The following is a 144,179-nucleotide window of genomic DNA, read 5'->3' on the forward strand; positions in this document are numbered from 1 at the left end:
GGGCTACTTGATGGATGCAGATACATTTTTGTTGTATCCTTCACAGTTGACCGAAATACACGATTATGACAAAACCCCATCAGAGTCTTCAGGGTGATCCAAAGGTTCTTCTATAAATACGAGTCGGTTGATTTACTCAGACTCAGAGACGTAAAGAATTTTGCTAAATATTCTACACTGATATCTAATTACAACTCATCTCTGTTCAGCGGCGGATCAAACGGTAGGCGGAGTAGGAGGAATTTTTGGAAATCTAGCAGCAGAGTTAATTTATTACTAAAAATCTAGTTAAAAAGGAAACAATTTGATCGAAAATATCCTTGGTATATCGGAAATTTCCTTGGATTTTATATATCCTTGGTTGTATAAAACATTTGTTTCTATTTGATTAGCTATATCGGCCTGGTTACACGGCTACGCAAGAGAAGTATGCAGTGTACTCAAACTCCTTCTTTATCGGCACGACATTCTCAGGATATTGAAGCCTACCATTTCCGGCCTTTTTTAAGACGATTAGATGAGATACCAAACGAGCCAAACAAAATCACGCTGAACATGTCAATATAGTCCCCAAAACCCCTGTAATAATAGCCAACGTCAGATCGTCAACCCTGTAATCTTCTATCACGGGCAATGTTAACATGCGTGAGCGGTTCAGCAATATGCACGCTGGAGGGGAATTGATGTCAGCTCCTGTTTTGGATGCTCTCTTGGTGTTGGAAATCTGAAAACAGCCCGTTTTGTATGGAATTTCGTATCAGCCGACGGTACACAGCTGATCATCTCAGTTGTGCATACACACGCAACACATAGCCACAGAAGGCGATCGTACCGAAGAGCAAACAGTTCCCCTCGCCTGAGTAAAATGTGGATACAGATCACACACGCTACACATAGCCACACACGGCGATCGTATCGCTCGAATGGTGAGAGCGAGATCGGCTGCCGATGCTAAATGCGAGCACCGTGTGATAAGCCTCCCGCATGATAAGCCAGGTATGCGAATGAGGGGAGGGGATTCTTCATCTCGAAGAGAGCGATGGTGTGCGTTGCAGGGTTGGCGTCGTATGTATTGACGAGTCCAGCTCGGTGTTGCTTTGATCGGGAAAAGCTATATGCGTTGACAAATTCGGTAGAGCTATCGAATGACCGTCAAGTGTTGTTGCTGGCAACGATAACTTGCCAATGATTATGTTATATTATATTATATGAGATATTTGAGATAATTATATGAGATACCAAAACGAGCCAAACAACATCACGCTGAACATGTCAATATAGTCCCCAAAAACCCTGTAATAATAGCCATCGTGTGAGAAACTCTTCTATCACGGGCAACGTTAACATGCGTGAGCGGTTCAGCTATATGCACGCTGCAGGGACATACATGTTACCTCCTGGTTTGGATGCTCTCTTGGTGTTGGAAATCTGAAAACAGCCCGTTTTGTATGGAATTTCGGATACGCATTTTTGTCATCGACTGGTGGAGATTGAAACGAATGGGCAAGACACGAAAATAATGTGTGTGGAACGATCGACATGATGCGGATAGAGTTCCTCGAAACAGAATGTTCAAAATTAACCACGTTTATCAAATAATACACACCCATTATACTTACGTATATTGTTTTATCAATAAAAATACTTTCGGATGGTACTTGTTGCGAAACGAAAATCGCGAATTTAAGAGTCGAAAGACAATAATTAATTTGCATTGCTGTTAGCATTTTCAGTTGTTTGTTTGTTCGTTTTTTTATTACACTCTTGCCTTTACAACAAAGTATGTATGGTTTGTATGGAATTTCGTATCAGCCGGCGGAAAGTTTGAGCGAGATGAAGGATCCGCCCGCAATGATGGTCCAAGGACAATCCGTACGAAAGATGTTTTGCGGATCGATCGATCGACGCGCGACAGGAACCGACTCTTGCACCGGGAATATCATAGGAAAATTGGACAAATGTGGTTTACAGATCATTTCAAGGGCCTCAAGGATTTGCTTCAAAAAGATCTGGTAACCCTTAGCGCTATTCCAAGTCATTGAAGAACCTGATATAATGAATGGACATAATACTCACTCTTTTATTGCAATGTAATCGATAACATGGTGCAGGGTATAACTGTACGACCTTGTGAAATCCTTCGAGAGCTCGTTACTGTCTTCAAGGATCTGCTTCAAAAAGATCTGGTAAATATCTCTTCACAGTTCAGATAAATAAACTTCAGGACTACCTTCATGTGACTTAAAAGATCTAAAGACTTAAGTTGAAGACCGAGACAAAATAGGGTCACTCTCCTCCTTAGCCTGACAATACGGACGTATGAAATTAGGGGCGTATGAACGCCTCACTTTTTTAAATTCGAAGTACATCTGATGTGTTTTGACATGCTCAGGAGTATTTTTGAACTTGGTCAGGACTGCGTATACATGTCTCTTTCGTGTAGCTAATAAACCTCCTCAGCTACCGGTGAGGTTTAGACACGTCGTCAGTAGAATAACACAAGATGGACCCCAACCACGCTTGATAGTTAAATAATCCTAATCAAGTTAATTAGAGAGGAGTAATGGTGGACTCCTCTCATCTCAACTCCAACTCTTAAAGGAACCAACCCTCTACTCTATGTGTGATATACTCAACAACGTAAAAACTAAAACAATTCTTTCAATACATTCCTATATTTCGTCGTATCCTTTAGTAAGTACATTTAAAAATTCTCTCAATCACTAACGTTCCGTCCGTCGAGAATCAGAGCGCAAGAAATCTTGGAACGATGGAGAAACCACTACTACTAAATTTTTCCATCATCACCTTTTTTACACTCACGCCAACTAAACAGTGCCCCTATTACTACGACTTACTTTACGCATCTCTCTCCTGCTTTCCGCTGCTGAATGAATTTCTAACATCGTGGTTATGAAAAGGATATTAAATTGCAAAACAAACAAAAAATCGCTACCTTTAGATGAAATGGGAACAGTTAAATGAAAGCTGACTGATGCGGTGTGTGCTTAATGGACGGAATGAATTTTCGCGAAAAAAAAAAATGCTTCCCGCATTCGCCTTGACGGACACCACACGGAGCGTCGTCAAACGGGATTTCTTCCTTACGCCTCAACGGCTTTTGAAGGTGCGTTCTTCTGGGGTGTGCGCACCCGGAGGGGAATTATTTGCCCCCGGTCGTCGTACCCTTGCTGCCACCGTCCCCGCTTTTGGCGCTCGGTTTCTGGATGCTCACGTCGATGACGGGCCGGTTATCTTCGCTCGAATGGTGACGTTGCTGCAGTGCCGGTTGCTGCTGTGCGGCGGTGGTGGTGGTGTTCATCGTGTCGCTTCCAGCTGTACCGGCCTGCTGCTGCACGTACAAGATTTCGGCATACTCCGTCGATTCGTTGTTGGCGGCCGGCTTGTTGACGAACGATATCTCACCGCCACCGGCCGGTTTTAGCTCCAGCTCAGCGTACACGAGCGTTTGATCGTCCTGAATCGAAAAGGGAACGCACAACGGGCATTAAGACAATTTTCAGCTTTCGAATGGAGCGCTGCAATAATGCAAACGTATAATACCTTAGCCGGTTTGGTAGCGCCATCCACCGGTTTTGCGTCCTGCTCGTCCACGGCCACCACCACATCCGGTGTGATGTTTTCCTCGGGCAGCTCACTGCTGGCCGCTCCGCGCTGCATGCGTTTGGCGAAAATGTTCTTCAGGCGCTGCGTCTTCGTCATCGGTTGCTTCACTTCGGCACTTTCCGTGTCGCTGCTGTTGTAGGGCAGGGGAAAAAAGGGAAGAACGGTGTGGCGTGAAACCGGAAATGGCGTGGTGTGGTGTGCAGTTGTTAAGCCTTAAACCAAATAAGTGTGCTCGAAATACCGAAACATCTGCTCAACGATAGACTCGGGGGTTGTGCAAAAAGGACAACATTTGTTCTGGTGTTGTACTCTTCAAACAAGTAGATTTATGTAGAAAACTTAATTAAACAACACTGATTTCGTCAAAGCAAAAGATCACACTGTGGGACGAGAATGTCCCACCCTTAGAGATGTTTATTAGAAGGAAAAGAGCTGGGCAAACACTGAAACACCTTACTATTGTTATCACCATAAATAATAAATAATTATTTAATAATTAATTTTAATATAATTAATTATTAATTAAAATAATAAATAATAATTTATAAAAAACAAAAGAGCGTACACAAAATATCATATAAAACAAGGTTTGAAAATCTGCAATCCAAATGTAACATATAAAAAAACAGGAAATTATACAACATTTTATACATTTACAAAATCAAAAATCTAAACATTTAAAGCATAATTAAACAACTCTTTTTTTTATTATAACTCTCGCAAAGTAATACAAAAACAACACACGTCCACAGTTTAAATAAATTAGCATCATATCTGTACAGTAATACATAACCGGTGGAGAATATTAGAGGGCATCTATACAGCAGTACGTATTAATTCTACACTTTATATTAGGCGTTTGTGTTTAATCTCCATCTAACCCCACGGCCAAAAAGGCTTGTTTATCAACCGCGTACAATTCCCCGAAGAAGTTACCACTACATTAGAACAAATTAACCATTAGCGAGGAGTGAGCGCTATCCATTTGCGATGTATGTCCATCTACGCGCTAGCTACACGTGAGTACTTCCAGCCTTCTTCCTTGCTTCTGCTTCCTCTGGCACCAACTTGGCAAGCTCCACCTCCAGAAAAAGGCCACCATCCCCGGGCCGCTTCAAGCGTTAGAATATTTCCGTTTCACGCTTGCGCTTAATGGCGGCACCGGACAGTAGCAGCTGGGCCTGCTTTTCCAGCAGTTCGCGCTGCTGATGCGGTATCCATCGTTTCTGCGCACCGGCAACGGGCAGTCCGACCTGGTTCGGGTCACCGTACCCGACGGTGGAACTGGAATCGGACGACAGGACACTCGCGTTGTCGAAGTTACCGCTGTTGATCGACAGCTGTGGTTCGCGCCGGATCGCACCCAACGGATACGGTCCGGGTGCGTCCAGCGGGTGCCGCATGTTGGTTGGCCGCAGAATCGAGCTGTTCGGGTCGGGCGTTGAGGGGACCGATTCTCCACCGTTCGGGGCGATAATCACCCCCGATGGCGGTACAACAACCGTGCCCGTCGCAACCGTTGCTGGTGGTGGTAGCATTGTCTCACCAACACCATTGTCTGTTGTGTCACTGTAGGTTAGTTTTGACCCAAGTATATAAAAAAAAACGGGGGAAAAAGGAATAGCGTTTAGAGAGAAAAGAGGGGAAAAGTTTGTTTTTTTTACAAAAAAAAAGGAATAAATATGAATGTTTTAAAAATAGGTCAATCCCTCCCTCATGCTGTACCGTAGAGCCCACAGTAACTAGCAAAGCTGTAAAGGCATTATTTAAATGAGGCCTCCAAAAGGAATGAAATGATAGACGATTGTGAAGCGTAAGATGAACAAAAGCAAGCAGAGCAGGCACTACTACACACACCGAAAGTTACGCACTACATTTCTAATCTTTACATTAATCACACACAAAACACACCTCCACTGCTATTGAGTACCCCCCATTAATGAGCGGGGGAAATACTTACGTTTCACCTATTTTTGCTGCACTGGTCGAAGTCGAACTGCTTTTGCCTGCGAATGAGAAAAGAAAGGGAAACAAATCAATCGCATAAGAAGAATTTTAATCATTTAAGTTTAAGGAAGAATTATTAATTAATTATTTGTTACAAATATTAGCACATCATGGTAGGATCATTATCTTCTCAACCCAATGGAATTAGAGCAGTAAAGGAGCAAAAAAGGAAATAAGTTTGATAGCATTTTATTCGTTTCAAGTATATACAATTTATATAAAAAAAATAATTACGGAATAAGTTTTAAAACGTTTCATTCTCTTGAGATTGTTCTTCCGGTGTGTGTGTTTTTTTTTCCGACCACTTGTTACTTGACGCACGCGCACGCGCGCCAGTGTTGGTAATGTGCTTCATAATATTATTTATATTACGGTGTGCTGCCATGATTGTGTGTATTATTCGAGTTCGAGGGTGACAGATTATTTGTATTGTGTTTGAATGAAATTTATGTATGGAAAAACCGAAAACAAAAATTGTTACTTCACATTCATTGTCGTTTCGCGTTAAAATTCTGCAAACAGGACAAACCCTGCGCTAAAGAGATTCTGCCGCGGCGCAAATGGCTGCCCAAAAGCTGCACGCGCACTGCAATAGTAGTAGTAAGTTATTGTTGTAAAAAAAGTAAAAGTAAACATTAAACGTATTTCCTAAATCGCTTGTCTTCCTGAATATGGACACTTTGTGCAAAAAACTATGCTTACCCTAGACAAAAAAAAAACAACATTTAGCCGCGCTTATGATAATAAGAAGTATCGCGTTTCCTAGTTTTTAAATAGCTTTGTGGTGGTGCCACGGTCCCAAAATGGCCGACCATAGCACCACCTCCACCACACACGGGTCTGCTTTTTCATGGGTTTAAATAAAACACACAAATGCGCCAAATGGTGCTTGCCATCTCATTAAACCCTAAAAACACACTCGCCTTCGTTTTGTAACGTGTATATGAGTTCGTTTTTGTCCAAATTTCTTCTTACATGTTGTTTTCTTAGCATAGTGTTCCACTAGAAGGAACTCGGTTCATGTATATGGAATTGGTTGATCTTTTGTTCTCGCTTTTATTTGATACTACGCGTCTTGGTGAACAAAATTTTAATTAAGTACAGTTAAGTGGAACGGAACGGACAAAAACTTTATGTAAAATGCCAATTGAATTGATTTTCACCGGAAGGTGTATATCTATACCCAGCAATGAAAACTGGAATTCCTTTACCCACGCATCGGGGGGTTCACTCTTTGAGGGGTCGTCACTCTTTTTTCCCCTTTTCTTTCGCGCGTATACGACGATTCATCATTCATGTTTTCTTCTATTCGATAAACTAAAGTATTCTCTACAATCTACACAGTTCACACAATGTTCATCTTTCGTTTTCGAGTCGGACTTATTTCTTAATCAAAACATTTTCACTTCCACGAAACACTTAATGTGCGCGCGCGGGTTGCCCTTCTGAGCCAACTTTAAATTTAAAACCTTTCTTTTACTTCTTTGAACTCCTTTTTTCATCTCGCGTGAAGCTCTTTTTCGTTGAAAATGGGTCTGTGTGTGAGGGATTTAATTGTTCCAGTTGGTTTTCTCGATGAGATTCGATTATTTCAATCATTATGCTTTGTTCGGCTATCGCTCAGCTATTAACTAAAGCAAGACTAAAGCAAACAGCAACACAAAATGAGAAACGATTCCTTTTCTTTGCGCGATGTATTAATCACCCATCCCGCGCGCGCTTGATAAGAGAGTGAGGGGGACGTCTACTACTGAACGGTTCTCTGTTAAGTGTGTTTTAGATTGGGGCAAGATTTTTCCCAAAAAGATGCAACACTAAATGAGGTTAAAAAAACAACAACTCCTGCGAGAGAAAAAGGACTACGCGCATCCTTTTAGAAAGGGCCAAATTTCCCTGCTCTTGCGTGTGTTTTTTGCGCTGATTTTGGAGGTTTTATGAAGTATTTCTATTTTCCATGGTAAGAGTGTGTCCCCTCTTCCGACTGCCTTTCTTTTGTTTTTTGCCCCACAAATAACAGATCTTCGGCCATGTTTTTACAAGGCATCCGTTAATTAGTTCCCTATTCTTCTCTTCCACTTTCACACTCTCGTCCCTCCGATGGGGCTTTGTTGTTTGTTACTACTACTACTGCTATTACTACTGCTACTACTTTCGGGGTTTTGTTGTCTACAACATCACACTCTCTCTCTCCATCTTCGGGGATGATTCCCACGTCCCCAATCACGAACGCTGCGAGAAATCTACACGGATGTGTTCGTTTTGCTGTCAGTTTTGCCATTTTCCTGCTTGGTTGGGACGACCGGCGGTGCGACGACAACGGTTGCTGCCGGTTGCTGTTGCGCCTTTGTTTGCTTCCCATTCTCGTGCTTCCCATTAGTGGCCGCATGCTTCTCGTCACCTTCGTGCACGTAGTGGGCGGCCGGGTCCTGCGTTTGCTGCCGCTCGTCAATCTCGTCATCGTGCGGGTGCGGCGTAATCTGTGCCTCCGAGTCCGGATTGATATCGGTATTGAGGGAAGCGCCTGCAAAAACAACCAAGAAACAGAATCAGGACATCGGGGTCTAAAACAGGAGGGAGTTTTGTTGCTGCTATTTGGGGGTTTGTTCATATTTTTTGTTTTTGGTGGGGAAGATTTGTTTGTTGCTTGTTCTTTTTGGGGGTTTTTCTGTTTTTTGGAAGCGTGCTTCACACATCTTCCTTTCCACGGCGCGTTAATTGGTTTTTGTTTTGTGGCAATTTCTATTTTCTATTTCCTATAGAAAATCTTGCATTCACTAAGCGCAGATTCCCACTGTGTCAAATGTGGGATGGAAAAGAGTTCCGATTCTTTGTGTTGCGAGTGAGGTCACGCCACTCGAACATAAAGCCACACGCAAGATCGTTACAACGTGCCGAAGCATATTACATTAACTTCCGTTTTTGCATGTTTTCATCTCGCTGCCGGACTTGAAATGTCCGATGACCCGAAAACAAAGGATGAAAAAAAAAGAACGTGAATGGGAGCACAGTGTAGAATGCTGTTCAGAATTAATTTTGGCATCCGATTAAATATTAAAATAGATAGCATTAGTAAAACGGTAGGCGACGGAAGTAAGTAAGTAAGGTGGCGCCATATTATAGACCATGTCTTGAAAGTATTAATAAAGCAAACAGTTAAAATTGTCAGTTGCAAAATTTAAGGATTGTTTCAATGTTCCAATTGAAAATAAAATCGAATAAGGATGGCAGGATGTCCAATCAACGCAAAGAGAGTTCTATGTACGCACACACATGAAAGAGACGAGAAAAAAAACAGCTCTAAAAGAGAGCATAATTTGCATTTGCATATGACGGGGCAGTCCCTACCTTCTGTTTCTTGATCGTAAGATGCAGGCCAACTTCACGCACAACAGCTTAAAGATAGTGTTCTTCTTTGATTTTTCCCTCCTTTGCAGCACATACACACACGCGCGCGCGCACACACATTCGCATTTCTTGCCGTTTCGGATTGGATTGGACGAGTTCGTATTGGATGTGGGGGGGAAAGCCCGGCTTTTAAGTGCCATTAGGGCGACGCATTTCCAATTCTGTCTATTTCCCTATGAGCTTGGCTAGCAGTAACTACCCGGAAAGAGTGATTAACTCACAGATCACATTTGAAAAATAGAAAAAAAAAACAACAAACTTGTTTGCGATGCTAAGTTTTGCTACAGATGAAAGCAAAGATCCTGAACGGAAGCTCGTCGCTCTGCTTAATGGCATATCCCATGGTGATGCACTTATACTGTTTTATCTCCGCACTATTAGCCGGTTTGAATTTGAACATCAACGCTACTGCTGCTGCTGCACACACACAGCTAAACACATTACGCAGGATAAACATGTTGGAGATATATAGAGAGCGAGCAAAACGATCCGTCCGTGTGCTGTTTTTGGTTAATGAAAGAGTATTCCTTGGAGAGTTGCGCGCAATTGCTTTTAAAACGATTCAATTCGCTTCCGCCCCAAGACGAAGCATTATGTGCGGCGCAATGTCATGAAGAACGGATCTAATTACCATACGAATGTATTCTAAAAGCAGAGCTTTGCTTCTCCATTACTTTGTTTCGTACTAAACTTTCCTTACACTATACTCTGTGCTACCACTACTGCCTACTGCCTCAACACTACTTGCTTCCATTTCCGCGCGCAGCAAGTAGGCGGTGAAAAAAAAGCTTACCCCGCCGAAATAGTCGGCATAAATTATGCTTAAGCTTAAAATAATGCTTTTCTTTTCATTGTTCCTTCATTAAAAAGCTAACACCGCTCGTCTTCCGTTCTTCTGCTGTGTGTTTTGTGTTTTTTTTCCTTGCGACCGGTAAAGCCCTTATAATTAATTACAGTATGTGTGTGTGTGTCTGTGTGAGTGTGGGTGTGACTTTTCCACTGGTGGCACACACACCCCCGCCGTTCCGGTCATGTTGTACTCTGCTCGCAAACAATTTGTCTTTCGCTTCATGTTAATGGTTAGGCAGTAGATTAGCATATTGTTTCCCCGCTTGTGTACACCCCCCGATTGAGGTTCGCTTGAAGTTCAAAACGATTTGTCTTCGCATTTTTATGTCCTTTGATCGGTAAAGATGGGTTTTTTTATTGTTGTTTTTCTTTAAATCTCAACTCTATACTTGCTCACACTAGAACACACACGCCCGCGGCCACATACGAACACACATGTATTACACCGTCCTGATAAACGCGCACACCATCGACAGACACACTTTTCTTTGATTGTTTTTTCCTTTTTTTGTATTGTTTGAAAGCTTATCTTTGTACATAAAATAATCATGACACTTATTAGGGTTGTTTTATAAGTAAAAAATACAATATTCGCTAGTGAAACGGATTGTGGTTGCGCAATTGGACGGATTGTTCTTGTTTGCTTTGTGCTTGACTTTTTGTAATGTAGCGCGCGCCCACACACAAATTCGGCACACGGTTGTCCGAAACCAAACACACAGACAGCCAAACAGAGTGTCTTGGCGGGAACATGTAACACACTGTTCGACTACTGATACAAGCTGACTGTAAGGAGAAAGAAGAACAAACGGATAGAGAAGAAAGAACAGAAAGGAAAAAGGGAGAAGGAGAAGAGAAAAGAATGGCGGTTAAAGGGCGGATCCGTTTCGTAAGGACAAGTAGAAAATCAATACAAAATTGGTACATGGAAAACAAACAAGCGAAAAAAAAAAACACATCAAAAACAGAAGGAATTTGTGTAAAAAACCCTGAACTGGGAAAACACACATGGAATGAATGAAAGAAAGAAAAAACGTACATTGATTGGGGTGAGAGCCAGCAGGTGTGAAGGGATGGAACGAATTTGCGTGTGTTTGTGTGTGTTTGTATCGCGGTGAATCATTTTTCCAGTAGAATGAAATAAAAAGGAACACTTTCCTCAACAACGTTTGCCAACGTTAATTGATGCACAATGAAGGTGAGCTTTCTCCAATCGGAATGCATTTGTATGGGGTGGGGGTGGGGCTGTGTGTGCAAGGGTGTGCGTATTTGAAAGCTTCTTTTATGCCTGGGGCTGTGCATCGCGGTTCTTTTTCATGTATTGCCTGTGCGAACATTATGAATGTGCCATTCTGTTTATGGAAACATAACTCGAGAGTTTGGTGAAAAATTACCAAAAAAAAAAAAATACCCTCCCTCAGCGGGATGTATTTTTGGGGTTCGTCGCTTAGTGCAGATTAAAGCTTTAGTGGCGTGCAACAACAGGAAGGCGCGAGGACGCACACACACACACGCACAAACACGTCTGTGTCAAGCGGACAATACTTGGCTAACCTTTTTGCGAGGCCGGTCTGTTGTGTGTACACTTCTCCTAAGGTTCTTGCGGTTCTTCTGCTGCCGTGGTGCGTGCTTGGGATATACATAATGTGGATATCGGAATGCAAACAATCGAAAAGGAATGATTTCGTTTAAATTGCGTGTTGGTTAGTTTTTTTGGAGGGCAACAAATAGATCATGGAGGGGATGTGAATGACTCAAACCCACTCCCACCGCCGGTAATTGTTTTTGGTTTGCTTGGCACACACTTCGCGTTAATGCAACGAGCGAACGCGAATTGGCTCTAAATCGTTCTAAACTTACCTCGGAAGCACCATCTACCGGTAGCACGAGCGATGAAGATGAGGGCGACGGCCAACAGGACGATCAGTACCGCCAGCACCAGACCAACGATTTCACCCGTACCGAAGCTGCTCGATTCGCTGAATACTTCGTCCTGCGAGCGCAGGCTTAGCCGGTAGTCCTCCACGCCGAAGTTGTTCGAGGCTCGCATCACGTACATTTTCGACAGATCTTCCAGCGTGAGACCGGCAATGGTCAGCGAGACGTTGTAGTGATTGTTACCCTAAAAAAACAAAAAAAGAAAATTATTAACCTTCTGGTGGCGAGAAGATAAAATTCCCGAGGAGAATAAATTGTCTTACCAATGCTTCCGGAATCGGTACGGCATATCGTCCCTGTTCGGTACCCTGGTGATAATCGATTCCATCAATGTTCCACAGTACTCGGGGCGAAGGGTTCGCTTTGATAACCATGCTGGCCGTTGCCGTACGTCCCAGCTGCAGTCCATAGACGACCTGGTCGGGCAATGCTTGCGGTTGGACTATAATCGAACGAATGAAACGAATAATAAACATTATTGTAATTCGTGATTGTAAATATTAGCTTCAAGGTTGGCACACTGAGGGCCGAACAAACTTACAGTTCACGTTCATGATAAGATCGGTACGGGAAAATCTTTCCTGGTACGCGATATGTTCGGCCTGGCAAGTTAAACGTTTACCATTGTCCTCGGCCCGAATCGAACGGGTCAGTGTGGATGAGGCAGTGAAGTAACGCTTGTTGGAACGCTCATCAAAGTACTCTTCCGGTTTGTCCAATTTCACACCTTCGTAAATTGGTTCCTGATCTGTTGGGATGAAATAACACCGAAACGTTAAATAAAGCACATAATCATTTAATGCTCTCCTTTGAGTGAAGGCTTACCCAAGTACCAAGACAACTTTGCCGCCGGATTGCCGCGTGCCGAGATGCACCGGAAGGTGAGCTCACTGTTTACCTCCAGATTGTTCAGATTACCCGAGACGACCTCAATGGCGGGCTGTTCCGGTGGGACTGTGTGATGAAAATGATGCAAACGATATTGGTGGTGAAGAAGAACAAGCGCTCTGTACCTTTTCCGTCACACAATGTACTTACATGCAACCACAATCTCGATCGCACCGGTCAAACCGCGTCCATCGACGAACAGCGTACAGTTCATGAAGCCGGCATTTTCAGCAGTGACACGGTCGATATGTACACCGCACGAACCTTTGTCCAAACCTTCGCCAGCGTAGGACAATCCAGGCACGGGTGACTTTATGTTGGGATCAAGCGTAAACTGATCATTTACGCCCGGGATTCGGATGCTGGAAAAGGGATGCGCAACGCGAAAATGTTAGCTGTTGGATGGAAAACACACGCGACACGCGCAATAAATACTTACACACAAAGCTGTGCCGGACGGCCTATCCGACAGTGGAGGTTTACATTTTCCTGATTCTCTACGACCGTTATTGAACGTGGTTCCGTGTCTACGACCTGTGCGGTAGCTGAAATTAGCACGAAAAATAATATAAATAATTAATAAATAATAATAATAATTAATTGATAATACGGCGAGAGCCGTCATCATGGAATAAATAAATAAATAATAAATAATAATAAATATAATAATTGTTGAAAAAAAACTTTAATTAATAACTTTCCTTAAAAGCTTATTTGAAAGGCAGCAGAAAACAATCATCTGAGGCGGCTATGATTCACAATCAACATTCATTTGAAGAACCGGAAAATAGACAAGATCAATGCCGCCGCTGCAACTTCTGCCGCTAATTAATCTAATCACAATATTTCGATCGGATTTTCCACGCTCATTGTACATAAAGAGAGGGGGTGGGGGTTTGGACACCAAAAAGAAAAAAAAACCCGAAAGTAAAATCCATACTAAATAATCCAATTTCACCGATCCTTGCTTTCCCGCGTGCTCTACACCCTCTCCCCCGTGTACTGGGGGGAGGGGATCATCTCTTTTAGCTCTAATCCTAATTAAAATTGCCTACGACTCACTGAAGTGATGATTCATTTGTAGATAATCGTAGGATGATGATAATGATGGCACAGCCCCAGCCTCTCCCTAAAATGAAGCACAGAGAGGCACAACCAAAAGCCCCCACACACCCAGCCTTCCATCACCCAGGACCCGGAAAAGCTGACGGGCTCATCCGCAAAAATTAAATCACGGTTTCCCGCGTAATGGGCAAAGCTTTTGTGTGCTCACCCCTCTATCACGCAGCAGGAAGTGCGTTGGGAGAGGGTGATGTTTTTGGCAGCAAGGATAACATCAACATAACACAGACACACCGAAACTCCTGGCCGTGTGATAGTGGTGTTGGTGAGATCCGATGGTGTGCATACTTTTATTCAAACGGATGGAAAATTGTTATCATTCCGAACCATCGTCGAGACTGATTAGCTAATTAAAGCTTTTGTTCTTGTGCTTTTCGGGAAGCTGGGGGGAGGGTTAAGGCGGGAGAAAACGGGACCACCACCAGTGGGGGGACTCACAAAACCCATCGTTACACATGAAATTGGCGATTCACGGGAAAACACAATTGCACAAAATGGTGGATGGTGCTGCTTCATGATCAGAGGGGTTTTTTTTGGTTTGTTTTTGTTTTTCACTGTAAGTGGTGATTATTGTGTGAATTGGAGTAAATCGATCAATTCAATGGGCTAATGAGCAAATCTACATCTACACAATTTTGTCCGCTTTCGTGCACGGTGCAACTATTGTGTGTTGAAATCGTTGCTGGGGAATTGTAATTAAATTTGTAAAATGAATTGTAAACCCGTAACGGGAAACAAAAGTTTGCAAAATACGCAGAATTCTTTTATTTCGAATCAGATTTACAGAAATAAACGATTCGTTTCGATTAATATTTATTTAATTTAGAAATAAAAGCAACATGTCGTAATTAGTTTTAGAAAATAATATAGTAGCTGAAAAATTCACAACCGGACTCCTGCAAAATCAAGTACTATGGGTCTTTGTGAGTTATGGGTTTAGTCTAGGGATTGGATATTCATGATCTGCATTTACAATTTACTTTACAAAAATCTGCCCAATAAAACGTTTTTAAATTTCACATATATACCCAAAAGAGGTCAAATGAGATGAGATTAAACCGAAAGAAAATCCAATTATAACAATTATAATTTTAATTGAATTTAGATTGATTTTGTGCACTTCATTGAGTTAATCGATTAAGAATTATCATACGAAACACGCCACAGTATAACGTTGGCACTAGTGTTGGGCGGATCGGATCGGATTCTGGGATTGGATCCTTCATTGGATCAATCCGGATTCGATCCTAAATCCAGGATCCTCTGGATTGGATTCCCAAACAATCCTTTTCGACGGGAAACCGGGATCGAAATCCAAAACAAGAGTCCAGATCCCGGGTCCGGATCTGTCATGTTTGGATTCCGGGATTGTGGTAGGGATTGTTTTCGGATGCGGATATTTTGTGATTTATTGCCTTTTTATTCTGTTCCATGTGAACGCACTTTCTCTAAGGCAGGGCAAATTTATACGGACAGAAGAAATAGGCTGCTCCCCAAAAAACTAAATAAAATATTATTTTGAAAGCATAATTTAAGCGAGGAAGACATAGAAATAAATGGATATTTTTTTTTTGGGATTTGGATTTTTATAGCTTTGGTTTGTAATTTTTAAAATTAATGCTTTTGGTTTAAAACATATTAACAAAAAAATCACATTATGTATTTGGTGATCTTGATCTTCTTGGTGGGTGTGATTCAGCTACGATGTAATATTGGTTGGGTTTAAAATTCATTTTTCCCATCACTAGTTGGCACTATAATGATTGATGGCGTTACAGAGTGTTCCGCGAGGCAAAGTGAGCTCCCAAATTTTTGCAAAAATTCCTCCAAATATATGTGAGGAAACAAGGTACAAAATTAGGTTTGATGGTAGTAAACAAAAACAGAGTGACGACCATACATAATATCTTGATCTTAGCTTTATTGAGTGAGAGGAATATAAGACGGGTGTTTATTAAGATTTTTAGATGTTTACAGCGATAGAAACTATAACCTTTCAAGACGGAGAAGTACACACATGTGTTATCGCAGAGTTGCAGATATTCCCTTACTTCACTTCATGCCCCAACACCTCTAACAATTACGTCTTAAAGTTTTTTGGTGTCCGGATTCAACTTTATTCTGCTGTAATTTAAATCTATTTCGAATGCCAAGCTTTTCTTTTTCGGCACTATCACCTATAGTACCTAACACGCATTGTTTTAGCTTTCATGGGCTTGAAACCTTGCGGAAGAAAAGCTTTCAGATGAATATCGAACGCGAGCCTCTCTTGGTGCGAAGTTATTCATGGACTGTACCACTTTGGTACCAAGTCACGGGTTATACACATCGTTTTCCTCTACTATTTTGCATTTTCTCGTCAGAAAAACGAGTTTTCCATAACCTTCTGAAGCGGCATCCGTTGCATTTACCTTTCTTTTTTTTGTTTTTGGTTCGTTCATTTCATCTATTCGTAGAATGATTGTTTGCTGCAAACAGGACTACATTTCCATCCGCTAGCGAGAACGATGCATTCACCACTAGATCCTGGGTGGAGGTCTTCCTATGCCTGTTATCTTCCGCATGTTGTTCTCTGGGGTGAACTAATTTTTTCTTCCATCAAACACACATTGATGGGGGTGGTTGTGTGTTACGAATGTCCGAATGACTGCAACGATGTACAGAGGGCAAGCTAACAGCTGTACCAAGAACGCTTCTTGCACTTTGTACCATTCAATGAGGAAGCATTCTCTTTGACGGCTTCCAACAGAACCATTCAGACTTTGCCGAATTGCCGGACCTCACCGGTTTCAATACTTGCCGTTGTTGTTTTTTTTTTTGTTTGGTGAGTAAAAGAATCATTTTCGTTCTCGTTTGTAACTTCACCAAAACAGCCACACCAACGCGAATGGTTCACAAACCTAAAACGATTTTTATCCCCCGGCATTCGAACAGCACACGCGAACCACAATGGGCGTGCAGAATGCAGACGTGCTGCCTAAGACCACACCACACCACACACACAATCGGTATGCTAGTCGCGTAAAGCTTTCGGTTGGTTTTTTGTTCCTCCAGCTCACACGGAAGAGAGCACACACCCAAGCACTTGATGTGTGTTTTTCTTCCTCGTTTTTTTTTGGGGGTGAGGGCTTCCAAAGCATGGAAAGCGTTTTTCTTTCCGTAAGTTCACTTCTGTTCAGAAGGGTTTTTCACGGGGAGGTTTTTTTGTTGTTGTCACTCCTGGACTTGGAGTCTTTTTTATCCGACCATTTTGTCGACCATCCGTGGGAAACAACACTCTGCAAGCAATGGGTTTTGTGTATTGGCGATCACAGGATATACACATTCGTGAAGTGTCCACGCACCCCATTTCCTCCATTTCCACCGAGCTGGTGTTTGATCAACCTGGATACACAGGAGGGACACCGAGAGACAACGTGGACCACACACCCACCTCGCTAGCCTTTTGATGAAATTGGAAAACGAGGCGCCTCCCTCCTCTCTGTGTAACGAATGGCATCTCCGAATGGAATGTCCGCACACAAGGAAGAGGAATGAAAAGATTGCAATGACTTTATTGTGTTCTGGGCGATGCACCATCTCGTTGCCTGAACTCCTGAGGGCGGGCGGGCGGCACCGGTTTGCGCGCACGTCAAGCTGTTTTTCGATGAAGTTCGTCCTATTTTTTTGTCCTCTTCCTTAACGGCCGGGAATACAGCGTGCTTTGTTGTTATCGGGGAAGACTATTAGGCCGCGAACTGGCCACACCACACCACCATCTCCGGGGAACGATTGCAATATCAATCGATTTCCGTGCGCAACCCCCGTCGCATTCGCGCGATCGTACCCTTTCTGCGCCTTTATATCTGCAATTCGCACACAGCTATTCGTTTCCGGTTGGGTAGGAGGTTCCCCGTTTTTCCTTGCCACAGGCACAAACACAGCAGGAAGCCTTATTGCTTCCGATGTGTTTCGGCTGCGTAGCAACTCTTCGTGCTTTTGCTGGGCCCACATCCAAATTTGCCCATACATTGTAGCAGGTTGAGTAGTGGAGGAACCAAACTAGCCGTATATAGCGCGTGTCATAAATGGGGAAAAAGCTGCATAAGATGAGAAGAAAAACATCAAACGAACCAACGAGCGGGTACGGGGAACATTGACTAGGGTGCTTTTATCGGCAGAACTCGTCACTGTCTGGACAACGCATGCAATTGCAATTGCGATGTAATTGGTAACCGGTGGTGGGGAAGGGAACCAACAGCAGCAGGAAGCATTTTATTAATATGTCGAAAAATAACCAGAAATCAACAGCGGATTGATATTTGGTTTGATGTTTTGCTGGTAGAAAATAATTAAACACTGCACGATGGCAGCAGCGATAGAAGTTGAACACAAAGAAAGCTTTTCCGCCAGGATAGAGGTTGCAGTGTGTTATATATCAATTTTGCTTGTAGTAATAAACAACATACTTCACCTGACATACTTTACTGAATAGCACTTGGATTGCTTTAGATTTTGAACATTAAAACTGATTACTTATTCAAATTACTATCAAAATTAACCCTCAACACTACACATTGTAGTGATGGGAAAACTAAATTTAATAAAGTAAATGAAATACAAAGTGAATGAATTAACGTAGTGAATGATCTCTTTATGTATTCATAATGACAGACATTTCACTTTATGTGCGGAGATGTATGTAGCTGTATATCTCCCTTATGTTGTTTTCATTCGAACATGAGATGATTTTATCAACTTAGTTGCAGACAATTACTCACTAACTATTTTTTAATTCACTCATGAGTGCCGTAACTCAGTAATGTTCTTTGAGCAGTTTGCTGATCATTCCTTGTGCTAGTACCCAGTTGTAAGTAATGATAATTTGCACTGATGCACGATTTGTTGTCCATGACAATTGATTCATGGTTTAGTGCCATTTTTCATAAATTCTCTCTACATAAAATATTGAATGAAAAATACAGAAAGTCAACCGAGTATGCCCGGGATAAGGCAAACTGCAAGAAGGAAATGCCTAGTAAAATTGTATACCATTCGACACTACGGTGTCGATAATACGGCGAAAGCCGTCATCATGGATTAAATAAATAAATAAATAAATAAATGAATAAATAAAAATATAAGTTCTAGTAGATCTAAAACTACAACAAGATACAGTAAATAAAAGTCTGGAATTTACATTAGAACAAAAATATATCAAGAATACTAACGAATGTTCCAACTCTTAACCGATCAATTTATAATAAGAACGATAACCAGGTTGTGCAGAAGGAAGATGCCAGCCTTCCATTGCCGGATTCTTCTTTAGCTAAGCTCAAAATAAATTAAATAGTTAGAAAAATATGAAATGATCTTTATTTTGTATATTAAACAACTGTTGATATAGTTAATGATTTGAAAAATAGCGACAACGATTAGAAACTTTCAATTCTTGAATTATGTATATTCTTTTGTAGTACAATGGACAAAGAGTGTTGGGTTTTTTCACGTTATTATATTTTTGAGCACTTTGGTTAATGTTGCCCTATGTTGTGTATTTTATTTTGCTTTGTCTCAAACATTAACTTCAAGCAATTCATATCCTTTCTCTAGGCCTCCTTGTACGCGACTGGCTTTCAACACTCGCGCTGTCACTGGCAGTGTTGCCAAAATGTAGTATTTTAAATTCTTAAAACAAAAAATTCAAACAGACCGTTGAAATCTCTTCAAAATCCAACAAAGAGTTTAAAAAAGGTAATAGTCAACACTAATAACACTAAAAGTATTAAAGTTCTAAGGGTTAAAAAGCTCCAGTTACAAATCAATCATGATTTGATCTAAAAAAAACTAACTAAAAACACCGCTCAAACAGTTACATAAAATCAAAACCATTACGGGTGTAATAGCATGTTGATGAACAAAAGGTTCCAAGAAGTAATTTAATTAATGCGCTACACAAATTGATATCAGAGTTCTGCTTTGTGTGTCACACACACCCTTAGTGGACGGCGTAAACAGTTTCAAAAATATCATTAGTAACAGTTGTTCCGCCGTCCAGCTAGTGTGCACGGCTTCCTCGGAGAGAAAGTTTGGCCGAACGACTGCTACTACTTCATCCAATTGTCAACTGGCCCCCGTGTGTGCAACAATGGAAGCATCAGTGCGCATCACACGGGCAGCAAAGCGAGTGCGACAAAAAACAAGAACACAATCCATATATAGCCCCCTACAGGCGTTAAGAATGGATCACACACAGTGAACGGGAACCTTAGAACTAAAAAAAGAACCATCCTCAAAACCCGCAGCTATAAATGGTGCGGAACTTCACTCGGACGGAGCCGAGTTTATCCCACTACACGACGCGGCACACAATGTAATATGTCCTGCATCCGGCCGGTCGGTCAGTGGAGGCTTTCACTCTGGGTAGTAACCGGAGATGTGATGCCGCGTGTCCGCGTGCACGCTCCGGTTCTGGAGTAACAGTTGAAACACACATACACACCCTGGCATTTGCTGGTCACTACCAGCAACAGGATGATACTCACACATACACACACGGGGAAAAACAAGGAAAATGAAATATCCTTTTCGAAATGCTGTAGGCGATGGGTATGTGGACGACTCTCCTGTATGGACGAGCAGGAAGATGAGATATATCTATACATTTCCTCCCTCGACCTCGGTGGTTATCGACCAGCAGGGCACCGAAAGTTTTTCCTCCCTCCCGGGCCACCCACCAGAAGGGCGCACATTTGGTGGACACCGAAAAATCTGTGGCGGACACACGGCTACTGCGCCCGTAAGTAGGGGCACAAAGAGAGTAACAACACACACACACATAGTAGTGCTAGTCAGCCCGAGTTCCAGAAGCTACGTATCATATTTTTGCCGCTGTCATTTGCTGTCAGTTAAATAAAATTTATTGTAGTTCGCGTCGTGTGCAAGCTTTTTCTGCTGGTGTAAGCCCCGGACGACCACCCCCGGGGGGACCAATGGGTGGGTGGGGTGGGAGAGAGTGAATAGTGTCAAAAAGGATTCACCGCTTTTTCGGGGTGGGTTCTCTCCTCTGTGGGCGCTTTAGCAAAACCGAAGAAGAAAAAAAAACGAGCATTATGGATATCGTTTGTCCCACGTGTCTTGCTGATATACCGACAGAGGAACACGACACGAATATCGGGGACACTCTTCCAGCCGGGGAGGGGGTTGTGAAGAAGAGGCTCCCGAAATCGCTGGTCAGTTCGGAGTATTTGGAGGCAGTAGTGGGGACATTCTGCCGGGAGCACCACCACACAATGGATAAAAATGTCAGCTTCTATATTCGGTTTAGGTTGGAAGTAGTAGTGATGTGCCACCCCAAAAAAAAAAAAGGGACAGATAGAAACCCTGAGAACACGCGTTGAATGCTGTGGACCATCTCGTTATTATTACTCCACCGAAGGGAAAAAGGACGATCTGGATGTGTCACTGTGTGTGAGCCCAACGATGGTTTTCCTCAGTGTGCAAGCAAAGTTGCAGCGCTTACTACTTTCGGGGGGACTAGATCCGAGATCCGGAGAGATCCTGGGGTAACGACGAGAGCACTATCAATGGGTAGAAATTGTCCCGAGGCGATACTGCTGCCCACTTCCGTATTGCGCTACCCGAAATTCTATCCGAAGCTGTGTTCTTCCTTCAGGGGGTTGTTTTTTTTCTCATCCCGGGATATTCCCGGTAACCATCAACTCTTGATCAGCGTCACCCGTTTCCTCGGCGAGTGGCCATATATCCGAGTTTTCTGCGTTACTTCAAGAGTAGCAAACACACGGGAACAGAAAAAAAAAATTAGCACCACTCCGCTTTTTGACTTCCGCTTCACGTCGCTTCTGGTGTGTCTCTGCCAAGAGACAAGGAAGGAAACGAGTCCTCTCACTCGTGTGCAGGGGACTTGGTGCATCCTTATAACCAACATCTCCTGAGCCATCATATGATGGGACCGTCCCAGCCACCGGCAATAAAAACCGATCTGCTTCGAATTTCCTTTCACTCCGTTTTCAAACGATGGAGCGCAGGTTAAGTCCCTTACAGAAAGTCCCTGTCGGTGTCCGGTCCGGGGGGACAAGGGATTCTTCTTTTGATGGTCGGGTAACTAGGTAACTAGAGTAGTGGAAATTGATGAGCAGCGGGCATTGTTGTGCTGTGTGTTTATGTATGTTGTGGCAAAAACAGGAACCTATCGCATGCTAAAACTCCATTCTGCTCTTTTTGTCTGCGTCCTGTTGGCGAGGAGGACCTGATAGCGATGTGCCTGGCATGAGCACTATAGACAAACAAAAAAAAAGGTGTACTCGATTTTCCATCGCATTGTCTACTCTTTCATCCTTGCTAGGGGTTGTTCCCGTAAAGGGGTAGTAGTTGTTCGGTTCCAGGAACATTATCTCTTCACCGGAGCGGTCACCCTTACACACCGGAGTTCGAGAGTTTTCTTCGATAACAGGAAGCAACAAAAGCACAAAGCACTAGAGCATGTTGTTTTTGTGTTTCTAAATTAATTATATTACACGCAATACGTAAAACAAAAACGAATGCATGAACAAACCACCTAACGGGGCTCGATCAGACAATCAGAACCCACCCCGCGTCCTATATATTTCCAATGTTTCGCATCACTGATAACATATCGCTGGCTCGGTATACTCAATCCATTTAATTTAATGTTTGTGGTTATGCGCATCCCGTGGATGCAGATTGCAGAATATGCCACGACATGTTTTAGGGGTAGTCGAGCAGCCAGTAGTCGAGTGTTCGCCCACTGTTGATTGACCTCAAACGTCAGCTCTGCCTCCCATTACCTTTCCGGTGCGCCCCCAATCGTACCACCGCACCACACCGGGATCACTGCATCACACAAATGGACCGATTAGCGATTACGGTGTATCCATGTACCCCTCCTCCACCCTTTTCTCCCATCCCTTCAACAGTCAAGATTTACGTACAGTTGGAAGCAATAAAAAAGCGAGTCCATCCTCCGGTAGTATTAATGGGCGGAACGGGGAAAATGGATGACAGCATCGGAAAACCACCGATGACTTTACGGTTGAATGAGTCACGCACCGGGTGAGACAAAGAACGGCATCCTCCCTCAAGCGTCCCGATGTTTTTAGGTCGTTCTTTGGCCACTTCGGCCACATCACCCGTGACATCTATGATCGCTCAAGTGAAACAGAGTCGTCCGGAACAGTGACAATCTCCTCCTTCCCCGCCCATAAAACGCAAGCAGTCGAATCCAAAAACCGAAGCCAAATCAATTTGCACCACCATTAACATACTAATGCACTGGACTATAATAATGTCAGTACTCATTTACTGTCGGACGGGTGCGGGGGAATCTCTGCGCGGCTCATCGAACTCCCGGCGAGGCGAACGAACCGATCGAACATTCTACCGTTGGAATCAAAACCCGTTCGATTCCCCCCCTCGCTTTGGGAGCAGCTGCTGCTGGGTTTTGTGTGCGCGATTAGGTCGATTTGTGGCTGCACCATCTGCAATTATCTTGCCACGGGTGCGATAAACCGTGAACCCCGATATTCGCGTGTGGCGTTTAAATTGTTTCTGGTTTAATTTAATAATTCATAAGTAGATCGTTGAAAGAACATAAAATATTATGGTTTTTCATTACTTTGTACTAAAGTCGTAGTACTAAAAACTCATAATGTTGTACTAAAATGACGATAGTATTTAGTATTATCCTTTCTATTTGCAATACCTTCAGTTTCAAATTCGCATAATGGAATAAATCGTGGAGAGTGTTTGAAGTACAGGTAGTCCCCGAGATACGCGGTTTCTTTTATACGCGGATTTTGGAAATTTGACAGATGAGCTAGTTTATAGCACAGCATCTAAACAAAAAGATATAAAATTGATCTAAAATTATTTTATTACTATATAAAAAATATCTCTCTAACTTATTTTAATGTATTCTTTCTAAAATATGCCTGATTCACTGAATAAATCAAACGCAAAGCAGTATGTCGACTCTGTGACGTTGAAGTATAAACGAAAATGCACCAGGATTCGGCTTACGCGGAGTTTTCCCGGGGTTATAGCGTTCCGCTATAATAGCGTATCTCGGGAATTGCCTGTATTGCAATGCAAATTAGCAGAATTTAATGCTATTTCTTTATAACAGGTGATAATACCAGGATACGTCTTATACGGCATACGTCTTATATCGACCGAAATTATCTGATGAAAATACTATTTCCTTATCCTTAAAAACAGAGGTTCAGATGAGATTTGATCTGCGGACTTACTGAACACTAGCCCGAGCTCCAAGGCACAAGACTATCTTGGCATTCTTGAGACAGTAGATAAGCAGCACAATTTAAAGCAAAGGGCGTGAGATCAACTAGTTGATCCTACATACAAGTGTTACTGCTTTCAAATAATAAAAGAAAATGAGGATATTCCATATCAGTGGAATAAAGAACTTCTCTCTCTTCTCTCTTCTCTTCTGAAAAGGATCTCATATCCCTGAAACTAATTTCTCCGTTGTAGTAAGTCAAATCAGTAGAGATGGAGCAAATCTAACTGGCCCGATTAACTATTCGGAACCAATGTTTCTGACAGTAAAATACATTACAAATAGATTTTTGCCACACACAATTAGAATCGTTTATAACATGAATAATGTTCAAGATGTTTTTTATTTTTGTTTAGTCTGTTCGATCTTCTCTAGTTAATCTACCGTAATCCTAAACAGCTTCTGCAGCATAACACAACAGCAACTAATCAATCTAATGAACATTCTGGTCAATTTGCACGTTTGCTAATCTTCTTGTTGCTGTCTCGATTCATTTGTCCTTCAGCTGCTATTTGCCGTCCGATGTGCCGACCAGCAATCGAGAAAATAGCCAGGAGTGAAGTGAAAAACAAAAATCCACAACTTCCTACCTTCGGATCGACTGTCATCCGGGGTGTCGGGGGAAGAGCGGGCCAGATGTGACGTTCTGACGGTTGACAATTCTTGACGCTTGATCGACCGACTCAATTGGTCGCAGATTGATGAAACACCGGTTAGCAGTACCGGGGACTCCTTTCTCCTTCTCTCTATCAGAATCTTGCCTGCTGCCCGGATGATGGCCATCAGTTACCACCGTCACCACACACAGACACACAGAGCAGCTAGGAAAATAACTTTGTCTAGCGAAATTGAACTGTCGGTCGGCAGGACGACGACAGTTGACGGGGCATGTTTGTCGTTGTCGTCGCTAAGAGCGCCCATCCACTTGGGTAAGGCCTGCGCCGGGCAAAAGAAACTCCAAAGTGAACGTGAAAAACGTGCGATAGGAAGTGTGTGATGGACAACGCGGAGGAATTTGTTTATAGTCCACACGGGTCCTGAAAAGTTGCCAGCGAATTCGGGCGCGCGCTATCATGTGTCCCGCGCCACCGGGGAGGGGGGAAGATTATGAACGGGAAGTCTTCCTTTCATCGGTGCTGTTTTATTTTTTTTTTGCCTCATCCGTCCATCAATATTCCACTTGTTTTGCGAGAAGGTAAATACACACACACAGTGAAGAAAGTAAACAGGAAAAAAACAACAATCAAGCTGGGCATTTTCGGTGGGTCAAATGAAGTGAAAGGAAAATCATTTTCACTTCATTCAACCGGGACCGACCGACGGAGCGGTTTTTCCGCGCGGCAAAAATGAAATGGAGATGAACGGAAAAGCCACACCGCCGCGCGCTCGGGTAAGTGTGGAAGATGATAGCGGTGGCGTTGTTTTTAGGGCTTGTTTTGCAGTTTTTTTTGTTTGTTTTGTTGTGCATTTTTTATTTATCGCCTCGTCTACAGTCAAGTAGCTGATCCACTTCGAGTCTTTAAGCATACCGGGGGCCCTTAACTGAAGCGATACTTTGCAAAAGCCGAGCGCCAGCCATCATTGACACATCGAGCGGTTTGTTTTCGTTTTATATCCTCTTCCGGTGTACCGGGGGGAGGGCAATGATGGAGTGTGAAATAAAATAACACAAACCACACCACCTTTTGCACTGTTCCGCCCCGTTTGAATTTCCCTCTCGCACCGAACAAGTCACCACCGATAGATTATGATTGAGTGATGATGCTGTGTATTCAGATGGGTGGAAGTGAACTGAGTGCAAAGGATGGATGGGGAGGAACTTTATCTTCGTTGTCCTCCAAATCTAGACCGTCCATCTGCAGAGATCTAGGGAAGAAGATCTGTGCTACTATCAACAAGCCACTTCACACGGGGAGAAGGCGTTGCTATTTGTCTCATGACCTGGACAACAACAGCAACTACCAATTGTGAAAGTGCTACAAATGATGTGCTGGTGGTTGTAGACATAATAGACAGCACACGCAGAACACTCATTACCAATAATCAAAAGATCTTTTTGCAATCTTTACTATCACAATCGCCGTGACGTGAATGCAGGTCATCATTTGCTTGATTGACAGAGTAAAAACAATGAGAAGCGGCGTGATTTAATGAGGTTTTGCGGTCTGTTTTAAGCTAATTCCAGGCGACGGGGTTGCCATAAAAAAGTAACTGTGGCATATAATGTTGTCCCACCCCCAATCTTTGTACAATGAAATTTTAATAGCCGTAAAAAAATATTGTCTAAACTTAATCTCCGCATTGGCATTGGTAATTGGTACTTCGGAATCCATTCTGTTATGCGTAGTTGTTTGTTACCTGGAAAAGAAAATAGAAGAAGAAAAAATCATCATTAATATTTTGTGATTAAAAATAGTATAATTATGCTAGAAAGGAATGTTTCTAATTATAATAATTCCCTTTCCCTTTCGGTGGGGATGCCTCATGTACACGTTTCAATTAAACTCGTCTAGTGACACCTTTCACTGTCCGTAACGGCATCCACCATCGCATCTCCCCTTTTAGCTTCCATCCACACAGCAAGCCGTGGGTTGTTATTATTTAAAATATTTATCTAATTTCTGCACACTCCTGCCGTTCGGATGATATGATCTTCGGTTCGCATGCCTCTTTACCCGGGCGACAAGTTCGACAACCTAAGACGGGTTTTGCGCAGTGCTTCTGCAGACCGGCGTAAGGTATTAGAAACCCGGTATCTTCAGGTTGCCGGCACTGCAATTAAACCTGTCATCCTATGGGGTATCACCAGCAAACATTCACTCTGCGATTGGAATTTAAACATCGCGAAACGAAACGATGGTATGGCTCGGCTATAGCACAAAACTAACAAACAGCAACACTCGCCGTTTTTGATGAAGATACCGGAAAATCAACACTTCAAGTTTCAACGAGAAGGTCAGCACATACACACCCGTTACTCGATCGAGACTTGTATGGAAAAAAAACACAGCACCGTCGGAAGTAAAATTACAGCCCAGTTATTTATTTACCAGCTGATAGCGTTATAGCCCGTAAGCTGCTGGCGAGTATTGCTTTTTTACCATTTGCTTTGTAACACTCAAACCCGGGTAAAGCTTTTCCATTCGCCTGTTTGTGTGCCCGTGTAGTGTGAAAAGTAAAAACACCCTTTAATTCAGTTTACACACGTTCGCACGTTCGCGGCGTCTGGCGCGTCTTTCATAACGATCGTGTCACGCCGTCTTTTGATATCTTTGATGGCCACCACACGATGACGTCGCGCGACAGTGCGCAGCCAAAGGGAGTGGTGTGATGCGTTTCAATTTGCTGCACGAGAGAGAGCAAAGGCAAAACGACACCGAGATGATGCCGCGGCGAGAAGTGTCGTAAGAAACCTGGGGAGAAAGTTTGACTTTTTAATGAGTTGAGGCTCACCGTTTTTGCTGCTGGCCAGAAAATTATCTGCGGGGTGAAAAATTTATGACCAGCAGCAGCATACCCCACGGTCTTTGCCAAAGCGGGGAAAGAAAACGCGAAAGTGTGACTAACATGTCCCATCCCCCCCCAACCAGCTTAATCGCGAAGAGCCCAGCGCGCGCTTGCAGTTTGCTGCTGCGCAGACAATTCACTCCATGGTGTGTATTAATTATTTTAACATCGTAGGAAGCTGTGCCCAACAACCAAACAGTATCCCGGGAGCGGAAGCAGTAACGAACCAAGGTTCAGATAAAAGACGCCCCGAGAGTCAGAGAGAGCCGGAAAGTTTGTATTAGGGGTGGCAGGGGGTTTCGGGTGATAAATTAACAAGGCAGTATTTTTCCGTACGGTAAATTTGCATACGAAGCAAGCAACAGAACAACAGGCAAATGGGAGTGTGTGTCTATCGTGCTGAGTTCGCAGCAAGATGATCAAAACGGAAGCGAGAAAATCAATAGCAATTGTTCGCTTTGTTAACAGAATTGATTTTGTTCCGCTGCCGAGGTGGTAATCGTGTTTCTTTAACGGGGCAACACCATAATTATAATCAGCTGTGCCGCAGCAGCTTTAAATCATCTGGTTTATTGATTTTTCATTTCATTTCAAACAAGGAAATGAATAGCACCACTGTTTCGAGCTATCTAGTATCCATTGGATTGGACAATAATATTACGCCTGGAGGTATGCAATCCGTAGTACATGGGCTTTTTAATGAACACAGTCAAATGTTTTGAATTTTTTTCGACTCAATTTTGTTTGCAGAGTTAAAAAAGTAATTCATTAATAGACAATTTAATAAACAATTATCTTGAAAGTAAAACAAAGAGTACCTCTTTGCCATATTGTAAATCCAGAACAATGCAACGTGATTACGCCTAGAGTTATGCAATCAGTAATACTTTTTTGGCATTTTAATTAATTTTTGTTATTTTTTCGAATGTTTTCGACTGTAAAGGACTGTATTAAAATAATCAATTATGCAATTGGTTGCACTGGAAAGCTATTAAAATGCAGAAATAAAACTCATTTTAAAATTTTTGTCACTGCGAAAGATACATTCAGCAGATGAAGCGTTACAGATATATAATCAACTTAATTAATTTGCAAATGGAGAAAGAGTCTGTCATGAAACAAATGAGCTTCATCTGGAAAGTTGATAAAATGTTACAGACCGCCATTTAAATTGTGAAGAAAAACAAAAAAAGCGGGTTTTCATTTGACAGAAATTAAACTTTTCGCGCTGTCATTTGCCAAAGATGCTTAACTAACAGAGAGAGATAGAGAGCAAGGGCGTGCAGAGGCTCACACACATTCACCAACAACAACAACATACATCCGAATTTGTTGCAAATTCGACTCACAAACAACCAAAAACCTGTCGCCCCCATAGTCCTTTTCCGGAGCCCTTTTCCAGACGGTTTGCGGTGAAGCTGTGGGGGAGGAAGGGAAGATAGCGGAGCGGAGGGGAACTGCCAAAACTTTGCCGGTGCCATAAATAACGATTTCTAGCATAAACAGCACCCCACCACGAACAAGCGATACAGTATAGCAGCAGCTGGGAAAACCAAAGTAGTAAAGCAACAAACACCAAGGACAGCAGCTTCGCCGGCTTTCGGAGCTATGATGATGTTACCGAAAGGCCTTCTTCTGTCGCTACTGCCGAAAAAGGAACTCCGTCGAAAGACAAACGCCCCACAAACAAAACAAAAAAGGATGCGCTGCTGCGGAATACTGCTAGAACACCGATCGACTACTTTTACTTTGGGGGGGTTGCGTTGTCTGGTTTTGTAGATTTTCCTGGACCCTCCTGGCCCGTGTGTGTGCTCCTCGATTGCTTCTTTTCCTCGATCGAGAACGTTACCCCAAAAAGATCACACACACTACAGGCCAGTGGAATTTAGGGAAAATTTTCTCATGAAGGACGCGGTGAGGGGGAGCAATAGTGCGGTGGTGGGGGTGGACTGTTTAGTATATTTTTCATTGAAAAGTTCGCTCGGAAAACGGTTTTGCCGAGTTTCCCGGGGACCTTTTGCTCTAATTTAGACTGTTTAGTTTCTTCCCTTTTTTTAATTCCTACCGTTCCCTGTTCCTCCGTCCCTTCCTGCTTGCTAACTGTGAATATGTTTCCGAACTAGTTTGCTTTCCCCGGACATATATCCCGTCCCCCAATTTCCTACCCCTTTTCCACCGAACCTCCTGTCATTTGCAAACGTCAGAGACTTTCCGGAGACACGTCGGGTGTGTTTTGGCGTGCCGGCGCTTGTGTCAAGGGTTGCCGCACAGCAAAAGGGGGACACCGAAGATGACTGTGGCGCTGTGTGCGTGAAAAGTTTATCGAGCACAATCCCGTACCACCACAAACGACCCCGTCGCATCCTTTTCTCACCAGAAACAAAAAAAAAAAACATAAGCCGCAGCCGAATGACAGAAATTAAAAACATAAACATTATCCCGGTGTTCTCCTTCCTTCCGCACTGTGAGTGTGCTTTTGCTGCCATCTTTCCCATGCGGGATCCCCTTTTGTTTGGGGGGGGATGGGGAGCTTTTAGACCTCCTCTTCCAAGGGTGGCGGCGCCACCTCACAACACATCGAACAGTCAAACACAGTCTCGCACACATGACACAGGCCACGAGGGAAAGTGGGAATGAAAATGAGTGCCCAGCGCAGTCCTGTGCCGTCCTGACTGTGTTTGTGGTGTTCCGGTGAGGTCTGCCGGATGTTCGATTGGTGAGGACGACGGGGGAGTAGTACACACTGCGCTGAAACCACTGCATTGGCAAAATGGGCATACCATTGCACACGAAACGTTGCCGGGATTTTGATTCGTGCGTGTGGCGTGTGTCGTGGGCGAATATTTGCGACAGAATAACATAACATCCCTTCGCTGGGATCTCTGGAACAATTTGCTTTGCAGTTACGTACCCGACCCTCTCCATCCAAAAATTCGTCACTACTGTAACACCCACAGTCGTAGTTTCACCATTCCAGTGATTCCAGTGAGCCGGGGTCTACAACACCAATGGAAAGAGTTGCTGCTGCGAGATGATTAAATCATGAGCCGAGTTTCCACGAGGTTTCCCTTACTGGAACGATTGCCGGTTGCGATATGACGCAATGCCATCTCCCCCTATCCATCTAACACAGCACAGAGCAAGCTTTCACTGGTGAAGCGAGGTTTTGCTTACTCTTACCCAGCAGTGCAAGCACGGTAAGCTTCCGTGACTTACTTGCTAACACCGAGGGGGGAGGGGCTTGATTCGACGACGTGGATGTGGGGGACAAAGCGGCAAAACGTCCAAAATGACACGTCAAAAAAAAGAATTAGGTGTCGACCCGTGGGAAATGTTGATTTTAGTTTGTCAGTTCCAGCTCACTCTCTAACCGCCGTTACGGTGTGCAGCAGTTTAATTCCACCCCGGTACAATACCCCCCGGTCCGGTCGTGTTTGCACACTAACGAGGTGCAAAAGCTTTAAAAACGTAACGAGACTACAAACAAAAAAAACAGACGTAGAGAAGGAGAGAGAACGAGACACTGTGTCCAAAAATGTTAGTCGCCATAGCAAAACTTTTCCACGGTACACATAGAGGACAGGCACATTAAAAGCGACGACAAACAGGTGGAATGGAAATGGACGTAGTTAACTGAACATTTGAAAAAAAAAAAAACACGCCCTAATCGAGTAGGTGCCGCGCGAATGTGCTCGGGGCGATCTCGTTATGTGCGGGATGGAATGCTAAAGTTTTCGAAACCCCTCTCGTCCGATGATGATGATGATATTTCGATAAGCCTAATAAAATAATGACGCACTTTGAACGTTTTAGACGACTGGAGTTACAGTTTGGACTACTTTTTGAGCATTTCATCGTTTGAATTAAACGCCGGTCTAATAATCGTGTGGCTCTGCGCTTGGTCCAATACACCAAAGGGAGCTGGTTCGAATCTGATTTGGATAAAAGATATCTCCAAGGTATCTCCAAGATATCTCCAAGGTATCTCCAAGGTATCTCCAAGGTATCTCCAAGGTATCTCCAAGGTATCTCCAAGGTATCTCCAAGGTATCTCCAAGGTATCTTCAAGGTATCTCTAAGGTATCTCTAAGGTATCTCTAAGGTATCTCTAAGGTATATCCAAGGTATCTCCAAGGTATCTCCAAGGTATCTCCAAGGTAATAGACATATAAATACAAATAAATTATAAATTAATCAACATGAATGATATCTTAGTAGGTCTTGAAATTCTATCTTTGGATATCTTGGTATCTTGGATGATCCCAAGACACGAAGATAAAGAAGTAAAAGGTATAAAAAAGAGGAAACATTTTGGAGACGGCTTTTTTAATTGAAAATAATGTGTGTATCTTCAAGTTGGAATGATATTTGGGGAATGAAATTCTATTTTCCCATCTCTTCGAACTCTCCTTCATCAATCTATAAAAGTCATTTTTCTCAACAATGCGCATCAACCATACCCGCCCCGCCAAAACGAACCCGAGAAGCGCGCAATGGGATGGAAAAGTCACGCTGAGACGTCCGTCCCGGGGTCCACTTTAGATTGATTTATGCTCATCATCAGCAAACACTTCAACCATAATTACGCATTTTTTAAGAATGAAGAATGCCAAGTGAAGTGAATAGGGAAAGATATCATGAATAATCGAGTCGTAGATGTTTATATATAGGTACACACAATCACTAACTAAGTACGCGGCGAAAGGAAATGGGCCGGTGGTAATGATGCCGGCACCCAGCATCATCTGTATCGGGGGTCCCGAAGAAGTTGTATTGGAAAACCGCCGCCTGCCTTGGAGTAATAAATATCTTTCCGTGTTCCACCATTTGCGGCCAAGATCTTATGGCCATTTTCCACTGTTTTTCGCACAACTTCTCCCAGGTCAGTGAAACTTCCCGTTTTCCGTTGGCGATTTTCCAAGTGTCTCTTCTGCTTCTTTAGAACTTTTGCACATAAAAGCACATCAACGTCTTTGACGAACTCGGCGTGGTGGGCGGATGGAAAAAATATTCGCAAGTGTTTTTCCACCTTTCCGAGCATTTTTTTTTTCTTTTTTATTATTGTCGCAAGTGAAAGCGACGGCCACGTGAAGAAGAGAGAGAGAGGGTGGTTTTGCTGGTGTTGTCCGTTTTCTATCACTCTCGATGCACGCAATTAAATTCACTTGGCTCGATGTCGCCTTCAATGTCAGCAACAGCCGCGAATCCTCGTTCCCTTTATTCACTTTATGAACTACTGCCCCTCGGACAACGCACACGGAGAGGAACACTTCACCACCACCACAAACACTCGCGCAAAGTAAGCCGCAGGGATGAAAATGAGCGGCAAACGACGGCGGTGAGTGTCTGTCTGTCCGGTTTGATGGTCCAATTCTGACCACCCGCAGTGCTCAGGGCAGAACACTCACACTGACACAAACATCACGTGAAAATTCCCACACAAAAGCTAAGCTTGAAAAGTTCCCCCAACTGGCGCGTAGTTGCTTTTTTTCTTTATTTAACAAAAAAAAGTATCATAAAATGCGCAATATGAAGGGCAAAACATCCCTCGGGGACGGAACGGGAGGGGGGGAAGAAACAGGGAAATTGCAAGCGTATGAAAACAAGTTTACTGTTCCCAAACTCCCATTATTCAAAATCACGCGACCACATCGTGAGCGCGCGGGGAGGAAAAATCGAGAAAGGGAAGGGGAAAAAAAAGAAGGGGGCACTTTGTAGGTGGGAGTGAAGAAAATGAAAACAAAAAAAAGCACAACCCAAAAAGCTTGTCCATACAACCCACCACGGGGGTGGGGTGGAACTGGAAAATTCTGGTCAGAAGTGTCAAAAAAGTGCTAACGGAGGTCCTTTTTTTCGATTTGGAAGGTATTTCTGAGGTGGGGGGGTTTGAGGAGGAAACATTTCGCGTAGGGCTTTGTCCGCAAGAGTGTGTTGCTCTTAACTTCGGGCACAATCGGGGCTAACGAAAACTAACTCTCTGCTAACATTGGCTCACAGCATGATGCACAACCCAAACCTCTTTGCTTGCTTGAAAAACAGGGTTCACTTTTGAAGGGGCTTATATTGTGAGAAGCTTTTCTTTGCATCCTTACATTTACAGAAAAAAAATCCCTCAAAACCTATTGAACAGGTTTCTGAGGTTTCCACTGGAAAAAGCGTGTAAGTTATGAGTTTTCCACCAGTGTACAAGGAGGAAAAATTGTGGGGGAATAATCTGGAAAATATTTCATCACGCTTCAGATAGTGAAGATACATCCCCTCTCCCCATCGAATCACTTGCAGTGGAAATGACCTGTACGGACAGCATGGAAAAGTCACACCGGGTTAGTGAAAAGCGCAGGAAAACAGAGCCTCATCGTTTTCTGGGTTTCAATTTTTCCCGATACGTTCACACTGCGCGACCTTCCCCCTCTCTCCTTTTGAACGCTTTGTCAGAACTTAAATAATGTTATTAATAAAGATTTTTCCTCGAGAAACAAGAACGAGACACACACACACACAACGACGACCGGTAAAGCGGTGTTCGTTGGACAGGGGGTTGTGTTACGCGCTTTTGTGTAGGAAAAATCGGTGTGCGGAAACGTGTTGAAAATGGGAAATGAATAAAAGTTTCCATACCTGGAAGTTGTGGGGGGTCGTATTCTTCCAGCCCTCAGGACACACGGCCACAAGGTCGGCCACAAAGTTGAAAAAAAAAATCGTGTATTAGGAGCGTTTTGGAGGTGACGGCCGGCCCACGTTCTTTGTGTGTGCCTGGTGTTCTCTGCTGTGGTAAATTGAAAATGGACAGGTACGCGATCAACTTTTACGTAATATAGGAGAGGGAGGCGAAATACAAAAAAAAATCCTTCTAACCTTCTAAATCCGAAAGAAAGAAAATCCATTTCCAAAATGTTGAAGAAAAATCATCAAATGGTATCAATCAGTGAAAAGTGGATACATATTTTTCTCCGCTTTCCAATTTAAGTAATGTTGAACGACGACTTTGAAGATTTTCCATTTCGATTCCGTATCGATAAGACACACACACACACACACACACACATAAATCAAATTATTAGCCCGAAAACGGACAATTAATTAGTCTCAGTGCGGGTGTTGCAGAAAGAAAAGCTTTCCCAAGGGCTGTTACGAAGTTGATTACATCCTTAGCTCCCCCCGCCGCAAGAACATTCCTGCCTGCTGCAAGAACTTCTTTCATTAGCTTATTGATGTTGTGTTTCTTTGCGCAGCCTGAATGATTTTTGGGCGTAATTTGACTACCGCCTATTGGTTTTAACTTTTCCCGCTGCTCGATGTTGATGAAATACACCCAGGAAAAAAAAAAGCTCGGCTATATCACAACAGACACAAGCCAATTACATACGCGATGTGTCTTTCTCGTTTGTATTGGGGGCCGCCAATTAAAATGTATTAATTAATTTCCATCTCCCGGAGGGCGATCTTACGATCGATTGAGCATCAAAAGCCCGCACTTTTGCACCCGTGTGTTTCTCGCGCAATATAGCGTTGTTAATTATCCTGCCAAGGCAAATAAATGATTTTCGGAATTGATTTTCCGCCCACCCCCAAACCCGATAGAAAAAAAAACAATGTTTTTCCATCTCAAGTGAGCCGGATAAAGTATTTCCATACACACACACAGATACAACGGGATAATGAATATCTGAATGTGCCACATGCATTGTTGAATGTGGTTCTCGCTCGAATGAAACACATATTATATACCGGGGTTTTTTTTTTTTCAATTAATCTACGGTCGTTGCACAGTAATAATCAATGTTTTAAATGAAACTTTTAATTACTATTTTTAAAAAGCACTTAAATTCTCATTTTACTATATTTCGAGAAAGGAAAAACTTCGCATTCAACCGCACCACACCACAGCAAGCAAGTTAGCCTTCTTTTGCAAACCTTGCCACCGCATATGCTGCTTGTGGCCAATTGTGGCTGTGCTTGTCGTCCAGTGTGTTTCGTGGAAAATTTTGCGTGTTCGTGTTACCAAGCTTTCCTTGACCGGCCACCACCCATTGTGAGGGGAGGGGGGAGGGAAAAAGGCGATAGAATTTGCCACAGAAGTTGCCCTGCTGTTGGCTACCATCCAAAACCGTATCTCTGTCGTCGCCGGACATCGGTAAGAGCGGCATTATTAGCGGGCAAAACTGATAGCTACCGAAGAGGAGTTGTTCCTCCGAGAGAGTTGCATTGCGTATAGGAAAAGCGTGGAAAACCCGGAAAACGTGAAAGAGGAGAGAGGAAAATTTGGCCACACGGGATGGGCTTAAAATGACCACCAAAAGCGGGCCAACAGTGAGAGAGAGAAAGACTGGTGGTTAACAATCGCGAACGGAAGGGAATTTCTCCCTCCAGCTGTTACACACAGAGTCGTTTTCATTATGTTCTGATTTATGGCACTTGAAGATTTGTTTCCTACCGAATAGCACCACAGCAGGGGGGAGTGGGTTACGAATATGCAAACGTGGGGGGAAATATACATCCCCACCGTCCCAGCACGCACGATGGGACTGAGGGTGGACACGTTATCAATGTCTGAAATTTGAAATTCCATTAATTACATCCAAGATTAATCTAAATTCAAAAGCGCAATAAATGAACTACTAAATTTAAAAAATGAACTAAACGAAGTTGCGTTTTGAAATTCATTCCTTTTATATAATTATAGTTACCATAAAACACTACAATACTGGCAACACGGCATAAGCCATAAACGGGGTTCGAGCCTTATCGAATGAACGAGCTCAACCTCTTCTCTGTTAGGCTCTCGTGCGAATCGGTTGAAAGCAATCTTAGCAAAGTTTGGGTTTTTTTTGGAGGTTAGGTTTAGTTTAGGTTAAATGTAGTGATTTAAGTTTAAATAAATTATAATTATATGAAGAGCAAATGTCGAACGAAATCGAAAGGATTCGAGGTTTTTATATGAATCCTTAGTAAAATCGTGTCCATTAACAAAGAAGGCATTGGCAGTGATGGTACAGTGGCGCCATCTATACATAAGTTTTAAAATTACTTTACATATTCTATCAAATTCAACAGGACTTGGAGGATGTTTCACAAAAAAATGAAATGTCCTTTTACTGGTTAAGTCTTGTCCCACCGTGCAACACCACAGGGTGTCTCTGTGGAGGAGCAGCAAGGACGTTCGGACCACCGAAATGATCAAATGTTGCGCACGGACGCTTTCGGACCTTGGTGCGTTTGGGGAGTCGAGTACACGCGGAAAACTCTCGATCTTTCACAGGTTTTATGCGGATTTTTTTTTCGGGGTCAAACTTTTCCCCCCCAACGAGCTGATGCTCTTCAAACGGCAGTAAATCTCTATGCTGTGGTGGGACCTTTTTTTTTTGGTATTCGTTTCATCCCAACTGGACCACCAGCTACTAGGGAAGGTTGGTTAATTTTATCGTTTCATGAGGCGGTCAAAGACCTTCTTTTTTGACCACAACATATTCGTATTTGAGTTGTAAATTTTTCTGCCAATTCCAGTGGAACCCTAATATGGTGCTCCTCACGAATGTCAACACACGCGTGTGTGTATGCCTTTTTGGGCCGGTCCGAATCCGGTGGTAAATTGTTACGAGACACCTCACACTTCGTGCAATCGATCGTGCGTTCTTTTTTTCACCAACTTTGGCAACAGCAATTCCTGCGTACTGTTTTGAAATATGATCTTGAAAATGAAGTGTTCTGGCATGTTGTACGCAAGAACGATAAAAAAAACAGCAACTCGACTGCTGCTGACAATGTGCTGGTGGCTGGTAAGTTTGTGAGAGTCTAGCATATTTTCCATCAGCTTGTATGATCGCGCGCTAGCAGCGGGAGGTACGCGAGCAGCAGACAAAACTTTGACGTTCCGTCATGTATACCTTGTGTATGAGAAACTCCTTTCCAACTCCTCCTCACTTCTTTAAAGAGTTCTGTCAACAGCAGAGAAAGTGACTGCTAATGATGGGGGTGAGCATAATTTTATAAAGTAATAGACAAAGAATACATCTAAACTAGAAGCGTATGATGCCACGAGCTTAATAATCGAGCTGATAGTCGAGTACGTCTGGTTAGTTCATTTTGTTTTAGCTATGTGGAACATTAACACACACGTACTCTCTACGAATAACCCCTTGCTAGAGAGAGTCCTTTAGCTTTCCTTTTTATTCCGACTGATGCTTTTATTACAGAAAGAAAAAATCCCTTTCACTACCACTCGTCTCTAACAAGCAGAACGAAGTGAATGCGCCAAGAATTTTAATATACTCCACCGGCTTCTTTTTTGGTTCTCTCTCATATGAACAGATTCCAAAATTAGCTGCTTTCGAGCACAACCAGAGCAACGATCGTCGTCGTGCTTGGAGAAATTGTACGCGATGCTGCTGCGTTGTGGGCGCCGCCCGGCGGTCGTCCTAAAAGACAAAGAGCGCGCCGCGCTCATTCATTTTCACATGAAAAGCCAACACAATTCACTCCTTCCTCCGATGGCAGCGCGGACAGGACAGGGAGACACATTGTGTAGTGGTGGCAAGAAATGAAAAATGTCACTCATTATGTCGCACCGTTGATTTATTCTCTGTAGCTTTTCATGTTTAATTTCATGCACACACGTCCCTTACATGCGCGCTGCTGTTGTTATGAAATGCTTTGTATGAACCTTTTGTATGAACGAGAAAGGGAAATAGTGAAGTTGGTTGCTAGATTGAAAATTTAATGAAGAAAAAAAAGGAAAACAAGGATGCGCGCATGATCAAATTTACATTTTGCTGTTTTAGACATTTAAAAAAAAGTTAGTTATTTAACGTTTTTGTTACAAATTTAAAATTTCAAACAAACAGTATTACTGATTTGAACGAAAGATTCAATGAGCGGACATTTATTGCGGCAAACAACTAATAAGCTTTTTTAATAGGAATGGGATAAGAACTTCAGATAAATAAGTTATTGCTTTAATAACAAATATGGATTACAAATTGTTAAAGTCCACTTTTGAAATAAAATCACGATTATATGATAAGGATTTCCCAAACTTGTCCGTTTTCCCCCCATTTCTACATACTAAACACATATTTGCAAACCATGCCCCAATGCTTATCATAATGTTCTTCAATAAAACAAGATTTATCCACACATCGTTACGTTTGTCATATGCTGTGGACACCGCCAAAGATACAATTAAATCTTTCATAAAACACCCTGAGCAGAATAATAAAATTCAACCCCCCTCCCACCGGTTACATCCTTTTTGACTTTAGGATTCGACTGCGGTTTTTCGGGGAGCAACGAACGAATTTATTTGCTTCATAAAACATCGCTACCGGAGGGATAAAGCTAAGCCACCTTCCTTCCCACATTCTTCCCAAAAAAAACACACACACAGTAATGGAGGAAATAAACGGTTTAGAGGGTTGAACAAAATGCCAGCACAGCAGACAAACATACGCACATAATTATTGCACCATTTTTCCCTCATTAATCCTCATTAGCTGTGGTCAGAGAAGGAAAAATGGATACACACAACACCGAAGGAAAGTTTATTGCTTTGCGAAAAATAACAGGGTCGTGATTTGTTTCAACGTGTTACATTTTATGTATTTTCTTTTCGGAAAGATCTAACTACAGCAGCTTTCCAACAGGCAGGGGATCTCCCCTTGCGGATATTGTCACTAACATGTGTAATTGGAGAGAGATTGTGTGTGTGTGTGGAGCGAGAGAGGGAGAAAGGAGTTTAATTATCTTGTCGTAAATTACAACCATCCAGCAAAGCGTGTGGTGGATCGAGATGAAAAATGCGAATAAAATGCATTACCCGATTGCACACCCCCGCCGAATGGAGAAAACAGCATCCACACAACAAGATCGAATGCGCTGTATAAAGTCAATGGGAAGCCGACCGTTCGTACAAAATTCCTAAACAATGCTCATTGCAAGAAGAAGGCAAAAAAAAACGGTAAAACACGCACGCCAACATATTACATCAGAAGTCGGCGAAAGAAGTGTGAGAGATCCCCTCCCCCTTGTCGGTAGGCAAAAGAAAAGCGAGAAAAACACTGTTCGCTTATTTACCGATACCGTAAATCTCGATCGTCTCCTTACTGCCACTCGGTTTCGCCGCCTCCTTCGATCTACTCGCGTGTGTGTTGATCTTTAACAAACCTGACTGGTGCACGATATTTGCACCGGCGAAAGCCCAACCACAAACGTAGCAACAATACGCGCGAGAGAGAAAGAGTAGCGAAGGAAAATCCGGCATCAGGGAGGAGGACAAAAATGCAGTGCAAAACAAAACGCCAGCCCAGACAAAGCAAGCCAAAACAAGGAAAAAAGCTTTCCTCGGTTAAATCAATCAATCAGTCTTCTCTTGCGGTGTTCTGGTGGAAAACGGGGTTTTTCCGAAGGGCGAAGAGGAAACGAAGGCTGGGAAAAGCAACCATGACGCATTTTCGGGTAGGGCAGTTTTTACCCCCCCCACCCGACGTGTGGTTGAGAGCGAAGTGGCTCAAAGTATACAAATTAAGCCGCTTACAGTGGGGGCTGGAGGATGGATTTTCGTCTATTTTTATTGTGTGCTCTGCACGGCTCTTCTCTTTCTTTCGCCTCGCTAATGCTCGCGCATCCATAAAACTCATGCTTTTGTGCCGTACAAAGAATGAGCCTCTTCTCCACCTCGTCCAAACGCTCCAAAGCAGAGGAAAGCCTAAGTCGACGCGAAACCGGCACACCACCATCGAGGGTTGAGGGGGGGAGCTCTCTAAGAGCATTGTTACGTTTTTACGTAAATCCGTGGTTGCTTTACTTTTAACTTCAATCCCTGCTTTTTTTGTACATCTTCGTCTACGTTGTTTAATATAAACGGATTTCACAATGTAGATAGATGGTAGAAGCGGATCATTTCAAGTGCGTTTAAGATGTTTTTGAATTCGTTACTGGAAGACGGTAAATAGGTCAAAAATAAGCCAAATTAAGTAGAACAACAAAAGCTTTTCTTTTTTTTTCTAAATTTGGCTAAAAGTTATAAAATAAAAAGTTTATTTTCTCCCACAATCAGGGATATTAATTACTTGTACTGACTAGTGAGAGACTAGAGTGAATCTAAACAAATCATTGAATTTGAATTTCAGTTCAATAAACTGATGCATCCTCAGAGATTCATTGATCCTCAGAGGCTCATGAATCCTTTGAGGCTTATGAATCCTCAGAGGCTCATGGATCCTTTGAGGCTTATGAATCCTCAGAGGCTCATGGATCTTTAGAGGCTTATGAATCCTCAGGGGTTGATGAATCCTCAGAGGCTCATTAACCCTCAGAGGCTCATGGATCCTCGGAGATTCATGGATCCTCAAAAGGCTCATGGATCCTCGGAGGCTCATGGATCCTCGGAGGCTCATGGATCCTCGGAGGCTCATGGATCCTCGGAGGCTCATGGATCCTCGGAGGCTCATGGATCCTCGGAGGCTCATGGATCCTCAGAGATTCATGGAGCCTCAGAGGCTCATGGATCCTCAGAGATTCATGGGTCCTCAAAGGCTCATGGTTCCTCAGAGGCTCATGGATCCTCAGCGATTAATAGATCATCATCGATTCATGGATCCTTTAATGAATCTTCATAGTTTAATGATTCTTTATAGATAATTGAATCTTCTTAGTTTAATGCTTCTTCATAGATTATTGAATCCTCAGAGTTTAATGAATCATCAGAGTTTAATGAATCATCAGAGTTTAATGAATCATCAGAGAATCATAGCACCTCGAAGATTCTTTAATCTTGATGAATTCTTTATTAATCATGAATAACAAAATTTTCATGAATTTTAAGGATTAATAGAGGGAAAATTCATGGAGAACGAAATCTTGAAGGATTTACGAAGCTTGCGATACTGAAGATTGAATGACTTCTCATTAAAGATTCCAAAAAAAAAACAACTCTTCTTAAATGATTCTTTGAGTACTTGAGGCTTATTTCTTTGTATGCATAACATTTGCTACTCAACTGAGCGACAGGTGACTTTTGTTTTCTTAACGATTAAAGGCCATTCAAACTGTTGTTTGTTCTACAGGTAACTCATTGTAGGATTTTTATCGATTTGATTGATTTAATTTTCCCTCCAAAGCCTTTCTTTCCTTCATTGCACATTATGCATCCACGTTAGTGTCGCAGTTTTCTTCTCCCAACCGTGTCTAATCCCATTAGCTCGCCATTACCTATCGAGCAATGGTTTATTAGCAACCAGTCAACACGGTTCACGTAATCGATATCATTAGCTCATTTCCATTCGCTTGGCTTTCACAACAAAAAAAAAACCCATGGTTGGTAGAGGAAGCGAGAGCCCAACCTGGTTTTTCTCAATACCGGTAGCGAATTAATTATTTCCACCATGGAGCATGGAGAGCTTATCGTCTTACTAACGCAACAACAACAAAAAAAACGCAATGCATCTCATAATGGCCGTATATCTAATACAAATCACCTCCAGCAGTGGGATGGGGAAATGGATAGATATTTTTGTTTTTGTTCCGTTGTTGTTTGAAGACTTTTTGACTGACGTCGTCTGTAAGTGACTCATGGCTGAAACGTTTGCCTCTGTCAGGGGAGTGGTGAGCCGAGTTGCATCATCCGACGGTTCACATAAAGCTTTCCGTACTGTCCCCGTGCTGTCGCGCAACGGGGCTGAAACTGTTTCCATTATACCGTCTAATACGAAAATCACGTCTAATTACACTGTAATCAAATTATAATCCGTTTCCTTCTGCCACGCGGGAGTGGAGCATGATTTTGGTCTCCTTTCGGTGCAGTTTCTGGGGAGCTTTCGCCCACACTGGATGATGATGTGTGCTGGCCACTTTACGGAACAATTTCCACTGACGATCCTCTCCTTTTCGGGGAATCTCGAGCACTTCTCTCGCTCGGTTCTTCCGCCGGCACACGGGGGAGTGTCATTTCCGCGTGCAGAAGACACACATTGGTGGCAATGGATCCTGGCAACGTCGCACACAAAGCGAAGCGCCCTCTGGGTCTGGTTCTGGAGTTCGCGCTCGGTTGAGTTAATTGAGTTTTTCCGGTTGACGATGCACCATCACCACACGCGCCGGCCGGCCGGCCGGTACCGGGCACCGGTAAGCGTTGTGGAAGGATATATGAGGAATAAATCCTTCGCCCCGAACACGAGCAAACTGAGCACACTGAGAGGTTACAAAAGGGGGGTTTGCTTCGATTATACACCGCGTAATCTCGTTCAATGACCAAGCGAAAAGCGCTTTCCCACCATGCTTGCTGCGCTGCTGCTGCTGATGATGCTCGTTTCCATCGCTTGACTTCTTTTGACAGAATCCACTCAAAAAAGAACACTTGACGGGAAAATGGATTCCGGAGATGTTGCCTAGGCGCACAGAGCATCCTTGGTGCGTTTCATGTAGCCGCATGAGAAGTTCGTAAAGTCAGTGCAGTTTAGTAAAGACATCTCCCCACAGTGCATGGGACACCAAACAAGGAGGGGATTTTGTGGGGGGCGGGATAATAACATTACACACGTTATCCTTCTTGCCAACCATTGTGTCTCTGGTGCAAAGGTTACTGGTGTGCAGGGCTCTCTGTGTTTTAGTCCAAACAAAACTAAATCCCACTTTTACCCACAAACACACATCTCGTGTGTGTTGTTGCGAAAGTAGTGTTTGTTTCCTAGGGGGGGAGCGTTGAATACGGCTCAAAATGGCGTTTTGGCGCGACACGAGAGATGGCCGAGCAAGATAATGAAGCGCAAAATCTCTTATTCCATCACGGTGCGCTAATTATGCGTCCTGAAGCACCGCCGTGGCAGGATCGGATTAGGGGATGTTGCTATATTTACCGGGTTAATCATGTAGATCTTATGCAACAAAGCGTGCACAATTCGCTTGTTTATAGCGAGAGCTTTACTTAAGCGTAATACGGTCGCAAGTCGTCGGGTTTATTAATACTTCAAAATGGGTCCTTTTTAATCCCTTTTTGTTGTACTTCATAAATGGAAGTAGTGACACTTCGTTAGCATTTAATTATAATTACTAAATAAATACATATCTTATCATACTTTTTTTTGCTTTGTCTCATATTTTCAGGTAAGCATCTTTGGAGACGATACAACTAGTAAATTGTGCCTCAAGCGGTAAGAATTTTCCCACCCACTGATAAAAAAATAACACATAAATCATTATCGAATGGAAGGCATATTCAAACTCATCTCCCAATAAAGAAGCCACTCTGCATCGCTTATCTCGGAGGGCCTTAGGAATTTAGGGGGAGGGTGAGAATAAATTTTATCCAATAAACTCACGCCGGGTTTCACGGGGCGGTGTGCAGCAGTAGTTGTGTTATGTTTTCTGCCTCCGGGGGCCAAAGATTCTATGTGGCGGGTAATAAATCTTACAAGTTTTGAATAAACTTACTCGCTCAGAGCGCACCGCGCGCGGCCACGATCTATTGCTCCCCCGCGGTTGAGAGTTGGGCTAGGTTGTTCGGGGAAGGGGAGTTCCCCAAAAATTCGACTCGATTATGTTTGGGCCATACACAACACCCCCCCCGGTGGTAGAATTTATGCCATTTATTCTTGGGAAAAGGCACTCCTCGGAAGGTTGCTGATAATATGTCGGGAGAACTACACACAGCCGTAGAATTAGGATGCGAGGATTTCAACTCTGCCCCCAGTGTGTGTCTTGCAAGGGAGATATTATGCAAAACTATTGGCAACAAGTTGATGGGGCTCTCGGTACAATACACTTGTAAACTTTGGGACTGCATTTGGAAACTTTTCCCCATATATCATTTCGCTCCGTGCAATATATGAGAGCGCTGCTGCTGCGGGGAGGGCCATTGCACAAATTCCCGCAGTGCCTTCCTCCTGCCCGCAGCAAAAGGCAAACACCCAAGCACAAGTCCGGCAGAGTGTGTGGCTCTGATATTTTCGATTAGTTTAGTGGATATTTTGCCAAACGTAATGCGGCCCTTTATCAACCCTTTGCCGGCAGCCATTTTCTTGTACACGGTTGCTGGTGGTGGTGTGCCTCCGGGATGTTTGCAATTATGCATTGGATGCGTCGTCCGGACCCCGGGTGTTGTCTTTTGGAAGGGTCCAACTTTACCCTCACATATCGTTGCGATCATGTCAATCGGCTCTCACCGTGACCGAGAGCACAAACAGAAACGGTCACGCTGGTGTGACTTTAAGCAAAGGTATTCAAAGGCAGGAGAGTTCAAAGTGACAATTGCAACTGCACCGGGGGGCATTATCGTCCGAAAAAGACCGAACCGAACCAAAAACCTGAAATGTATCGGGCCGGGGGAGGATGGCGTGTTTGGAACACACTCCGGCCCCCATTTACCTTCCGGGTGATGGTGTTTGTGTGTGTGAGAAACAGTGTGGGGTGCCCTTGTGTGTCCCTTGGAGATGCAGCACCCGTAAAGCTGCCATCGCTCCAGTAAAATGCACCTGACCACATAGAGATAGACAGCAATGATGGTGGGGACGACCTCGCCGGATGCTATCCGTTCGCTGTTTATATGCTCTTTGTTTGGCTGTGCTTCACGCTCGACGATGCACACACTGCCCCCCCGTCGGTTGCATTTTCGGAGAATGGTGATGCACAAGCATAATGTGAGCGGGTGACTGACTATCGGGCCCAGCAAAAAGTTTCCGTCTGCTGTGTGTGCGCAGCAGCACACATTTCGAGCGAGCACCTCTTTCTGTACGGGGTGTGTTTAAATAATACCGAAATGGTACAATAACACGATCGATAAGTTGTCAAACACTCAGTCCCAAACAACGGAGCCCTTTTTACCGCCCCAAACATAAAGGCATGCAGGGTGGACAGACAGGGTTGGGGTGAGAGTTGACCGGGAAGTAGGGTGTCAAACGGAAAATTTCTCTCCCCGCGGTTCGACTGCTAGGTAAAAGTTTGTGTGACGTTGCAAACCGAACCCTACACCATGGTTGTACGGCAAAAGGGACACAACACACAACGCGCGCGATTGTGTTCGATGATGTTTCCACCGTCTATTTGCTCACGAAACCGGCTCGCAATAGTTGGGGGAAGGGCTGTCGAAATTCAACAAAACTCACCACCGAACGCGGGTGTAGTTCTGTTTGACAGCTGTAGCACCAGCAGCAGCACCAGCAGCCGGATGAGAAAGTGTTGGATGTTTGGAAAACGGTCGACATGTCGTCGATGGAAATGTGTTGCACCATTTTTCAAGTAGCTCTTGCTGGAAGTGGTGCTCTCAAACACTACACCACCACTCTGGCTGTGCGGGACGGTGAGTTGCGCTAATTAGTCAATACACATCCGGCCTAATTTGTGAGTTGAAACCCGATTTTTTTTTTGTTTTGAAGCACCTTTGAGAAGCGATTTTGGATTGATGGAAAATCATTCCAAAAATTTGGTGAATTACCCCAGGTAGTTCTGTTTTAAGAATATCATTTTAACAATATTTTGTGAAGCAAATTATTTATCGGGATCTTGATTGATGATACGGATTATACCGGGATATTAAATTCAACAGATTTGGAAAAATATTTTTATCAACATTCTAGTAATTTACGAAGATCTAATTAACGAAATCCTAGAATTTCTCGATATCTGTGATCGAACTAACTTTTGCCAGACCATGCGGTTGTTCATCTTCAAGGATCGGAATCTTCAAGGATTAATGAATCTTCGAGAAATGATGAATCTTTGAAAATCAATGACTCTATCAGGATATATGGATGGCCGAGGATCTATGAATATCTGAGGATCTATGAATATCTGAGGATCCTTAAGCTTCTGAGGATCCTTAAGCCTCTGAGGATCCTTAAGCTTCTGAGGATCCTTAAGCCTCTGAGGATCCTTAAGCTTCTGAGGATCCTTAAGCCTCTGAGGATCCTTAAGCCTCTGAGGATCCTTAAGCCTCTGAGGATCCATGAGCCTCTGAGGATCCTTAAGCCTCTGAGGATCCTTAAGCCTCTGAGGATCCATGAGCCTCTGAGGATCCATCAGCCTCTCAGGATCCATGAATCTCTGAGGATCTGTGAATCTCCGAGGATCTGTGAATCTCCGAGGATCTATGAATCTCCGAGGATTTATGAATCTCCGAGGATCTATGATTCTCCGAGGATCTATGAATCTCCGAGGATCTATGAACTATTGAAGGTTCATGAATCTCTAAGGATCCATAAGCCTCTGAAGATCCATGAATCTCTGAGAATACATGAATCTCTGAGGATCCATGAATTCAAAGTTCGTGAATCTCTGAGGATCCATATACCTCCAAGGATCTATAAATCTCTTAGAATCAATGAGTCTCTGAGGATCTATAAATGTCTGAGGATCCATTAATCTCTGAAATTCAGATTTATTTATTGAGATTAAAGATTCTTTCAGATTCTTGAATCTTAGTCAGATTCACCCATAACCGCTCGTTTAACATGTATGCCTTATCTTTAGAAGGCTTACGAAAATGCAATGTACAACTCGACAGAAAAACTGAAAAATACAAATTTAAAACATCTCCGTACGTATTTGCCCTTAAATGTGCATTCACGTATATTATTTCCCCCGGGGAAACCACAAGCTCATGCAGGAACGCTAAAACCACAACGCTTCTCTCTGTATTACAACACCACCTTGACCGTTGAAAAAAAAAACGCCCTACACAATCAAGTGCATTTTGCATGCGCAGGTGCATCATCGTGTGTCCACACAATTCGCGGGAAGAAAGCTCATTTCCTGCTCCCACGCTCCAAAGATCAGCCCCCTGCGAGAGGGTGGGGATTCACTGCAAACTGATGCTGCGTTTGCAATTATGCTGGGCCGAGATGGAAACCGCACTCATCGCATAATACCAACTCCCCCCATCGGTGGGATTATTTCTACCGAATGGGGGTTTTCTCATTTCGGCCGAATCGATGTCCCGCCGTGCTCGCATCGGGGCGCCTATGCAGTATGGAGGGAAACAGCATCCATCTTCGGGAAAGGAGAGAGGGAACACCCCCCTTACACGCTTATATCTTATGCAATAATGCCCGAACGTGCACCCGGGGGGTCGTGGTGCATTTGTTTGAGCTGCACACACAGCTGAACGACCCATATAAGCAAACACAACAACAAGGCTTAATTATGTTTCCGTAACCGCTGCGAGAAAATTCCCTTTAACTCACACAAATGGGGAGTCTCGTTCAGGTGAGGGTTGGTTTAGTAAAATGCGGGTAATGGTGCACGGCTCAACCATGTATTAACGCCAGCGGGAAAGGAGAAAACATTTATTGACTGCTCGTAATCAACTTCCGCTGCAACCTTTTCCACGTTGCTTTTTTCCTAAAGTATTAGCTTTTTTTCTCTAACTATTTACCCTATTGTACTCTGCGCGCCAACTTTAAGTAGAGTTTATATTTTTAAATCAGATAGTTTGGGTGCTAATTGTAACTGCCAAAGGTGTCCAACTGAGTAAAAGTGAATTAAAATATTTTATTAAATTAAATGAAACTTTGGAACACTTATTACTAAGATGAAGACACTAATAGAAGTCAGTCTTGGTCTGCCAAGTTACAAAGCAAAAAAACATTTGCCAAATCTTTAGGAATTTTAATCGAATATTAAAGACTCTTTTGAACTTTTCTGACAGAATGTTCACATATTTTTGGAACTCATAACCATTTTTACAATAAAATGTAAATTATTTCCATACAACTCCTTTGGAGGTGTTGGACACCGCTTGCTCTAGCCAATAAATGATGAGAACCACTAGGAAGGTTCCAGACAAACCGCTACCACATATCACCAGCTCCCATTAGTCAGATAGCACACAAAAAATAAACAAAATGGCAGAAAAACATCAACTCCACTCGTGCCCACGTTCGTGACCTAAATGCTGATCATTATTCAATTCCACCCTATCGATCGATCTTAGTCAGTCCGAATCCAAACGTCAGCACAATAATTCCCCAGTTCACTCGTCCACACAAAGTCAGGGAAAGTCCTCCTCCTACTGCGAACACTGTTGTGTGTTTGGCCCGGCCAGGTCCAAAGATGTATGCACCTAATTCGTGTGTTTTATTTCCTCGCCAAAATGCAACCCCCCTCCCGCACGAAAGTGTGTGTTTCTGTGTGTTGTTGGGTGAGAAATTTGCCCACAGTGCCCACACACTGGTTCGCCGGATTGGCCACGGTCATAAAACAGTAACCACCACCGCACTACCGGGGATATAGTGTGATGGAAGGACGGAAAGAGCGTTCGATACGCAATTACGTAGACCCGAAAACGATTTAGAGCGACAAACACAGGCATGGCGCGGTACCGGAAGGTTTGGTTGGCTACCGTTGTGGATAATACGGTACGTGGTGTACACCAACCGGAATGACCACACTCTCTCCCTGGCTGGCTCCCTGGTTGCTTGGGGGTGGTGTGTACAAATTTAACAATTTAGGGCTTGCGGGAAAAACGGTCACCAATCCTATTACTACAACCAAACCACCCCCGAACTACCAACAGCAGTGGACGTTGATTGATTTTTCCTTTGGACAATTCACACGAAAAACAGACCGTTTAGTGGGATCTGTCAGAATCAGTCGCGCACGGACTCGTTCAACCGCAAAAAGCGCGGCAGTTCACGGGGGAGAATTTTGTGGCAAAAGCAAGAGATGCGAGAGTTAAGTCGTCGGCTATATCTCGCCTCTGTGGGAGCAAAAGCATGTGGGAAATGGCGCATTCATCCCGCCACAACACACTCCACATCGCGCGTCAGGGAAATTCAGGGGGACATCAACTTCCTCCTCACCGATGGGGCGCGCGCGCCGGCTGGTAGATTTACTCGCAACTCGTTGCGGTTTTTTCCTGCAATCGAACGATTTCCATCTCGATTGCACTTTAATGGTGCGGCAAAAAGCATTTGTCTGGGTCTGGGAAACCGATCCTGCTGCGGAACCGCGCACCATGCACATCCAGAGCAGCAGCAGTAGCAGCGCAGTTATGGTTCTTTGGTTTTGCTACTACCCCCCCTTTTTATGTGGGGAGAGGAGTTGCTGCTGCCTGCTTCAGAGCGGGGATAAATGTGTGCAAATTGTGAGGCAAAAGGATAATATTCGCAATACGGTGTTGTGTTGTGTGTGTGTCCAGTGGTCAGGTGCAATTTATTTATACCGGATTGAAAATAAATCCACTTTAACTACCGTTCCCTCTTCTGTTGGGTGGAGCAAGCGAGCGAGAGAGAGTGAGATGCTTTGTGGTACGAATTTATCGACAGTTCCATGCTAAAGGTGGTGGTTGTGTTTCACTTTTGGCACTGAAATGTCGTTCACGGTGAAAATTAAATTGATCTATCAACAAGCAGATGTATTGACAGATGCGCATAAAAGCAATAGACGACTGACAATTTATAGTTTATTTAACAGGCTTCTTGAGGAACCAGGGAATTTTTAGAATTCTTGGAAATCTTAAGACCACATTGATTCCGTTAGGTATTCAAGATCATAAGATAAATAAATATTAGCAATTATTAAAATTCCTGGGTTCATACAATCAACCTCGACGTAGTTAAGAACTTTTGAATGTAGATTACTTCTGGAGCAGCAATATTCGAAATAGCTAACAAACAATGGGCAACAATTATTTCCAATCAGAAGCTTTCGCTATGATCGCGAATTGCACTACATTACGTATATCGTCCATGTAAGACATCATGTACAAAAAGTCAAGACGATCGGAAATGATCTGTGAAACCCATTTGACAGGTGATAACAGATAGATGATTCTATTCCATTGCTCCAACAATGTCCTTACATATATCAGTAAATTCTTTGAACTCTGTACAACCCCCTGAACCCTAGAACATTAGTATTAGAAATCAGCTTATAGACTGAGATGATAACACCCAACTCACGGAACTCAGTTTCACATATCCTTTCTTGTCTCAGTAGTTTGAAATAATGAGGATTTGCAATGGGTGATGTACCTTCAATAGGGATCCTAAAGACATTATTAACTACACCAAACGGACAGGTCATCGTGATCAGCTTAAATTTTGATGGACAGTCATATCAGTAAGTCCTCTACATACAAAAAAGATAAGACCCACGTAAGTTAGAAGAAGGTTGAGATCTCTGAGATTGAAGTTACTCCCATGTGTGTAACGTCCTCTTTTCGGTTACAGAAAAAGAGATGTGAGGATAGACTTAAAGCAATTCTATAAACTTCTTACAAATTAATCAGCTTTGTGTAGTGTGCATTAGAAATCTTGTATGGTATCGTGTACATCTGTCAGAATGTATTTAGCAGTGTATTATTGGAATGTCTAATGTCTAATGTCTAACAGAAACGTTGAGGCCTACACCAACCAAACGCAATAGTTATGATGTTGAGTCCCACACCTTTTACCCCAAAAATGTCTTGAGAAGAACGAATTTATCTCTAGGATACTGAAAACATTTAAAATATGTATCAAAAAGTTCAAGAGATGTCAATTATATTGTCTATTGTCTATAAGTTTTAATGGACGGTAATATTCATAATTCGTCTACGTACAGGAGAGGCTAGGTATACTCGTAGATCACGTTACACCATTGAAGACGATTGAGGTATTTAATTGAAGTTATTGAGTAGAAGGTAAGAAATACTTAAAAACAACGTGGTGCATACATCTCCCCAATTTGAACGGAGCAGTGGCAGATATTTTAGGTATTGTTCTTCAAAGTTCACAGTTTACTTTCCACCTCCGGAAGCTACAATACCCGAATGTTCAACAGCTTAACTTAGCAACCGGCGACGTGTGACATCAGCATGACAACCGCTTTGACACACAACCAACGCAACATCCAAACCCCTGTCAACTGGTAGTGGTAGTAGTAGCAGCAGCAGCAGTGTAACAGTCGACAAAACAATGAAGTGTAAATGGTTTATACAAATAGGACAAACTGAACAAACACAGTACTCCACATTCAACCGAATGTAAACACCGCACAGCTTCCATAGCTAGTTTGTAGCAGCTTCCTTCGCGTCCATCTCTACGCCGTGTTGTTTGTGCACTACATCTTTGGACCAATGTGCTCGCAACCAGCCAAAAGCCTGTGTGTGTGTGTCCCTTGTGAGCGCACTAAAAGAAGCAAATAAAACCCCACAGCATATTGCACATAAAACCACACCCAGAGCTTAACAGCAAAAAAAAGCATGTTGCATGCTGTTTGTCGCTTACACACACAGCTAGCGCCACAAAAGCCATGCGAGCGACTCGCGCGTTTTATACCCATATTCGACCGAACTGATACTCTCCTCCCGCCGTGTGTTTGCTGATGTTGCCCCATTTGCAGACGTAAACGATCGAGGAGTTTGAGGAGACACAGTGGCAGATCCCAAAGCTTTCGATTTTGGGCGAAGACCTGTCTTTAAATGAGTCGAAACAAGCAATAAAACCAGCGGGCGCAAAAAGAAAAAAATACTTTGAAAAACAACATAAAGTCTACTTCAGCTTTCGGAGAGGCTTCTTCCACTAAAATGGGCTTGTTACCCCCCAAGCCACACACACACACAGTCTCCTCTTTCCCCTTTTTTCGCTTCCTTGTTAATGCTCTCCTAATGTTCAACAGTGAATATATCCGCGCGCACACGATCGTAATACTTTCCCTGTTGCAAAATATACACCAAAATATACCTTGCAAAGTTTTGCTATTTACTTCCTTTTCTGCTTGGGTGCATCAACCACCCTACACCCCGGGGGGGAGGGCGGGGAACAAATGGGACTCAGATGGAGTTTGGGCTTCTGCATTTGGAGGAAGAAAAACTTAACATTTCCTTTTTTTTGTTGGTCCTTTTTGTAGCTTTTTTTTTGGCCGAAAGTGAAAGTGTTCCATCATAGGCGCGCAGCAGGTCTTTGCCCAGCAACTCCCTCTCTTCGAATGGGCCCCGCCGCCGCCGCCGCCGCCGCGTGGTGGAATGGATTGAATTGTATCGTAAACGTTATGTTTATCATTGATTATCACAATTATTGCCCTTTTTACGGCACTTTTACGACACAGTGCGAGAGATGGCCAGATCTTCCTCCCGCTAGTAGCATATGTGGAGATGCCGCCCCGGTGACTTGGATTCTTTACGAGCAGTAATATGTTTGTGTCTGTGCCTAATAGAGGCTCTTTCCACCATAGCAACATGCGAGCGCAACAGCAAATTCTACATGGGCCTGGGAGAAGCTTTCACAATAAACTCCCGGGGCTCAATAAAGGATGTTGTTGTTGTTTGTCACCCTCCTCCCCCCTTTTTTCCCCCTTCAATATCCTTGGTAAGCTTCCTGTTGGGTTGGAAATTTTGAATCAAATAGAGGCATTATTTATGTATTAAATAACACGGAAAATAAAATAAAGAACGGAAGAGTAGTCTTATTGTACACATGCTAAAGGCTTTATCCTGGATTATGTTGCACACGTTGTGTGTAATATGTTTCGTAACGAAAAGAATGGTACCACAATAAAGATTTTTTGTTTCCCCATTAGTATAACCCCATTTTCATACCAACGCTTCATGATGGAGGCGCACATGAAACAATGCAAAACGACCGGTTGTAGGGTCGGTGGTTGCATTAAACCATTTTATAAAATTCCAGTTTAATTGCACATTTTTCAGATGATTTTTTTTTTGTTTTTGGTCAACCATTTAAATCCACCTGCAATGGACGGCGTTCAAAAGCTTTCCCGGTAAATACAGTCACCCGGCGAGCTGACCAGGGAGTCAGTAACGCACGCTTTGACGAGCTGTAAATTGACGGGTTGTCTATCAACCATTAATTTAAAAGGAAAAAACAAAAAGTGCTCCCATTGAAAAAGTAATTAAATAACTCCGTAATATGCTTAGTGGTTGAGCTTTGATCGCTTTGCTTTATTGTGGTGAAGAGCTTTTCATTATGTGTACAAAAAGGGGGTGAAAGAACATGCTTGACATTCATAACCATCGAGAGAGAGAGAGAGAGCGTCCATCATACAAACACCATTTCCATTATCGGTTTGGACAAGGTGGTGGGATTTTATTTAGAGCCCCGGGAGGTTGGGTTTTAACCTTTGCGGGGCAGTAAATAAATTGCACATATAATTCAATTCGAAAAAAAGGACACAAATAAATAACAACAACAAAAAATTCTCCCCTTTTTTCATGATGTAGAGGCATTGCCACAATATGGTATTAATGGTGGGTTATTACACTCGAAAGCACCCCCAAATTTGAGCATCCTTAGAGGCGGCAGAAGGAGAGAGTTCAGGAAAAGATTTATACATGTAAATATCAGCCCAAATAATCTTTACACGTCAGCTGTTTGGACACATGAAGCGCGTGAAACAAACAAAACAATTCAGCATCATCGATAAGAGGACACACTAAACCTCGATTTTCACCGAATTGCAAAGGACGCAGGATATTTGTTTGAATTATAGGGAAATTCAACCACCGATGTGTTGTATAAACCTTGACCTCAATTCGTGCGAACTTTAACCGAGCGGAAGAAGATGAAAAGAATATTTTCTGCGGTTCCACATCCCGAGTTGTTTGTTTGTTTGTTGCGTCATCTATTTATGATCCTCCGGACCTTTTCCACAGCATCTTCCCATGTTTTGATGTAAGGACCTAGAGGGGATGAAAGAGCAGCCGAAAACGACCACTGACATCTTCGAAATCCCCCAAACGGGCAAACCTTCTACCCTCTTCCCTGTTCTGCCATTTGTTATTCACGTGTTCAGAATGCCCGCGCCATTTTTGCAGACCGCCCCCACCTTTTCATATTAATTAGCCGATATGAATCATATGTTGAATGGGGTTGGGGGACACCTTCTGCCTTCGGGGAGATTCCTTTGCGTGTTGGGGTTTTTCTGCCGCACGCGTGTGTAGTAAGCCGGATGGTGTGTGTGTGTGAGTGCTGACCCTTTCCTCAGGCCCCAAAAAACCATTTATCTCTCGCTCGATAAAAGCAAAGTACACGACCCTGTGGAGGAGAGCAAGGGTTTTGCAATTGTGCGGGCAAACACCTCCCCCTCTCACAAAAGGGTAAAAAGAGGATGCCAATGTATTATGAAAATTGCCAAAAATTTCAGCATTGCGGAAGTGCCGGAAGATTTATCATCATTTTCCTCTGCACAAGGTGTGTGACCACCCTTCCTTATATTTGTCCCTTCTTCGAACATTCCACACCCCCTTTTGGGAAAGGATAACGAATGGGAAACTCAAACTCTCAATAGCGCGCACACACGGTGTACAATAATATATTTGGCATGCTCGTAATTACACATCAATGGCGGTGTGTCTCACCGTTAAGCAGTGTGATAAATGAAGGATTCTCACTCACTGTTTCTTTTTTTTTCCCCGGTGTTGTTTGTTATTGTGGGCGCGCGCAGCATCCCACACGGAATTTTACCAAACCACGTTGCCGCTACAGCACACATTACCCAAATCCGCTTCCGGTAAAATACGGTGCCTCATACATCCACCAAGCAGGCGTTGCTAATTCCCGAAAATATGACAGCTCCAAACGCGAATGTCATTTAAAACCGAGGCGTTTTATCTTTGACACCTACCAGAGACTACAGGGTGGTGAAGGGGGGGAAGACGCTATACTTAAATATTAAATAAATAAATATTAAAGATGATTCTCTTTTTGCTTTCCCTCCAACCCCTATTTCTCTCTGTGTGTGGTGTTTCCGTAGGAAAGAAAGCTTGAAAGCATACAAAAAAAACGCAACCGAAAACCACGCACACACATAAGAAATGTTATTTTATACCCCTGCTGCTCGAATCCCACCACACACGTGGAAAATTCAATTCCATCCCACGAAAAACACGCAAAAGCAATTTCTGCTAACGCGCGTCTCTGATTCCCTTTAAACCGTGCAAGGGATCAAGCAATGGGAACTCCACTCGGCGCTTCTCCTGTCCCGCCGCCAACCCCCGGTAGCATCTCGAAAGCTGACAAGTTTAATTCAAAATAGGATTTAAGTCATGTTTCGGCATTTTAACTGAAGAAGACTGTGTGTGCGAGAGGGAGGCGCCCCAAGGCGAATGGAAATCACATTCAGGGATGCCCACACAAAGCAAGATGTATTCCCCGTTGGGGAATTTCCTTTCCTTCAAAAGCGGTAGTATCATCAGCAGTTGCAGGCAGAACCCCGCGAAAAGGATGACGTTTTGCGAGCGATGTTCCTATCGCTCGTTGTGGTTGAACTGCAGGGCCGAGACACAACGTGTCATCTTGCCTGACGGGCGTGTGTGTGTGTGTGTCAGTGCATCCTTGTGTCCTGGGAGTTTAAACCCCCTCGTGACGACGGAAGCTCCATCTAGAACATTAACCCCGAAAAAAGCGGCCTCCTTTCCTTTACAAGGCGTCCGGAAGACTTTCAAAACCAGCACACTGGGGTGGAGTGAGTTCCTCCTTTAGTCCATTTAAGCATCATCACGACGACGATCAGTGCCGCCGTACCAACGGAGAGCAGAAGCCGCCGCCGTGTCTAATAAGGACTCGCTGGGAAGGAAGAAAGATTTCCACCAACAAAAATTCTACGAAAAACGAATTTTCTTCTGGCCCATTGTTGGCGGCGGCGACCTACTGCTGTGCTACACACGCACACACACACACACATACCAAAAAAGAAGCTCCATCTCTCGCTCTCTCTCTCGCCTTTATCGTCCATCAGTTTTTCCCGGCAACACAGGGTGTGTCTTTTCCCGGCGGAAAATGGCTTCAACGTTTTTGTGGTTCGTTTTGCGCTTCTCGACCGGATGCTGACGATGACACGGCGGAAAATCTTTTGCCACACACACACACCCTGCCACCTCCGCTCGTCCCAAACGTGTCGAGCGTGTCGAGAGAAGTCGAGACAAAAACCCATCCTCCCCTTTTTGCCCAAATGCGCCCCCTCGAATACCGCAGGATCCGAGATTTATGCTTTGGGGGCCCACACACAAAAAGAAAACGCCGACAGTCGTTTCGGTCGTCCAAAAAGTGTCAGCGAAAATTTGCCATCACTCGACGGACGGGGCCACAACACGAACGTCTTGACGTGCGGGAAAGAGCTGGCGGACGAGCCTCGGGCGGACGAAAGGATGTGGCTCGTCGTCCGCGCGCGCAAAACCCCGGAAACGGCGATGACGGCAACGCTAATGTCCAATGTTGAAGCACAAATTGCTGCTGGAGCTGACGTTCCGGGCGAAAAGATTATATCAACGAGCCTATGTCCAGCCGGGTGGTTTGGTGTAGGAGCTGCGGCAGCACACAACAGTTACTGACTGGAGAGAGTGTTCTTAATTTTTTGCGTGACTTCTCATTCGATAAAAATCACACCGAAAGCTGGGCGAGCTCTGCAACATCATCTCAGGATCGCTTTCACTTATATCATAAAAAGCCGGCGTTCCTCTTCTTGGGAACATAATTTGTGTCTTTTGGTTGTTGTTTTGATTCACCATTATTTGTCATTTGTTGTGCTACTCACGCTACTCCCCATCATATTATTGTGGAGAGAGGCTCTTAACATGACTGTGGAATTAGCTCGAACCCAAATTATGACTTATGGCTTTGAGGGTGGCATCATCCTGGGGGAGGAAGAGCGTGTGTCTAAAACCATGATGACAAAAGCAAATCCTCATGTCATGTTCCTTGAAATAAGCGTCCAGTAAAGACGACTTCAGCAAGAACTAGCCAGAAGTTCGTGCTTTAAGATTTATTGGCTACTTTGATCCATCCATCCCATTATCGCCCAAAACCTCGCCAAGAACTAAGACAAAGAAATTGACAGAAAACAAATGTTACTAATTCGAAAGGAAGTCTCCCGTGTTCCGGGACTCCATCCCCTCATCATCAGCACCGTGGTTTGTATGTGTGAGCGCCTTCTTTTAATCTCAGCTTTTTAATAAGCAAAGCGTCTAAAGTACCTCCCGCTCCTGCTCGCTCTTGTTGAGAGTTTCTTCTTGCTGTGGTGGAAGAGCACAAAACATGAATCAGAAGGATTATTGCATCAGCCGCGCAAAGATAAACAAGATCAAGCGCATCTCGTCCGCATATCATCACACACCACAGACAACCTCTCGCCTGGTGACTAATTCTGACGCATCGTGGCGAGGGGCGACGTGCAACGTCTCTCGCACACAGTACGGTAAAGAACGCGACGCGGCATCCTCATCATCATCATCATCATGCTGAGACTGTGCTTTAATTAAATTAAACTCAATTACAATTCTCAGCTCAAGACCTTCGCGGTCCCACGGAACCGGACCAGTGCTGGGTGGCGCGCGTTCGTTCATTTGCAACGAAAAGGAAGTGCGCTTTTGCATAAGTGAGATAGGAGAAGGGAGGCAGCAGGAGGGAGAGAAGCAGGAGACAAACTTTGCCACAAACTCCACCCATTCGCAGGTCCCATTGATGTTTCGTCCCGTTTTCTTTGTGCCGTGCTGCTTTTAACCTCACAAATACCGGGACCAGCCGTCCGTCGCGCTACTAACAAATCACTCCCCATTTTCAGAATCAGTTTTGCGTAATTACTTCAATCAATTTTTCCACCACCATCACGATCGTCGTTCCCGTGCAGTTTACTGCTTTCTCGGTTCGAAATGCTGAGGATGCCTTCAGACGAAAAGAAAGAGGCAGTAAATCACTTACAAGACTTCCCTCCGAACACGTTCGTTCTCCACTCCTTTTCTGGACGATCAACGAAGTTTTCTTGGGGTCTGTATGTGTGTATGTGTGTGTGTGTGTGTGTTTATTTCGAATGTCCATAGACCAAAGAGTCCAAAGAATGCGTCCGGCGTCGTTAGAAACCCAAGTTCCAGTCCGATTCTTCCTATTTGTTGGGTCGCAGTGAAAGTTTTTTTCTTCCCCCACCGAAGTAGGGAAAAGGAGTTCCAAAACCCCGTTTGTTTGGTGTTTGGTGTTGTTGGCTTTGCGAGTAGTGAAGAGAGGCGTCACACAATTGTCCTTTCTTTAAAAAAAAAACAAAAAAAAAAGAAAAAAAAACCCTCTCCGTCGGTCGGTCGGAAAGACTTTCCATTCGACCACTTCCTGCTGGTCAGCAGCTTTTTTTTTCGTTCGCTTATGGAAAAAAGCGTGCATAGAGAACTCAAAGCACAGTAGCACTTCAAAACTTCACTAGCAAAACTTTAAAGGAAAAACTTTTTCTCGTCCCCCCCCCCCCCCCCTCCTCGGTCACTCCGGGGGGCATTCTCCCTCCAGGGTGGTTTTTCCTGTTTCGCTTCCTTCCGGGCGCATTTCCGCAATCTTCCCGGGGGGGGTTGTTTTGGGGGTTGAAAGAGAGCACAGCACACAGGCCGCGCAGCAACACACAACACACAAAGAGACAAACTTTGAATTAAAACTTTGTCCGCTGGTGGTGGTTTGCAGGGGGTGGGTTGTTGTCCGCGCTGCGCTCCTTCTGTCGCTGTTTCCCGGCTTTTATTTCGGGGTTTTTGCAATGGCGGTGGCATGAGCCTGTGTTCTGCATGAGCGAGTCTACTGCTGACTCGCCGGAAAGCTTAATAAGGACCGTGCCAACGAGTGGTTGTTGCAACGGGGTGGCTCGCTTTCGTGGGGGGATGATCCATCCGCGGGAGGGTCCATCCGGTTTTTGGACCCGGTGCAAGGCCAACGATTGTCCCCCCGGAAGGACTTCACAGCCGTTGTGCGGGGAGCTACTTTCCTAGGGTAACTACAACAAAGCGAGACTTTTCTTCGCCTTTTTATGTTCCAGTGGGGTGGTGGTGGTTGTGTTTGTTTCCTCCCCCTAGTAAACTTCAATAAAAGAGAAGCAAGCCAAATTAATGTCCCCGTAGGGCTAATATTTGCTTTCCATAAAAAGAATTAAGAGTTACAAATTGTACGCGAAATGTACTGCAACGCGAAACATTAGCATGCAAATTTTGCAAGTTAATTCCACCGAATAAGCGCGTTTCGCTTCGTTTCAATGCACAGCAAAGACCTTTAATTTTAGATAAAGTCCTCCCGTTTCGTAGTCGTACTAAGGTGAATTGAAATTGGGACATTTCCGGGCCAAAGAACCCACCAACAGTCAATGCTCAAAGGAGTTGCGATAGTTTCGCTCACTGCAACTTCATCGTACCGAAAAATCGTTCAGCGGAACAATTGGAAAGCGACCGAAAGCGACCGAAAAGGACCCTCGGGGACAGGCACACCTTCGGCACGGAAACATTAAGCGGTAATTAAATTAGCTTTGCCCACGTAAAAACCGGCCACCGGCACCTAATTAGACGGAAGAATCGAACGTTCCCCGATCGTGCACCAAACAGGGAATGGTCCAAACGGAATAGATGCCGCGTGCATTCGGATGGTTACGATCAATTGCACCCAAACGTAAGGAACCCCTAGCAGGAGCCACCTGAGCTCCCCGTGAAGCGAAGGACGAGGAAAACATGGTTTTCGCTGCGTAGAAAATATTGCAACTTTCGGTCGCTCGGTAGTTTGCGCGACAGAAGAAGAGGAGTTGCAGTAAACAAAAAAAAAACACCCGTGGACGTATTGAAATAATTTATAGCAGAAATTAAATTAATTATAATCAGCTTACGCAAATCGATTGTGCGGCGCCGACACATTTCGCGCCGCGAGTTTAGCTTTTTTTTACTGATTTTTCACGATTTCTCTCTGCATTAAATATTTACAAGCGGCGTTGAGAGTTGGGGTTTTAATATTTTTTTCTCTCATTTCTTGCTTGTGTTTGGCGTTTTGTAATCAATCCGTTCTGAATGGCTTCTTTTTGTGTTATGTTTTTCATGCATCACCCGGCGCAGCGAGCGTGCAACACAACAAATCATAATTTTTTCATGCAACATTTGCTTCGTCACAAGCGATTTTGAGCGTGCGCTCGCTCGGGGGGCTGTTGTGTGTATTAAAAATAATCCATTCGTTAAATGCTCTGCATGGATTCTAACACCAGGCGCGGAGTTGATGGTGTTAGATTTAGGGAAGGGATTATTATATTCGATTAGCGATTTGCATTCGAAAAGCCGGGGGGGTTAGCGGCCTGTTTTGCTCGTGTTAATCGCATTTGAAACGGGGCTTTTCCCGACAAACGGACAACAAACTGATGTTTCTCACGGAGAGAGAGAGAATGGCATGTTGCAGGTAAAACCGACCTATTTTCACCGACCATACCCTTTAGAGTGTGATGCTTCAAATGGTTTCTAATAATCTACACCCAGCCCTGTTAAATAGCTCAACAGTTGGTTTGAACGGCAAACGGAAAGTTTAATCCATCATACAACCGAGAGTTCGGTTTCTCGTTAGCCTGTCTCTTACAGCTTACTTCCTACGCGAGCGGTCGTTCTTTTTTGCTTACTTCTTAACACGACTCTATAGCTTTAAATACGCATATGGTCCCCGTTAGATGGTGGTTCCTCTGTCTTTAATGCGAGCGATTACCTCACACAGTTACTCTCTACACACAGCTGACTCATAGTGGCGAACCTGTTTGGCCAGGCCGGCTGCTGGCATATAATTATTACAGCACTTCGTGTCGGAGAGAAGGACGTCAAGTGCACAACGGTACGTAAAGTGCAACGGTTATGGTTGGACCTGGACGACTGTTAACTTGTGTACTTGTGTAGATGCAGTATTCTCCTGCAACTGCTCCGACAACTTGCATACGCATATTCTCGATCACCTTGAAGTGCTTTGGCAACATTTTTTCTCGCGCTTCCTGCTCGCGTTCGCAATCATAGCAGGCTTAGAGGAGTGTCCGAAGCTTTGTATGCCGCTGGACCCTATGTTCTACGACCCGATGATGAAGGTTTCCCTCCTATCGTGGGTTCACAGTTTAGCAATGCAGACAATTTCAAGGCTAGCAGTTCCGGATAGCAGCGAGTAAGACATCACGATTCGCTGATGTATCCCACGAGATATGAAAGGGGTTTAGCAGTAGCAGCAGCAACAGCATACCTACAAATAGAAGAGAGAAGCAGAAAAAACAAAAGCATTAGATTACTTGTTATTAAAACATTCGAATCCGATGAGCTCAGCACAACGAGGCGGAAGGTGACAGCAGCAAAAGGGCAACAGCAAAAAAAAAATGCTGTAACCGAAGCAATAACGACGCCCTGTCATGAGCAACACCCGCTTTCCGAGAACGAACGATCAGAGAGATATGCAACTGACCACTACTCGCATAGTGTGTGTTGTGCCTATATTACTCAGCTATCCGAAGGTCCAATAAATAGCATAGAGACCGTTTTTTTTTTTTCGTTTGCGCTATTCCCATTGATGCATTCTTCTCCATCCATCTAGTGTGCGGCGCTGTACAAAAAGGGCGTTCGCGTCATTCGCGGATTGGCGTGATCTGAATGTTGATATTGGCCATGTTCCTCTTGCCCGTGCTGCTGGTAAAGGGGCACAACGGGAACGTCGTATATTTTGCTTACATAGGCTAAACAAAAGCGCATCGTACGCAGCAAAAACGCATCCGAATGTGCACACTCTGAAAGCGCAACAAATCCGCACTGTGTTTGGAATTTCTAAAATGAAACTACGCAGTTGTGGGTGCTCCTGTCGTCGGATGAGAGTTTATCTCGGACGAGTGTGTTTTATAAAGCGGACGCTGAAGGTGGAAAACTCGTAAAACACTGTAAAAGCTAGAGTGCCTCTCGCAAGGCTCTTTTGTCACTTTCTGCTGCGAGTGTTCTTCTCCGTTCCGATAGTTCAAAACCCACAATTTCTACGGACGGGGTATTATCTGGAAAATTGATTTCTTATCATCGCTTCACCATCCAGACCGAGAATGTGCGTGTGCAACAGTGCAGGGCAGGCCTGATGCTTACAACGAGCACAATATATCGCATTAGCTTGCACAAATGCCAACGTACAAACGCTGTTCTTCCCTGTTATCAACTTGCGTACAGTAGCTGAAACGTAAATCCGGACTCCTGGAACTTGGCCACAATATAAACTTAAGTGATAAAACAATTTTGACGTTTTATTCTATTTTTTATAGAAAATAGTAAACAAATCTTAGATATTCAAATACACTTAAACCACGTAATTTGCTCCCGTGGCTTCTAAACTCGTACTCTTCAAATTCAACTGACTTTTCTAAATGTCTGCTCTTTGTTATATGGTGTTGTGGATTTTTTTTATATTAAGCAGTGAATTTAATCTTTAGAAATTTGAGGAGTTCCTGAAGAAAAATATTTCCATGCCTTTAGGAACTCTTAAACTTATTGGAAAATCCCTTTCAAAACCCCCTTTTTGATTTTGTTTTTTTTTAATAATCAGTAATTGTTTATTTTCGTAGCTTAGTTGTAATACCTTTAAGGGTAATTAAATTAAACCTTTCTTCAGGCTCTTTAATTGTTTATATGATATATGTTATAATATATCTTGTGAATTTGGAAATTTAAGGAGTTTATAAAGAAAAATATTTCCGTACCTTTAGGAACCCTCAAACTTATTGGAAAAATCCTTTCAAAACCCTTTTTGATGTTGTCCTTTTTTTAATAATCAGTAATTGTTTCGTGTCGTAGTTTAGTTGTAATATCTTTATGGGAGATATAATTTAACCTTTCTTCAGATTCTTTAAATGTTCATATAATATATGTTACAATATATGTTGCGTATTTGAAAATTTAAGGAGTTCCTGAAGAAAAATATTTCCATACCTTTAGGAACTCTCAAACCTATTCGAAAATTCCTTTCAACACCCCTTTTTGATTTTGTCTTTGTATCAGTAATTGTTTACTTTCGTAGTTTAGTTGTAATATCTTGATCTTGATGGGTGATTTAATTAAGCATTTCTTCCTACTTTTTAATTTTTAATATGATCTGTTTGTAGAGAAATATTATGGAATAATAAAGGAAAAAAAAAACAAATACATTGGTGTATTAATTTGTGTTAGAACCACTGTACATCCACCTTCAGTCCTTCAGGAGTTTGCTCTCTTTGTTCATCGTGCTCGGTTAGAACACACTAACATTTTTGCACCAACGGTGACCTCCATCGATGGGGGATGGATGATAGATGGGTAAACGGAGATAGTCTCCCCCCGTTTTCGTCCACCCCAAACAGGCCGTCCCCGACGAGAGATGTTGTGAGCAGGAAATCATTTTGTGATGGAAAATAGAGCCTCTGCTCGTGCTGTGTTGGGTCAAAAGGGTACACACACCCCCGGGGTGGAGGGATTTGAACCTCCCCCGCTCCACACAGAAGGGTGGTAAAAGATAATAAAGGGTTTAGTTGAAAATTACAAGCAAATTATTATGCTACAACTATTTCGAACAGAGAGAGAGACCAGCAGAGATTTTGATACTGTGATTGTTTTGCGAAGGTGTGTAAACTCAGTAAAAGGTCACCCCCCCTTGCCACAGGGGGTTGTTTAGAGCGTAGGGGGTGCTCTATCCAAAGAATGAAACAATCATGCCATCAATTAAATCCTTTCCCATAACAACACATACACGTTTTATAGAATTAGTCTCTCTTTTTGACAAAGCTTTCCTCAACAACAGCCACAAAAGAGAAAAAAAACGAAGCCATTTCAACCCTTTTCAAACGGGTGTCAGATTTTAAGCAAACAATTCTAGCTAAATATCCCATTCTGGCCCCCCACACCCCCGGCAGGGTCGATTCTCTTGCAGCATTTATTCAACCCCTGCCTGGCAACTACTAATTTACTTATGATCTCGTGTCTCAGAACATTACCAACCCTCCCTCCTCCCGGGGGCCGCATATTAGGAACAATGCATTGGTGAGGGATCATAAAAACAGCAGCGACAGCAGGTCCAACCCACACACACGCGAAGAATTCAATTCCGCCAGCAGCAGCAGCAATGAGTTTCGTGTGTCGTCAAGGTTTTCGTTTTCCGTTCCGTATCTTGGCATTATAAACGGAAACCTACAACCGTGTCGTCTAAACTGCGCGTCCTTGAGAGCGGAGCATAATGCACCTTTTCTTAGCCATTATCTCTTGCTGCTTTCCCTCCAATGCTGCTGTTGCTGTTTGCATCTCGTTAATGCAATCTTGCAAATGCAAATCAGTTACCCGGCGTGATGGACCAAGTAACCCTCTACCCCTGCTGCCTTCTATTGTTACCCAGTTTAGCTTCCAAACTGACAACGGACGGCGCGAACTCACGAGAGCTTGTGGCTGCTATTGTACTGGTACACACCACCCTCATTCTGGTCCAGTTAACCCTCTTGAACCGGGCTGCCGGTTTGCCAAAGCTTAAGAGTCCCCCCCCCCCCCCCCCCCCGCCGCTTTGCATGGAAACACACAACGCTCCCAAAGAGACCTTTGGGACGGAAGGAACACAGGCGCACCGCCATCGTCTTGACGCATGATTCTGCTGCGCCCTATTGCAGCTTCACTCACCCACCCTCCCGGGGCCGCCACCAAAGTTCCTAGCGGCGTTAATTTGCAATTTAACAAAACGATCGTTTGTTGTGCAGTGCCGCGTTTTCGAAGCAACGAACCGTATTCCCCAACTTCAAACGGAACCGGAGGAAGCAAATTTACAAGCACGAACCTTTCGGGTGTACAACATGCGCGCCACACTGCCCTCTCGTGGTGGTGGCTGATGCTCGACCTACTACTCGACAAGCTTCGCGTGGTTCCACCGGTTTGCACTGCACTACACAACACAGAGCTCCGGCGCACATAACACAGCCCTCTAAAGCATGTGTTGCTGCGCCATGCAAAATCTTACCTCAAAATACTCGCTCTTCTCGCTGTGTGTGTGTGTGTTAATGCCGCAATCCAATATTTGGGAGGGACTCTAATTTCTGGGAAGCTGATATGCTGACAAGCACGCAAGTCACTCCATAGCCTTCCACCACCTTTCTTCGAGAGGGGTCAATAGTTGCCAATGCTGAACACCGGTGAACTAGCAATATCCGTTTTCCCCCATGCCTCTTGTTGTCGGTGTGTGGTGCCGACAGAGAACCACCACTGGATACGCTAATCAGCTTGTGCTTGTGCTGGAGGTCCGATGTTCCGAGGAGATGAAGTGGGCCCATATAACGAACCACAATGGGTTGGCATTATTGTGCGTCAGAGTTTCGCGCATCAACATGGTTATTCGCCGCTTTCTCACGCCGCTGGAACTATTTCCCTAATGCTTACTGAAGGCACTGGACAAAAGCAAAACAAGATGGTTCATTCTGTCGGAGAAGACACATTTTGCTGGCAAGCAAGACATACACTTGGGGGGGACGGTGGTCAACTAATTAGAGCCAGAGCCTGGTGTGTTTACAGTCCCCGGGGACACAATGAGCGTATTATTGGAAATTAGTGCAATGTTCTTAGAAACCCGTGCATTTATTAATGTTGTCCCTTAAACCCCTTAAATGTTCTTCTACTCTTTCCAATAAATTGTCTATAAGCCCTCCCAAATAAAGCATTATGCAAAATCCACCAACAAACGATGCAGGACAGGACAGGACCGAAAAATGTTAAGCCCAGCTTAATTCATGCCTCCGGATTCTCGTTGGGGGTATCTCGCTAGCTTCACACGCCGGGGCAGGAGATTACACACATATGTTGTGTCTCAACAATCAGCAAGTCGGTGTCTTGGGGGGAGCTCTAAACCTCTGCTCCCCGATGAGCACTCACTTTCCCAATCAGTTTCGGGTCGCGTGACGAACAAATCCATGTCGGGTGTAATTAGCGCAGCACCGATAATCGTACGCATACGGCGGAGAAAGAAGCGGAAGGGAAGATCGATGCAACAGGTCTATCTCTCCTCTCCTTCTGGCAGGTGGTGCCCTTTTGTTCGTACAGCTATATCAAGAGAAGAGGGATGAGAGAATAGTGTAGGGGCTTCCACCAACCCTTATTCTCACTTCTCTAATGGATTCGACATCTATTCGTCAACCCCGCTTTTCTGCTATGCGAGGAGAATTTTTCATTCGAGTCGCTTTCACTTCCCAACGGCCATATATGACAGCCATTTGTGACAAATGCACAAAAAAGTGCCAAAGAAACTGGGAAAGAAGGAAGGATTGCTGCGCCACCGGAATGCATTTGCACAACCATTCGCATGTGGATGCTAATCGGAGGATTTCGGGACACAACAAGGGATGGGTATTTTTCCAGCAAGCTTCCACAATCAAGAAGCAAAAAAAAGCAGAAGGTTGGAAGTGCTTTTCCCTTTCCTCAGTGTTGCAGGTACCGGGCGTGACGGCTAACGAGTGTTTTCTGTCATGTTTAAAATGCATAAGTACACACAAATCCATCACGGTGGTGGCAGTGTAAAAGCAGCAAAAATAAACAGGGAGCAGTCTGTTGTATCGGTGAAAAACGCTTCGCAGTATGGTGGCGGTGCTTCGATTGTGTAATCAATGATTCGCGCTGCGCTAATGTGTCGAATGATACACACAGCGCGCTTCGGTTGGACGAGCTGTCAAATGTGGCGCACACTTTTCCTTATCTAAACATACAAAACATTGATCTAGCGATGATTCACACAGTGTGTTACCTACAACGGAAAGCTTTCCCGACTCTTGTTGGCAGCCAGTAGGAGGCTATTATCATTGATTAGCTGTCGATATACATCACATGCAATAAGAATTGAGAGTTACAGGTTTTGGTTTCAATTGCGCCTGAATTCAAGTATTTTCTCAAAAATTGTACCTTTAATTGTGGTAGTGATGCCCTATATTACCTTTAATTGTGGCAAAGTTCTCATTTATCTCTCCTCTCTTGTCTAGGATCTCTTAAACTATGGTCCTGTTATAATGTATTACATTTCGGTTCAGATCTCTTTAATTGTGGTTCAGATCTCTTAAATGATGGTTCAGATCTCTTAAATGATGGTTCAGATCTCTTAAATGATGGTTCAGATCTCTTAAATTGTGGTTCAGATCTCTTAAATGATGGTTCAGATCTCTTAAATGGTGGTTCAGATACCTTAAAATGTGTTTCAGATCTCTTAAGCTGTGGTCCTGTTATATTGTGCCTTTAACTGTGGTTGAGATCTCTTAAATTGTGGTAAAGTTCTCTTAAATTGTGGTTAAGATCTCTTACATTGTGGAAATGTTCTCTTAAATTGGGGTTCATATCTATTAAATTGTGGTTCAGAACACTTAAACATTGATTCAGATCTCTTGAACTGTAGTTCAGATATCATAAATTGTGGTTCAGATATCATAAATTGTGGTTCAGATATCATAAATTGTGATTCAGATATCTTAAACTGTGGTCCTATTATATTGTGTCTTTAATTGTGATTCAGATCTCTTAAACTGTGAGAAAGTACTCTTAAATTGCGGTAAAGTTCTCTTAAACTGTGGTTCTCTCTTATCTCTCCTCTCTTATCTAAATCTCTATGGAACTATGGTCCTGCTATTTTGTATTAAATTTTGGTTCAGTTCTCTTAAATTGTGATTCAGGTCTCTTAAACTGTGTTCCAGATCTCTTAAATTGTGATTCAGACTGTGGTTAAAATCTCATATTGTCCTAAATCCTAATTCAGATTTCATATTTCCATAAATGACTTACATCGATACTCAGATCATATGTTTTCTTAAATGGTTTAAACCTTATTCAGATCAAATGACGCAATGAACTCCAAGCATATACGATGTTTGTTGATATTTTTAATTGTACTCATCATTATCACAATTAACACATAACCCAATGAGCAATAATGCTTCCACAAATTCCAAAGAAGCACTTGCTATCTCTCTATGCTCTTACATCCAAATGCTGGCCCACAAATGATATTTTATCGAAAACTATAAAAATCCAGTTATACCAAAGGCGCCGCCTAACCGTAAACGACCCAGCAGTTGAAATAAATCGATAACTGTCATGGATAATGTACTCACACAACCAGATAAAACTGCATCGTTACCACTTTTTTTTCCCGCCCGATCCCCGGCTGATCTTCAAAGCAAACTTTCCTCCCCGACACTGAAAAGAACCACCCTTCGGAAATTCTACACCAGTTTAATCTTACGCTTCTCATCGCAAAAGTCACTCGTTGCTCAGGCTGCTGCCAAAGTAGCAGCAAGCAAAACTTACTGCAAAATGTTCAATATATTTTGAATAAAACATGCACACAACAAACAGCTCACGACGAGCAACCGAACCGCAACACAGCAAGAAGTGCATTGCTTCAGAAAAAAGAACAAGGTGGTACAGGCGTGCTGGCGGAGAAGAAAAGTCACCAAAAACATGGTTGGAGCCGCCGCACTGGTGGAGTTCGTGTTTCGGGTGTTCTGTGTGAACTTTCCCTTCCACTGGGAGAGGAAAAAAAACGCCTTCCAGATGGAACAAACACGAATAGCGAAAATCAAATATACTGCTCACTTTCTTTGCCACTGGCAAACGAAATATTCGCCAAAGAACAGAGCAGGCGGGGGGAAGTGAGCATTCTTTTTATTTCATTCGCACAAACAAACTAACAGTAGAGGATGCTGATGCGCGTCCTGGTTGTTATTCGCAAGACCATTTGTCGCATTCCTTCGTCTCCCGGGGAGACGAAATGTCAGGCAAGACACAGCATACACAACACAGGGTGGTTTGACGAAGAATCCTTCAAGTGCGCTTCACTGGTTGCTTGTAACGATGAATGTTTGACACAGCGATTTGGACAACCGAACTGTAAACGCGTGCTTCGCTGGCTGCTTTGCTGCTGTTGCATTGTGAGAGACAGCACCTTCAGGTATTTTGTGGCCTTTGAGACCGTGTCTGAGACCTTTCCCGTGCGATAGAAATCCGAATTTGGATTTTAGGGTTTAGCCATGCATGAAGCATCATGAAGCAGGCAGGCGAAAGAAAGACAACGTGCGGGTGAAGAAAAAGAATCACGCTTACTACACACAGGTGACCCTCCGGCTGAAGATATGGTAGGGTTTTTTCTTCTTTCTGAGAGCCTTCCTTTCTGCTGTCTTCTGGAGCTCAACCGAGTGGAACACAACAGGCGCGCGCGAAACCTGTGTGCCTTTTCTAGATGTTCACCCTTTTTTTTTCTCTTCTGGGAGATCCCGACCTCACGACGAAGAACCTTTTTCACCTATCGCAGCAAACCCCCAAAAATGGGAAAGGTTTCCACATGGATAAATCTACGAACCACACACCAACAGATGCCATTCTTTCTCCCATTTGCATTCCACGTGTTCCACCTTGCACACACACACACTTCATCACCGGGGCCGCCTTTGGGGTCGGTCATTGAACGGACCACAAAGCAGCGCAGTGAAAAACGCGCGGATAGGGGGGTGTACCGGTTAATGAACTCCAAAAAATGGCTGCATCATCTGGACCACGCGCGAGCCGGCATGTGTTCTGCCGGCACGCAAGAGCAAAAAGGGGAGATAACATAGACCAAAAAAAAAATCCCCGGCCAGTGTTGGACACGATTGGGGATTCTGGAGGTGGAATCTCTGGAGGAAAACGAACGTCTAACCTCCAGAATGGGGTCCTCTATCTTCAATCACACTAAGGTGCACTTGAATTGATATCTATCTTTCACTTCAAGAATTCGGAGGCACCAAACTCAGAGCCCCTCGTGTGCGCTCGCTGTGTGTCTTTGGGACTCCGTAGACGAAGAAGTCCAAAATGTTGGGGTGTCTTCCCTAGCGGTGGCTAATAGAAATCTTTAATCGTAAGGGATCGTTAGCACATTTGCTAACGGCTGACGTACGAAGGCGGTGCGCTGCAAGATTGCAGGTTCCATCGTCGAGATCACCGGAGTGTCCCGTTGTTTAGAAAGGGTTCCACCACAAATCTTATTCCCCGGTGGATTTGGAGGTCCGCTACCGCGCTGGTCTACCATTTTTTTTCCCTCTTCTCCATTCTTTCGCATATCTCGCGCTTTATTCACGCTGCTCAAATATTTAATAACGTTGCCCCAGAGATCGGGACCGCAACCAAATCTCCATCTGGTTTTTTTTTTCCTCCCGAAACAGTAAATAATGTGCTGGCCGGAACCAGGGTTTGTCGGTGGCGGGGGGGAGTGTTGTTGCCGACATTGCCAACTCTCGATACTTCAAATCGAATGAATTACTAACGCTTACAGACACACACACTGACGAAAGGCAGTGGGGCATTATTTCATCAGTGTCCCGAGGAGTTCGGCACACTGAAGAATCGCAACGACTTGTCTCAATTTCTTTCCCTCGCCTAGATATGTGCTTGGTAGCGCCCCCCCTCATGGACAAGAAAAATAGGTTACCCACCATTTTCGAAAACTACTTAACCCACAACCGGGGAGGGAACACACCCAGCCGGGAAGGCAGCGAACAGTCAGATGAAGTGCCGACAGGCAGTCGCTCCTCTCTCATCTCGTCGTCCAAAAACCCGCCCAGCGACAGATGGACAAAAATGAAGCACATTTTGAGAAAGTCTTTTTCCACCCTCACCTTCAAAACCCTCCTTCTCTCTTTCCTTTCCGTTTTCCCATCGAGAAACATAAAATTGAACACTCAGGAACACGCTTCCTCTCCCCACCCCATTGGCTTCCGTTGGCGATTGTCGGTAGCAGTAATTATACGCCCGTCGAAGGTGGAGCAGGCCCTCCCGAAGAAAGTTATTAGTGGTGCGCCGCCGCCATCGTGTGTTCCAAAATGAACTTTTAACTTTTCGAACTCTTTTGCCGGCGTTCTTCCTTTCCCTCGATGGTGGCCCCTTTTGGGGGAGGGTGCAGTAGAGATTGCCGGGACCGGGATGACGAATTATCCACTGCACGAGCCCAAGCAGCGAATGATCCAACGCTAATGATGGAGCGAAATTACAGCCAATGAATACGTTCTACACGCCTCACAGTTGCAATAAATTTTCTATTGGGTCGCGCAGCGCTGGTGTGCTAGAATCCGTGCCTCGTCCGTGGGTCGGGGGACTTTTCTCCGCGGCCTGGACATAGTGTGAAAAATTGCTGCAGAAGAAGAAATTAATCAAGCGAGGGTTGTTCTTTTGCTTTCACTTTTCCCCGCTTGTTTTTTTTTCTGTCGTACGATTTTGTTCGGTTGTTCCTGGCGGAGTGACTAATTATCATTCCCACAATAATAATTAATCTGTTAATTTTGGCTTTTAGTAAAAGTTGGGTAAAGTTCGCGAAAAATTTCACAATTTCATTCATGTTTTTGTACGAATGTTTTATTCGTGAAGGAATATTTAGAACTTCAAGTTCACTAAAGCGTCACCCATGTGGTGGGTGACGCAGATCGCTGGACATATGGCGCGTCACCCATTATTTGGGTGACATGATAAATAATTAAGAATCGCTGAATGATAACGTAATGGCAAAACCGATGACCCCTTATTAAAGTTTTCCGACAGTAAGGCAAAAGACATAATTTGAATGTAAAAAAACAACTACTAACGGAAGAAACATACGTTCCCTGCATGATGCCCAGCTGTTTTGCGTCACGTTACTGAACCGAAAACAATGGTCATTGCCGCTAGCCTTCCGCTATCTTGCCATCTAAACAATGAACTCTTACACCGGTTTGAGTTGCATCTACCTATTTAGCTTGAACGATCATACATATCCCCTTCTACGACACGGGTGTATATCGCGGGAGTTGTGTGCATCGATGCGCACAAGATTATTATGCTAGCAGCAGCAAGCATAAGAGGTCCCCTCTCCACCCAGACGATTCCACCAAGGAGAGGAAGCCCCAAATTTATGTTGCAGCTATTTGCCGCTGCCCTCAATCCCCCCCTCTTTGTGACCGTTCCAAAACAATGGGCAAATCTCTAGAGCATTTTGGTCTAAAGCATGGAGCGCTGTCGGTGCGCGACCAATCTACCTTCCTTACACCCGAATATTCCATTTTGTCCCACAAATTCCCACAGCATTTAGAAAGAGCCCTTCCGTGCTTCACAATCATGACTGTGGGGGTCTGTTCACAACGCAAAACACAACACACACTCGAAAACATGGTCATTCGGATGTTGTTTTGTGTTTCTTCTATGCCCAATTTTTGAAACCCCACTCACTTTCCACCTCCCCGTCGTGTAGCTGGTAGGGAAATTCCAAATCACTTTACCGCATACATACACCCAACAGCAACACGGCACACAACCGCAGCATAATAAAAGAATAATCATTATGCATTTCCCCCCGCAAGGCCGCCAATGTCACTTTGCTCTCCCTTTCGACTGGTGCAATGTTCTATGAGCGTATGGGAAGCATTAGTACACCACCACCACAAACGCACAATAACAACAAAATTCAGTTTTTTTTGAGTTTTGAAATCTCGTGATTTGATGTGTTGTGGTTAATAGAGGTACCAGGTCGGGGAGTGAGGTTGATTATGTCGAGTTCATTTTCGTCGGTTAGTGTAATTGTTTTTAACAACGCATACGCGGTATATGGGGAATGAAATTGACGAGAGAAAAAAAACCACAAAAAAACACATCAAAAAACAATGCAATTTAAACCGCAAAAATATTTCCATCTCTGTCGATTTCCCTTACCGCATCATCATATGGGTGGGTGTGTGAGGCACGCGGTTTCGGTGTGTTGTGCACCGAACATTACAACATCAATTGCACTTGCACTTGGTGGTGGCGGCGGCGGTGGCTGCTGTATTCAAATCAATGCGCCTCCGCGTTTAGTATAATCTGAATTTATTATATTTTCCATACCCCATTTCCCCATTTTCCATGTTCATAATGCATAAAATTCCGAAAGAGGAAGAGAAGACGAAAAAAAAACAGACGAACAGATACTCATTTGCAACTAACAATCATCAATCGAAATTAACATCAAGCGTGTGGTGGTTTTTTTTTGTTTTTTTGGAATACAAGCTGAAAACAAGCGCAAAACAAGCGATATGCAAAAATGCATTTTTCTGTAGCTAAACTGCAATATGCATCTGCAAATAATATAAGCTGGCATCCGTCGGTTACGCAACCGTCAACGGGAACCACACACACAAACAACACCACCACGCCAATGTTTCACAATCGATGCTTCACTTTTATCTTTTCCACACCCCCCCCCCCCCCCCCCCCCCCCCCCTTTGGTGGCGGCTGCATTGACACATCTGTATTTGGCAACCGTATATCCATCAATTTTCGTAAGTGATCCTTCTCTCATGCCCCCTCACCGCGATTCCCTCTTCGCGTTCTGCCGAAGCAGCGGCAAAGTGAGATCGATTCCGTAAAAAGCTCAACCCCTTAAGAGGCAGGATATCCATGTCACGCCAGATCGTCGTCGTCCCTGTGTACACACACACACACATCGGGGTGACATATAAAATGGCTCTTGGCATTTGCCAGCGCTAGTTTACTTTCGCACACCGTCGTACCGGCACCACACAGAGTGTGCGTCGTCAAGCGAGAGGAAGAGCGAGGGAAAAGCTGAATGAAAGATTATGAATGCTTTATGATATGAAAGTTGACACCTTACTCGGGCTTCTTTGTACCAGGGGGCACACCCGCAACCCCCAGACACAAGCGTGCCAGGGACGTATAAGGACGTACGATCGATCGGTGAAAGATCCTTTCTTCCATTTTTGAATTGACACAAATTCCGATTGCGATGAAGCGAAGGGAAGGTCATGTTCGCTTCCACTTGTATTGGGCAACAACAAACTTAAGTGATATCTTTACGATTGTGAGTACAAAAGGTGTATCTCGCCCCTCTACATGGATGTTTATGCCTTATGTTTGTTAAGGTTACAATGGAGATTGTTTTCTTCAATGTCGCAATACTAAGAGCAATTTGTTTTAACATCCACAAGATTTCTGAATGTTTAAAACTATGCGAAAATCATATCACGTGCAACAAAATTTTCTTCATCAAAATGATCCAACACAATTACTGTTAATTGTTGCGTTTTTTTTATTTATAGAATTTGATGATATTCACTCAAGACTTTTTATAAAGATATTTATATATGGATGGTATAATAGATTTATACAAGATGATAAACTGGAATGAGCTCATCAATAAGTTTGTAAATTTTAACTTGGATATTCGTAGACCCTTGAGTCTACTCTAGCCTTTGCAAGAACCTGGAATCTAGATATTTGTTGGGGTATTGAATATTCGAAGAACTCATCAGTGAAGATTCCTCTATAAGTCTCTTTTAGCTCATCAATGAGTTTATAAATTTAAACTAAGGAGATTCGTAGACTCTTTAATCTACTAAACTCTTTGTCATGAATCTTTGAGTCTTCAGATATTCTTGGTTTCTTGTATATTTATTTCGAAGAACTCATCAGGGTAGATTCCTCTAAAAATCTCTTTTATCTCATCAATAAGTTCGTAAATTTTAACTTGGAGATTCGGAGACTCTTCAGATATACTTTGGGTCTTGAATATTTGCTCCGAAGAACTCATCAGTGAAGATTTCCCTAAAAGTCTCTTTAGAAGTCTTTTAAAGTCTCATCAATTGTTTTGGAAAATTTCACTGGGAGATTCGGAGACTCTTCAATCTACTGAAGTCTTTGCAAGAGCCTTGAATCTTTGAATGATAAGATATTTGTGAATTCTTGAATATTTGTTCCGAAGAACTCATCAGCGAAGATTCCTCTAAAAGTCTCTTTTGGTTCATCAATGATTTTGGAAATTTTAATTTGGAAATTCGTAGACTCTTAAATCTATTCAAGTCTTTGCCTTGAATCTTTGAGTCTTCAGATATTCTTGAATATTTGTTCCGAAGAACTCATCAGTGAATATTTCCCTAAAAGTCTCTTTGGAAGTCTTTTAAAGTCTCATCAATGAATTCGTAAATTTTAACTTGGAGATTCGGAGACTCTTCAATCTACTGAAGTCTTTGCAAGAGCCTTAAATCTTTGAATGATAAGATATTTGTAAATTCTTGAATATTTGTTTCAAAGAACTCATCAGCGAATATTCCTCTAAAAGTCTCTTTTGGTTCATCAATGATTTTGGAAATTTTAATTTGGAAATTCGTAGACTCTTAAATCTATTCAAGTCTTTGCAAGAGCCTTCAATCTTTGAGTCTTCAGATATTCTTGGGGTCTTGAATATTTGTTTCGAAGAACTCATCAATGAAGATTCCTCTAAAAGTTTCTTCACCAAAGATTCAACCAGCACAACACCGAACAAAACACAGTCATATTACGGATCCCTGTACAACTTCCCTGAGTTGGCGACAATTTTAACCAGCACCATTAGCCGGTGATCAATTCATCACTTTTTCGATTCAATCCTCACCATTTACAAATAAAAACATAAAACAAAAGAAACAACAAGAATCTTTAAATTGTTCGCACTTCACCACGCGCGTCTGGGTGCGCCATTTTCCATTGGAAAACCATTTAAAACTGTAGCAGCGCAAAACCGAACGAACTTTAACCGGGGGCTAAAGCTCATCCTTCTACTGCGGCGGGTAACTGGAGCGATTGGAACGCAATAAATCATAATTTCTTCTCCTCAGCATCAGCATCGTCATGATCGTCATTCTCGCTACCGACACCACACCACAGCATCATCATCGTTGGCAGCATAATTTCTAACCATTTTCCCATCCATTGGGGTAGTGCTCATTGTTGTAAAAGCTAAACAAAGAACCCTTCTCTCTCTCTCTCTCTCTCTCTCTCTCTCGCTCTCTCTCGTTCCAACTGTGAGCTTTTTTTTGTTGCTTAGCTCCCTTTATTTTTCTACATGTGGTTTCTAGCTTGCCGGCACGGCAACGTGGTGTGTGTGTGAGTATCTGTGGCCAGGCTCTTAACCACGTGATTGATGAATAAGGAAAAAAGGCAAACACCCACCCCGGCCGGGACCCCACATCGTCCTCCTACACCTACACACTTAGTCAAAATGCGTACTTCTTGCGGTAGTAGACGCCTTCCCAGTCCCAGTGAGCTACTGATGATAGCCTCAGGTGGCCCTTTGCTGGAAAAACCGATCCATATACACCGGCATATGCATGCCTCTTCCCCCGTCGGGAATTTTACGAAACCTTTTGCAGCAAAAGCACCATACACACACGCTTTGATGATAGGACTGGTGTGTGGGCCACCCGTCGGTTGGAAGGGAAAAATGTGTACTTATTGCCCAGGCTCGTTCAACTAAGTGCTTGTTGCGCCGCTTTTGGGTGGATGATGGCGTGGGGGTCGTGTCTCCTCTCTCTCTCTGGTAGGATGTTTTACCATGTACGCATATATACACACACCAAACGAGTGGTTTGATTACGGTTCGCCGAGAAAAGTGTTCCTCTTTATCAGGCGCGCGCTGTGCTTGTTGTGATCGATATTCATAAACGTCCGGGAAGAGAGTCCTCCTCTTATGAGCCCCGTTTGGGAAAAAACGATAGAAGTATGCTAAAACACAACCTTGGATTGATTCTTTTTTGCTTCCTCCATCTCTCCGTCGTGTATTGATGATGAGGCAACCCCCGGGCGCGTCCAGTCGGTGCAGTGTTGCACTGTGTGCAGGGTAATGCTTGCGAAAGAATTTCCCCTTCCATTGGCCTTTATAAAAGCACGCAGCATTATCAAGAGTGGCTCCACTTAGTATCGATTGGTGCCCGCACAACCATTTCCCAAGGATGTTCAGAACACGCTCATAAAGAGCTCCTCTTGTTTCGTTGGCCAATCCAACCCGTATGCCACCCCTAATACTTGTCAAAACTTCAATACCCGGGGGGTGGTGGTTTGATCCTCTCCTTTTTTTTGTCTACCGCGTTCGACAAGGTGTAACGCTTACTGCAATATCCGCTTGCCACCACACCGCACCACCTGGGTTTGTGGTTAGTTCCGGGGAACACATCCTCCTGCCTCCCGGTCGACGATGATGATAATATCGGTAAAAAACTTTTTCCTCCCATCCCATTTCCATTCGGAAACTCGGCGGCACACACTATCAACATATGGGTGGTTTCGGTAGGACCACGACGACCCTGGGTAGGATTAATGCCAAAGCTGCCAATTATCGAGAGAGAACCTCACCTGGTGGTAAACGAGAGAAGAACATGGAGGGAAAGTTTGATTAGTTTCCTGATACATACATTGGGGGTTGATTTAAAAAAAAGAGAGGGAAAATTGCACATTTTTTTTTACAATACAACAAGAAAATATGTTCCCAAAAACAGGAGAATGTTTTGGACCTCCTGCGCTGTTATAAGCAGTAACCACACACAGGCAGGAATATTTTAATGAAGAATTAGTTTTCCCATACCTTGACCACCTTGGAAAAACACTGTTTTTTTTTCTTAATGGAAAACTCACTTTAATCAAAATTTTCTTCATTGTCGTTCGGAATTTTCATTGCTCGGTTTTGTGATTCTCCTTCGCTCTCTCAGGGAAAAGGTCAAACGTGAACTTGTGTCTAAACACGGCGGAAAAACACATTCTTCTCTAAGCATGGAAAATGGGGTGGAAACAAAAAGTTCTGAATGGAAATCCCGAACTAAAAAACAAACCGAATTTCAACCTCTTTGCATGCAATGAAAAGCTCTGCTCTGTGGTGGCAAAAGAAAGAATCATCATGTGTTTTCGTGCTCGATTCTTTTTTTTTTTGATGATGCATTAGACAGCGAAACGAAAGAAGAAAAAGAAACACATCATACACAACAACCACAACAACAACAACAACAACAGCAGCAAAGCCAGAATGAATGGGAAAATTGTTTTGCGGTCATAAATTATTTCCACGGCCGTGCGCGCGTGCCTTTTCCTCCTCGCCACATTTCCTATTTCGAGGAGGGCATTATGTTTTTCCTCTCCTTTTCTCGGGAAAAAACTGCAACACCGACAGCCTGGGACGAGTGAGTTACTGTGAGTGTGTGTGTGTGTGATAAGAAGTTTCCTGCTGGAAAAATCATTCCACTCTGCTGACGTTAGAGAAGCAAAAAGAAAAACGTTCCAACTAACACACTTTTTGTCGTGTCCCCGTCGAATTTGGAACACTTGAAGGAAAGGAAATGCAAAAAAAAAGCAAAAATTATAAAAAAGCGAAAAATTCCAAAAATTCAAAACATCATCCCCCCTTTCTGGGGTGGAGGGGGGGAGAGACAAGCACAAAAAAAGGATTTTCTCGTTGTTTCTGCGTTTCTGCCGTGTTAACATATCGCTTTTCTCGCGAAACAAAAGAAATGGAAAAAACATGACTTGTGTGTCTGTGTGTGTGGCTGAAAGTTAGCTTTTTTGACCATTCTGTTCTCTGTATGTGCGCGTCTGTTATTATTTATTCCTCACTGCGGTCATATGACTTGTCTGCTCGGGGACGGCTTAGAGGGGAAAAAAGTAGTTTTTGGAATTTTCTATGCCAAGACATGTTTCGCCACCATTGCCCCACATACACCGACCCTCTCTCTCTCTCTCTCTGGGGAGGACTTTTGCTTTTCGCTGTTGAATTAGTCACTGCGTGAGGAAGAGCAGAAACCAAAAAAAAAAACAGCAATATTTTATAGCATTATTGTTATTAGCCTTATTGCTATAGCACCGTAGCAGTTCTTCCTTCACTTGCTTTTTCTTGTCCGGTTTTTTTGTTGTCACCCCGCGTTTTGTTTCCGGAACGCGACCGGTCACTTAAGTAATTGTGTTTCAACTATCCGCAAAATCCCGATTTTCCTTTCTGTGCTGCACGAACTTTCTTCTCCGCTCGCTACGACAGGACTCATTTACAGAGGGGTAACATATTCTACAAGCACCGGAACGCATCGCGATGGACGGGAGAAACAGAAATGGAGAACTATTTTAATGCCCCTCATAAATAATAGCAAACAAAACGCAACAAAAAAACAACAATAACTAAAGATGGAGTTTTTTTTCCTCTTGACCGTTTTCACCCCACGTGCCATCCGGGGGTGCTGCGAAATATGTAAGAAGCTATTAAACGAGGACGAACAGAAAGAAAAACTAATTTCTTTCACTGGTTGAGATACTTTTTGTAGCAAAGAATTTGGAAATATATTAATAAAAAATAAAAGTCCATCCTCTGTTTGCTTCAATGGATATGATATAAAGAGTCAACGTTTAAACTTCATTCACAAATTTTCATCCGATTTCATTTTAAAATGTAATAAATTTTGCTTAGTGAGTTAATTTAAATGAGAAGATTTTTTATTGGTCCGTTGTGAATTAAATCCACTCACAGTGATTTGAGTCTCTCAAGAGCAAGGACGCTCAGCAGTGAGTTGACTCATCAGAGAAGGTTCAGCAAGCTAATCGAAATGGTTCAAACCGCTTATGAGTCACACAATTGAATGAATGTTTAAAATGTTAATTAGCATAGGATTAGCATGTAACTTTCCTAGATAAGTAGCAAATTACTCGTTTTGAATTACTTTTAATTCATAAATCTCACTGGTAAGTTAGAAAGAATGCGTGTGATGAGTTGGGCACATCTCACAGTGAAATCAAAACATAGGTGTTGTGACAACATGTGAGTTGATGTGAGTTGATGTGAGAACAAATGAGTTGTTTCCCTTTATAAATGAATTAAGAGTAAAGCTTAGATAGAGAACTCATTTCTCTTTTTACTAATATTTTAACTAGTTCTTACTCATGACCATATAAAATTAGTATAAAAATTTATTGTTTTTCTTATAACATAAAACACCATTTTTTTCTGCCAAGGTCACGCCCTAAACTATCGACAACAAATCCACCCCTTGTTGCTACTGCGTCCGCTGGGATGCATGTAATTATTTCGCATCATTTCTTTCGTCAAACTTTCGCTTCCCAGCACAGGGCCCAGAAAACAAAATAAACAACCAAATTCGCCATCCTTTCCCCCTTGCCAGATGACCCACCGAACAGCGCCTCATTAAACGTTGGCCGCTTGGGCCGCCGTTGTAAGTCCGGTTGTCGGAAATGGATCGAAAAGTTCGGTTGGGCAGTAAATTTTCTTCACAGCTTTACACGAGAACCGCACTCCCCCCCCCCCCCCCCCCCCCCCCTCTGGATTGCCTCTCACTTCTCACCGGCAGTGAAAGTGAGGTAGGAAACGAGGATCATTTCTTTTGGCTGCTTCTTAAATTTATTTATGGTCCTCCACCGGTCTTTGTTCCATTCCGTATCGACCACAGTATTGGGGAATGGTTTAAGGTGACCCCTCTCTCCTCCTGATAATCGAGAAAATACGGTGGCTATTACTTAAATTCGAACCTTTCGCAACCGTTTGGTTCCCACACACGACGAAACCGGAAAATGACCCAAACTAATCGCCAAAAACGACACACACAAAAGGAAAACGACGCGCTACTTCATGGCGGCAACGCCACACCTTTACACGGGGTGGAAGCTATGGGAAAAAGCTTCCCATTTTCTTTAAACCCACAGAAGAACTAAACTCCCTTCGGGGTCGAGTTACCCCATCATCATCTCCACTATATGCTAGATGCATCCAACGCCTTTTCCTGAGATCGTAATGGCGAACCGTTGTGGTGAATTATGGTGCCACAAACGACGGAAACCATCGACCGTTATCGCTGTGTAATAATTGTGTGAAGGGAAGTTGGAGTTACAAAATAAAAAAAACACACACAACGCCACCCCCTCCCTTAAGTACCTTTCTTTTGTTGGGGGGTGGTTTTCGGAACAAGAATGTGTAATTTCACGTACTTTGTGCGCTGCTGGGCGGAAAAAATACGGGAAGAGGGTTTTTTGTTGTTTTTTATTAGGAAAATGGCGAAAAAGTTGTTATCGCTCTGATTAGAAAGTTCCAACATCAGAAAGGCACAAAACGGGCCATCTGACGGACCCCGGCTCTGCCTCAAGCAATAATATCTAACAGTTAATCAATCGCCTGCAAACCGTCGTCTCTTGTGCCCCCCTCCTCGCCGGGAGTTGGAAATGAATTGCCCTTTTTTCACGGCCTCACCCAACCACCAACGCCCTTTCACACAATTGACCTCTGCACAGAGGAGAACGAAACAAAAAAGCAAATGATAAATGTTTCTAATGGTTGGCTTATTTTTTTTCATATTTCCCCTGCACCACTTGGCGGTGGGCCCTTTCATAGCCCCGGATTTATATTCTCTCCAGCAACTTTGCCTATGGAGTAGCAAAATCCAACTTTCCAATTCCGCTGGTTAAAATTTATCACCTTTTTCCGACCGAAAATAACCAACAAAACGGGTGAGACACTCCGCACTGTACAGCAATACAAATCGATCTTGCACAACAAAACGTTAAAACACACCAGCCACGCCACTTCCTGTGGACATTCTCGGCGAACATTGGGGGGGCCTTTCGTTTCGGGCCTCCAACAACTCCCCTGATCGAAGCCCTTTCGCAACGAGGCTTTTAATAAACAAAGCGCTCGCAATGAAGCGAGATGAAAATAAATTGAGGCGAAAAAAAAACCTCACTGTTACCGTACACACTTCCACACTTCCAAAGCCACACGTCGTCCCGCGAAACGACTTGCCTCCCCTTTGTTCCAACTCCTGAACGAAAAACGCGCGTGTAAAACCGTAAACTCCATTTGCAATGCGGAGCGAGCGCGCGCGCGCGCCAGCATAACTTTCTAATTTACAATAAGATTTATTCGAATTGCGCTTACATTCGCGCGAATTATGGAGACCCGGGGCCCCGGTGTGTGTGTTTAGAGACGAGGATCAAGGAAGCACGTTGCGGGAACATATTTCTTGTGGTAGAGACAACGGCCGTTTTGGACGCCGCCACGTGCAGCAGGAAAGAGCATAGAGAAAATGGCGGTTGGAACAAACTTCATTTGTGCTTTCTCCCATTCACGACTTCTCAATCCATCATATATTCTCCGACTCATTAGTCCCCGGGGACTGTCCGAAGAAATCAATAGAAAGAAGGGGAAAAAAATCCGTCTCATTAGGAAGACGCGAGATTCCGCGCCGGAGACTTCTATAGATGCAGAAAAAACGAACCCTGGGAATGGGAATTGATGGGGTGGGGGGGGAGAGGGTGGTCAACCTGTCACACATCTGTTGGTTGTTGTCTCTCGATTTTCCTTTCATTTGGGCCGCTGTCGAGAAGGATGTGTGGCACAAGTGTCAAGATGTAGCATCAAAGGTCCCCATCAGCTTCTTCCGGCGTGAAGAGGCGCATTGGTGGATGCAATTATGATCTGGTCCCGGGGGGGTATTTCCTTCCTCACACACATGATGATCAATCAATGGGAAAATCGGAATGTGATGAGTCAAGCTAAACGCGGCAGAAGACACAGGAGGAGAGGACAAACATTTGAGTCCTAGTCCTAGAGTAAGCCTTAAGTTACACACATTCATTTCGACTATTGGTGCTGATAAAATCATCCCTAGGACTAATAATCAATCCCAAAACGGGCGGCACACACACGCACAACATCAGCATGGATTTTTTCTGCTTGCTTGCCAAAGTTAATTGGAATTACAAACACACACGGGCGCGCACCCGCACCAGCACATTTTAGGAATTCTTGCCGCGTTGCGCATATTATTGCCGGCAGAAAAATCGAAGCAAAATTTCCCGGACGACCTCATGAGGAAAGGGGGGTGGGGGGGGGGGGGGGGGGGAGGTTGGAGGGCAGATTTTCCGGCATAAAATCAAACCTTTCACTTGGTGGCGGCGGCGTGCACAGGAAAACGTGCATAAATCCATTAGTAACAATGTCGGACAAGGGGGACTTTCTTTCGAGTTTGATGGAGACACGATGGACTTTCCTTGTCTGCGAGCAGGAGGAACCCACGTGAGATGATTATGTTGCCAACCCACAGTAGTAGTCCCACACCACACTCACATACGTCCACAGGATCCGGAAAAACTCTAGCTACATCAGACACAAAAAAGAACTCTCCAGTATCTCGCACTCCCCTGGACATGGTACGCCGCCACTGCCTATTAAGATTAACAAAGTGATTACACGTTATTAAAGCAATTAACTCCAGTGATACGGAGCCCTATTGAGAGCATCCATCCTGCATCAGCCAGCAAGACTCACTTTCACAAATTGTTATCATCTCCCGGCCATTGCGGGGCCGGCCGTCGTCCTGTTCCGGCCACTCTGAATCAAGCGAAGGGTGGTGAACGAGGGTTTTCTTTCATCGTCGTCCACAACAACTATCGACGAATAGAAGGGGATGGATTTTTTTCTGATAGAGCAGCACGAGGCTACTCCGGCGGGGCTTTATCTTTTCCCGGACCTCTCCCCTCCCTGAGGTTGCTGGGCTGACGAGGGGATTTATCCAAACAGGGTCGGGTTCGGGTAGTTTTGTTGAGATAACGACCAATACAACCAAGCAAGTTGCAAGAACCTATAATCAATCGAAATTGCCTTTACCCGATCCCGGGTGTCATATAAGAGCTTGATTTTCGGGGGAAATCGGGGGGAGGGGGGAGGAAGATGCCTATTACAGATTGACTTACATTTTCATTGGTTGTATCGATGTACTTGAAGCGATAGTAAAATAAATTGTAGCTATCCGCTGCTGGTCGAACGAATCTCGTTCCCTGACGATAAAGTTAAACGAACTGTTTTTCGGGTCAGTTTAGCCCCCCTACCGATTTTGCCGGGGATACGGGTAATTAAAGTTACTTGTTGATTGCTTGTATTTCTAAGTTAATTCCATCACTAAGATTATTATCCAAGGCTTGTTTTACTGTTATTAGAATTTTGAATCTCCCAAGCTCCCAATCACCACGGCAATGGATCGTCCATCTGAAACACATTCGGCGGGGGGGTTTTGGTGTTTTGAAATGCGACGATTGCTGTTCTGAAACTGGATTCCCGGCCCCTCAACAATCAGGGGGATCCAGCAGCACACCACAAATAAAGAAAAAAATCCTTCAATATCTATGCAAACCATCCTTCCGGTTTCGCTTGGGTGGCCGCGGCTAAGCGATCTCGGGGGCCCCGATACATATCGATGTAAAATGAAACTATAAATGTTTTGTAATTAAACACCTTGACGCCGCGACGAGGGAGCGCGCGCGTGAGCGCTTTGGCAAACAACATAAATGGCAATTTGTACTTGGCAAAAATATCACCCACGATCTCTTGCGATAGAGAGAGATCGGGCCGGGTGGTGTTATGGCGCGTTGAATTACAAAGTATTAAGCAGCAATCGGGAGCCACCCGCCTCCGTTTGGGGCGCTGGGGTTTTTTTGTGCTCAGCCCCCCCCAGTAAAATGTCGATCGAGCGCGCATTAGTGAAAGATGAAACCCATCGCGCGCCCAATCGCCTTTCGCCCCGGGGTTTTGCCGAGGGTTGAGTAAGGTTAATTGAGCTTAGGCTGGTGCCTCGGCGGAGGGTCGACACACGATATCGTGTGCCTCACGGTTGCAACCACCTGAGAGAAGGGGGCCAGCAGGCGTGTGGCAGGTGAAGTAATCTGTTAGGAAATAAATTTTCCGCCATCTTGAATTTCTTCCGGATGACATTTCGTTTGGGGACGAGAGACTTGTAGATAAAACGGTAACTGAAGGCGGCACACGGTGTGATTTCGAACGAACGATTACAATCCAATCGAGATATAAATGGTGTGGAGGAAAGCTAACTTTTTCCAAAGCCACTCGGTGTGGCAGCAGGAATTCGAATCAAAGGTAATAGTTTAGGCATGCAATTAGAATTTTAAAGCTGCCAGATGTGCGTGTAAAAGTACCTTCCAACCCCATAGTTTCATGTTATGATAAAACGAAACAGTACACAATCTGTTACCACAAAAAAAAAACTCGCAAAAACGCAGCAAAAAAAAAGAACAGTGACATTCATATCAACCCTTTGCGGTTTTCCTTCCGAGCAACAAACACGCACTAAAAAACAGAACACACAAAAATGTAGTTAATAATTCATGCAAAACCAAAAACCGCTTAATTATGGCTTATTCTACCAGTAACGAGCGTTTTTCACCGTGCAGCCGCCATGTGACAGCGGCGTTTTGTGTTGCAACCGCGATGCAACACAAGGAAAATGTGTCAGCAACAACAACCGAACGCATCAGCGGGGGAGAGAGACACTCTCCCCGCCGTCCCGTTTTATATTACTCTGTAATGGAAAATCGATTTTTCATTACACTGACCTTTAGGTAGATAAATTAAAGCTTCAAACTAGTTTGACAGTATTTAATTTGTTTTCCAAATTATTCGTTTTACTGTGACACGTTCGGCGCTCTGGGTGATGAGACATTGTTTATTTGTTTAAAAAAACGTTAAAAAGGTTAAAAGTTAATAAAATTTTTAAATTGATGTTGGTTGTTCATGCCAGTTTTGTACTCAACTCTTTTGCTTTCGTTTTTTTTATAAAATGTAAACGAATAGTTCATTCTAAGCGCACAAAAGTGTCACCCACATTTTGGGTGACGGTGTAACGAAACGTGTTTCATATATTTGTAAAATCATTAAGAGATGTTTACAGCTCTTTTTGCTGCTATAGTTTTATTTATTTAATCACTCTAAAATTGTTTAATAAATTCATAACTTTTTTATATTATTGTTGGATCAGTTTCAAAAACAACAAAAAAAGGAGAATGAAAAGCAAGCACAAAAAATTGTCATAATATCTACAATATGTACCATAAAAAGGATGAAAAATATGAAAACTTTTAAATGCGCAACTCAAATCACCACCCAGCCAAAATTGCGATTCAATTCCAGCAGGCTAAAGTTAAAGGGCACACTGCACACACATACACAACAAACAGCGTTATGGTTATGTTTCAGCCGTTTACTTTTGACAATTGAAAAAAAAAATGAAAGTAAAGTATTAAACACACATTTTAATATCAGGCTTTTTTCTCCCGGTTTTCCACCAGTTTTCCCATCAACTTTCCATCAACAGCGGCGGCGCGTATTACGATGATGGCTGTTCCTATTTATGCAACACGACCGTGTGTGTATGCGTTTATACATTTTGCCGGGCACACACACTCGTGGCGGCGCTAGTAGCGGTGTTGAGTTTTGAAATGATGTTAAATACTTCTGTGCCTCTGTTTGCAAATACGGGGACCGGAGTTTTTTTTTTTTTTGCAGTTTGTCAGCCCGCAACACAAACACTTGTCATAAACTCTCCGAACCGTGTGTCAAATGTGACGGTGCTGAATGTGAGCTGAGCTGAAGAGTTGTTTAAATGTTTTTTGACGTACTGGTGACGACGAGAGTAATCGTGTGTTTGCGAAATGGCGAGTTAGTAAATAATTGTAGACGAATTGTTTGTTAGCTTATTTATTCGAGAACAATAATTAATAAAATGTCCCTTTACTTTTAAAAACTCTAAAGCTTTTTCCCGCGTTCTCCATTACAATCTCGCGAGTTGATTCTATCAACTCCTACACACACCAGGGCGCGCTTTGTTGTGTAGCAAAGCAAACCGTTTCCTAACGGACCGTCGTCCGTGTGTCCCTTTTTCTGCTTTTTGCTAACAAATACACTTCCCAAAAGCCGGCCATAGAGAGAAACCAACAAGCAGCACCAAACATATACTGTGCGCACCCGCCTTGTGTGTGCCTTCCCTTGACTCACTTTGCATATTTGTATGTGACCGCGACGACCTGCTTTATTTTCCTTTCCGTCTTTCCATGCCACGCCGAGCAAACACAACGGCGGCCATTCTTCTCTACCCTTAAAAGCCCAACCCACACCCCCCTGAGATAACTTTCTCCGCGGACTCACTTTGCGCGTTTGGCTAAAAACAACAAGCGCGAAGTGGCTAGCAGAGGTTCTAGTCGTCTGACCGCGTTTCCCAGAGAGTTCCACGCTTGATGCGCTGGCTGCCCTTACACCGAAGGGCAATACAAGGCACACACAACACACACCACACTTTATCGCGTACTGCGCCAAACGCATGAGCGAAACTGGGGGGCGGAAAAACGGCTAGCTAAGGTGACATAATTAACGATGCAGACTGAAGTTCGCTTCCACACACATACGGGGACACACCACAATGGGAGCGGACACATTCCCGGAAGGTGTGGGACACGATTCACTTTAGCATACGCGAAAATGTGTGCCAATTGCCCTCCATCCTGATGGTGGTGTGAAATTTGGGGAAAAAGGAAAAGTCTCCCCCCCGGAAGGGGGTCACAAGTGGGGGGGGGAGGGGTGGAAAAAGACAAAATACAGTGGTTTGTGGCTTCTGTGTTCTCCATTTCCAATTGCCGGTGCCTTTCGATTAAACTACGTCCGTGAACGGCCATTCAATTCGGCTCTCGTGTTGCCGCCGGCCGTTTTTCGGTTGCGGGTGGTTTTTCGTAGAAAAAGGGGTTAAAATGGGCCACACGGTCCGCGTATTACGGGGTTCGGGCGAAATCAATATGGGGTAGTCGTCGTCGTCGTCGTCGACGCTTTGTCCGATTTCTTCCCCCCCGACGCCTCTCTTTCATTTCCATCACTTCAGCACACGCAGTTTTGCGATGGAATTTCCAATTTGGTCGACGGTGTTTGGTGAATTTCCATGCCGATGTTTTGCCCCCAATTCGGGTATCATTGGGGGGGATGGGGGAGCTTTTCACAGTGCGCTTAAAGGCCAGGAGCCAGGCAGGGAAATGGATAATGAAAAGCGTGAAAAAGAACATCAATGAGGAAAGGGGCTTTGCAGGTTGGTACTACAAGCGTTGGGTAAGCGAAATAAATATCCCTCGGGTTCGTTGTGTTTTGCTATTTTTGGTTTTCCCGGTGGAAAATAATACTATTTCCCTTTCGGCTTTTAGTTCATTGATAGTTTGTAAGTAGCATTTGTATGTTCTTTAAATATTTATACAAACAGACAGTCATACTTAGACTTATATAGAAATTTAAAATTTCTTAAAATAAATTCCACAAAACAAAGACTTGCTACGTTCTAACATCTGTCACACAGGAACTCCCAATTGTTGTCTGCATTCCACGTCTCCCAAAAACCGTGTCACATTAGACCATCTATTCAAAACTCATCACTCGCTTGTATGTGCCGCATGCCCAAATACAAAATTCCTACACACCTTCCTTCTTTCTATGAGCATTGTTCACAAGAAGAATACACCCACCCCTTGCTATCCAAAAATGAAATTACCACACACACACACACACAAAAAACCACCCCCATCAACAATCATTTAATAGCCGCGTAATGACATTGCGTCTTCTGACAAAGCAACACCCTAACACGCGGGGACATCACACCGTCGTACGCAAACACGTCGCCTGCTGTAATATCCGCCTAATGGTAGCTGTCGATTCGCTGCCGTGTTTCACTGAAGAACGGAGAGAGACCCCGCCGCCAAAAAGGCTGTTGTTGTGTTCAATCATCCAGAACAACCTCCACTCTCGCGATTCGAGATTTGGGGTCGTCACTCGCACTGAAAACGGATCGCAAACAAATGTAAACAAACGTGACAGTAGCTGTCATAAGATGTGTCTCCTCTTTTTCCGCCCGGTTTTTCCAGCCCCTTTTTCCGAGTTGGTGGTTTGTCGAGTGGTCTTTCGTTCAAAAAAAAAATCATCCGCCACTTTCGCGCCCTCATCACGCCACGCACAAAGCTCTTTGTGTGTATATTTTCCTTTTTTTTTTGGTGTGTTCGAAGTGGAAACATGTCAACGCAATGGTGATGCGGTTGTGCGGTACTGGAGTTTGATTTTGTAGGAAGGAATTTTAATGTGCTATTGAAATGGTTTTATTATTACGAATGAAAAAAAAAGGCGGACCGAAAAAGTAGAGAAATTTAGGTCAAAGCTACTAAATAGAACAAGACGCACACCCAGCTACGGTTAAAAGTAGAGGTCGGAAGCAGCGAAGCGTAAAGAGTCGTACGGCCTTGTGGTATGGTAGTTGGTCTAATGCACCGACCGTCGCGGTTCAAATCTCATCTTTACAGGAGCTTTTTCCTAGCCGAGCAAATAGTCTCTTCCCTTAACTTAGAATTCTAAGTATTTCTTGCATATAATTATGATTTTCTCTTCTTCTGTAATTGTAAAGGGGTCTATATACGGTAAATAGATCTTAGGATGACTAGGAACATCCTTCGTTGTTTTGGGTTTTTTTAATGCCTTTTGGTTATATTGTAAGGCTTGGCAAACTTGATTTCATGCCATAATATTTATAGTTATAGCTTATAGTTTATCGCTTGACAAATTTTAATGAGGCTTTGAACAAAACTTATAAATCGGACGTATTTGCTGTAAACCTTACATAACTTCATTTATTATTGAACTGAACATGTCCAAATATTTCTTTTCGTTTATATTGATTTCATTAACAAAATGACTTTCTTGTAGCTGATATATTATTATGCTCTGTATTTTTTTTAATTTGAAAATAAACTAAACTGTTTTATTTTTTATGTTTATTTTCATAGCTTTTCTTGTTATCTTTTAATCTAAATATATAATATGTGTAGCTGGTCCTAGGTTGCAATAATGAAAGCTTATTAAAACAAATATTTAGAAACAGTGCCATACTAAAGTCGATATTCAAGATCGGTGTACCTTTAGCTTTCTTTCACATTAACATCTCACAGGATTAGTCACCGGATGCAAATAAAAAGAAATAACAGAAAAATAGGACGCAAACAAGTACTCTCGCACGTTGTTTGCGAAAGTAAGAGTATTTCGTTTCTCCACCCGGAATGAGATTCTCACGTTTGTTGCAACAGACAAAAAAACGAATCGAAAATACAAGAAAAAGCTACCAAAAGAAGGAGGAAAAAATAGCTTTTGTCACACAAACCCTGGAAAACCACACCTTTAGGCTTGCCTCCCCACACACACACACCCATCAATGTTACTACTCGTTCGTTCGAGAAACAAAACGAAACCAACAAACCATCCGTCCTATAAAAACAGGCACGTGCTACTACTACCCTTGAGATTCCCGCGCTTCGCGGATGCAGGGATGCGCGCCACGATTGCTGCTCTTCCTCCAAATCCCGGAGAGAAAATAGTACACTTCAATTAAAGCAAGCATATAAAACGCGATTAAACGGAACAGGGGGGGTTTTCATCAACGACAACAACAAAAAAAAAGCACAAGGAACATACGAGGAAGCTTCACACAGCAGCAGCATGCCGGGGGCAACTGTGATTATGGGGGACGACGACTTGGCAGGAGCGCGATAAGGCACAGAAAATGCTGACACGTACATACAGGGAGGAAACGCACACGCGATTATGTGTGCATCGTTGCGGCTGCATGCGGTGGCGCGCACGTGTGCTGTCTCTCCTCTCTTTCTCGCTCGGTCAGGGAAAAAGGCAGGAAAATATGAAAGTTTCTTCCCCATCCCCGATTCCCCGGCCACTCTCTCGCTTGCTGCCACAACCCCTCCCCACAAGCGCATTGCAAAATTGGATGTATGGAGTTGGCCTAGATCCGCTTAAAAACCTTAAGAGCCGAGAGAGCTAAAGTCAGCATCGTGGAAAGGAAATAAAAGTGCATCGAGCATAATGGCGCTTGTGCTTGTGTTTTTTTTTCTTCTTTTGCGCAGAGTGCGTTGTGATATCTTCATATATAGTTGGTAAGTAGTAACAAGGTTGGTTGGTTAGTTGGTCGGGGGGCCGATCGTTTGGTGGAATCAGTTTGGCAAAAAGCGGAAATGCGATGCCCGCATGAAGAGCAACCCTTGGTTGCTCTCTGGTTGAGAAATGCATGGAAAACCCTGCACTGGATGTGATGCAAATAAACGAAAGGGAACCGTTGGTGGTGGTCAGACTGATAGCTGAGATGCAGCTGGTGTGGGTTTGGTAAAACGCACCCTGAAGGCGTTCGTGTTCGTTGCTCGATGCACCAACACACCATCCACCCCAAAGGGGGGGTGTTGGCCACATTATCTCTCTCTCGTTAGGTATTTCTTGTGTTTGTTGCATTTTTTGTTTTTGTTTTGCACCCGATGCATTCTTCGGTGCGCAAACCCTTCCCACAAACATTCTCGCCTTAAGATGTGAGAATTTTCACAACATAAGTCGAACGAAAGATATACACCAGACAACAAGTCGACGAGAGAAGGGCTGTTTGTTGTTGGCCCTTTTTTCCCCCCTTTATTCACGGGGATGTGTGTTGTACAACAAAAAACGGATTGAAGACGGAGCAGAAGAAGTCAAGAATTTCTTCCGACGTGACCCTACTACTTCCTCTTTCGCGCCCGCATTACAGTTTGACCTCGTCTTGTGCCGTGCCTTGAGTCTCCTCTCAAACGCTTCTTTTTTTGCGTAACAAGCTGGCGTAATGGCGTAATGTTTTTTTTCATGCTGCAATATGCGTCTATCGTTCGTTCGGGAAGAAGATCGTGTCTGTGTGAAACACTTTTTTCAGACGCGTATGCTAGTACGATGCAAACTTGCTTGCACACAGGCAGAAAATGCATTTGAGGACAGCGAAACGAAACAAAAAAAAACGAGAGAAATACAAAAGTCAATGTGGAACGGATGCAGATCCGCGTGTCCGCGCAGGCATCGTTTCTGTGTGAATCGATCTACAGTGACAAAGAGTTTGATTCTCTTCTATCAACCACCCCAATTCGGGGGGGAGGGTGATGTGTAATGGCGGTTACGTGGATTTATGTGAGTATATTTAATTTATTTAAACAAAAAACAACTCTAATTGAGGTTAATTAAAACATTATGTAAAACGTAACCATTAGCGTCCTAAAATGAGACGTGGTTTAGAATAATTTAACCATCGTTACGGAATATATTATACTCGCCCTTTTGGTTGTGTTGCCTTCCCATTGCAATGCACCGGGAAAAAGAAGTGCATTATAATATGTTTTGACCGTCTATTACACACATTCCCATTTAGAATGCAACGGAACGCACTTTCATTTTCACCGTGTTCCAACCAAACGCACTGTCTGTGGTTCTGTGTTTTCCCCTTTCCGATGCTCAAAAGCCACAAAAACGCCATAAAAGGAAACTTTAATCTCCTTCCCGTACCATTAAAAGGCTCAACTGTCGCTTTTTAATTAATCTATTTGTCAACGCTCGGTCGGCATTACAGGGAGGGACGACACGAGACGCAACAGTGCACAGCGAACCGTGACCATACACACCAAAAAAAAGAAACCCCTCCGGAGAAACTCCATGTGCGCGTAGCAATGCATTTATTATCATTTTTGGAAAATCTTCTAACCCAACACAGAGTTCTTCTCTTCCCTGTGTTTCTCGATATCTTTTCTTGCTGTGAAGTTTTGGTTGATTCCCGTTTTTTTCCTAATCTCTCTCTCTCTTTCTACACTTCTTTCACACCGTTTGGTGGTGTGTTCTTTGCTTACCAAAAAATAAAACCACCATCCCCTTTTTAAGAGTGACGTTGGGCTTTCGCTGTCAGCTTATCTCGACTTCGAAAACTCATTTATCTCTTCATGCGCGACTAGTAGTACAAACAAGACGAGCACAGAGGAGACCAGTGGAATTTATTTATCGTTAAAAAAAAGCTCCACGTAACTACCACACCACGTCCTTTTTCTTCTGTAGGGAGAGAAATCAGTTGAAAATGGTGAACGATCGAATGTAACAAAAAAAAACAGGGAGACCGAAAGGAACACACAAAAGCTTCTCCCATAGTAGGCGATGGTTCGTCGCTAGGAAGAGACACGCATGTGTGTAGAGATTAATGCTAGGAAATGTCATAATGTTTTTTTTTTAATTTTTACAGATGGTTTATTGAACCCAAAATAGCTCGGTGTCAGATCGAGGTTTGTTGACCCCTATTCTGTGTAACAAGGGTACAGCTTACAAGGGTACAGGCTTATTAAAGCTGGAATGTTTGGGAGATGATCAACTTTAAGTTGTTGAAAAAAAGCTCAATTTAAATCAAACAAGAATGAATTTATTTCGATGGTGCCGTGACCAGGATATTATCGATTTCTTTAGCACAAAATAAAACTATTGTCTACTTTTTTTTTGTAACACCGTACCATACTATTACCTGATTATTTCTTTTTTAATTGTGGATTAGAAAATCATGCTTCTGTGGTGCCGTGACCAGGATTTTTACTTATTTTCCCCCTGATATAGAAAATACGTCATTTGTTATCTTCATTTTACATCTCTCGCATGTCTTTGACCATGACAGTGAAATACATTCTCTTCATTATGGTCAAATGATTCCTTTTTGGCATGTAACGAACTATCCTTCTCTCGCCAATACTTACACCCTCAAACGCGGGTTTTGTTTGGGGTGTCTTTAAACCTAAACCCGCAAGGGAAAAAAGGCTCTTCTCCCGTTCCGTGTGGCGCTTTTTATGGGGAGGAGGCAGAAAAAAAATTATATTCAAATCCATCATGGAAACCTCCCGTCGAGCATAAAAAGCCACACACCACCACAAAACCCCGAGAGCATCGGGTCAACAGTACTCAACCATTTTCCTTATAGCTCACACACAAGGTTCACAAAAAAAGCCCCGAGAAGAACCACGTTCACCCACAAAACCACGTGGGAAGGAACCAAACCACCGACCACCTCAGACACATACATGCACACCAAACAAACACCCTCCCCCTCCACACACACACACAGAGAGAGAGAAAATAGCCGTTGTCGGAAAAGCGTCGCCCCCCCGGTCCGTATGTGTTTGGCCATCGGAACCAACTGAACCGCAACACTGGGGAATAAGGCGCCGCATACACCATCACATCAAGGGGTGTCATGGTTGAAGGGATGCAGCAGCTATCACACACCGCCTACTGCAACTTGAAGCGGGAACAGAACATGAAGAACGCCAAATAAAATAAAATGTATGTAAAAATCCATCGAAGGTTCTCCCCGGTTTTCCCTCTTTTTCATACAACTCGAGGGTGTTAACGGCCGTGGAGAAGGTGTTTCGGGTGAAATATGGGGGGCCCACTGGGAAATATATGGTCGATTTCATCATTACCACCACCATTACACGCAATAAGCTCTACCCAAACATTTCCCATTATTTCTTGCCGTGTGCCGTGGCTGGAAGCAGCAGAAGGTCCTTACAACATTATTAGACGCGCTTTCGCGTGTTTTCCCCATTATCTATTTTCCCGTCGTGGTTCATATGTTGGTGTGCACACCAGTCCCTCCTATTATCCCATTACGGCGTAATGTGCATCCTTCGACCGTGAAAACAACACACCAACAGAGCCATTTTTTAAACACCTGTGTGTGGGGAGATACTTCCTCCTTGTTCGGTCCGGGGGTTTTCTTCCTTTTTAGTAGTAGAACTTAAACAAAAGGAAAAGCACGATTAAAGTGCAATTACATTGAACGTTTCGTTTAGAGCGAAAGGTACCACCCGGTTGAATTTGTTTTTCCCCCTGTGGTGGGTCCTGTGTTTTTCTCCTCTCCCCATACTCCTAATGGGTCAATCAAACCTTGAGTTCTTTTATTTTTTCGGGGCGGGTGGAAAAGTAATTTAAGGACGTCACCCTCATTACGCTCGGCCAAAGCGAACAATTGTTTGGGTCCGCACATTCGAAAGCTCTTGCGCTGGTGTTATTGAAAAGCAATTTAATTAAATTTCCAAGATAACGTGTCCGGTTTGTTAAATGAGTCTTTATGGAATAGTAATGGCACATAAAACCGTTGCAGTAAATATGTTATGACTCGGAAAAGAAAAACCAAATTAAAATAAAACATTACATTTACGAGCTACCACCACTGCTGCTGTTAGCATTCAACGGCAAAACAGCGGTTCTTTAGCGGTAAAAACAATGATTATTTAATTTTTCGCTTCACTAGCGCACACGGTATGACTTTTGGGCTCACACCATCACTCGCAGATAAAAAGCCTGCGCGCGCGCCCTGCAGAAAAAAGCAGCAACTCTAATTATGTTGACCTCTCCTCCTTCTCCAACGTCTTTGAAACACACAGCGAAAGATGACGCGTTGTTTCGCAGCGCCGTTGCAGTCGCGCGATTATGTGAAGTAAAAACAACACAACATCGCATTGAAGAAAGGAAAGAAAAAAACATACGCAACTTCTCAACATCTCCAATGTCAGGCAGCGCGCGCGCGCGGGTCTTATGGTCCCTTTGTGTGTTGTGAACGCAATTTTGGAATTCCTTTCGCTGAATGACGCGTTCTTTGCTGCACAGCAAGAGAGGAGGTGCAAAAAAAAGGTCACTGCAATTGATCAACACAGAATGAGAACCGTTTGTTGACGGTGTGTGGTGGTGGTGCTGGTTGTGGCCGCATCAGCCGCATGCAAAAAAATAAAAACCCACCTCTCCAAATGCAACACAACACACCGGGGCAAGAAGTCGTGCGCTTTGTTTATAGCCCCCCGTTCGTGTTTTGCGCGCCTGGTCAACTGTTTTTTTTTTCCTTCGTTCTGCATCGTTCTATCGCCTTAATTACAAACATTGCTGCATCCGGTGTATTCGATTGCAATGTTAGGCCATGCCATCAGCAGTCGAGTGTGCGAGAAATACGGTAAGGGTGCTCTGCTCGGACCACCCTATCTGTCACCCTCCTGGAGGTACGGTGTGGTGGCTCCGTTAGGAATTACAACGATTAAAAATGCAAGTGTTGAAGGCGACCAGAGCAGAGAAAAATGTTCCACCAACACTAACCCACTTTCCGGACGAAACAGTGGTGATCAATAAAATAAGGCTACTCACAGCATTCTTCGAAGTTTTTGCCAAGCAGTTCTAAGCATAACTTTTATAAAAGCACAGATGAAGTATAATTAGATATTTTCTATAAAAAACTAAGTGAAATTATATTTGCTTTTTAATACAATAGTTGTGAATACGGCATAAAATTTACAATAAAGAGTCGAAACTCTTTTCCATGAAGTACGATCGGGAAAAAGTGAGGACACTGAAAAGGTCTGTGCTGTAGATAACCTAGATAATCATTTCGTAGAATTAGCTAAAGACATTCGATCGTAATTTCGCAAAATTTTAAATGGAGGCTTATAAAAAGCTATCCAGAAAAGGACCGTCAAACAACGGCTGATTATTGAGGTCTATGATAGCTGAACTAAGAAACTTTAAGCTTTTAAAACGGCATCAATCAAAACAAAAGCGAAAATGTCATACCGCTGTATTGAAAAAGTTTTGTGGAAATAAGAAGTATTAATTTAACATACTTGAAACTTATGGAATTTAATTTCCTTTGACATTCTATTAATATTAAATTATTCTAAAATAAACTTCATTTTGACCGTAATTTCCAGAACATAGCGAGCCTAAGCGCATCTTGACCATGCAATAGTTAAAGAATACTTGGGGTCGACATTTTTCTGATCTTTTCTCACTGGGGGAATAAATCGAACATTGGGGTAGATCATACCATAAGGTAAAAGCTTAAGCTCTCAACTAGAATCTGTCAAATAATCCAGATACCTAGCTGTATCATTCTGAACAGATTCGTAAACGATATAGCATTTTCACATACAGAATGACATAAGGGCAATCATTCTCGCGGAAACACAATAGGAGAAAAATCGATTAGAGTTTAAAAGGTCAACTCTAAATTCAATGCATTCAAAAACAAATTATAAGTCTGTTTATGACAATTATTTTTTAATTTGGTTTTCAATAAATTTTGTAGTTTTAATAAAAAAAATTGTTTTATTTTTTTGACATAAGGTAAACATGGCCTATCCTGCTTCAGACCAGCAAGCAAAATGCTTTGTTGTTTTGACATTTGTCAACTTTTTACAACTTACTTTATTTGCTTTTGACAACTTTTTATTAGGAAAACAATTTAATCCTTTTTCCCTAGGCTTAACTTGTCATTTGTATGGGAAGCTGTAAGCACATAAGACTGGAAATGTCAAAACAAATACAAAAAAACTAGCTTAAAGTATGATTCCGATCATTGGCAGTTTTGACAGTCTTATTCCACTAGCCAGCACTGTAGAAATGGCAAATTGAAGAGCAAAACAAATACTAGATGAATATAACAAAAAAATAAACATAAAATATCTGAATCACAATTTTAAAACACACAAACTACTCTCTTTCAGTAAAAGAAATAAAATCAATACATGTTATATCTTGTTTAGTTTCTTCACCCGTGTAGCATGATAAGCAATGCTGCTATCTTATCTTGTGAGGTAATCATAAACATACCGCATGTGTTGAAGTACATCTACACACACAAATACACACACCTGTCAGACGCGAAAAAAAAATGCGTGATAAAACGCACGCCTATTCGCGATGTGTGGTATGTGGAACACAATTATTATTATACACTAACCCCCGTGAGTCAAGTCGAAGGTGATATTTAGCACATACCGTTGATAATTCCACCATTCCCCCCTCCATAAACCCACACACACACATACAGAAACAATGTTGACATATAAAAATGCCACCCTGTTGGTGTGGATACAGGTGAGTGATATTATTTCCAGAAGGCATTCGCATTCTGCTAAGCAAGGTGTGTGCTAATACGGCTGGACAGGTTTGAGGGTGATGAGAACGCACCACACTCTTCTCGTACACACTAATGCTGTCCGTCCAAAAGCAAACAAATATCTTCCGCAAAATCGATTTAAGTGTGATAAAAGTGTTTTCTTTAAAATGTTTACTGCCTCCTTTGATTAGAAGAGTAAATTGCGTTTTCAATTCACACACCCATCGGTCACATTAAATTCGAGAAGGCTAAATGTCTTCGTGTTGTGACCTAGTATTCTACGAGACTTGTGGTTTTTTTTATTTTTCCGTTCATAACTCACATTACGCGCATCACAAACAATTTGCTGAACACGGAAAAACGGTAACTCTGGATGGTAACGCGCATTGTTCTGACGCCGCGCTATACTCGTTGATGCACCACACCACGGAAGAATATTAATTAGACAAGAGTCGGTAGGTGTGTGTCTGCTGCCGGGTACCGGACTGGGTAGTTGAATACAGGCGATGACATGTGCATTCAGTGCTTAGAATCATTTTCACTACCCCTCATCCCTCTAATACCACCACCAAAACCCCGACTACCGACCCAAAAAGCTTCACGCGCCACAACAATGCACGCGAAAACGGGGCGAAAGCGCACACCCCGTTACGCGATCTCTCCATACTACGCACGCACAATACTCGCGAACTCCAAATGCGGAACCGGTCGCCGCCGCAGCGACATCATTCTATTCCATCACGCGCAAACAAAAAAACGAATCCTCCCCCCCTACACACTCGTGGGGGATCAGGGAGCGCACTGGTTTGGGGGGGTGGAGGGATGATGATGTCACACGCGCCATCCAAACAAAACCCCCTCTCCCCGACAACGGGGTTTTGCTCCTCTTTTTTTTTATTCCAACGCTTTTCGCTCACTGACACAAATAAAAGTGGCCACCGATACACGCTCCCCAGCGGAAGCGAATTTTGTGTCTGGTTTTCTTTTTCCTTTCGCTGGAAAACTTTGTGCGAATTTATATAAACATACACACAGAGATATTGGCGTCACCATGTGTGCTAGAATGAAGTGGAGGAAAAAAAGAATCTGGTTTGGTAAAAATAATAAAAAACGGAAAGAGCCCCCCACCATCTGAAAGGGGGCAAGTATTAGTTTTTTTAGAACAAAATGAACGAAACAAGAGAGGAAAATAGGGAAAAATCACCCCTAGAAAGGGAACGAAAATTGACGGGATTTTGTTAAAAAAAAGAAAAAAGAAAGAATGAAAGTAAATAAAACAATTGAATTGGTAGATGGGGATAACCTCCCTCTGTCTCTGCACTGAAATAGTAGCGCCAATTGCCAATGAAACAATAGAGCACACTCCGCCGCCGGGGGTGGTCATCAACCCGGAAAAGGGCAGATGAATTCAGTGGCCCATATCCATTGCACAAACGCACGCATCGTGCATGGAATAATAAATAACTAAACTGTAGAAGGAAAGAATGCAATAAAAAAAACTATAGGCGAATAGTTCCCTCAAAATAAAAGTTTGCCAATTGCGAGTCCCAAACTAAAGCCTCGCTATAGCAGAAGAGAATGGTGCTCCTACTGGAGGTTCTCAATGACCAATCACACTCACCTCACAATTTTCATGTTTCCCGGTCCAGTCTAGTGTGGGGGGGTGAAATCGATTATAATATACGCCAAAATCCCAGACAAGGCCCGCCCGCCCCAACTTCGGCCACTCCGACCTGTCAGTCAAAAAGCCGGGCGCGCACAGTGGGAGGGCCACAACAACACCACACATCAAGTGAAAATTATTTACCGACGAAGGAAAACTTTACACCTCGGTCTGTGGGTGGCCACTCACATACACATCAATCACGGGGGAAAAAACGCGAAGAATGAAAGGAGTTAGCCACCGAGAATCGAAACCGGGAGCGGCGGCGGTCCTCATGTTAATGAATTTGTTGAGTAATTTGCGTGTTCACTCGGAATGTTATTTTACGCATTTGATAGCGAGAAGCGAAAAGGGAAACGACCTCATATCGATCGGAATCGATTGTTTAGTTTCAGGGTGTAATAATAAAACAAATAAAATTATTCATCTAGGAGGCCTTCTTCAATAAATAATATTTTCCCTACATGGAATCTATTTATTTTCCATATCCCCCCCTGTTTTGAAACACAGTCACGAAATATGGTTATTAAATTTTCGTATGATAATAACAGTCAGAATAATTAAAAGCGTTAAAAAATTACCCCAAAAATAATAAACACGCCCCGGGCATGAAACAAAAACACTGTGCACGTAGAGTTTAATTAATCCAAAACAATACGAATTTGGCTTACAGTCACGCGCAAAGGTTTTATTCATTGTGTCTCGTTAAAACGCGGCTCTTGCTAATATTAAACATAAACTCCTGGTCCACGCTATTCTACAAAGGGAAGGTCACGAACGACACTCTTGGACGCATAGTTGCATTTAAAAATTATCGATAAGAAACCCGATAAGATAGCGCGGTTGATAATGATGGTGCGGTACTATCGCACTATGTTGAAAGGGGGTGATTGGGTACGCAACATTTTCCTTTTTTCGTTCGAATAAATTTTATTTTTTTGCTTAAGGATTTTTTGTTTATGTGTGTGTATTCATCCCTGGAACTGAAATGTGTTACAAAAATTAATTTACTTCACATTGTCACTTCCAAAAAACCACTGCCAACTCGGGATGCCCTGAGGATATGTTTTCCTTTTTTCTCCCTCTCTTTCTCTCATACTCTCTCTCTCTCTCTCTCTCTCTCTCTCTCTCTCTCTCTCTCTCTCTCTCTCTCTCTCTCTCTCTCTCTCTCTCTCTCTCTCTAACCAACAAATTTGCTCCTTCATTGCGACTTCTTAATTTACATAATGTCGATAATTAACTCTCTCTCCCCTGCTGTACGGGGACTGACTGGGTTTAAAAGGTCCTTTTTTGGCTTCTTTCACACAAACCCGAATAATGGCGGCGGCGGCGACGGCATTGTGTCGTCGTGCCTGGATGATGGGTAGCGGCGAGGCGTAATCTCATCTTCTGCCATAAATTTCGGACCATTCGCCATTCGAACAGTAATCGAACAGACCGCCACCGCTCACGCCACACGCGCGGTTGGAATTATTATTATGAGACCGGGAACGACTGGATCCTTATATAGACCGAAGGGACACCATAAGCTGTGGCCAAATGCTCAGGGTGCCAGGGGTTGTACCTCCGGTTAAAATGAAGCTAATTACCAAATCCGTCGCGTCTCATTACCGGGCCCGGGGTTAATGACCGGTGGAGAATTTTTCGCCCTTTTTCTACCCCCTCCCGAGTCCCACCATCTGCCGGGGTATCCTCCCTTTTGCGTCCATTATTAATATTATTTTTACCTCCCTGTCTCCTGACCCGACGCCACCCAGAGACACTGCCAGACGGATGCAGGCTAATTAGTTGCTGAAAATAGAAGCCTCCTTTCGTCTTTGGCCGAAGCAAAATGGAAGCGAGGGTAAGAGAGAAAGTTTATCCTTTTTTTTCCTCCCTGTCGGTTTGCAGGGGATGCAGAGGAATTGATTGCAGGAATGACAGTGCGCCGACCTACTTTTGGCTGACTTTCACTCTCCGTAGTATGTTGTACGCGTGTCTCGTGGAGGTAGAGAGCTTTAACAGACGTCCACAGACAGACGGCACAACTACCACCACCGAGTGAAGTCAATGTGAAGCTAATTGGAGTTACCAAAGGTCCACCAACGATTCTACATCCTTTTGAGGGATAATCCAATGCAGAAGGATTAGGAGGTTATGGAGATCTTGGCGAAGTTTTACCAACTATTAAAGAATCTCCCAAAGTGTACGAGTTAGTCTAAAGCAAGAATTCATCTCCAACAGTATTACATCTTAGAAACCCAGGTTCCCCTGCAGAGACAAGAATTCCTCCGGACAACTTCTTGGCGATAATAACGCGATCCAACTATCGGCTCTCGAGCACGTTTGAATTTATTTTTAATGACCCACCGGGATATCTTCGGATACGTTCAGAAGATCTTCACGATTCTTCCCCTTTAAACACACGCCAAGGGGCGTTCAGACTTTGACGGGTTTATCTCCCCTCTTAATTTCAGGTGTGGGTGTTTGGCCATCACAAACAGAAGACGCAATGCGACGGAAAGCGGAAAAACCCCCCCGTGTGACAAGAGGGAACGCACACAAACAGACCAGAAACTAGATTTGTTGTCGCTCGGTACTCTTCTCTCGTGTTCCTCTCACCGGTTCCGGTTTTTTGATCTAGCTCTGACAGCTATCTGACACATAACCTCTGTTACAAATAAAAAAACCTTCCCCAAGAAGAATCGTCTCAAATGAAACTCAGAACCTCAGAAAGGGTGGGATAAGAACCTCGAAAGAACACAAAGAGTAACCCACCCACACACACACAGACATTTTCGGGGCCACGTCTTCATCAAATCGTAGCGCAGGGCAAGAACACAACGCGAGTGAGGAGGGCCACGCGTGGAGATTTAAATTTTCACAAAACTTCTTGAAGGCATTTTTCTTAAGATGCTCTCGTAGGAGGGCGAAAAAAAAGAGCCAAGCCGTAAGAAGGCCAACAAAGATCGTTTGGGGAAAAAAGCAGTAAAAGAGGCTCGCTCGCGCCAATTTTATTTATCTTTTATAAATCTTCTTTTCGGGTTTCCTCTCTCCTTGCAGTATCTCACCCCTCACCCCGTCCTTCTTCACGTTATGAGACGAACCGCAGCTAAGAAGGAACGAGGTTCTCCTCCCGGAGCCGCGTTAATATTTTTCTTCATCACACAAAGGCCCGGGGTTCATCTCTTGATCGAATCTCGCGTTCTTTGCCCGTGGCTGCTTTGTTCCCTCTCTTTCCGCGGGTTGATCGCAGCAAAACGCGAAGCAAGGGTGGAAAGAAAAGACGAGAATAAAACGAAGAAGGAAACGCCGCAGCGTGGTCAAGCGACACACAGCGATTCGGATCAAACGACTTCAACGGGCCGGACAGCTCGAAACCCGTTTTCTTCTCTCGCTCTCGTTCGCTACCCTTCACACGGTCCTGTTTTTGTGTCTGCGCCCCCGGTTTGTTTCTTCCAATCGCACACACTGCAAACTTTCTCTTCCTTCGGTCGTGCCCGTGTGTGTGTGTGTGTGTCCACATGAAAGCCGGTTTTTCTACGGCGTACGCGCGCGCACGTTACCCGCGAGGTACTTTCCTCCCTCCCCCGTCTGCTAACCTCCTCCTCCTCCCACAGGGCTCAACCTTAATTTCCCATTCTTCTTCCACCGAACATTAACGTCTTTAACAGCTTCGATATTTTTAAAACCGCGCGCCTTTGCCGTCTCTTCTCTCTATCTTTTTCGTGTTGAATCAGCCCTACGAAGGTGTGTTTGTGTTGGGGGATGGTTCGTTGTATGCGTTTAAAAGTTCAGCCCTAACAACGGGCACACCACACAACAAGAGAGGCATGGCAAACTAGATGGATTTATATGTATATAAATATCGCGCGCGCCTCATTCTTGGAGTGCTGCGTGCTACTATTCCAAAAACGCATTCTTACGTGTGCTGCAGCGGGAAAAGACCCTGACACATAAAAATGCACAAGTGCAGCTACACGGCACACGAAAAACGGCACCCGTGGCGGGGGGAGCGTGTTCTCCGTTGACTCATCGGTCGTCGCGGGGTCGCGTGTCGATCAAGAAAAATAGGGTCGGAAAATTCAACCCCACCCTCGGAAAGATGCAGCTGGTTTTTCATTGGGGAGGAAAAGAAAAAAACCGTCGCTACCACCCATTTCCCAGCCGCTGATGATGGAATTCTTTTCGTTTAAAATGAAATAATGTGTTTTCATGCGTTCTTTCCATTTATATTATCCCAAAGAAAGCAAAAACGTTTTCCAGGCAACATCTGGTTGCCATTCACACACGCATTCGGAGGGCGTTTTATTCAAAACCCATTTCATCATCAAGCTAGCCTGATGGTAGAGCTGAATTTTTCGCGTGTGATTTAAATGACCATGAAAACTTCGTACAAGCAGGGCGTGAAGTTTGACGCATTCTAGAAGGTCTTTAAATAAAATGGGTCAAACAAAACATTCAGAAATTTGGGCACGAAACACAGCTACCATCAGCAGAAGTTGTTTCGAAAAATATTTGCACCTTTCCCCGAATAAAATCTCTAAAATGTTTGCTTACATTTTAAACTTTACGGGTGAAGATAAACTTTAAGTTTTTTTAACTGAAAAACATGCATTTTTTTAGTTCTTTAACGCGTCACCCAAAATATGGGTGACGCTCTTTTGCTTCTCCGGAGATCGCGTCACCCAAAATATGGGTGACGCTTTTTTGCTCGAGGAGTAAACCGTTCGTTTTCCTTTTTGAATTTGATTATTTTTTCTCATTTGTTTCACAGCAGTTGTCACCGATCTAGTCGCGAAATTTAATAGAAATATGGTTTTTTTTTCTTGATGATTTTGTTTTTTGGTTTGCAAATTGTAGATAGCGAAATTTTGAAGCTTCCCAGAGCAAAACTACACACTGCAATTCGCAATTCGTGGAACGTGGTTAAATAAAATCCAAACAACGGCACCGTGTAATACGTGCCCATTTTGCACACAGAAGCAGCAAACCAACTTCTACCGCCTCTTAGTGATTTCCTTCCTTATCGGGAAAGGCAATAAACGACAACGCGGATTACTGGCGGGGCCCTGAAATTGCGTATGTGTGATTCATCGTAACATTGCACATCTATTTGTATTTATTCTGTTGTTCGAACGAATGTGACCTGCGTCTGTCATAACATACAAACAAAACCCACAAAAAAAACCCAACATTGTATTGATACATTCGCGCACATTCGCGTGTGTTCCTTTCCTATCCTTTGAAGCAGCACACCCTTGGAAGTGAGTGCCGAAAATAAGGCTCCTGGGGCCGTTCCGGCGCTGGGAACGGAGGAGACGTTTTGTGTATGCAAAACAATAAATATTTGATGAAGGGTGGGTAAAACGGTAAACCAAAAACAAAATTTGGTAGAAAATAGCAGCGTGCGCATGTGAAAGAGAATCAAAATCTTTGGACCGTCAGTAAGTTACGGGGTGACGGTTTTCAAGGTTTTCGTCTAAAAGGAGAGAAAAAACAACCCGTTGGTGGAAAATAAAACACTGAAAATGCTGACGAAAAAAAAAACACAACACAACAGGTGAACGGGTGGTGGTGACCGTGAAATTAACTCGAAAAAACACATCTTGCTTTCCCCTCCCGCCTCGTTAAATGCTCTTTTTGCCAATGTGTGAAGATGTTGGACCGAAACCCAATTCGGAACACCTTTTTCTTACATTGCAATTTCAATCAGTAGCTTCTCGCTGCTGTTCGTCACACATTAGCGAACTCCTCCCTTACACCCGGGACCCGCGTCATGAGATGTCTCCGCTCTTGAGCTCTTGGGTTCAAGCTCTTTAGTAGCTCTCCGGTAGTACTAACTCCACCTTGGACACGCCCGACTTTAGACGAGATTTTATGTGCGGCCATCAAAAAAGCCCAACCATAAACAGGATTAAGTTTTATCGCCGGTACGTGGTGATCGACTGGTTCTCTGATGCTCATCACACCCCCGCTGTCTGAAGTCGAAATGACGAAGTTAAACTACCGGCAATTACCCGCAGTGTATGTGTACAGGGCTGAAGATAATAATAACTTGGCTTATGGATGGTACATTCAATCCGAATAGTTCTCATTACAATTAACATTACCGGTGCTTATTACAGTGTCTTTCAAAAAAAACATAACCTCACAAAGAAAAACTTTGAGAGTTAACAGCCATCTTAAATCTCATTATCTCATCGTGAGGGAGCTACACAAATCTTACATTTTTCCTCTCGATATTCTTTGCAGGTAATGCAGCAACTAAACACCATAAAACTGCCAAGCATGAAAGTCAAGAAGTAAGTACGGGCGGCGACACCATTAACGCACTTATTCTACCCTGCCCGAAAGCATCAAAACTTTTTCTCGTCTATGCAAGCACAGTGTCGTCTGTGACAGGCATTTGTGAAGGTAGGGTAGCCTTATGTGTGTCATGATCGTTCGCTGGACAATCACACACACAGTCCCCATTAGCAGCTTCCAGTCATCAGCTCTTCACATTAGCACATCAAACCCACCAGGGAGAAGATTAGTCTTCTAAAATGGCATCGAGACATTGTAGCGTGATGGGGTGATCACGTGATATTCTGGGGATGACTGATGCGAGGATAGGCTGAGAGTCCACCACCGGTGGTGAAGTGGATTCTTGGAATAGAAGTGATGCATGTCTGAACGAAGCGAAGAAGAGATGATTCACACGCGGTAGAAAACTTGTTTATCAGTTTAAAGTCGGTGGAGTAAGAAATAACTTCCCCTGATAGGCAGATCTCTCCTCAGAAGGTTTCTTATCTACCGTTCATTTACATCTTTCCCCCATGAAAGAGGCTGGCGGTTCGATCTTCATCTAATTTTTCATCTCACCAGATAACGTAACCCAACAAAATGGGGTCCCGCGAACTAAACGTCTCCCCAATCCTGCCTCTGCTGATCATCTCTCTCTGTGATCACCGCAAAGACCTTAACAAATAAAAAACACACACAGACGACTCTAATTTATCTAGCCGCGCGCCCGGAAGTGTTTCATTAATAGTCAAACGATCCCCCTCTCGCTCTCTCACTTCCCCAACCAATGAAAAGGAAAACTTATTCCCTTGTCCAGAGTAGTCACTCTGGGGAGGTGCGTCGTAAAAGAAAAACCCGGAAAGGCCGGTCGGTCAGTAAAGAAAACAAATGTCCAATAATTACCTGTGAGCGCAGTGCACACCACCAACAGCAACAGACTGGGCAGGAAACGGACGGCTTGCATTTTCAGCTGCATTAATTATCTAAAACACTGAACACTGGAAGGAGAACACACTCCCGGGGGCAAAAGCTCCAAAGCTAGATGCTGTTTTGGGGGAAGGGAATGAATGGAATGAAGAGACACTAGCCGTTAATTTGGTGCTTTTATTTTCTTGAAGAAATACACTGAAGGAGGGATGTATTACGTCTAGTTTTCGATCGATTGGAGTTCGAATTTGAGGAACTCTCGCATTTCTGCTTGTTTTTAAAAACACGTTGATTGTACTCAGCACGATCTCCAAAGAACACTTTTTTATCCTTCTCAGATGCAGTTCACTTTCGTTCGCGGGTGTTGTTGTTGGTCATTTATTTTTGTAGATAATATTCTTCACCATTCCTCTCTCCTCGGACACTCGGTTTCTTCTTGGGAACTCCTTGCTCAGAAGGCGCCCCCCGGAAGGATTTAACTTTGCATTTTCAAAAACAAAACCCTAACTTCAAAATGCGACACACCTCGTAACGTGCAAGTGGAGTCTAATCGAGCAATAGGGCCTTTTTTCCAGTGGGAAGAAGAAAGGACGGAAGCATTTCACCCCAAAAGAGCTGGAGCATTTAAATTATTCAGATTACTACTATTTTCCATCCATCGACACCTTTTAGCCTTTTAGTTGTGTGTCCTGCTTTTTTTTGTTATGGAAATGAATTTCGTCCTAAACAAACACTAACCGCCCTCCTGAAAGCACTCCTGAAAAAGGATGGAGCACAAGAAAAGCACAGCACGCGCAATATTAACCCCGGGCGAGATTATTCTCGATGCCGCCGTTTAGAGGTGTGGAATTATGATTCCATGTTATTTTTTTTAATAATTCTTTTGGGTTAAAATAAAGAAGCTTCACAACACTTTTTCCGTGGGCCTTTTTAAGGATTTTCTGGTTTGTTTGATTTGAAAGAGTTGAGGAGCCTTCAACAAGCCTTGTTTTGTGGCGCTTGTTTCTTTTCGCTGGAAATGAGAACAGGTGAAAGGAGCAAGAACCGCGGCCGCTTTTGTTGTGTCCCTGATGTTCGGCAAACACGGCAAATACACACACCGCTTCCACACACACACACACACTCTCTCGCACGAGCCGAAGCCCTTTTTCTCGACCAATCAAGTCTTCCACTTGTTGAACGATCGCGCGGGTCGATGTTCTATGAACAACAATAGTGAGATGACGGATGAAGAAGATCGCTCGGCGAGAAAAAAAAGAAACCAACCCACGCTCACTCTTTCGCTCACCAAGAATAGTGTACGGCCACAAACAACCAAACGACGCCGGTCACTTTCTACGCACGCTACCCCTTTCGGAAAGGCTTTTTCTTCGCGGGACTCACCCACAACAACCCTGGGGGCGAGGGTGTGGAAAACACCTTACAAAATACACACACACACACCACAAACGCGGCACAATACACACAATCACACACTGCCGGGTGGGAATCGTACGCAACGCACCGTTGTAACCGCGGTGCAACACACAGGATGAGGAAACGGGCAACACAACAATGGGAGGGAAGGCCGACACCTGGCGAGAAGGACGCTAGCTCGCTCGCGCGGTAAAGAAAGGAAACCGTCTGGACCGAACCGACCGTGAGTACGTCGCGCAATCGAATGACTGCACGCGGGTGCTTCAGCGTCGCATAGAGCCGGCAGCCGCGATCGGGCGCAGCTCATTTGCTGCGTGTGTAGTTGTGTAGCGGGGCACGCAAATCGGTCGTTTAGGTATGTCGAACCACGCGGTTTATCCCTCTATCATCCCTCTTATGTTTATCATTTTATTTCGTTCAATTTAATTATTATCGTATTATTTATATTATTGCATTTGCTATTTTATTTTATTGTTTTTCCTATCTCGGTTTTAAAAAACAATTATTGTAATTCATCAGAAATTCCTATAAGACCGATCGTTCACAAACTAAACAAACTATTTGAAGTCATTTTCAAATGGCTCAATTTGTCTGATTATTAGTTAATTTACCTTAACAACAACTATTTTGTTTTAATAGTATAGAGGCATAATAGTAAAAGCGGTAATTTTTTTCAAATTCATGAAATAATTTAATGAATGGCTGACCTGGACCTCTTGAGGTTGTGTCGTATAAACAAATGAGATTTGTCAATTATTTGATATAATTCAATTCATTAAACATAACAACTGAACAATATGGTACTCAAAATGAACCTGTAAACCTGTTACAGATAACTAAGTAATTAACAAAACATTATATTAGCTATTGCCGAAGAAAGTTATCACTACAATAGAACGTCGAATATCAGGAGCCCGATTGTCCGGCCAGGTGGATAATCCGTGAGCTTAATAATGACAGTTTATAGAATTGTTTTGGGGTTTTTAATGACTACAAACATTAACTTTTAATTAAGAAATAATAAATGAACTTTTTTAGCCTTGAATTGTTATCTTCATCTTCAAATATTGCACGTACAAAGCTGAAGGGACCGTTATCCTCGGAAATTGTTAAACTATTCGACGTTTTACGGTAATATTATTATTTGTGTTAGTAATTATTTTGACATATTACAGCTAGATGTGTTATTTTTACACATTATCAACAGTTGCGCACTTTCTATTCTTAACCATTTATTGAAAAATGGAACCGAGACTCGACATCCCCATGCGGTGTTTGACAGCCCCGAACCCTTTTGGGTCTCTCGCACACCAGCGCACGTTGCTGAGGTGCATGAGGTGTCGGCCTCCATCGGGCTCCACCACTGCTTCACAGTGCGGTTTCTTCGCGGCTTCTTTTGCCCGCCTGCTGACTCATGCGGGGCGAGCTGCCCGCAAGTTTGAATTCAACGGTTATGATTTTTGGTTTCCACCGAGCAACGATGCTTTTGTGTGTGTGTGTGTGTGTGTGTGTGTGTGTGTGAGGGGGGTGGAAAAAGGGCACAAAAGCATGCGGACTCACCTAACAACGACGCCAAACCTCGTACCCTAGACCGTACGGAAAGACTCCCATTCGCCGAATGTTGTGGATCTAATCGCGACGAAAAAATCAATACTTGTACCGTTTCCACCCCTCGGGGTGATTGAAGTGAGAGGGAGAAAAGCAAAAGCAAAATCCTAATGTCCACCCTAATGTCCTTCCATTGCTAATGGGCTAACCATTGAAACAAAAAAAAAAACGGTCTATTAGATCGTGTTTTAAGTATTGCCGGGATAGATGACGTCGTCGCGCCAAAAGCAAACCACTCACTCACCACATGCAAGCAAGGTACAAGAAGGAAAAAAAACACTCCCTTCAGCGAGGGTGAGTTTTGGTGGTGGCAAAGCTAGAGGGCTTTTGGGACGCGATGCGGGCCATCACCACTACACAGGCAAACGCACCTGCTTTCGTCATTACCATCGTGGCTTTGTTCTCCATCGCTACCTTTCGCGGTGTACGGCGCTGCTTGACCAACAGGTAGCCTACCAACAACGAACACTGTTTGGTTGGTTGGTGTTGGTACAGCGCTAGCGTGACGGTTTGAGATGGACCCCAAGCGTTACGTTCCCCAGTGGAGAACAGTGTTCGAATGGAATGGGTCGGTTTGGTTAACAGCTTTGCTAGCGAGTTGTGTTTTAATATCATGTTAATTCTTTCAATGCTTACAGTTAGTTTAATCTGTTTTGTTTATTTTTCTTTCTTCTAAGTTGTTTGATCATGTTTGTTAAAGTATTTTTCTTTTCTTCTGTAATTAATTTTATGTTTTTCGTTTGCTTTTGTTATTTTTTCTTCTTGTTATTAAATATCTTGGTTTGTCTTATAATGGTATTACATTTGTTCATTTCTAAATTACTATTTAAGCATTTGTTACGAGTTTTACTCCTTCTTATTGCAAGGGTTACGGAGTTCTTGAAACATACTTCATCATACACCATGTATCGTTTTGTATTTTGTTTGTTCTTTGTAACATATTTGTGTCCGTTTTGTATACGTTGGTGTACAATTACGCAGCATCACCACCACAAAGCTAGACGTATTAGCCCCCTGAGGCCAGCATCGAATCACCGGGGGTGCAACACAAATTTTCATGCGAAAGACGGACACAAAGAGAAAGGCAAATCATCACACTGCGCGGCACATAAGCGTACGCAAAACGCACACATGAAACCAGATGCGAAATAATATGCAAACCGAGCCGGGTTTAAATGCAACATTTCGCGCTACACGAGGTTCATGTTTCGAGCCAGCAAAAGTCAAGTCAGCAGTAAAGGAATCCATCGAACAAGGGGTGGAAAAACACGGGATAGAGGGAAAGAGAGAGAGAGAGACGCCATCGGCCTTCTATAGCACGATCTTGCAGTCGCTCTATAGTACAGCCTCTTGCGATCTTCGATCAGCAGGCTCGATTTATGATCAGAGCCACCCCTCTTCAACTGTACACCCCTTCAGCGGCTCACCACGGGCTTTTGATGGGACGGTGGGGCCAATCCTTCGTCTTCACTGTGTACTTTTACTCGTCTCTTTCGCTGGGGTTCGCCTTTGAGGCTAACCTTTCGCATGGTGGCTCATACCCCGTGAAGCATCGACTGGAGCCCAAAAACAGGTTTTAGCAAGAAGCTTCGCGTGTTAAGAAACAACCCAATACATCTCGAGATAGCCGCTTCCATAACGTCGTGGTTTTCTTTTTCATAAATTTACGGGAGTTTACCGCCACGACCCTATGGATGTGTGCATTCGTTACATGACAAACGTCCCGAACAGTGACCAAACAATTCATTTTCGAACCGTTACCAAATTTGGGTTCGTTTTTTGGGGGGCTTCAGCCGGTTTCGGGTCGCTTCAGGTTCCCGGTCCCTGTGCGACCACATAAAACTTTATGTTTTCTTTATGCTTGAGCTGCTCCCGTCCCGAAGATCGGTGGGCAGCGATAGAGGGACAGGAAGGGCAACAACAGACCTCAAGATGCTCGGTACGGCTCGTGGGTCCGACCGGAGTCCTCTGGAGCGCTTGCAAGAAGCAAAAGGAGACGAGAAAAACATGATCCAACGAGTGGTCAGACTGGGAGAATGCTAGAAAGGTGTGAGGAGTCAGCGGGTTGCTTTGCGCCGGAGCATAAGAAGTGGACGGGAAAAGCAAAGCCTGCTTTGTTCTTTGACTTCTCTGTCAAAATAAGTCCAAGCCTTACCAGAAGAAAAAATCCTCCATGCTCCATGTTTTGGTCCGTGGAGCAGCACGAAACGGAAAGCATAAAGCAACACGAATGAAGTCACCATTTCGGTTTTTTTTGCTGTGCTGCATCTTATTAAACGACCAACAAAATAAAACAACACATAAAAAAGGCCAACCAAGCTAAAGGAAAAAAGGCACATTCAAACAAGGGTCCAAAGCTGAATCGTTCGTGAGTGACCACCGTTTGCGGATGGCGAATCGGGGGAAAAAAGCTGGTACGGTGTCCGGATTTGTACGAGATTTAGTTCATTTTCACTGATTCTCTTTGCAAGCCATAGCAATTAAATTCCTATTCTACGATATATGCCGTTGCAGACCGGTAGAATGGAGCTAAACAAATCTAACGAAACAATATTTAGTCCCGCAAGTGGTGATATTTTTTGTGGCTTTTTGCTGTTGTTTTAGTGCCGAAGAGGGTAAGGGAGAATGTTCTTTACACCGTTTTTGATTTGCGTAGCTAACCCACAAACGGTATTAGAAAGGTTTGACCCACCGGTATGAAAAATATCATTACTGCAGGGGTCGTATCGCAGTATCGTATTTTTACGAACAATAAAACATGCTGTAAGCGCTCTTTTGATTTATATAAAAAAAATTAATTATTTTTCCTGTGTATTGTGTATTTTAAGAAGAAACAGCTTTGAATAAGTTCACTTGCATCACAATATAAATTGCACCATAAATTTATCTGGATAAATTTCAATAGTTGCCGACCCCTGCTTCAAGCCGTTACGAAGCGTTACGCATTGAAAAGCCCTTTTGTGGATATGCTTGCGCAGGCGTTATTGCACTATGGGTATTAGCGAACCAAATTTCAATAAAGGATAGTGTTTAATATTAAAAAAAACTTACTAAAAGTGTGTTATAACTTTTTTTTGGGGCAATCGTATTTCCATGTTTGGACCTGCAAACATAGCAAAAAATTGAATTTATAATTGTTGTAGTTTTGGAATTAAATTGCATTAGAAAGTGGTCTTTTCTACAAGTTTAAAAGTAATCGTTGAAATTGTTGTATTTATTTAGGGAGTTTATCCCTATCTGAAATTTATGATAAAGGATAGATGAGGCATACAAAAATATCCCAATTAAATATGCTAATGTAGGTTTGTAAGCTGTAAATGAATTTTCAATTCAATTTAGATTATTACAACCCAACGTCAGCTCCGAACCAGGAAATGAACATTTAAACTGTTTCCCCATCAGGAAGTAAGAAACTCCACTCGTAAATCTATCAAATAATTTTAATCAATAACAGTTTATTGAGACATATGTAAACAAGATCGTTAAACACTTAAAACAACGTGGCGGGCCTGAATGAATTCCATTTTGCATCGATTTACGCTGCGTAGTAGAGAGCGCTGTTCGCAGGTGTTCTAGTTGTAGGTACTGATTTTTAGTCGCGTCTCTTCGCTTCCCTCCGGATGGCGCGCTTTGCAGATGAGCACCTTGCCATCGTCGGCCGGCTTGAGCCGGTAGGTGAGCGTCTGCTGGACGGTGTTGCCTCGGAAATTCCGACTGATAAACGGTGCCGAAAGGCCTTCGTAAATCAGTTGATCGTCTGGGTGGAGTGGAGAGGAAAATTTGGAGAGGTGTGATTGCATTCATTTTCATGCTTTTTGAAGTTAACGAATGAAACCGTTACTTACTGAGGAACCACAAGAATCCTGCCGGAGGATTGCCATCCTTCGAGACGCACTGTACCACTAGGTTGCTGCCCGCCTTGAACGCTCCATCACGTTGCGCAACGTCGCTAGAAACGGTCAGCTGGGGTGCTCTGGGCTTGATCAACTCTGTGAGGTCTTCCTTCAGTGGTTCTTGCTTGTCATTGGTGTACACTAAAGGAAAATTAAAAAACATTGAAACATCTCCCAGAAGACTCACTCATCCACTCAAGTACCTTTCTTCAGCTTGATCGGCAAGCTAGTTTCCATGAATCCACCAGGATAGGCGGGATGTTCCGCACGGCACGTGACCTGCTTCCGGTTATCTTCGACAGCGATCGCACGTCGATAGATCTGCTGAACGGTGGTGCGTCGGTTGGCCGTTTCCGAGAACTCCGCCCCGACTTCGTCCGTCAGCTTCACACCATCAAGATACCACGACAGCTTAGCGCCTGGCCATCCGTTGCGGGACACGCACTTCATGGTGACCTTCTTGCCGAACTCAAACTCACCGTTACGACTGTCAACGTTGCTCGCTAGCTCGATCTTCGGTGGCTCGGGTGCAACTGCTTTGGGAAGGGAGTGAAGAAAGGGATAGACCAAGAAGGTATAGTAACGTCCGCCGAAATGTCACGACCATCGGTGTCGATGGGCTTTTGGTGCAATCGGTAGCAACCTTCACCTGAGACCGTTATGTCGATCTGGCCCTTGTACGTCTGCCCCTTAACGGACACGGTACACTCAAACGGTCCATCGTGCGTCGGTTTAATCGTTTCGATCGTGATACCGCAGGAGCCCTTGCTCCAGCCAAGCCCGTAGAATTTAATGCCCTCGACCGGTGCGGGCAATTTCTCACTGGCGGCAAACGGTGCTGGAGCTCCGGGAACTTTCACTCTGCAAGATACAATGTGGCAGAACAGAATTAACAGCGATGTACAAGTAACTGGTAGGAGTCTCAGACGTACATGCAAAAATCCATGGGTTCTTCGACAAGACACAACAAGTTCACATTTTGCTGTCCTTCCGCCACGGTCACCTGTCCGGACGGTTCCGTTATCACCTGTACTGCCTGGCTGCATCCCAGAAATGCACTAAATACCACAGCAAACACTGCGATCCGCTTCATTTTGCTTGCCTTGTCTAAATAAAGCACGAGAATTCGCTTTGCCCCTTTTTGCCGGGAAAAGTCAAACTCGAAATCTCGTATTGCCGAAAAGTTCACGAGAACCACCTGCAACGCACGGACCGTTGAACTGAACTGAGCATCGGAATGGTCGGAGCGCGTGCTTTTAAATTCTGCCCACCACGAAAGCACCACGAAAATTTTGCCACACGTCATTTAGATCGCGCAGTTCCGGATCAGATCTTCATCGTGCGCCGTCCGGTGACGATGACCGGTTCTCGCCTTACGGTTTACCAGAAGGAACTTACAAACGAATCTTTTAATGGGTTCCTTCTTTCCACAGCGGCAGCGAGCAGATTAGATGGTGTTAATTACGCCCCATTGGCAGATCCTTCCCCCCCAAAGGGAGGGGGTAACATTGATGAATGTTGGCAAATTCCATCCCGCTGGTGCATATTAATTTGATCAATTTTTCTCTACCCGACCCCGGAATCGAAGACGGTGGCCCGATTCCCCCCCCTTTTCGTAGCCTAATGTCAATCTTGTTGACAATCGACACCACACGATTAACAAAAAAAAAAAACACCCCTCAACCCCCCCGTGTGTAAACAAAGCGCCATCTGATTTCGAAAAGAAATAAAATCTTTAAGTAAAGCACCAGACCTTACAGACTTCCTTACGGTTTAGTCACCGAGTTTGGCCGTGTAAATCCGGTACGGTCGCGATCGGGTCGTTTTCTCGTTAATTATTTGTTTTGGTTTGCTTGTTTGGAACCGGTTGCCGCGGTATCGTCCTTCCCATCTTCCCGCCGCATAGCTCCAAAAAGATGGGCAGGGGGTTACGGAATTTAAATTTCGGCAATCTAAAGTTCTAACGAGTCCCATAAAGGCAGGGGTTTTATGGTGCCATAGCCCCACGAATCTCGTGCCGGAAGGGCCGTGAAACGGTTTTGCTGGGTTTTCGACTTGCCAAAACCGGGGTTTTGATGTGGTGGACTTTTTAGGTGTATTGTGTTTTTTTTGTATGGAAGGATTCGCGAAGATTCGAGCCAGGGGAATACGCAAGCGTGCTAAACCTGCTTTCCAGCGCATCCTACAAACGGTGGCGGTGGAACGGAAGGAAGTATTTTTTTTATCGTTTTATGGTACCGGTGGTTGGGTCGATTGCATCGATCGATGCTGATCGTTAGATGGGCGAAATTTTGCCCCCTCTCTCGGTCACAGCTCCAATGATTGCTGCTGAAGCAAATGGTACGCTGGGCGGTAGTTTTGAAGCCACGCACCAAGTGACCATTTTGAGGGGTGTGTGTGTTTGCCTTTTTTTTTTATTTTCACCCCCAAGCAGGACCGATTAAATTCAATCGGAACCAATGATCGTTTGCGGTGGTGTAATGTTTATCCCCGGGTGTGCGCGGATGTCCATTTCTATCGCTGACCCCTCCAGTAATGGATCGACCAACAGACGATCTTTTTTCGTGGACGAATAAAAAGGCAAAAGAGAACGTTTGATGGCGAATGGTAGTTAGAATCGATTGTCAATGATTATGACATCATGTGCTTTATAAAGTGCCGTGCGTATAGCACTGGAGAACTGCATTTGGTTCGAAATTTGTCTTTAAGCGCTGTGATCGAGTTTATGTGCGTTATTTGAAGGTCAATTCATGAAAGTTCAGAACGTTATTTTTGGACTGTTTGAAGTTTGAAATTGAAGTAGTGTTATGAGAAACTGGAAGGATAAAGCAGTGCGGAGTTAATGTTTCAAGGATCAGTTAGGAAAAGATGCACGAAATATTTCAAGACAAGAGCACTTTGCGACAAGTAGAGATGAGAAAATCATTAGTGTTGATAGAGCTTGGACGAACTGGTTCGTTCGTTGTAAAGAACTGAGCGAACTGGTACAGTTCTTTCGTTCTTTTGTCGCTCAAAATTCTTACATCATTTATTTCGTTCATTTCGTTGTTTGATGAACGAATCATTTACTTAAAGGAAATTATGAAACTATAAAGGTTTAGACCATGTTGCCTAGCTCTAGATACAATCGATATAGAGCAATTTTAAATAAACCACGTAAAATGGTTCCTCTGACAATCTAAAATACAGCAGCAAACAGAACCGCTCAAAATATACATAAATTTGTACACATCCAGCATTTAACACGTTCAGCGCCGCATCACCTAGATTTGGGCGATGCCAACAGTTACCGCCTGGCCGTATCATCTCAAAATGGGTGATGTGCTATACAAAAAGCCATGTAAGCTTTGACAGCAGCTCCACGATAATTATTGCTATTTTTGACAGGGTGCTTAACGTGTTTAGCAAGAAATTCTCACACCAACAATGGTAAACTTTAAAAACCTAATGTATGTAAACAAGCTTGCAGTTCAATTGAAATAAAAAATAAATAAAAAGGAAATACTAATTGAGGAAACGACTTTAAAATTTACAGAACTCTTCGACGTCTCTATGATAAATGGTAAAATTATTATGCTTAAATTGGGAACGGTTTTGACACCCCTGAACGCTGCTCTATCCATCTCTCCGCTATACGCCTGATGGGTATGCAATCAGCATTACAAACAACCCTTCGTTTGAAATTCTATTTGATACAGCAGTTACAGTCATCACTGGGCCTTTACTCAACGAAACAAAATTCCTTTTAAGTACTTTACCATTACAATACTGATCAGTATTAGCTGTTTATTGTATCGCATTCTTATTTAATACGTTTGACCAAAAAAAAAACGACATATAATACTTTATTTTAAAACGAATACCGCTTAACAAATTTCCGTTCGTCGGATTCGATTGCGATACCTTTAGACATCGCGCACTATTTATTAGCTTCATTAAAGCATTTGCTCCTAGCGAGCGAGAGAGTAATACAAATAAATAATGCTTCCGTTTTTAAACACATCTCGCTTCGCACACGTGCAGCGGTATTGAAATGCTTCCCAAATCGGGCAACTCCATGGCGTCTCCATTCCATAATCACGTTCATTGTTCGGGATGCGGTTTCCCCATCACTTTCTACGATCACTATCGCACACACTCACACAGTTCACTTTTGGCTTGTCGGTTTTCCACTCTGCTCGGCTCGTTCCCTTATTCTAGTATTAAACAAAAAAAAACACGATGGGTAAGAGAAGCGCTAAAGAATTTTGGGTAAATCCACTCCACGAGTGGATAGAATCAGGTAGTTCAGCTTTTTCTTGTTTGTTTAGCGTGACGAGCCTTATGCTTCACCGAAATACTTTTTTTTAACTGCAGGAACTATACGGATCGGGTTTTGTTTTGCATAATTTACAAATCGACAAGTGCACCCTGCACTACTGGGGATGACCACCTGGCCGAATGAGAATATTACCGAACAGAGGATCTCATTTCACCCCACACCCACTAAACACCCTGTGTAGCCGTTCTGTACAAAGCCCCATCACCGGCCAAAAGCCCATGGTTACGGATCCTCGTTTGGTAATATTCTCAGACAGGCCACGGCCATCCACCAACATCTGGCCGGGCGTTCAAGCCACCCTGTTACGACTGTTTCGAGGGGGTTGGGAAGGGCGCAATGTGGATTCACAACAGACGTGTAGCCATCACGGAGCAGAAGAACGTCCAGACGCTTATCAGCCAGAAGGTAGATCCGTTGCTGTCATCGTGGTAGTTGTAGTCATCGTTCCGGATCACCTCCGTGCCGGCATCGTCCACCCGCACCGCCTTGATGATGTACGTCTGCGTGCCGAGTACGTTCGTGGCCTCGAGCGTGTACAGCGTCGCACGCTCCTTCGCACAGTCGTTGTTTTTCAGCAGCACCGTATACTCGCCCTTACTCTGGAAAAGGAATGCAAGCCGTTGCGATACATTGATCAGTACGGGGGGAAGAAACCATTTGCTAGCTGTTTGGCGGTGCGTCTTACGGATGCTGGACGCGGTATGTACGCCTGGTAGATGTCGATCGATTCGCCCTCCTTTATCAGCCGCCCATTGACCGTCCAGCGGGTGATGGGTTGCGGGTTGGCATGGATGGTAATGTTGACCGATGCACTTCCGCTTGCCGGCAGCTCATCGATATGGATGTGTGGTATCGCTTCCGGTGCGACTGTGTTACCCGGAAATGGAAAACAGAGATGGGATGGGCAGAAAATGAAACATAATTCAACGGACGGCCCGGAGTTGGAGTCGGACAGATATGCTGTTTGTAAATTCTCCGAACTGTAGCCACAGCCGGATGGGGATTGCGTGTCGCCCAAGGTTCCTCGGTACCGTAGTACCGTTCTGCTAGCGGTAAGATCAAACGACATGTGTACGAATAATCAGCCACACATGCACAAAACGGCCCTTTGTCCGTTCATTAGAAGCTCATGTAAACTTTGACAGGGTTCGATAAGGCTGCTGCTGCCCCCGCAGTAAACTCGGTGCCCGCTCGGAGAACGCTTTGCTGTGCGAAATCGGGAAGGTGAATGAATATTTCATGCTGCATCAAGAAGGGGGTTCCTTGCGTAAAGTGCATGTGCAGCTGGGTAAATAATTCCTCTCCCCAGTAATTAGTCGCAGCGAGGTCGACAATTCTTAACAAACTTTTGTAATTTAAAATGCCACAATATCAACGTAACGTTTCGATTGCTGTGTCACGTTTATTGGAAAAGCATCAGATACATTTGTAAGCGGCCAACTGACAAGGCCAACTTGCAACGGCCACGCAATAATAATGTTGCCCCAAAATTTCCATATCTTCCATCGATGACGGTGGAAGAAAGCATTCATTTCTGGTTTTACTACTCCTCCAGGCTCCTTTCGTTATTGTTCTCTTGTTGCTCCAAGGAGTTCCATTGGAATTCATACCGTGATGTTTATAGTGGCCGTTTTTTTTATTTTGGAGACCATCGTAAAACCACGTTTTCTTCCAAGTGCTTCGCTTGTTTGGAGTTTGTTTTGCAACAGTAACTCTCTTTATTGACCTCAAACTCACAACCTGGGACACACACGCACGCAAATGGTAATATCCAACCCGAAAAACGGAAATACTTTTTTACCATTGGGCCGTAACACGGAGATATCTTTACATTTTATAGGATTTGGGAAATTGGGAAGTTATTTTTTCTACACTCGAATGACTTCATTAACAAACTAAACGTTTTCTTTGCCAATCAGATAAGAAAGATGCTTTGAAATCTTCGTTAGTGATGTAATTTCCTTGAGGAATTCTCTCAAGGAATTCTGACATTGTTTTGAAACTATAATAGGCCAACCGTCCTTTAAATGGATGAAGCACTTCAACTTCAATACTGAATTAATAATCTGATTGAAAGTCCAAAGTTTGAAGAAATCATCGATGACCAATTCAATAGCCAAAGAAATCGGAGATTCCCATGGAGCTTTGTTCGTATCTCTTGCATGATCAACCAAATAGCTATGACTCACCCATTTTGACAGAGGTCCAACTCACCCACCCCAAACCAGTAACTATTGAAATATACAACCACCCGGACTACTTACACTTGATGTTTAATGGAAGGGAGGACCGTTGCTCGGTTCTAAACGCGGGATGATTCACCACACACTCCAGCACCATACCGTTCTGCTCCGGTGTGACGTACATGTTCACCTCCTGCTGGATGGTGCTCAAGCTTTTCTGGTCCTGCATTTCGGTGGTAATCTGGGCCGGTTTGAGCAGGCTCTCGTCGATCGGTTTGCCGTCCAGGAACCAGGTGAGGTTCGAGACCGGCAGGCCCATCCGGGAGGTGCAGCGCGCCTTCAGCATCTGGTTCGCCCGGATGCCATTGTCCACGAGCGTCGTGTACTTGGAGATCTTCAGGTCGGTAATGCGCGGTGCCACGAACTGCCGCAGCTCGATCGTTGCCTCATGCTGTTCGCCACCGATCGTGAGTTTGCAGACGAACTTGCCGAACCGTTCGGAAGTGACCGTAGACAACCGCACACCACACTCACCGCGGGAACCGTCCCCGATGCGCTTGACGCCACTGGGCAAACTGTCGACGTCGTACGTTGTGGAGGAAGGCCCGGGAAGCTGAACTTGGCAATTGTCCAGGGGTTTATTCGCCCGGCAGAGAAGATCCACGTTGCGTTCGTACAGTGCGTGGAACGAGGGTGACGACGGCACGGTTTCTATGTGCTGCGACTGTACTGGTGCTAGCAGACCTGGAAAGCAAAAGGAAGGTAAAGATGGGCGTGAGTGATCCACACGAAACGGGGACGGTGTTGCCGTAATTGAGTCAATATTGATTTTCTCAACCCTTGGCGGTTCATTCGCGTCAAGGGCTTTGGGTGTTTGCGGGTCTGCTTAATGCCCACACTTCTGACGGGGTGTCTATTGTTGTAATAATTATATCGGGACCACAGCGAAGGTCGCCAGACGCCAGATGGAAACCGTCGGATGGTGGTGTTCCCGTTTCTTCAAGTGGCGCTGTCGGAGTGTACGCCACCGCGAGATTGGATGATCTCAACTGACTGGTATGGTATATGACTCGACACTCGGTTACACTTGTATCTTAACTAGATCGCGTAGCACCGCACCCAAGTTTACCAATTCTGGAATTAAACCAGCCGGCAAAGGGTAGCGGAAAGATCAATGTACAGACGGGAAGTGAGTGGGAAATGCAAATAGGGAATTATGGATTAAGACCAAAGGGTACTTGACGCGTCACGCTCGGCAATGTTATGCATTTTCCAATATAGGATGAGCTTCAAGGAGCTAGAACTCCTGAGGTTCTGGTATCAAAAATGAATCAATATTTGTTTTTGTCTTGGAAAATTAAAAATGACACATAAGAAGGTGCTTGGACATGCGGTGCTTTACATTTTCTAAGTTATCTTCAATGTTTATGAAGATATATTTTACTGATGTTCCAAGGAATCTTGCATAAAGTTTAACTTTATTAGAATTTATTATGGTTTGTAAAGACTTCGTAGGGCTATTTCTTGAACATTGTGTTATAGTTTGGAGACTACCTCCAATTATTTCACCTTTAAGATATTGATCGTTTACAGCTCAAACTCACCAAACACCATTATATCCATCGATTTTACCCAAATATTCCAGGGTTCCGATAATAGATTCTTCTGGCGAAAACACCACAGAAATGGAGCATCTTGCGAATGGATTTGTTTATTTATTCACCGCAGAGTTCGTGCGCCGGATGGAATGGAAATTACCTGCTAGAGGAAATAAACAAAATGCTTTGCTAGATGGTGTAGTCTCTGTTGCAGCTTGCCAGTCTGATTTTCCACTGCCATTCTCAGACAAATTTGGCAATTTCGTTACAGCTTGAGTCATAAACATAACCATGTGTTCGTTAGCATGAAGCACGCTGAAGAAGCTTGCTGTATGATGCTTGAATACAAAATTGTATTATCCAACTGCAGTTGGGTGTTAAGAGATGGCAGTTAAACTTCGCAAGTGCATCACAAAAATATGTATCAATCAGTTTTGGTTGCTTTTGTGGCATAAAAATGATGCAGCCATACGTTCATTTTTTGTGCCGTTGGTTTTATGATAACCCATTTGAATTTATCTCCGCCAATCTGTGGATGTTTGTCGGGCCAGATGCTTCTACTTAGACGAGTTTTATGAGTTGCGAAGGTTAAAGAGAGAGAGCGAGAGAGGGACTTGACGTATCATTTGCAAAACCACAACCATATGTTTCTAATGAACGCACAGAATACACCAAATTAAATGATTTATTATACTGCCCACATTGTAACGGCGTGCAAAACGCGAAGCGAAGAGATTGAAAGTGAACGCGCTGAGAAATGCGCCAGCAGCAGCCGGTGGTTGGTACGTAACTGCCACTTGGCGTCTTGCGTTAAAATGGACGCTTAGGAAGCTAAATTTGGCAAATCGATTTGAAAGTAAGCAAACAAAAAAATTGACACATGCATCGTGACTCGTGTCCAACGTTGGGAAGGACTTTTTATGCTTCGGCTTTGACCAGTCCCGTTCTTTGTCCAACCGCGCCAAAAAGGTTATGCGGAACCGAAAACTCGATGCGAGCCATTTGAAACCGTAAACCAGCTCCAGCTTAGACACGTATTTATGTATTCCGATCGTGGTTTGCACAGTGATAAGAAAGCAAAGATACCACTGTATGGCGCGAATGGTGATGAATCATAAAGTTGAACTACGTCCCTTGCGTCCCAACTCAATACCAACGTTGAGTGTGTGCTTTCGACGCAAACGTTCGAAGACCGGCGGGGGAGAAATGTGTGCTAGCACAACTGTTTCAGTCGAAGAAGCGATTGGTTTGCTTACACGACGACAAGAATGAAACGTGCTTCAGACGACGCGAGCCTCACCCATTTAAACGAATCGCGCATTGTTATAGTGGGTGTGCTGGCATGCGCACGGGATTGACATTTTGTATAGCGCTGGTATATTTGATTACCTTCAGCTGATAGAAGTTTAATCGAAAAATGCATCTTCCACTGGCTTAATATGATAATTGTATGGTGGTGGTTTGATGTTCGTGTCAATGAAGATGCCTTGATGAACTGGAATAATTTATTGTCGCACACCGTTTATAGAAAGGTTAAATTAATTTAAGTGTCTGTTTGTTTTCGACGAGACGTGAGTCAAAACAAAATGAGATGAAAATGGTTGTTTATAATAATAATAACACACCTCGTATACCTACAGTGCATCTGCGATACCATCTAGGGTTCTTGTATATACTAATCAATCATTATTTCTTCAATTAAATAAGAAGAAATATATTTTGATGTTAAAACTTCACCTTTTGACAGCTTAGCTGTCAGAATACGGAACATACTGCTCCATAGTACTAAGATCCAGACCAAGTTTGTATTCTAACTACTATATCTCTCATCTAAATAAGGACAATTCAACTTAGTTCTTCACAGAAAATTTTGGGACAGCTCATATTATAAGTTAAAAAGCTTAAGCTGTCAGCTTGTATCTGTCACTTAATCCAGGTCATTTTGACATAAGGGATCATTGTTAAGTAACCACAGATAGAGAAAAGTTGATTAAAGTCTAGAAAGTCAACTTCAAATTAAATTATAAGCTAGGCTATTTAAATTAATTATAAATTTGGTTGAATAATCCTTTTTTGTTGTTTTTATAAAATAAAATATTTTTTTACAGTTTTGGCTTACGTGAATCATGGCCTAACAAGTTTAGTAAACGACCTGCTAGTAAAAAAAAATAGTTTCTTTTGACATTTATGGAGAATCTGATCGAAGCTTTCATTAGGGAAGCAATCTAATCCATTTTTGCCAATTTGTATGGGAAGATGAAAGCGGAAACGTCAAAATGCATATAAAAATGGAATAGAAAAAATATTGAAATCGACGTAATAATATCAATTATTTATGTACTTCGCAACGCGGAAAGAAGAATTCGATCGCTGAATACTAAATATTAAAGAAATAATAAAGGAAACTCGAATTACGTGAATTTCTGTGGCACTGACTGTACTGAAGTGTAAACTTATTACTACAATAGAAATAATACTCTTTATCATCAAAGGGCGTAATGTGCTGTGCTGTAATATACTTATGGCACTGATAGCTGATAGTAACTGATAGTACTACATCTTTCTAGGAAGAAGAGTATTACGAATATAAGATGGTTGTTTTCATTTTCTACCAACAACAAGACGTTTCGCTTGAACAAAGTGAAAAATTGATAATTGATGGGTTGAAGTCGTTGATAGGAATGGCTGCTGCATGTCGCTATCTCAATATAAATTAGCAAATGGGACATAACATTGCTTCTTGGTCATAAGGAAAACGTTACCATGATCACCATGATTTAATGTATTGCGTTAAACAATTACACTTGATTTTGAACACTACCGTATAATATTTAGCCCACAGGTAGATCTGACGTTTGAAAATCAATATAAAAACTCAAAAAGTCGTCTCCGGTGAGATATGAATCGACGTTCAGGAGCGGAAATAAGTGTGTTTTTTTTCAATTTTAATTAACACACACCTGCTGATAAGAAACGGTGCGCGCAAGGCGTTTGGTTTCTTATCGCCCTTCTTGCGCAAGGTTTCTCGCAAGGCGTTGGTGTAAGTATGTGAGGAAATCAGTAACGAACGCTGCTGGGAAAATGATGACGCCTGCGGAATGCACGTTAATCAGCATCGTTCGTAGAAGTGTCAACGCGGCATGATGCCGTGTGGCTAAATTTAGAACACATTCCGAAAGAAAGTAAATCCTCTTCGTCGGCTAGCACGACTCTAGGCGACGCAGTAGGTGAACGTGAAAGTGGTTGCTTTGGGTTGGTGAGCAGTATTCCTCAGCATATCATGCGGAGCGAGAAAAAACACATACTCGATACGTTATTGACGACTTTTCGCTTAAAGGTAGCAACAGATGCCGTTTCCCCTTTGGTTAGGGGCAGGTTCTCAAGGTTAGTAGCGGAATCTGTTTCGTGTGTGTCTGTTTTTTTATGTTGCGTCAACTTCTCAAGTTGCACACCACCGTAAGACAACAACAACCGGCAACAACAATGGCGAATGCTGACAAAAGAGGGGCCGGGTTGAACTGGTTTGGATGTTCAACGGTTGGTGTGTGAAGATACCGGTATCGAGCGTTAACGGCTGATACCGCCAACGGATTGGGTTGGGTGCGTCCTCTGTACACGTTTTACTGCACTTACTGTAACACGAACAAAATGCCACCAGAAGGGCAAGATTTCGGTGTTGATTATTCCTCATCCTTGATGCTTGATGGGTTCAGGTCGGTGGGTTGGACGATGGGCACGGTTCAGGCTGGATGCTGCTACTGGACACACCACACACACACACACTCTCTTCAGATAGTGCGAAGATAATAGCGCACAGTGACGGATATTGTTTCGTTTCGCGGTTCACGGCGTCGCGTGGTGAGTGTCGTTATTTGTTTTTACAATTTTCACGCTTTTGCCACACAACAGAAGGAGAGTATACACGTGCACGAGCCCACCACAACACAAAACGGAACGGTCGCGTTGAGTTGATCACAAGCGGTGGTGCCGGTTTGGTTGTCGCCTGCCTGCCAGACGATGGTTGTCGAGCGAACTGAACGGTGGCATCGATCCGACGCGAGCTATAACCGGTGAAGCTAGGCGACGCGCGATGAGCGTGAGCAGAGTGAGTTGCAATCCCCCCCTCCCTTCGGCCAGTTCAAGCTCACTATGGGCGACTCACTGTCGCTCTCTTACGCATTGCCAACTCTCCGCGAACCAAACGCATCTCACCAAAGGAACGTTTCACTCTTCAGCTGGTACTGCCTTGGTCACGGTACGCGTCACCGTACATGCAGTTGGCGTGGAAAATAAACAAAAGCCACAGTCAGCCACTCGCGAACTATCTTCCGCTACGCGTTATTAATGTCTCGCGAACAACCTTGGACGCACTGATAAGACGCACTGGTGACGTCTGCTACTGGGAAGAGCTGCCAGCTGTACGGTGCCGCTTTACAGTGACCGGTCTGCGGAGTGACTAATTCGTTACTACACTTACACCCGAAGCAAGCAGCTACGTAAGCGCTCGACTTTGGTGCGTTGGAGGTAATGGAAACAGAACTATGGCACCCCGATGCACTATGTGTCCGCTGCACGGAATTATTTGGTAAAATTTTATGAACATCGTGTTAGTATTTTTTAGTTATACTTAATTGTTGAATTACTAAAGTACAGGTAGTTCCCGAGATACGCTGTTTATAGTGGAGCGCTATGACCCGGGAAAATTCGCGTATGTCGAATCGTGGATTTTCGATAATTATTCAAAGTCATAGCGTCGACTTCCTTCTTTTTACTTAATTTATTCAGTCAATGAGGCTTATTTTGAATACAGGTATATTAGTAAATACAGGCAGTCCCCGAGATACGCGGTTCCTCTTATACGCGGATTCGAAGATACGCGATTTTTGGAAATTTGACAGCTGAGCTAGTTTATAGCACAAAATCTAAGCAAAAAGGTGAAAAATTATTTGATAATACTATTCTGTGTCATATAAAACATTTGTTTTTAACTTATTTTAATATATTCTTTCTAAAAATCACCTGATTCGCGGAATAGATTAAGTGCACTGAAGGAAGTCGACTCTGTGACTTTGAAGCATAAACGAAATTGTACCAGGATTCGACTTACTCGGAAATTCGAGATACGCGGATTTTTTCCGGGTTTTAGCGGTCCACTATAATAGCGTATCTCGGGGACTGCCAGTACATTAAAATAAATTTAAAAACATATGATTTATATGACATAGAAAGGCATTTTTGACCAATTTTTTACCATTTTGCTTAGATTTTGTGTTATAAACTATCTCAGTTGTCAAGTTTCGAAAAACCGCGTTTAAAAGAATCCCGGGAACTGTCTGTATAGCATTGATATGTTGCAAAAAATGGGGTAATGGTTGTTAGTACATGACGTTGTTGGCATTGGTAACTTGGATATTTAGAGTGGTTTTACTACAGGGGATGGTTCTGGATAAAACTTAAAGCGCTGTTATTTAATTGTTCTTTACATTACCTTAGTAATCTTTATTTACAAAAAAAATCTTTAAATAAATCGATTGAGTTGCTATCAGGAACAAAGTTCTGGATAGACGGCAAAAAGAGTCTGCGCCTAACTCAAACAAAAACATTAACCGAAAAAATGGTCAGTCAATACGGGGTCAAAGAAAACAAAAAGTATTTTGACGTTTAAAAGTCTGTTTGCTCCATTGTGTAAAGAAGGAAAGGAAAAAAGAAACAATCGATCCCGCATCCCACAACAGTTTCAAAGTCAAATTTCGGTTTTTTGGCTTCCCCTAGGTCGGTTTCACTTGAGGTTGACATAGATGGCGGGGGGTTGTTTTTTTTTTGTTTATACTCATACTCTGGTTTGCCTTTTCACTCTGCCCCACGCATCACACCATTGGTCTGTCCATCCCCATAACACGGTTACGCACTTTTGGCCACCCGCACAAACTGGGGTACATTTAGTACGAAAGGCAAACACATTGGACGCGCAGCGGACGCGTCGTTCCAGAGTTTGCAGCTGTGCTGCGGACGGTCAATGGTTGTGCGAGCGCTTTCGCTTCCGTTGTGCGGAGGGGTTTGTGCTGACTCTCTGAGATGACGGGGTTCTCTTTTAAAGGGTGGCTAGATCGATTTGCCGGTCGTGTGGGTATTCAAATTAGTTCGGTGGGTTTTTTTTTGTATACCTCGCAAAGGTTTAATTGACGATTAATATTAATGATGAATAATTTGTTAATCTTGCAGGTAAGGTAAGGCTTCTTCGCTCTTCGAAGTGTAATGGCATAAACATACTTCTTGGCAATGCAATGGATGAGCACATTTTTTTTTCCAAGAGATGCTATATTATTTAAATTAAGAATTTATTATTCCTCGTGAGTACTTTAATTACTCCTTTCCACCATGAATGTGTTTTATTTTATGAGATTAGTATCAAAGTACTGTTATTAATTGTTGTTACAGGGTTTCACAACCAATCGGTCATCAAATTGGCTGCACGGAAAAATGTTCTTTTATTTTATTTTTTCAAATTTATATTTTTGAAGTTAAAACTTATAAAATACTTTTCTTTATTTTATTTAGCGCAAGTTTGTTGAAAAATAATTTAAAACTTGATTAATAAGTTGTAAAATTAATATAAATTGTATAAAATTAAATAAAATTTTTAAAAAGGTATTTAATCAGGCTGACCAAAAAAGGTATTTACGGTGGCAAAGTGACTGTGGATGACGGCATCCATAGTGGGTTTGCGATGACCAAATTGGTGTGTGAACCCTGTAATTGAGATATCCCTTCGATGCTTCCATAGTGAAGAAGATAAGAGTAGCTCTTAGCATCTCGCACGTTCAGAATCGAATTCTCGTTGAGACCTTGACTTTTTCACTTCAGAGACATAACAGGATATTGAGAACAAGGGACTTTAAAACCGATAAATTTATGTGTTTGATTGGCGTGTAATGCACTTTGCAAGATATTATTCCCCATTCGCATCAGACTGATTGTTTCCAGTTCTGGAGAACGTTCTTATATGTCCCAGAAGCACTTTGACCGGAGAAGCACTACAAAGTAATTGCAAAGTCCGGCAATATCTGATTTATGAACAAGTGGACTCCAGTAGACTGACTCGCATTAACGGCAGGGAAATACGATCATCACGATTTGATGGATGCAAGGCTTTATTGATTTTCCGTTCCACAAAATAAAAAAAAAACCCCTGCAAATGTCAAACGTTCTGCTGGATGCTTGATTGCGCACATAAATCCATCGGTCGTACCATGGACCGGTGCTCGATTAGTTCATTCCGCACAGCGGTACGCCAAGATGTGCATCGTTTCGTCAGACAATGCAAAGGTTTCGGCACCTTTGGCTTTCGAAATCGTAAACTCATCAAGTTAACATTAGCTGAACCGTACTGCCAGTTGACTTGTTGTACGGTTTGTTGCGCTTTTTTTTTCTTCGCGCCAAACCTCTGCTGGAGCAGTGTGTCGGCGATGGTGTGTACGATACTTTCATTCAGCTTCACGCCGCTTTTGTGCACGCTGTCCGCTGCGGCTTCGTGACGTGCGTCAATGCGCGTGAGAACAATGATTTCATATGATGGATTTTTGCTGTGTGCTTGTGGTAAAATTAGAGCACAAGCTAGTCCGCTGACTTCGAGTGGGAAGATTGACATCGCTTGGAACAGGCGAAATTAGTGTCAGGTTGTTAATTTTTTTGTCCAATGAACATTTCATACAGCGTGTAATGTGTTTTCTAATTCTTTTTTCAAACAGTGAAGCAAATTGAGGCGTTTGAAATAGTTTGTCAATAAGGTCTTTTTTTTCTAGAAAATATGTGAATAAGTTCACTGTTCCTGATGATAATATAGTTCACATAATGAAGCTTAAAAATTATGTCGGTGCCTGTCAAATTGCCCATTTCACATTCTGTTCACACTCTCCTCGGAACATACGCAATCGTTTACCAAAAAAGACAACCCTTCCCTTCGTTCCGAGGTGAGTCTAATTGCTGGTTCCACCGACAATTACCCTCCGACATACAGCGGCGGCACTCAAAGGCCACCATTATGCGCTGTGCGCGCTTGTGTTCTACTTCCACCGAAAGCAGGCCACCGTTCTCCAGAAGATGCAAATGAGCAGCGAACATTCGGCACCGAAAATAGGCATGAAGCAATGATGGTACATGTTACTAAGGGCAAATAGCAAGTGGCTGCAGGGAGGTGGTCGCAATGATCCCGGTGTCAGTACCGCCCAAGATCAAGTCAGTCGCGACGCTGGAAGAAGAGGAACGGAACGGAACACACGGCATTTTTGTATTATTTTTATCGATCTTGCGGGAACTGCGGCTTACTGCGGTGGGGCTTTTCCTTACATTACCTTCGGCTTTGACATATCTTCGGGTAAGATTTTCTCCAGCCCACCGAATGAGCTGATGACAACAAACACGCACCGGTAGTGACGTTGAGGCGACTGCGGAACGGGCCAACACCGGGCTGGTTGACCTTGATTTGTGCGAGCAGCGTACTGCTTAACGATATGTCAATGTCAGCCATTTCCCGCAGCTGGGAAAAACGGGCCCATTCCCGCGGCATCTTCTACCCTAGCCCCTACATCACAGCTGGTGGTAGCTGTAGATTTGATTTAGTTTCGGTGAGTAATGGGGCATCATTATGGTGGTGCTTTCTGACAGAGGGTGTCGTCTGACGTTGACGTTGCCAGATGTTGCAAATGTGTGTCACCCGGGAGGGTTCGAGATCGCCAAGGTCATGTGCATCCAGTTAGATACTATTGGAGTTCAATTAAGGAGTATGTTAGGTGTAAGAGGTTCTCGTTTTTTTTTCTCCTTCGGAATACCCACAAGGGCAAGGGTATCATCTCAAGTGGCTTCCGTTTGCCAAACGGGTCGTGGACACGGTTGAAAAAAGGGCTGACGAGTGTTAATTGATGCAAATTAGCAGGCTGTGTATGAGCCGTGTCGCACGATAAGGAAGCTCATTAATTACCGACGAGTGCTCTTACGGTACCCGGTTGATGCTCACAGCTCTCGATGTGATAAGTGGTACGCGCGCAAACAGATGACATAATTATGAATTTGTTTGTTAAGATCTGGTCACGAGTTGCGGTGCATTCCAATCGAAAGTGGATGGATGTCAGTGAGCTTGCATTAAAAATGGCTGAAAATGTTGTTTGCTTTTACTCTTAAATGGACACCAGAGGTGAAAGTTAAAAAGAAAAACAACACTTACGAGGTTTGAAACGATAAACATCACGTTTAGGATGAAGCATCACTGAGCTATTTGATTGTTTGAATGCGAGACATTTGCTTGAGTATATTTAACGAATCAATCGAGCAAAGGTAAATAAGGTGTTTGAGTAGAGTCTTGCTAATATATACTAATATTACACAAAATTTGATTTTTTGGCTATTTTTCATGATATTTTGGATTTAAATTTAGTTTTATATAGCGAATGACGTGGATTGAAAGTCATCTGGACCAGCTCCCGTTAGCAAGGACCTAAATATTCCATCAGGTTTTAAACGTTTCTCTACCAAGACAATCATTAGTACATAAGCAGAGGAATATCTACGAATAGTGTTAGTGTCTAACTTTAATTTTAGCTACGGAAACATTAATATATATAACTAATAGTAATTTAAATCGAAAGATTTGACAAACTTTGTGTAGTTTTTATTAGGTGCAGGGCTGCCGAGAGCTGACAAAATGATGACAAAATTTGTCAAACCGGAGCTTTTGTCAAATTTCGTTTTGTAGAAAATCCACGACAAAATGCAGACAAAATGGTGACAAAATTGTAGCACCGCTTACTAATCAAGACATTATGTTAACGTGGTTTTTTTTACAGTTGACAACCTGATTTTGTCACTTGATTATTTTGTCAGCTCTCGTGGCCCTGCACCTATTGTTTATAATCACTTGTTGACACTTGTTGAAGAATGATGTTCAGCAATGTTAAAACCCCACAGACTACAATCTAAATAAGATCTTCTACGATAAATATACACATTTAAGCAAAACGAAACAAACAAAACTACAACAAAGTAGTTCCGGGCTATAAATCGTTAGTTTGATTGATTGTATAGACCCTGCTAGCTTGAATCTCGGATCGCTAATTTATCTTCAGATGTATTCACAAATGAAGGACCTCGCCGATGCAACATCCTCTACGTTTGAGCGAAGGTTTCTCCATCACACACTCCCGAGCCCATCACCATCACCATACCGCATGCACGAATTACGAGAGCCATCGTACGCAACTATCAAGTTCACGGTCTGATCTCGCGCGAAGGTTAACACCTGTGCGCGCGGGGTAGCTGTGCGCTCACAAATCGCCGGTAATCACCGTTCAATAATTCAACAAATTCTTCCGAATACGATCACACTGGTAACCACGGGTCGACGGGACAATCACATCACTAGCTTCCCCGTACGCAATTACACCACCCGGGTCCGGTTTACAATGTTGGTTCGTGGCTGGAATTGTTGAGTGTTTTCCGTGCCCATTATCAGCCCGACGGCTGAGTCACGCGCGTAAACGCACTACGCAACGAAACTCGTTCACACGAGTCGGCGCACGAAGAGTTTGGCGCTACCTAACGGTGGCAGTGTTGCCAGCTGCTGGAAGATGTAACAATGCAAAATCTAATAACTTTTGTGTTGTGGAATTGCGACGTGCGTGTATGTATCTCTCTCTTTTTCTGTTGTGTTTTGTTTCCGCAGTACAAAAATACGGATTGCGCAGACTGCCGTGGCGTCGATGCGGCAGCCAAAATGTTACTGAGCCGATCCGCGAAAGCGCGAAATGATGATGGTACTTCTTCAGCGCGTTCGTTCGCCTCGCTGTGTGTTCGTATGTGTGTGTGTTTGGGAAGGAGAATGAGATGTGAAGCATAATACGTGGATGCTTTGCATCGCGCCAGATGAAGCAGAAAATGAAGAGAGAAAATCATCCCAAGCGGCACGCAACATAAGCGGAAGAATTCAGGTGTGAAGCAGCTAAAGCATGGCACGTTATCAGATGCTCATGCTACACTCTGGCCGGTATGCAAATGAAGCATATCGAAAACCGATGTTGCGCTTAAAAAAGGTGTATTTTAGTGGCGTGTTTTTGAACGTTCCGTCGTCGCCCTGTTGTGCCCTAGAACCCGATTTGCGTTAATTTGTTTCGATCAGTTTTACATGCCTCAATGACAACAGCGGAGAAAGTGATCATGAGCTGATGGGCTACTTCAACACCCCGCTCGGCTGACCTTAATAAATGCGTGTTTTCATCCACCGAACCGAGGACCGGCCCGTCACTTGGCTGACGCGAAAATCGTCAGCTTGCGCTCGTACAGGTGGAAGGGAAGTTGCGATCGGGCGACCATTTTTACGGCCAATTACCTTTTGCGGCAAGGCAAATGTGGGTGACCGGTTTTCTTGGGGACCGTTTCGTGGCTGCGATTCTTTACCCCTGTGCCTGTGCGGAACGGAACGATCGTGTTTTTATGGCCTAAATCGATTGCCGTTCGCTGATGATCGGTTGTGAACCGTAACCGTGGAATGCAACAGACACCGACGGGTTGGTTTTGTTTGCGTTCTGTATGACATTTGAAGAGCGAACAAATGCTCAACAAAAGGCAAAGCAATGTGTTTTAAAATTCAAAACGAGTTTGTTTTGTATTCTCGCGAGAATTCTCCTCGAAATAAATAAAAAGGTCTTCACGAGCTACATGCGACCAAAACTGTTCCAAGGTGCAGGTTTTTAGAATTACTCACAAAATGTAGAAAGATCTCAATATTGTCATATCATTGGAATAACACTGGACGTCCTAACCTATCTCTGTTTTAGACCTGGCATCTGTTTTAGATCGAATGAGGCCGTAGCTATTTCCAACAAAACGATTCAACGACGCAGTTAGAAAGGGATTGCTTCGAAGAATTACTGCAACGAGTCGAAACCGTAGTCGTTGCAGCATCCACTTATTGTTTTTATAGATAAGGATATTCAGTCGATATTCGAGATACGCTAATAATGCGCGTATCTCGAGTTTCCTTTAAAACATCGTTTATATGTGATATACAGGAATCAAATATTTATTTTCAAGAATGTAATATTTGTTCCAAGAATTGCAATAAATTATATGAAAATTAAATTTTATAATAATGAATTGTAACGTATTATTGAAATTAACATTTTAAAAATGTAATTCTGTATATAAAACTCAGTGAAATGTTAAGTTTTAAATCCGCGTAAGTCGAGAATCGCTTAACTCGGGTATTGACTGTATAAGCGTCGTCACAAATATTTGGAAGAATAAATTACAAAAGAGATTTTTTTTACAAACTTTTTATGTCCCGATGACCCATCTTCAGGCCCCTCTGTGAGTTGGGTTGTTGACATCGGGATGAGCTTTGAATCCTTGTGATGCTAAAAAAGGTATATCTTATATAGTCTGTTTCTTGAATGTAATATAACCGAAAGTTCTGTTGATTGTACTATCTATTCTTACAAAATAAAATTATTTGAAAACTGATTTGGGCCAACATCAGCTCAAAAAAGCTTACATCCTCACAGAGATCAGTTCTCTATCTACTGACAAACAGGAAAATAGCGCATGGAGAGTTATTTTTAAAGATGAATAGAGGATCATCAGCGTGCACAGAATGCTCTGGTGTCTTGTTTTCCAGAGTGTCGTCAGCCTGGAGTATTCTGCTGCAAGCCATCCACAACATCGACCCCTCCCTGAACCCTTCTTTCCAATCCCTCCGCTTACCTGTACTAATGAATATTAGTAAAAGTAAGCGGTTCCTAATCCTACGTTTGTTTGCTAACTATATCATCCACATTATTGGAAACAACAATGCTGTGATTGATATAGAAGTCCTTAAATGTTCATTGTAACCTAGTTTCTTGTTTTCTCCGTTTTTTTTTGTTTGTTCTCCTTGTTTAAATTGTAAGTTAGTATTTAAATATTCGTTTCTTTTTTCTTATTAAATCAATTTTATATAAAAAAAAGATAGCATCCCGTGAAATAGTGCCTTTTTCAGCAGTTTTCCTTTACGGAGTTGGACTAACAAATGTCCAGCAATAACATCGTTTTTTAAAAGTTTTTTAATAGTTACTTTTTTTAACAATAAGTTTGTTTTTGTTCAATCGTTTTTTGAAGAACATCCTGAGATATGTTTTATCAATGTGAGTCGTGTCAAAAATTTGTATTATTTAGGACTATTTTTCTTATCACGATTATGACTGCGAATTCTCGAGTTTATAAGCCAACAAAGTAGTTTGCATTGGAGTTGATTGATTTACTATATCGACAGTAGATTATTTAAATTGCATCTGGTAATGATTACATCGTGCAGTAATTAGACCATTGTTGAAGTTTTCAGTACAATAAATTCTTCCCTTGAATCCTTCACCTTGAGGTTGTTTTTAATTGCTACTCTTTTTCTATAAATGACTATCCATTCTCGCATTGTTCTTCTGATTGTCTAGGATGGGCTTCTACCACACACCCATTACCCCGTCACATTTATCGCACGTTGTAATGAAACTCCTTGCCCCCGAACAATGCAACGGCGGTGAATGCTGATTGCGCGCCGTATGAGGTGCGATGGAGTGACTTTTAACCGTCAGCACCGAAATGATGAGATCATCATTCCCCGTCAGCATACTCATCAGCGGCGAAAGAATGGCACTGCTGCAGTTGCATTCCAAAGCTGGCTGGCACTCCCCCGGAACCCTACAACCCTACGAGCACCAGGCAAAACAAAAAACCAAAACTGAAACCACCCAGCCCCTGTCGGTGCTTGTTTTACAATCGTGCCACGAGCGCCGCATCGCACAATCAACTCCATGCCGGAATAGGTCCGGGTGGCGTAATTAAAAGCAACTTCCGTCCGTTCGCCAAATCAATGTCTCGGTAACAACCGTACATTGTCGAAGTCGTCGAAGGCTTTTGTTGAGGGCGCCTGACGGATGATGGTGCCTGCTATGAGATGTTTATTAGGGTCGTGTGTCGAGCGGCAATCGATGATCGTGTAGTGCATGGTTTTCGTGGTTTGTTTCATGCTATCTGATGATCACGGTTTGTCACGGTGGTCTGTACGCTGATGGGAAGTTTATGACACACTGGAGCGCACCGGATGAGCAAGCTTCTTTTCCTGGTGGTTTGTGATACGATCAAGCTGACGATGGGTTTTTATCGCTTGAGTTAAACGTAAGACATAACACACTGATCGGAGTTTAAAATGAGATGTTTATTTGACGTGGTTGAGTGTCTTGATGCTGTTCAAAAATGTTTAAACATTTGTGAAGTATTGGTAAGATGTACTATAAATACATCTGACGTTTTATCGACGAAAGAAGCGATCAAACTGTCCAAACAGTTTGGAATTAAACCTCAAAACAAAGGTTTAATTGAGCAATTTGCCTAAAGATAGTGGTAGCACATCGAAATAAGCATAAAGCAACTGACTATAAAACATTTACCAATAAACATGTAAATCCTTCCTGTTTTGGGCGAAAAAAAACCCCCCCCATTAAACTAAAGGATATTCTTCTGCCATAAAGGGTAAAGAGACCAGGCCCCCGAATTGGGCTTGCCATTTTGCTGGGAAATAGATCATTTTATAGTTTGTTTTTTTTTTGTTTCTTTTCTTTTCTTCGCTGTTTTACAAACAAATTGCCATTCACCGATTTCCCCGGCCGGTCCTGCTAGAATGAATGAATAAATTGACTTTCTTCATCTTTGTGCAGTGGGTCGTGCTGCTGATACGCTATCATGCCCCCTCCCATCGCCCGCGGGCAATGTAGAACAAGTCTGTGCCCGAAGTTGAATTCAACTTGGACTGGTCCATTTTTAATTAAGAGTCAAATTTCATTTATGCGCATCTTCATTTCCATGCTATCAAGATTTGTCAACGGTGGTTCGAGAATAAGCGTTATTGTGATTGCATACTTCTTGCCTTTGTCTTCCTGTTTTGCTTAAAAGAAAATGGTGAGTGGAGAGTGTATGTGTGTGTGTGTGTTATTATTCTGTGTCCGCTACATTGTCCGTGTTGATTTCGATGCTCTCTAATCTTATCCTTTTTCTTTGCCATTTTGTTTCGAAGCATTATGGTACATTTTTGACCAGTTCCGGTTCTGCTCACTTTTAGCCTTCGGGCGTCCGGCAACAAGACGTACGTAAGAATAAATGAATAATTTAGGACATTTGGGTTAGTCCCAAATGGAAAGGGACGTGCAGCCCGAGGGGGGGGGGGGGGGGGGGGTGCGTATTATGGGACGGTTTTAATGCAGCCTATACATTCATCTAATCAATTCGACGAATGAATAAACATGCGTTTCAAGCAATGCCGACCGAACGAGACGACCGAAGAAGCTAACGATTGTGTTTTTTTTTGTCACATTTGTTCTTCTAATTGCAGGTAAGGAAAATCCGTCGTCCCATTTTCCCATCCCAAACCCCCCCCCCCCCTCCATGATGGAAGTGAGCCAGTTGCGTTTGTGGTCGAATGTCGGATGAGTAACTTAATTAAAGTAATTAATTGTTTGACTCTAAAGCTTTGTCTGGTCTGGAATTGCACCCCCTCCTCCCCCCCCCCCCCCTGCCCCCTTGTGTCCCAGTTCCGTGCGACACGCTACAACGGGAATTCTGGGGGCCCCCGTAAACGGCACCAGTATCGATGGTAGGAATGTTCGGATTGATCAACATCAGGCAGGATTGTCTGGTTTTGGTTCGTGATTTGCTTTTCCCGAAGCCGGAAAGGAATGTTCCCAAGCTGGGCCCCGTTGATTGTGCACACCACACACACGGGACGGGGTTTGGGGGAATCCGATACCTTCGCCTTCGTGTATGACAAGTTGCTCGAAGAGTCAGCTCATTTTAATGAATAGTGATTCATCAGCAACCGATACGATACGGGGAAGGGATGGATGGTGTGCTTCGGTAAACAATTCAGGCAGGCAAGGGCGAGGAGAGTGAGGACCAGTGGGACGAATTTTCGGATGACATTCTGCCCGGGAAAATGGGTTGCGGTAGGAATTTAATCCGTAATTGACAGTTGTATCAGCATGAATCGTTTGCTCGATCGCATGCCAGGTTAGATTAAAATTGGAATAGCTTTAATGATAGATGGCTGATACTGATGGGGATATTTGTAAGCTCTCTGTGCTGCAGGAAGTAACAATTTTATTGTGAGTTGCGGAAATGGATATTTACTTTGTTTTATACGTCCATCCAGGGAATCTGTTCATCAATCGATCGCATCTGACTCTCAACTGTTGAAAAACAAGAATATTTAGTTTAATACCTTGAAAAGGCCTTGAAGTTTTGGACAATACTAATCACTCAAATAATGACTTATTATGAGGACAAGGAATCAAATAATGTTTATATAAGTCCAAATAAAATTAAGAATTAAATGCCTCTTAAACCGTAACATTAAAAATATTTCACAGAAGGGTGGTGAAGAGTTCTAGAGGCCTATGACAAAGGTTCCGAAGTTGCAAAACAAGGCGATGTGAGTAATCTTATAATTTGGAAGGTAAACCTCGCAAATACAGACAGCAAATAGTGTACCAATGTTGCTCATACATATAATACTCTATGGGCACTTTTTCCTTATTTTAATCAGCATTTGAGTGCAACTCTATTTTTAAATCATTCTTAGTCACTACACGTTGCAGATAGAAGTGTTATGTGAACAACTTGTCTCAGTCTCAGCTTAAAAGCTTCACGTGCAGATCTTACTTAAGTTTATCGAAGGTTTATACAAAAGTTTATCTTATTTATTTGGTATGAATTATTTCATGATCTCTGGGATGTATACGGAAGGATTAAAGATGCATTTTCCCTTTTTTCGGAATCGGGGCAAAACTTAGGTTTAATAAATCCGTATCTTTATTTTGAAGTAAGTGTCGTAGGGATAAGTTTGGTTAACCATTTTCCATTATTTAAAAAAATCCGACATCAGTACATGATTTAGTCAGTCATCGGCACAACATCATTAATCCATTTAAAGCCTAATTAGATATTTCATTAGTCCAAAAGTTGAAATATGATGATACCTCGAGGAGGACTTTGCTGAGAATCGAACACTTATCCTTTCGTGCAAGATACCGCTGCCTTACACACAGCTCTATTGGGATGAGCCCACTTGCCTGGCTCTAATCTGCTTACAGATTAACAACAGCAACTGCTCAATCGAACGAACTCTTCCGTACCAAAAAGAAGCAATTCCATTAATAATTCAATACCGATGCCGTGTGAAACTGAAACGCGTCAAGCGTAAATGATCAAATATCTTTTCGACGGAACCTGTTTGAACTTTCCATTTCAAAAGCAAAATGTTTCTTTTGTTCCTAAAAGCGAGAACAAAACGCCAACAGCAGCGGTCAAACAGAACGATAATTTTATCTTTCGGTTCGACTTACGTTCAATTGGGGTGGGTGGGGACCCACGAAAGTAGGGTCTCCGAAAAAGGTCAAGAGTAGCTGCGGCTAAAAGGGTGGATCAAGTAATGATAGAAAGCAAGAGAAGTAAGAAAGAAAAAAACATGGACGAAATCCCATTCAGCTTCAGTTATTTCCGTACCAAAATGTTTGATGCTGCTGTTAGTCCATTGACTGCAGCGGGAGGGATGTTGAAGTGGAGTGTTTTTTTTTTCTTCTCTCGTCTCGACTACTGCTCGTCTCATTCTGCATCCCGGTCTTATCATGCTGGGCTACGAGCTAATCGCCATATTCTACACTCCCCCCCAAAACCTCGAGACCACCCAGCTGGTTCAACATGGCCAAAAGAGTTGCGTTTAATCCTCTGCAGTAGTAGTACAAATAAACATTCCCATTAAGGAGGTGAAAGTTGGGTTGAGGGGAGGGGTTGGGAAAACTTGGGCAGGTCGTAAAATTTTCAGCAGTTTATCTCACCTGCTGGACCCGGGCCAACGTTGTTTTGGGGGGTATGGGAATGGGAAGAGGAGGTAGAACTAAAAGAGGGCCACACAGGGTGGTGGCAGAGATTATAAAACAAAACTTTCAGTATCGGCTGGTGAGTGTGGGACCCTGTGAGTCGTCAGAGTTCCGAAGAGCACACACACACACACACACGCAAAGGTGGGCGCTACTTTGCGTGGGGTTTTCCTGATGGCCGATATGAGGTGGTCCGCATACAAGGACCTTACAGGAGAGAATGCACGAAAGGAATGAATGCCAACGTGTATGTGTGTGTGTGTTGTTTGGGAGGATGGGGTAATTTGCTCGGAAAAAGTTTTTCGCCCAACCAACCCATTCCAAGCGTTTTTGGGGGCAGATGTTTGGCCAAACAAGCATTAGAAAATCGCTTAAACTCCCACAAACTCAATTCACTTCTAGTTGCTGTTGGGTGGCGTGGCAATGCTGGACAAGTGGAGGGATGTGTGAGTGTGTGAGTGCTTTTTTTTCTGAGGAAAATTTTGAAACACTCGTTGATCGTTCATTCGTCTTCCTATGTGATGAAGGTTGTAAGACGATGGTCGTACCTACCTTCCCAATATTTTCTGCCGTAAAACATTCTTGCCGAGCGGAGCACGAAGTCGATACGCATTTGCATAATCCGGATGCGAGCAAAGCACCGCTGGGGCCGTAGTGTGCTTTGGAGCCTTGAAAATTACAAACAACCAAGGCTAAAGCAACTTAAGACTAGCAAATAACAGGACGGCTAATCCTGCTCGGCCAGGCTGATTGAGTGCGTTACGTGTAACAGTGATTACGCTCGCTCGGCGGAAACAAGCTCATATGGGTTCGTGTCCCCCCGGTTTCGGTTGGTTAATGGTGTCAGCTGAAGGACAGCCCGGTGTAAGCGAAGGTGTCTCCCAAAAGCCTACCCAAACGTGGCTCATATGACACACGGGGAACGAGAGCCCACCAGCCGCAGTCCGCTGTAATTTGCGACTAATTAAATAAGTCAAACTGTAATGAACCACGCGAAATAATCTTGCCCTGGCCGCGGCAGGGAAAGTAGCGCAGAAAGCAGCGGGCGTTCACTGCACACGTTCCAAAAAACGCTGTCAACCGTCAACTGTCACGAAACGTTGAACGCCGGGGATGCTTCGTGCGATGGCGTCGACTCACGCACGGCCAAGAAGCTAACCGGGGAGGAGGGACTTTAAACACACGCGATTCACGGTTTGGAAGTTCGCTCCCGGAGATGACCTGGTTTTGTATGGAGTGCTTGATATATTTTTTTTTATACCTTTCTCCTTGCGTTCCTTGCAAAACTGGGGGGGGGGGGGGGAAAACGAAAAAAGGACGACCACCCGCAAGTCCACCCTTTGCCGTCCAGAGCGCGATGGTGAACTCTCGTGACTTGTTCGATTTGCATGTCAACCCGGAAATGTGACCGCATCGTGGTCCCGGGAACCGAACCGGCGGGAACAGTCACTTGCGAAGGTAATTAAAGACTTTGTGACTGTTTTACGAAACAAAAAAAAAACGCGCAAAGTTTTTTGCTTTTTGGCTTGGAAAAGAAAAGCGACCGCCGGGGAGGCGAAAGAAATTAAAGAAAATTAGAAAAACTACTACCACCACCGGTAGGGGAGCCCGGAAAATAAAGATGTGCTACACAGGACCGGGACAGAAATGTCGCGGAAGACTGCTAACTACAGGGACCAGAAGTAAAATAAGTTTGTTTTTTTTTTATTTGAAATTTGTGCAGTGTTTGTTAGGCGAGCAAAGGGATGGGACGGCGTGCGACACGGCTGTCAGGGTTTTGCGACACAGCATAGTTTCAATTTAATAGAATAACTAGTTGGGAAAGTTTTAGGAAGGAGTTTTTGCAGCACGCAAAACAAGCGGTCATTATTTTCTCGTGCGAATGCATTTAGACAAACGCTCTGTACACTGTAGTTGTTATATAATATATTCTTTGTTGCATCTGAACCACATTACTTTACATAATGTTAGCATTTATTTTAAGTTTTGTTGAAAATATTAATTAACTCTAGGCCATCCTAGTTTAGAAACAATAAAGGAAAACTAATTGTATATTATTTGTATATTATTATTATTTAAAGGAACATTTTCACATTTTTTAATCACTAGCTTGTTTGAAATAATTTTAGATGTCTGGAAGAAATAGTTGTGTGAGTAAAATACATTTAAATTAACAAAAATCATACATTTTTGCTTATTTAAACTACATTTATATTCATTTCTATCATTTCCTTCGATTTGCTGGTTTATTCTAAAAATTTGCACCCTTATAGTTACACTGCGTGCTGTATAACTTAACATTATCATTTAGTTTAAATTAGTTTAATATATTTCGCACTATTTGTTGGCTTAGTCTTGGCTAAACATTTAGGAAACTATTTTCACACTTGGGAATTGCTGCATAAAGCATAAAATTTCAAGTAAAAGTTGTAAGTTCAACAGTGAGAAGAATAATTATATGGGTACTAGTGTTTTTAAATTAAATGCGATAAAATAGAAGAGATGTCATGGAGTGGAAAGTGGAGTATGATGTCACAAGGGTTTTTGCTTTAAGTTTCTTTAATAATGGACATGAATAAACAAAGGTGAGGAATATAAAAAAACAACTCCTCATGATTTCTTGAAGTTATAGTGCCACAGCAGGGAAAAAACAATTATAAAAGCATATGTTTGCTCGTTAAAACAAAGGAATTTTAGCGAAAAATCGTCTTTCTAAAAACAACGACAGCATAATTAAAAGAAACAACTTTCCGTTCTTGTTTTCGCGTACCGACTGAGCTTTCAAAGCGTCTTGCATTGTCTCGACGTCCCCTTTTGATATGAGGACGTAGGTGATACCGCAGCCTTCGGTGCTCATCATTTCGCGCTGTTCTCCTACGCACGCCAAGCAAACAGCAAAAGCCCGGAAAATCCGCCTCCGGCTAATGAAAATCGTGCCCTGTCAAACGTCGCCAACCATCACTACGGGTTGTTACCTCGGATGTGCGGATGTTGTGCTCCGTTCCGCCCACCTTGTGGGGTGACACTTGCCCGGACCCGGAAGGTTCGAAGGATCCCCCGGTGGTCTGTGAGTAATTTTTTGCTTGTTGGTGCCGTATCCGTACCACACAGCGAGAGGACGAAAAGACGATTGAAGGGGGACACTTTTCGGGCACGCACCCGTTCGTTACAGGGACCCGAAGCGGGGACGGACGATCGACCGGATGTGGGTAGTTGGAGTGTGTTGTGAAGTGGTCGTGCGAAAGGATGTACCATCACGGTCGGTGTCCTTGTGTGGTGTACGGTTAGTTCATTCGCACCGGCAGGTGAACATTTCACGTTTTATCTTAGATGCTTAGGGGAAGCATTATAAAGCGAGCCGTGGGCAGGGTGAGACCACCGTGTTCCAGTTTCTTCGAAACGGTGGGACACACACACATTCTTTCAGTAGCCCACGGCAAAGGTGAAGGACTTCCCGTGCTGTATGGATCCCATTAACACCGTGTGCGGAGAGCAGTGAGTGAGGCAAAGCCCGGCTTGGATTACCCGGACGTGCGCTGGTTGCCTGAGACAGAGAGCGTGGACGGAAATTTTCGCCGGAAATGGTTCGCTTCCGTACGGTGACATTTTGGGTGATGGAAGTCACTTGGTAGGCAGGGTAAGGATAAATCTGAACAATGCTTGTTGCTGGCGTGTGTGTGAGTGTGTGTGTGGCGAGGGAAGAAGAGTGTGGAAACTGGCAATACCTGGAAAGGAACAGTGCTGCTGCTGTAAGTATCGGTTACTTTGTTTGTGCGGTGGAAAAGATTTCCTCAATTCCATCACGTGACGAGATGCCAACGTTCGTCCTGAGCGCGTACACGGTCGGAAAAAGGATGTCGATGGTTTATTTGTTTGGGGGAGAATGAATAGTTTAGTGAGCAGAATTGCGGTTCGAGGGAAGTGTAAGAAAATCTTGCTGCTTTTAAGGAGTTTCGTATGACTGCTTTAACATTTGCCACCAATAAACTGGGGCTCTTTTTTTTGGGGTTGTAAGTTTGAGTGACGGATTTGTCCTGAATTTCGAAGGTAAGCTTTGGGTTTGTAGAAGTTAAATACATTGCTGGAAATAATTAATTAATATGTAAACCTTTAATCTAATTGCTCCCAATTAAAAAATGGGTTTCGTTTACACATTAACATCATTGGATAAGTTTAACGTTAATACGTTTGGTGCTCAGCGCGATTCCGTATAGTTGTCAGCGGGTCTCAAACGTCATTTGCAACAAAAAAGCAGCGAAAAAATAAAATAAATTATACATGAACACTATTTTTTGCATTTAATGCTTCTAATAATTGTTGTAAAAAAATTCTTCAACTACCAACATTGGTCATTTCACATAAAATGAATGTCAAAGAATGTTTATCGCTGAACCATATCTCCGGTACTAGCAATTGTAACAAATGTCAGTGAAAAATAGCGTACTCCATTTCTCTAATTCGGGATGGAAAAAATAGCAACAAATTTGTAATAAAAATCTGGAAAAAGAATTAAACAAATGCAGAATAAAAACTGATTTTAACTAAACTAAAACCATTCTGAGCTGACCAAAATCATCACAAATGTGGAGAGAATGCTTGTACCGCGTGTCACAA

General features: G+C 43.4%; 3 protein-coding genes across 4 annotated transcripts; all 3 read right to left on the reverse strand.

The window, feature by feature from the left end:
- Positions 1-2,665: 2,665 nt before the first annotated feature.
- On the reverse strand, positions 2,666-108,240 carry LOC128297225 (fasciclin-3). 2 transcript variants are annotated; one of them, XM_053032831.1, is made up of 11 exons: positions 107,982-108,240; positions 106,575-106,716; positions 13,154-13,259; positions 12,865-13,076; positions 12,652-12,780; positions 12,368-12,574; positions 12,090-12,268; positions 11,749-12,010; positions 5,588-5,633; positions 3,565-3,757; positions 2,666-3,478 (listed from the first exon to the last, which is right to left on the reverse strand). In XM_053032831.1, exons 2-11 carry the CDS (start codon positions 106,645-106,647, stop codon positions 3,164-3,166), a joined length of 1,722 nt encoding a protein of 573 aa, XP_052888791.1. In that variant the 5' UTR covers positions 106,648-106,716; positions 107,982-108,240; the 3' UTR covers positions 2,666-3,163. The 2 variants fall into 2 exon arrangements, with proteins under 2 accessions (XP_052888791.1, XP_052888792.1); XM_053032832.1 differs by lacking the exons at positions 2,666-3,478; positions 3,565-3,757; positions 5,588-5,633 and adding an exon at positions 5,814-8,155.
- Positions 108,241-113,194: 4,954 nt separating this feature from the next.
- LOC128298680 (nephrin-like) lies at positions 113,195-114,608 on the reverse strand. The gene is made up of 5 exons (XM_053034451.1): positions 114,448-114,608; positions 114,159-114,376; positions 113,719-114,051; positions 113,468-113,656; positions 113,195-113,379 (listed from the first exon to the last, which is right to left on the reverse strand). The coding sequence occupies exons 1-5, from the start codon at positions 114,606-114,608 to the stop codon at positions 113,195-113,197; spliced, it is 1,086 nt and encodes a 361-aa protein (XP_052890411.1).
- Positions 114,609-117,404: 2,796 nt separating this feature from the next.
- Positions 117,405-126,040, reverse strand: LOC128299787 (fasciclin-3-like). The gene is made up of 4 exons (XM_053035867.1): positions 125,251-126,040; positions 120,101-120,763; positions 118,522-118,703; positions 117,405-118,435 (listed from the first exon to the last, which is right to left on the reverse strand). Exons 1-4 carry the CDS (start codon positions 125,306-125,308, stop codon positions 118,181-118,183), a joined length of 1,158 nt encoding a protein of 385 aa, XP_052891827.1. The 5' UTR covers positions 125,309-126,040; the 3' UTR covers positions 117,405-118,180.
- Positions 126,041-144,179: the final 18,139 nt, after the last annotated feature.

The sequence above is a fragment of the Anopheles moucheti genome, chromosome 2 (assembly GCF_943734755.1).
Source record: "Anopheles moucheti chromosome 2, idAnoMoucSN_F20_07, whole genome shotgun sequence".
NCBI classification, from domain to species: domain Eukaryota; kingdom Metazoa; phylum Arthropoda; class Insecta; order Diptera; family Culicidae; genus Anopheles; species Anopheles moucheti.

Bases quoted from the DNA above. Each gene is read 5' to 3' on its own strand.
- LOC128297225 (XM_053032831.1), bottom strand. From the start codon at position 106,647: ATGCAGCTGAAAATGCAAGCCGTCCGTTTCCTGCCCAGTCTGTTGCTG. The intron at 12,575-12,651 runs GTAAGCCTTCAC...TCATCCCAACAG, and splicing joins AAAGTTGTCTTGGTACTTGG to ATCAGGAACCAATTTACGAA. The intron at 5,634-11,748 runs GTAAGTTTAGAA...TCTCATTCGCAG, and splicing joins CGGTAGATGGTGCTTCCGAG to GCAAAAGCAGTTCGACTTCG.
- LOC128298680 (XM_053034451.1), bottom strand. From the start codon at position 114,608: ATGAAGCGGATCGCAGTGTTTGCTGTGGTATTTAGTGCATTTCTGGGA. The intron at 114,377-114,447 runs GTACGTCTGAGA...TGTATCTTGCAG, and splicing joins GAACCCATGGATTTTTGCAT to AGTGAAAGTTCCCGGAGCTC. The intron at 114,052-114,158 runs GTTGCTACCGAT...CCCTTCCCAAAG, and splicing joins CATAACGGTCTCAGGTGAAG to CAGTTGCACCCGAGCCACCG.
- LOC128299787 (XM_053035867.1), bottom strand. From the start codon at position 125,308: ATGAGGAATAATCAACACCGAAATCTTGCCCTTCTGGTGGCATTTTGT. The intron at 120,764-125,250 runs GTAAGTGCAGTA...TTTGCTTTCCAG, and splicing joins GGCATTTTGTTCGTGTTACA to GTCTGCTAGCACCAGTACAG. The intron at 118,436-118,521 runs GTAAGACGCACC...TTCCTTTTCCAG, and splicing joins ACATACCGCGTCCAGCATCC to AGTAAGGGCGAGTATACGGT.